At 37.1% G+C, this 144179-nt stretch overlaps 2 protein-coding genes across 2 annotated transcripts; both read right to left on the bottom strand.

Annotated features, from left to right (window-relative positions):
* Positions 1-23928: 23928 nt before the first annotated feature.
* Positions 23929-24945, bottom strand: LOC131033477 (uncharacterized). The gene is made up of 2 exons (XM_057964717.2): positions 24718-24945; positions 23929-24630 (listed from the first exon to the last, which is right to left on the bottom strand). Exons 1-2 carry the CDS (start codon positions 24943-24945, stop codon positions 23929-23931), a joined length of 930 nt encoding a protein of 309 aa, XP_057820700.1.
* Positions 24946-44717: 19772 nt separating this feature from the next.
* Positions 44718-106412, bottom strand: LOC131873953 (uncharacterized). Its single transcript, XM_059217137.1, has 2 exons — positions 105937-106412; positions 44718-45021 (listed from the first exon to the last, which is right to left on the bottom strand). Exons 1-2 carry the CDS (start codon positions 106410-106412, stop codon positions 44718-44720), a joined length of 780 nt encoding a protein of 259 aa, XP_059073120.1.
* Between the last annotated feature and the right edge of the window lie 37767 nt (positions 106413-144179).

Raw genomic sequence — 144179 nt, 5'->3', positions numbered from 1 at the left:
AATATTGTTATTATTGTTATCCATTTTCACCATACACATTTTGGCACGCCCGGTGGGACCCTTGTCCCTTTGCATTTAACAATTTTGTTGCAGATTTTGCATTTTTGAAGTTGCAGATCGGACAATTTCGATGATATTTTAGGTTTTTTTCGCGTCTGCGAGTGTTCGGATCGCGTTTTTGTGTTTCAGAAGCGTCTGCGATATAGGGAATCGCGTCTGTGTTTCTATCAATTTTTATTTTTGCAGGATTCCGAAAGGTGCGTCTGTGACTCCTAACCGCGTCTGTGTTGCATCTGACCGCGTCTGAGTCATTTAACAGCGTCTGTGATCTCTAAGCGCGTCTATGCATAACAGAACCGCGTCTGTGTCTGGTATAGAGGCATCTGTGCTTTCTGTTTTGCAATTTCAATTTTTCTAAGATTCAGGTTTTCGGATTTTGTACTTAGGGTTTCAGATCTGGTTTATTTTCGGCTAACCCTTGCAGATCTAGCTAACCTGGTTTGTGCAGCTTGCTTTGGAGGCAAAAACATTTTTGTTGAAGGCCCCTTTTCACAAAGTCTTTTGGGTTTTCTAAAAATTTACCTAACTTGTGTGCTTGCAGGAAGGGGTGATCATTTGAAACAACCCAAACTACTAACAATTTTGTTGCAGGGCCTCAGCTAGGGTTTTTATAATTTTGTTGTGTGCCTTGTTTTTCATAGCTTAGCAAACACTTCAATTGATGCACTAAAATTGAATCATTGTCTTTTGTGTCTTGAGCAATAGGCTCTTTTTGTTTAATCTTTAGAGGGCATGTCTTCCCGTGTGGTCATTAGGACTACTAGTGAGAAGAGAACGACCCAAGTGGTAGCGAGGAAAACCCACCTCTTCCGAACCACTATAATCAAATGTATTCATGGTGAAAACTATGGATAACGTGTGCTGATTAGTTCATACCGACACTATGTCTCCCCATAAACCCGTTTGATCAAATTTATTTGATCATTTGTAGGGCGTAACCCCTACCGGCTGGGAGCCTTCTGTATTTACAGAGCTGAAAGTGCTGCATGTATGGCCACACGAGCGGATGCCCTTACTAGCACCTCTCTGTTTTAGATGCCCAAATCCTTCTAGGTGTTGAGGCAGGAGGTCGGACCTCTGGTAGCGGCCCACACACATACGGTTCTTAGTAGAGATACAAAGTTCGCCATGGGGAGTTTTCATGGGGACTGATGCTTGGCTGACCCGAGAAGTGAGTGCCGAGGGTGGAGCCAGTGAGGTCAAGCATCTAAGTATCCGCTCTGAATAGCGTAGCCTCGGGGGTAAAACCCTATGTGGGATCAACAACTATTGTCTTGGCCAGCCCTAAGATTTGTGCTTGTCTTATGCTAAACACTCAAACATTCAAGACAAAACAGCAAAACATTGTGTCTTTTGTGTCTTCAAGTGTATGCAAAAACTTTTTACATCAAACAACACACTTTTGGAGTCTAAACAGTTTGCAAACATTGAGTCCTCATCAACATTGTGTCCTCTTGTCACGAAAAATAGTCAAAAAATCAGATTTGGTCACAACAAAACAACTTCACAGATACGAAAAAATTGCACTAAGGTTACAGAAACGCGTCTGTGTCTATTTTAACCGCGTCTGCGTCATATAAGCGCGTCTGTGAAGGGCAGAATAGCGTCTGTGTTTTTATCAGCGTCTGTGTCAAATAGAGAGGCGTCTGTGTCAGATAATTGCGTCTGTGAAGTATACAGAGGCGTCTGTGTCAGGATTTGAAAACTTTAACAGTCAAGCAAACAAAAAAGAAAATCAGTTTCGGCATACTTGAGCTTCTTAGGTTGTCTCTTCAGGTTTCATCTAGCATTCAGCCTGTTCTAAGGTTTCACACAGTCCATCATTGCTTCATACCTCATTTTACATTCACAATTGTCTAAACTTGAGTCAAAAGGTCACTTGCTTGTCCTCATCATACTTTGTCAACACACTACATACAACTACACTTTGCTAAGTGGTCCCTCATCAAGGTTTCTTACCTTTGGGTCTCATTTGGTCTTACTTAGAGTCAAGGTCAGCTTACCTCATCAAGAGAAACTATCCTCTCTTTGGAAGTCACACCTACTCTACTACTTACATACTTGGTCTTACACTTTGGACATTGCAAGTACACCTCAAGATTCACTTACACTCCATACAACTCTTGGTCTTCCATACTCTTGTCATTTTTCATCTAGTTTCTCACATCTTGGTCAAACACCTAGTTCATGGTTGAAACCCGCCTTCAAAAATCTAGGAGAATAGCTAAAGAAGCTCAAGAATCCGTAAATATGAGTTCTTATGAGTATGACAATGATCTATTCTACAATCCTGAGCACACTACATTACCAGACATGAATGTTTATAGACACAATCCAAATGTGGAAAGCGCAAACACTATAAACAACAATGCTACACACAATGACACAGTGGACAACTCTTCAATACTATCGGCAGACATACAAGAATCCATAATGGATCCTCAATTCAATAGATTGGTTGAAGAGATAATGAGGAGAGATCGTCAATACTTTTTAAACATGATGGCACAAAGTGGAGCTAAAATACCGCATGATTTTGACTTATCTCAACTTATGGAAAGTCGACCCTCACAACAAACTCAACCTAACATGGATCAAAGGAGACCAAATAGTGGAGGAAATAGAGGACCGAATAATATGATGCCTGAGTCACCATCAGTTTTGCTTCAAAAACTAGCAATCCCACATACACAAGCTCAAACATATGATACTTACACTCAAGGACCATCATGGAGGCCGTATGCTCAATCACATGCTCAAGGTATGAATCAATCAAAACAAGTGGATACTCAAGGACATCCTCAAAATTTTGACACAAGGAGACCTCATGTCAAAATTGGGGGCAACACAATGGAAAATGAAAGGCCTATTGAATATGGTATATATGCACAAAACAGATATGGAGTCCCTCAACATGAAGTTATGCCAAGTGCTCCATATATGTCGCAACAATATAGACCTCCATATGGACATGTCTACGATCAGTATCATCCATACATGCAACAAGCTCCTCCTCAAATGGGCATTTCAAACATGGGGTATGCTACAAGAAATCAATCCCCTCCCAAGAATAATTTGGAGCAACAAATTAGGGATCTACAAAAGAAAATGGAGGACATGAGTACATCAAAACCTACATACACTATGAGAGATATATGTCCTTATCCCTTCGATAAGAGCATTCCAATGCCTCCATTTCCTGCACACTTTGTGACGCCAAAATTTGATAAGTATAGAGGGAAAGGAGACCCCAAGGCACACATAAGACAATTCTTCACAGCTTGCATTGAGGTAGCGGCAGAAGAAACATACTTGATGAGGTTGTTCCCACAGAGCTTAGGCGATCAAGCTATGGAATGGTTTTCTCAACTACCACCTGGTATTAAGTCATGGGGTGACTTAGCAGAGGCATTCATTCAGCATTTCTCTTACAACATAGAAACAGATGTCTCAGTTACTACCTTGTGCAATACGAAACAAAAGGAAGGAGAATCTTTCGCAACATTTTTACAGAGATGGAGAAACTTAGCTAGCAGATGCTCTTGCGAAATCCCGCAAAAACAAATGGTAGAAATGTTCACTCAAAATGTCAACAAGGCTATCGGATATGATCTCAGGAAAGCTTGTTTGTCTACATTCAAGGATGTTATTGAAAAGGGCCTAGCAACAGAAAAGGTCTTAATTGAACAAGGAATTATCAAGCTATTCAAAGAAAACAAAGAGGACTTTAAGGGAAAGGACAAACCAAAATTTTGGAACAAGAACAAGAACACAGTTAATGATGGTGTTGTTGATGCCAACACAGTGAGACCCAAGTTCGTCTTTTCTGGATCAAGTTCTACCAACAATCAGGTGAACACTCAAACAACTTCTAGATCACGAAGGAAGTACACTCCATTGGGAGAACCACTTGAATCAGTATTCAAAAAGCTTGTGGCAAACAAAGTGATCACAGTTCCAGATTTTCCTCCATATGAACCAAAGGTCAAACCAAATTGGTGGAATGATGATGAGTATTGCAAATTTCATAAGAGTAAGGGTCACAAGACAGGTAATTGCCATCAATTGAAAAACATTGTGCAAGATCTCATTGATAGAGGTGACATTGAGATTGAGGGACATTCATCTAATCAAGAACATGAGATGTTTAAGGAACCATTCCCAAAACATGACAAAGGAAAAGGCAAAGTCACGGATGATCAAGCCAATTATACTAGAGCACCTTACAATTATGATTCTACTATCAATCACATCTCAATGGACAATCATATCTCTACTATTACTATCAAGAACAAAAATCCTGAGAATCCTTCTCAGAGACCCAAGATTGTCCTAAAAGGTGTGGGATCTTCATCCGAATCTACCTCTGAATGTCATGTTACAACCCGTCGAGGTAAGATTACATTGCCAGGTACCTCCACTAAGAATACCAATCTTTCATCAACCAAGCCTGAATACGACCTTGTAGAACAATTAGGGAAAACACCTGCACTTATCTCTATTCTTGAGCTCTTACGTATATCTCCTACACATAAAGCTATCCTTGACAAAATCTTGAGAGATACTGCCGTCCCTACTGATCTGAACGTGGATCAGTTCCAAGCCATGGTGGGATACCTATCTATTCCACATTCCCTTACGTTTACAGAAGCCGATGACGCCTCCATAAGTCAGCCACATAATGCACCTCTACATGTTGAAGCCTTCATACATAAACACCGAATAAAGTGAGTCCTGATAGATGGAGGAGCAGGTCTTAATATTTGTACCTTGAGTACCATAAGACAATTGGGATATTCTGACAAGGCTGTGAATGCTACAAACCAAATCACCATCAAGGCTTATGATGATGAAGAGCGCTCGTCCAAGGGCACAGTCACCTTACCGCTAAGAATAGGGCTAGTCACAAAGGATGTGGTTTGTCAAGTCCTAGATCTTGATCTCACATACAACATATTGCTAGGACGTCCTTGGATTCATGAAATGAGGGCAGTCCCATCAACATACCATCAATGCATAAAGTTCCCTCACAATGGAGTCGAGGTAACGGTCAATGGTGATCCAAATCCATTCATATATTGTAATAACTTGAGATCACATACTGAGACTATCATTCCCAGCAATTGGGAGGCTACTCCTTCGTCAGCATATATTGATCCTAAGTCATTAAAGCCCTCGACATCCAAACAAGGTGAACTTAGAGCCAAGTTTCAAGAAAAAGGCATGGAAGAATACACTCTGAATCAGACAATGTTTTTACGACAAGTCCTGAGCTCTCCAAAGGAATATGGGAGGCCACATCCTAACAAGCAAATCTCCATCATGATGCTCAAATGGGATCCTACCATCTTTCAAAAATGGGGTGAACTAGAAGAAGAAAATTTATATAAAATGCTCTATAAGGACGTTGAAGAGGACACACATGATCAGATTATTATACCCTATGAGAACTATGGCAAAGGCTTCAAAATTTTGCAAAGATTCGGGTATGACGGAAAAAGCCCTCTCGGACTACACAAAGAAGGTGTCATGGAGCCCTTACAACCTGAGCTAACTACAAGAAGGGAACGCTCCAAGGGGCTTGGTTTTCTGAATCCCAGACTACATAATAAAAGAACAAAAGAGGTATGGTGAATTAAAGTTGCCGAAGTTCAACAAGAGGATTACTATTCCATAGACTCCAATGAGTGGGAATGGGGTTCAGACAAATCCTCTAGTGACTATTAGCTCACTGAAACATTCAGAGAGCCAGATGAACCTACAGAGGAGGAGGAATTTTATAAAAAGTTCAGAGTTGGTCAAGAACCAACCCATAAGGATCCTGCACAAGCTTCGTTTCAAGGTCCTAGGTCAAAATCACATAGGATGAGGACACCTATCCCAGAAGGCTCTACTAGTGATGACAATTTGGATTCGCTCACGATTGAAACTAATGAGGAGAGTGCCATTGATGACCTCGATGATTGCCTTGACATACCCGAGTATAACCACATCTTCACTATTAGTCCTGCAAACCCTGAAAACACTAATGACCTTCCCCTTGTTCACCCCCAACTCATTGACTGGGATCATGAAGGACCAGCACAATTTGATACATTTCAAAATGACGAAGCTATTATCGACTACCTTGGCATTCGAGATGATCTTCCCCCTAGAGACCACAAAGCAGGATACGCCATAGAGCTCAACAACATAGCATACTTTGGTGAGGGTGTCGGGCCTTCTAGTCGCAAAAATGTGAAAATAAAAACAAAACAAGGGTCTTATGGCGAAAACCACACTGTGGCGCTATCTGACTCCAAATAAGTAAAAAGAAAGGACGTATCTGAGGGTGAAAACCTCTCTGAGGCACCCGAAGATGGAAGGCTCGACATTCTCCCAGTATCATACGAGGAAAAATCATCCATGTTGGTAGAGGAAACTATAAAGACAAACATTGGTACAGCAGAGGTTCCACACAACATATTTTTGGCTCAATCATTGACAGAGGCTGAGAGAGCAAAATTCATAAGCTTCTTTAAGGGACGACAAATCAACTTTGCATGGTCATATGCGGATATGCCTGGGCTAGACCCGGATTTGGTGATGCATCATTTAACAGTCAAACCAGGGGCAAAACCAGTAAAGCAGAAATTAAGGAAAATGCATCCACAAGTGGCATTGCTAGTCAAGGCAGAGCTAGAGAAATTACTGGATGTCGGATTCATACGCCCAATTGATTATCCCGAATGGATTTCCAATCTAGTACCTGTCAGCAAACCGGATCGCAGCATCCGAATATGTACAGACTTCAGAGATATCAACAAGGCTTGTCCAAAGGACGATTTCCCATTACCAAATATTGACTTGATCGTTGATCTCACAGCAGGCCATGAAATGTTATCTTTAATGGACGGATTTTCTGGATATAATCAGATCAGGATTGCACCTGAAGATCAACATAAAACATCATTCACTTGTCCATGGGGAACCTTCTGTTGGAATGTCATGCCCTTTGGGCTGAAAAATGCAGGTGCCACATATCAAAGAGCTATGACTACTATCTTTCATGATCTCATGCACATAACCGTGGAAGATTATGTTGACGATCTCTTGGTCAAATCAATAGACAGAAATACACACTTGGACATACTTTCAGTTGTCTTTTATCGGCTAGAAAAATACAAGGTAAGATTAAATCCTAAGAAATGTGTCTTTGGAGTAACCTCCGGGAAGCTCCTAGGATTCATTGTGTCTAAAAGAGGAATAGAAGCTGATCCAGCAAAAGTCAAGGCTATCTTGGACATGCCGCCACCCAAGAATATTAGTCAACTTTGATCTTTACAAGGGAGACTCCAGTCCATACGAAGATTCATAGCACAACTTGCAGATAAGTGTAATCCTTTCCAGCACCTGCTACACAAAAACATCAAGTTCAAATGGGATGAGAACTGTCAACAGGCTTTTCAGACGCTCAAAGACTATCTTTTGAACCCACCAGTCTTGATGCCACCAATTCCAGATCAACCATTGCTACTTTACATATCAGCTACTCCAACGGCACTGGGGGCACTCCTAGCACAGCAAATACCTGACGGCAAGGAAAAATCAGTCTACTATATCAGTCGCACATTGGTGGGATATGAGCTAAACTACACACCAATCGAGCGTGCATGTCTCGCTGTGGTCTTTGCTTCACAAAAATTACGACATTATATGCTCACTCACAAGACTAAGTTGATTGCCAGAATTGATCCACTAAAATATCTTCTCAACAAAGCTACACTTATTGGGCGGCTGGCCAAGTGGGTAATGATTTTGAGTGAATTCGACATTGAATACGTGGACAGAAAAGCTATAAAAGGACAAGCAATTGCAGATCAACTGGCAGATGCTCCCATGATAGATGATGCTCCTCTACAGTCAGAATTTCTAGATGAGTCCATTCTAACAATATCACCTGCAAAGCCATGGCAATTATATTTTGACGGCTCATACACACAGCACGGGGCAGGAGCGGGTATACTCTTTATAACTCCTCAAGGCGATTCTATACCAAAATCATACCGCTTGTCATTTCCTTGCACCAACAATATAGCGGAATATGAGGCATTAACAACTGGGTTAAGAATTGCAGTTCAATGGAAGATCCAAGAACTTCGTGTTTTTGGGGATTCTCAACTTGTCATCCGTCAAGCAATTGATGATTATCAAACAAAAGATGAAAAGCTAATGCCTTACAAACAACTGGTAGAGGAGCTGAAACAACACTTTGCAAAGATAGAGTTTGAGCAGATACCAAGAGAACAGAATCGCGTTGCTGATGCCATGGCTACAATTGCTTCGCTCATTGATCTACCGCAAAATGAGACCTGCTATGAATTCCTGGTCGACAACCTGTTGGTTCCCTCATACGAAATCACTCCTACAGAAATGATATGTGTTGTTGGTCCTGAATCCCAGTTATATGGTCCCATATTCACATACCTTCACGACAATATCTTACCTCCCAATCTATCGAACAATCAACGCCGCACTTTCATTCGCCAATCCTCTCGATACGTCATTTTAGCAGATATCCTATACCGACGAGGTCTAGATGGCACCCTTCTTAGATGTTTAGAGAGTGACGAAGCTCAGATTGCATTACGAGAAGTGCATGAAGGGATATGTGGCCCGCATACTAGTGGTCCTACCTTGGCCAAGAAACTCATCAGGATGGGATACTACTAGCCTACTATGGAAAAAGATGCATATCAATTTGTCAAGAAGTGTAAGCAGTGTCAAATTCATGGAGACCTCATACATGCACCAGCACAAGAACTACAACCACTTGCATCTCCTTGGCCCTTTTGTCAGTGGGGACTCGATCTCATAGGCAAGATTCACCCTCCTTCTTCCAATGGACATAAATTCATTATCACAGCCACAGAGTATTTTACAAAGTGGATTGAAGTCGTGCCTCTCACACAAGTTACTGGGAAACAAATCACTACCTTCATCCTGAACTACATCATTTGCCGATACGGGATTCCTACTTCCATTGTTACTGATAACGGGTGTCCCTTCAAAAATCAGGATGTTCGTGAACTCTGTGATTGCTTCCATATCTCTCACCGTTTCTCCACACCATATTACCCCCAAGGTAATGGCCAAGCTGAGGTGTCTAATAAAACAATTCTCAAAATCCTTAAAAAGACAGTCGACGACGCTGGCCGTAACTGGCATATCCAACTCAATCCTGCACTTTGGGCCTATCGCACAAGTGTCCGCACACCTACAGGAGCTACACCCTACTCACTTGTCTATGGCGCTGAAGCCATCTTGCCTATTGAGGTCGAGCTACCTTCTCTACGAGTTTCCTTGAGAAACATAATCAACGATGAAGACTACAGGGTCTCTCGCTTACAAGAACTAGAACTGCTGGAGGAACGAAGACACACTGCTTTTAATCATCTCAAGGCTTACCAACAACGAATGAGTCGCAGTTACAATCACAAAGTTAAGCCTCGCACATTTGAGGTAGGTGACTTAGTACTCAGAGAGAACCCCAAGAATCAGCAAGACAGAGATAAGAAGGGCAAGTTCGAACCAAATTGGCTTGGTCCTTACATCATTACAGTGGTATATGGATCTGGGGCATATCAGCTCTCAACTACAGAAGGTGAACCTTTGGAGGATCCTATCAACAGCATGCATCTTCGCAGGTTTTACACATAAGCTCTTCGGAACATCCTAATTCAAAAATACAAAAAAATCAAAAAATTTCAAATATACAAAAAAAAATTATAAAACAAAAAAATCGTTACTTGGTGAAAACCTGGCAAACAGGCGCCTTGTGACACAAAAAAATTGAAAAATCAAAAAAAAAAAAGTAAAGAGAAATAATTTCGTCCAACGGTGAAAACCACTTCGGTGGCGCCCTGGGCAAGTACCATGGTGAAAACTGGGTCACCAGCGCCATGCGTAGAGACTTTGCTCCTCCCTCCTTCAGGATTCTCTTTCATCCTTTCACTTTGCACACACTCACAACCTATTCATCCATAATAAACTTACCTATTCCCATCATGGCTTGTTATTGATCTACCTAAGATTGGTTAGCCATTCATAATAACCCCCCCCTTTTTCACATCCCTTTCCATCCATAATAAATCCGATCCTATCTGTGGCTAAGGCAAAATCCTACGTCTAGTGATGGGTGTGGAACTGAGAACATCACATGTTTTGAGGAGTACAGTTTCTTCCAGCTTTCTTCAGTCTATCTGCGCACAATCCACAATAAAGCAGCATTTGCATCACAGATCCGCAATAAAGTTCCATCTTCTCCGCAATAAAGTATCAGTTTCATGGATTTAGTCAGTTTCAAATGAGACACAGCAGCAACAATGGGCTTCAACAAAATCAAATCTTTCAACAGACTCAGACAACATATGGTTCAGTGCTATCTATCCTTTTTGTGAAAGTAAACATTGTGACCATAATCAAATAAGACTTATACAAGTGACAAGAGACACTAAACTTGAGGACTCCAGTGGATGTTGGTGTCGAGTCTTGGTTTTCTTTTGATTTTATTTTTTGGTGGCATGTCTTTTAGCTTTTCCAGGATGTCTTTGACTAGAGATTCTATCTCCAGGATGTCTTTGACTAGAAAGGCGAGGATGGGGTATCGTCACCTATTTGCATTTGTTGTCTGTGGATTGTCTTTTAGTAATGCTATGACTTGTCCAAGGATATGAGGACACTGTGAGTCTAGTATGAACTGGGGCATTCCTTGTTTGTGGCTGTCTTATCTCCATGCAAACAGGTACAATGACTTTCTGGGTCAAACATATGCCTCGATTGTCATAACCTACTTTCCATAATAAGCTCAATGATGATAATGCACAAGAAGCTCTTTCACTTTCATATCTTCTGTCTTCCATCCCCCTTTCTTGATTGACTTCCATCGTCCTTCTCGAGTCCGCGTAGCCCGCTATCGCATGACTGAGTATAATGACACATAAAAAACATTTGCATTTCATATAGTTACACCTACATCACCACATATAAGCATTTCATACACAATTGCATCACATCCTGCATACAACACATGTTAGTACATCTCACATTTTCATTATGTAAATAATCATTTGCATTATCATATTCATTTGCATTACATACATTCACATTTGCATCATGCATCACATATACAACATAAAAGAACAAAAATATATTGCATTGCATCATATAAGCATCCATATCAAAAAACATGCATCACATAAGAACATCTCATCACATAAGGTACACATGCATATAGCTGCCGCAAAAATGGATCATCTCTCATATATAATCAAAAAGTGTCATGATACAATGATGTCAAAAGAATCATATGGCTACAAAATCACCCGCAGGTGTCTACAATACAAAAATGGTACATATACTGATACAAAGGGGAGCCCTCTATGGCTATGATGAACTCCCTCCCTAGGAGCCGCCTGGCCTCGACGGAGTCTGAGCTCTAGATGGTCCCGCTCCAGGATCCCCCTGCCTGTCTGGTGGTGGTGGAGGACCCATGACCCCACCGCTGGATGTCTGCCTCCTACGACTCCCTCCCGTAGCCGCCGCTATGCGCGACAATCTATGGAAGCTCCTCGCCCGCTGATCTGTTGGCACGGCACCATAGTACAGATCCCTCCAATAGGCGATCTCTTCTCTGGCTCGCAGCACATATGCGTAGCCTGCCCCTGCATCCTCTGTTGCCCGCCTCCCTGCCCTCAGAGCTGTCTCAGCCTCAGTATATCTTTGGATGGCCTGGTCTCTCTCCCGCTCTGTGTCCCTGAGCCTGATCCTGAGGCGATCCCTCTCCCGCTCCAACTCCTGGATCTCGTCTGCCTGGCCCTGGCAGATCTCTCTCAACCCTAGCAGCTCATCCTCCTCAGGATCACCACCCTCAGCCTCTGCCTGTGGCTCCTCCTCTGCAGGTGCCTGCACCTGTGCCTCCCCCTCTACCTGTCTAGGTGCCTGAATAGGTACCTGTCCCTGTGCCTGTCCCTGTCCCTGCACCTGTCTAGGTCCCTGTGCTCTAGGACCCTGTGCTGCTGGTACATGTAGGGGCAATCCACCTCGACCCCTCACCACCTGAGCTGCTCTCTCCTGTCCTCCCTCCCTCCGAGGTGCTACTCGCCTCTCCCCCACTACTCCCCTCCGCCTCCGTCGGCCCCTGCCTCCATCTCCTCCACCATCATCATCATCATCCCCTCCCACCTCTCCCTCCAGCAGCTCTCCCGGATCTGTCAACCTCAGAAATGGATGCTCTGCCCAATACGCAGAGTACTCTGCGTCCATCCCTGCATCCTCTACCTCCGGCCACATGTCCCATGGTAATGGCATCATCTCTGCCAGCTGTGTCACGGCCTGATCATATGATAACAGCGGCCCGAACTGTACCTGATCTCTGACTGTATGGGCATACATGCCCGAGCCTTGTGGCATCCGCTGAATCCTGTCGAACTGTCTGCATACCCTGTCAACAAGCTGCCTCTCCAGAATATAGGGCGTCCGCCCAATCAGATACCTGCTCCTGAATGCATAGGGTAGCTCCACTGCGTCATCATCCCACTCCTCGCACCCCAGGTACGGCCTCCAGATAACCATATCAATATCATCTATGACACGTCTCCAATGCTCCAGTCGACCAATCCGAGGCTGTGATGTAATCATATCATACAGGTGCACAAAACTCCGTCCCTGCCCTCTGCCTCTGAAGTGGATAGGCCGTGTGATCGGAAGGTGCTCATAAGCCCATACCTGTAATAGTGTCACTCCGCAGCCCAAGCCCACTGATCCGTGGTAAACAAACTGATGCAGCTCATAGTACAAATGGGCCAGGACACATGGCCCCCATGCATATCTGGTGTGCTCAGTCACCAGTGTCTCCAATGCCCCTCCCCAGCCAACTGCCAATCCTCGTGTAGCTCTGTTTGGACACAAGTACCCACTGATGACTCCTCCGATAACAGCTGGTAAAGCTAAACCTGTAGCGGTCATGGTATCCCATGCCACGTGACCTGCTCGCATCTCTAACCCGGGATCCTGGAATACCCGTCTCAGTGCCTCTCTGTCACCATCTCGATCATATGGAATCAACTCTCCATTGATCAGAATATGCAGAATCCTGTAGACGTCCTCAAGCGTCACTGTCATCTCACCCATAGGCAAGTGAAATGTGCAAGTCTCGGAGTGCCATCTCTCCGCCAATGCAGTCAGCAAACCCATGTTTGCCCGAAACTCAGGCACATATAGCACATGTGTGAGAACCATCTCCTCAATAGAAATCATATCCTGAATCGACAACTCTGGTCGCAACCTCTGAGTAGACGGGAATCTCTCCCGTGACTCCAACATAGGCAGATACTCCTGTAGTCAACAAATCAATCATGTCAGTTATCGTGGCATTCACTGTTTATCACAAAATGCTACTTGCTATCTAAATGCATACGCTTACCTATCCTAGTGACACTCACTGTTCATCACAAAGTGTTGCTATCTATCCTAGTAGTGCTCCCTGTTCATCACAAAGTACTACATGTGTGACATTCCCTGTTCATCACAAAGTGTTACTCACATTCGCACTCCCTGTTCATCACAAAGTGTTGCCTATCTTGGTGCTCCCTGTTCGTCACAAAGTGCCTTGATCTATCCTAGTCTTCCTAGAGGACCTGCTTGAGTGTATCCTCTCAGCAGCTTATCCAATTGACAGCGTATGTTTATCACAAAACTGCCGATTTGACCTAAAAGGACTCAACCTATGCATTTTGCAACACAAACGCGCTTTAAGCTCCTAAACGCGCTTATAGACTGCACAAACACGCTTCTGCAACACAGACGCGCTTTCTGGACACAAACGTGCCTATACCATGCACAAACGCGACCAGGGAACACAAACGTCCCTACATGACATAAATGCCCCTACAGGGCACAGACGCCTCTACATTTCACAAACGCGTCTGTATTCAGCACAAACGCGGTTCCAGGCACAGACGCGCCTGGACCCGACACAGACGCGCCTGTCCGACACAGACGCACCTGGCACTGACACAGACGCGGTTTCGCATTTTTGCATATTTCAACTACCCTATTCCTAGCGCATTTATTGCTACTTAGCATGCATTAATGACAAAACTTGAAATGCGTGGAAGTACGAGGAGGTTTTCGGGTACTTACCGGCTCTCCTGCCTCTGCTGGTCGCTGGAATCGGCAAACGCAGTCAAATCTATGAATGAAAGCCATCGCTGCTGACTGCTGCTGCTCTTTTCTTGCTCTGCACTGTGATCTTGTAAGGGTGTGGATGACAATGAGGATGTCTTTTGCCCGTGGTCTATCTTATAGCCTACCCTAGCCCTCGCCCTCATTTCCCGAGTCAGTATTCTTCTTCCTGTGACTTTGTCACTTTATCCGGTCAGTCCATTCTAGCCTTTCTTTCTTATCGAGAGATTGTCTGCAATTTTTTCAGACATTTTCATCCAATCTCTCGAGGGGGCATATTATTCCCATTCTGGGGCAACTCTGTATCAGTTCATCTTATCTTCTTTGAAACAACGCGACAAGCCACATTGTCTCAAAGAGGGGCAAAATGTAGACACCTAAAATTGTCATGTCTACTAAGCCTAATTCTTCTATTAATTAAATAAATTTTTATTTATTTAATTAATTCATTTATCCTCTTCTAGCCTTATTTCTCATTTAAATAAATACATTTATTTATTTAAATTATCCTTTTCCCAAATTAAATAAATATTTTATTTATTTAATTATCCTACTTCTTCTATTAATTAAATAAATCTTTATTTATTTAATTAATTCATTAGCTTTTTCTACACATGACACATGTCATTCATCTCTTAATTCCTACACTACCTACCTCTTTCATTATTTTATTATTTCCTTTACCTACCCTCTAATCCTAGCCGACCTCCTTTTTACACCTCTCAATCTTAATCCTCCATTTCTTATTGTGTCTTCTATTTAAGGAGATGCTTTCTTCATTATCAAACCCTAATGACACATGCTAATGATCTTTCATGCAACTTGGCTACACTACGATCCTACTTGCAACCACATTCCGTTCTTTGTTGAGCTCTTGTGCATATAAAAATCTGAGAGCAAATATATCAAGCAAGATCAATGGAGATAGGAAGAATGGAGATCAAAACCCTATTGGACATGTGATGGTATAATCTTTGTGATTTTGAGTTATTTTGCATTGTCTTAGGTTATCTTCATATGTTATGGTGGATCTTTGTTCATTGTTAGGCTAGGGTTTAGTGGTTGGATTCATTTAGCCTTTCAATATTGTTATTATTGTTATCCATTTTCACCATACACACACATAACATTAACATTATGTCCAAGTTCACACACCATACTCTTCACAATCCATATCAAAACATGCTTCCACTAGGGCATCAAATACTCTTTCCCACATATTGAAACTTCTGCTACATTGATCTTTAAGAAACTCCTCACGTAAGCACAACATCTTCACCAATAAATGTGACAACATCTGAACACTTAATACCAAACCAAATATACCATTAAACATCTACTACAACTTTATATAACTTATTGTAACATCAATGACAACACAATCTCAACTCAAACTCAATAGGAATACTAGGCAACACATATTGATAGCATACATATCTTATCATCTTCCACATCAAACTTCAATTGAGACACCAATCAAACTCAACAACAACACCAATTTTTGACACTATTAATCTATAGTACAAAATAGAGAAACTTTCATATACTTGCATGGCAACATAATAAAAGTTCAGTTGTCACCGATTGTAACCAACAGTAGTTTTCACAACACAAGACAACTTACCTATCACCAACAATAGTTTGTACAACATGAGACTATATCCAAACCAACAAGTTTTACATCAATGACAACATACAAGACTATATCTAGACCAAACCACATCCAGACCAACAAGTTTGACATCAATGACAACATAACTCAAATTTCCAACAACAACATGATACCCTTCTTAGTTTCAATTAGATCCATGCAATGAAAGTTGTGTCCTCTACATATCTTTAGTGCCTTAAGTTCTCATACAATGGGGTTGAAATTACCATCTCAGAGTACATCTCGATCCCTTTCAATATTGTGCCAATCAAAAAAGGACTCTTGAACACCAAGTATGAATTAATAAGAATCTTTGTCCTCTTATTTATCTCAATGCATTGATCCCTTGTCATCAAAATCTTTCAAACCCAAGGTCTAGGTTGAAGATAAACGGTGTGGTGAGTATAATAATGTAGAGTCATTTTTCATTAGCAAGCTTCTTACTTCTTCAAAGTCTCATGGAAAACCACATAACATTCAAAAGGACCCAAAAGTTATAATTCAATATCAACCTCCTACTACTTTTACCAAATGGGGTGAACTAAACATAGAAAAAATAAAGGACGACATGTCTACTTGGCTCTACAAGGATGAAGAAGATGTACCACTAAAGAAATATGGAATTTAGCCTTCACTATCATGCAAAAGAAAGGATATTATGGTCACAGTGGCCTTGGAGCATTAAAAAAAGGTGTGATAGAGCTTGTTTTTCCTAAGAATCAACCTAAGACTAGAGGGCTTGGGTATGTACCATTAGAATCGAACACTCCTAGTACTAAGTTATTTTTGAGTGAAAATGTAAGTGCCTCCAATAATGATGAAACATATGATAAAAAATATTAGCAGTAAATGAATTATTGCTCCTTTTGTTTTGTTTAAGTAAAAGAAGGTATTTGAAAGGTACCTGAACCTTGTACAAGCCGGGAGATCAGAAGAACATGAAAGAAACGTGCCTGATCACTTCAAAAAATAGAAAGATCCCACTTGAACAAAAAGGGGATCAACTTACATAACATAAAAAACCAGAAATAGACAGCGAAAGGACATCACAATGATAGAAAAAATATAGAACCTAGAACCCCTGCAGAAACAAAGACAGAGACCTAAATACTTTTCATGATATCCTCAGCATGGATAACCATTTGTTTCATGTTGTTTGTCAAGGTCTTTAATTCCTCCAGCTCACAACCTTTGATGTCGCCCTTGGTCCTTGTATTAGCTCTGGTCCTCTTTTCATGACCCTTCTTGTTCACTGATCTTTGTCACCATCCTTCTCTGCATTATTCTCAAATCTATTGACCAGGATGTTCATGTTATCCACCGAAGCTTTGAGGATCTGAAAATTTTGTTCTGCAATCTTCTTAAAATTGAGTTCCAGTCTATCGATTCTACTACCTAGATTGTTCATTTTATTTTCCATTCCTTTAATCTCCTTTTTATCTTCCATCTCATTGACCTTTTTTTCCATTGCTATTATTTTACCCACCATACATTCAATTGCCTCTGCATTGACCAGTTCCTTAACATGTTCCACCAGGGGTTTATCACCAACCGTTAATCTTGTAATAGGCATCATATCAGTCTTCAAACTGTTAATATCCTTCACCATTGTTCTGATGGTATCATAGAAAGCTTTTATTGTATCATAATCACCAATACCAATTTTATCCTCTTTATCCTCCTTTTGCAGACTTATGGTGTTCAAACCCTCAATGTTGCCCATCACCGGATTTTCCTCCCCCTCTTTATCCTGACCCTCATCCTTCTTGTTCTCCTCAACTTCCTCCTCAAAATCAACCAGAACATGGCTGATGTCTTTATTATTTCCCTTTTTAGTGTTCTTCCTCCGAATATGCTTTCCAATTGCTTTCCCTTTCTTTTTTAAATAATTTTTTTCTCAAAGGATTCAGTTTTAGACTCTAAAATGTCTGAATCCACCACAATCCTTTTCCTCTTAGCCTTATTCCTCCCTTTTTTACTAGTCTCTTTTGAATCTCCCTCGGTCTCTAAATCAAAATTGAATCCACTGGCTTCACTCTCTGTAGTCTCATCTCTTGCATTTTTGCCTTTAATAGGCTTTTCAATGCATTTCCCCTTAAGCATTTTATAAACCAGAACCATAAGCCCCTGGTGGAAGGCATAGTCACCTTTGGGATCTTTTTGAATCTCCTTGATAGTATGGTCCATAGAACAAGCTAGGTAATAAGGCAAGCTCACCTTTTCCCCATGGCGGAAATGCTTGAGCAGGACAAAGTGATGATCATAGGATCTAGTAAACCTACCATCCAAAGTAATGTAGGTGATAGAAGCAAATAAAACAAACCTCCATGGCCTGCATATCCTCTTTGGGGCATGGTAGGAATTGTCGATTTTCACCATCTTTCTCCTCTCATCATCCGTAACTGGGAACTTGTCCACTGCTTTATCTAATATGTTGTGGTCCCTATAAAATTGTTCCTTTTGTTAATCTATGGACTTGTGGTATTTTAAAATACCTTGGAAGGGTGGTTGTTTCATTCCAAGGAGACAAGTTCTCTTAGGCCAACTCCCAACAATGTGCGAAATCGAAAGACAACAATCAAGCCTCCTCAAATTATGCATGCAAATTTGTTTTGATTAATTAGAAAAATAGGTTTTAAGGACCCGGAACCTTTTACATAAAGATCAAAAGAAAGATCATCAAAGATCAACTAGACCAGCATAAAGACAACATAGAAAAGACTGGAAAGAAAGCCAGCAACCCAAACAGACAGCAAAAAACATTTTCCATGTACTTCGTTAGCCTGCCCTTCTACAAGATACTCCAGATTTCCTCCTTTTGTTTCCATTCTTTACAATTACTGGGCTCGTAGCGATGCCTGTTACCTCCCATGATTTCATAGCTCAAACCAGAAACTCAAGAGTTGCAGATAGCTAATGGAAAGAAATCTCTAGATGCGGCCCTAAAAACCTAGAAATCGTGGGAGAAGGTGGCATTCGCCTTATCATTATTGGTACTAACACAATAATAATTAATAATAGTCCTCCAAGTCATGTCATTAATCATTATATAATCCATTTTAAATCTTTGAGGTGCAGTTATATCGATCCATGAAAATGATCAATCTGGCATCATTAAGAAGATCCTCTTCACCCTTCCAGGTAATCATGTTGTCATGAGTGACCGCCACGTTAGCTGCCCAATCAGCGGGGCCATTTGCTTCCCAATAAATGTGAGAGATAAAACATTTATCAAAGGTTTTAATAAGATCCCTAACAACCTTAATAATATTGTTAATAGTCCATGAGGGCTTGGTAATTCCTTTAAGGTAGTTAATGATATTATTAGAGTCCCCCTCAATCCAAAGATAAGGATAGTTCCACCTTTTAGCCAGAAGGATGCCTTGGATAGCAGCCATAGCTTCTGCCATATGGTTAGCTTGGCAACCTATAAGAACAACAACAATTTCCTTACAAATGCCATTTTTATCTTTGAGAATTGCATCACATCCCGCTGGTCTAGGATTACCTTTAGCAGCACCGTCAAAGTTGATTTTGAACCATCCAGGAGGAGGAGAGTACCAATTAGCTTCTAGTCTCTTACTTTATTTAGTATCAACCCTGACATCACTCTTCAGGTTCCAGGAGTTGAGGATGTGAGCTTCTAGGCAATTGACAGGAATGCAAGGTTCTCCAATGGTCCTGAGGTTCTCCACTATAGCCCTTTGAATTTTCTGAAAAACAACAACCTGGGGGAGAGAAGTATCCCTGAAGATGCGGTTGTTCCTTTCTTTCCAAATCCCCCACGGGATGTGAGGAAGAGAGAGCTGCCACAAAGTTCTCAAAGAGGGATTAGATCAATGGTAGCTCCAAGAATGGAACAAGTCTTGAATAGGGTTAGGGAACACCCATACCATACAAAATTATTAAGAAATATTTCCCAGATAGAGACAGTGAAAGAATAGTGAATAGCCAAGTGGTCCACAGACTCTTCCTCATGACACAAAACAAACCTATTGGGGAGATTAAAACCTCTAATCTTCAGGTTGCCTAGAGTCAAAATTTTGTTTTGGAGGATAGTCCAGTAGAAGATATTGATCTTTGAAATAAGACCCTTGATCTAAGCTTTAGACCAGAAGGGGTTCTCTAAGGGGGCTGGAGTCAGCGCTCCATACATGGAAGAAACAGTAAGGTTGCCTTTGGGCTCAAGTTTCCAAATAAGAATGTCTTCTTCATTATTCAACCAAGTAGAAAACAAGTGTTTCTTGAGATTGATGAGGCCAGGGTGTATACCTTCAATATTTTTCCATTTGTCACCTAACCAGTACCCCTCAACCAAGGAACCAAAAACTCTTTTACAAGGGGCAACAAAAGGGGCCCAATCAGGGATTTCCAGAAAAGGCTTATCAAGCAACTAGGGATCTTCCCAAAATATGACTTTCCTACCATTACCAACTCTTCATTTAACCCCTTTGGCTATGTTGTATTTACGCTTTGAAACATGGTTCCAAATGTGAGAGCCATTGATGCTGAAATCAGAGTTGATGAAAGAGAAAAGAGATGAAGACAAGAGAGGTACTTACTTCTCCAAATTTCACACCACTCACTTTTAGAGTGGAACAACCTCCACATCTATTTGGACAAAAGAGCTTCATTGAGATTCATGATTCTCCTTAGACCCAGACCACCCTTGCTTTTCGATCTACAAACCTTGTCCCAAGCCACTAAAGCCATTCTCTTCTTTTCCTCAACCCCAGACCAAAGAATTTTTTTTGGATTTTTTCAATAGCATCAACAAACTTAACAGGGATTCTGAAGAGACTAAGAGCATAAATAGGAATGCTTTGAAGGGATGCTTTAAGAAGTTGTAACTTGCCAGCCTGACTTAAGAGAGCACCTTTCCAACCAGCAAGCTTTCTCTAAAATTTATCCATCAAAGAACTCCAAAAGGAATCAAGGGGAGAGATGCCCAAGGGGAGGCCAAGGTAGGTAGTAGGAAGAACAACAATCTAACATTTTAGAATTTTGCTAATTCTATGTTGTCTTTTCTTAGGAGTGTTGATGAAAAACAATTTACTTTTAACCCAGTTGATAAGTTGGCCAGAAGCAGACACATACTTGCACAGGATGTCCTTTAGGATTCTGGCTTCCGAGATACTGGAATCCCCCATAATGATGGCATCATCCACAAATTGCTAGTGGGAGCAGGTGTGATCAGCAAAAGAGGGTTGGAGGCCTTTAAAGATATCTCTAGTCACCATACTTTCCATGTACCTGCCAAAGCATTCAGCCATAATGATGAAGAGAATAGGGGAGATGGGATCCCCTTGCCTCAAACCTCTGGAGGCTTTTAAAAAAGGGGAGGGGGAGTTGTTAACAAGAACAACAAAGGAGGCAGAGGAGAGAAGCTACTTGAAGAGGTCCACACATCTGTTAGAGAAGCCAAAAGCCAAGAAAACCTTCATGAGGAAGTACCAATCCACCCAGTCATAAGCCTTAGAGAGATCAAGCTTGAGAATAAAACTCTGCTTCTTGGCCATAAAAAGGGAATGGATATTCTCACAGACAGTAATGATGGAATCAAGAATTTGCCTTCTTGGCACAAAACCATTCTGTTGAAGACTGATTAGGGAGGGAAGGACATTCAAGAGTCTGGAGGTGAGGACCTTGGAAATAATCTTATAGAAAGAGTTGCATAAACTGATAGGCCTGAACTTATCCATGGAGTCAACTCCTTGAATTTTGGGGATCAAAGCAATGAAGGTGCCATTATTTATTTCAGTAATCTTCTTGCCCCAAAAAATTCTTTAACCCCATTGGAGACATCTTTCCCAACAATATCCCAGAACTCTTGGAAGAAGAACATAGGGAAATCATCAGGACCAGGAGCTTTATTGCCCTCAAAAGAAAAGACAACATTTCTGATCTCCAAGTCCGAAGGGATGGAAGTCAAAAAAAAATTCTTATGCTCATCAATAAGGCAAGGAATGTTCTGGAGGAAGGCATTTTGAGCATCATCATCTAAGCTCTGATCCCTACAAAGAAGATCAGAGAAGAAACTTTTTGCCTCATTTCTAATCTCCTCCTCCTTGACTAGCTCCACATTGTCCACCATCTCCTATTAGCACCTTTGTGTTTGATAGTCAACATATGGAAGAATTTGGTGTTCTTATCCCCTTCCTTCAGCCAAATACATCTAGATCTTTGCTTCCAAAAAACTTCTTCTTTTGCAATGATATCGTGGTATCTTTTGAGGATCTCATTTTCTTCTGCAATTCTAATAGTGGAGAATCCATCCTTCTGGATTTGGACTTGAATTTTGTTGAGGTCTTCCTGAATTTTTCCTTTGGCCTCAAAAATATTCCCAAAGCTGGATCTATTCCAGGTCCTTATGTTATCTTTTATGCTTTTAAGTTTCTTCACAACTCTATACATGGCAGTACCCTCAACTTGAATGTTCCACCATTCCTGAATTTTATGAGTCAGATCCGGATGTAATGTCCACATTTTTTCAAACCTAAAGGGAAAATGCCTTCTCATGTTGATAGGGTCAGCAATAAGAGTTATAGGGTAGTGGTCAAACCCAACACGAATGTGAGCAAACAGAGAGCAGAAATAATGTCTAAACCAATCATCAAATATAAGAGCCTTGTTAAGGTGTACTTGAATAAGGTCATTTCTAGCCCTCCTATTAGTCCAAGTGTAGTTGAAACCCTGCATCACCACATCATTAAGGGCCTGGGTGTTTATAAAATCCATGAGGGCTAGTCTACTGTCTAGCTGAGAAGGGAAACCACCAAAATTTTCCTCCTCTTTCAATGGGGTATTAAAGTGTCCCATGACCAGCCAACTGAGGTTCTTGAAGTTGTCCCTTATTTCTATAAGTTTTTTCCAAAACTTGCTTCTGTCTTTCAAGGTATTGGGAGCATAGACGTTTGTGAGGACCCAAGAGGTTTCATCCTTTAAATGCTCAAACTTAATGCAAGAAAAAATGCTCTCTTGAATAAGAACTTGACCTCTAATACTATTGTGATTCCAGATTGTTGCAATGCCTCCAGGGGCACCTTTGGAGCTACCACCACAGATGCTACCAGATTTAAAGAAATTCAAAGCTTCAACCTTTTCTCTACTCATCTTAGTTTCTTGAATAAGAAAAATGTTAGGTTTACTATCCCTAATCATATTCCTAATAATATCATGTTTGTGGGGATTATTAAGTCTCCTTATGTTCCAAGAAACAATCTTCATAATCACTTACCAACTCCTAACTCCTTCAGAGTCCTCTGAGTCCCATTTGCTATGTTATTGCTAGCCTCCCGATCTCTGATTTTGTGGTTTTAAGGCTGTCTTAGGGATGAGGAGACATACCCTACATCAACTTGAGCAATTCTCCTAGACTTCCTTATTTGGGCAGCAAAGGGAGTGGAGCCTTTCTTGTTCTTGTGTTTTGGAATTTTCCACTCGGCTTCTTTCTCAAAACCCGCTTTAGGATCACTAACGAGTCTAGAAATCTCCTCTTCATTACCCCAGATAGGTGATCTGGAGTCATGTGAAGAGATATTAAATTTTTTAGAGGCATGATCTGAATCAAAAAGATTCAGTCCCAAGATAACACAGTTCTGGGCCTCTTGAAAATCATAACTATTTGTGAGAGGGGAAGAGTCAGCCTTCTCTTCATGTGATCCAATGATCTCCCCTTCCTCAGATTGCTCCACTTTCTTAATATCCTTATCCTTCTGATTATCTTCGTTGGAAGCTTCCTTACTAGCCAAGGTGTCAGCAATCACCATCTGGGTAGTTTCTTTAGAAGATTCACGTTGTTATTTTATTTCCTCTCTTGGGGTCTGCCCTCCTAGGATATTATCTGCTCCCATATGTTTCATCCTCAAAGATTCCTGGGGGGAATGATGTTTAGAAACAGAGGCTGAGGAGACCACATCCTTGTTCTCCCCAAGGAGTCCAAAACAGTTGATCTCAGCTAGGTCGGCTTCCTTGTTTTCTGTATTTTTTACTTGCTAGACCATTTTCTCTGGAGCCTTTCTACTCTCAACTGCAGTTTTGACTTGCTTGTTATCCCCTCTAGGCTTTAGAGGGCAATGTTTAGCCCAGTGACTTGCTTTTTTACAATGGAAACAAGCAAAGGGGATGGATTCGTATTCGATCTGTTGTTTCCAAGTACCCAACTTAGACACAATATCTATTTGCTCAAGCATATCTGCATCGTGGGAAACCCCTACATAGAATCTGGCATGAGTGAACGTTCTTCTTAAAGCTGTGATCGGATCTATTAAGAGGAGCTCACCAAAAGAGCTTGTAATACCCGAGAAAATACTTTCTACCCAGTATTCAAGAGGCAAACCTGGGAGCTTAACCCAGACTGGGACTTGCACTAGAAGAGATTCACTCATATTTAGATTCGGGTGCCATTTCTGGAGGACCAGAGCTATCTTTCCAACTAACCAAGGGATACCACAAAGAATCCTTATTTTGTCTTCTTCACAAGAAAAGGCAAAGGAGAGAAGGCCTTTGGGCAGAGCCAAAATTTCAACATTGCCTTTCAAAGCCCATTTCTGTTTAACGTAAGCCCTAACAACCTCAATGGGGCGTGGTCCCATGAATTTACCCACCAGAGAGTTCGACATGCTACTTATGTTATGATCAAAAATCGAGTTAGGAATAGAGATGGCAAACTTACCACCAATCGCGTCCGATATGTTCTGAACAGGGGGTAGGGAAGATTTCCCAGATGGTCTAGTTCCAAAGAGGGTTGACCACCTTCTAATTTCTTTTCCATTCTCCAATACAACTTCACGTGGGCTGGACCCCCCAACCGCGATTCCAGGACCCACATTCTTTTCCGACAGAGTACCGTCAGCCTGCAAAATATCCGGAGGCTTGTCCTTCTCCCCCATCTGGCTAGCTCCATCAATTTGGCCGCTACCTCCATTGGAACCAGAGTTCTCACCTTGCAGAGAATTCAAAATTTGAATTCTTCCATTGCCGCCTACTCCTCCTCCACGTGAGCTCTCCATTGCAAGGTTATTATGCATGCAAATTTGTTATTCTATTTGATGCACCAAATAAAAATATATATGTATGGATTACTTTCATAATGCTTTAAGAGGATATAGAACTTTTGTATTATACATAATTAAAAAATATGTAGAATTAACACTTTGAATTTCTTAAACATAGCACATATATTTTACAAAATTTATGTTTAATTAACTCAACATAAAAAAATTTAAAAAATTAATTAACCAATTTTAAATTCTAAAAAAGAAAAATTGAACCTAAAATTATAAAAATGACCACAACTAAACAAACAATTAAACAGTTGTGAATAGTAATAAGACAAAAGTAAATAGAATATATATTTAAAAAAATTAATATATTATAAATGAAACAACTAAATGTATGAACATGCATATATTAAGGGGTAATTATTTAGTATTCACCTCAATCATTTCCAAGAAGTGTGCATGTTACTACTATCTCCAACAATATATCTAAATTCATCTAAGGTGTTCTTATAATCATTTTGACCATCAATATGTTTCATGCTTGCATGAAAAATTAGTATTTTTTTTTTAGATTATTAGGAAAACATCCAGAGCTTCTAATAGAGACAGCTTTGCCCCACTAACCGACTTATAAAATTTATATTTTATTTATTGGATTTTTTATTTTTTTTTTAATTTGATTGTTCCAATCACAAATACATTTTATATTAAAAACCTATAGCTATCCTATATCTTAAATCCACCACGTTTTCTATAATTTATTAAAATTGGAAAAACAAAAATTATATCAGAGAATTGGGTAGAAAATACAACGTACACAAAGGAATATTTTTACCGAATAATACCAACTTGGATAAGTTAAAAAGTAGGTTAAAAATTAATATATGAGGTCAGTTTTGCCCAAAAAAAAAAAAAAATTTGTTAATGAAAGGCACGCTCATGGTCGGTGAGGAAACAATTTAATATTGGAAGTTTGGGTTTAATATATTGTTGCCAACATTATGTGGAACAATCCTCTTTGCATGCCATTTTGTTTTTGCATATGCATATTGTCGGCTGATGAAGATTGTATGGAGATATTCAAAATTGTCCATATTCAATTTTCTTTATTTATGGGGATCTTCAAATTTTGTGCTTTTATTATCTTACATTTTATCTTGGAGGTTTGTGTTGTCCCTCCTCCTGTCTCTCCTCCCTACTCTTGATGTAATCCAAGGATGTTTATGTTCACCTAATGTTTTTTTAGTCATAAATGCTTTGATTAATCAAATAATGTCAGGGTTTGGCTAATGCCCATTTATGTAGTCCTTATTTAATAGAATTTATAGGTTTAGGATCAAATAAGTCATAAAAAATAATTATCATTGAATAATAGGAGTGTGTTATGATTAAATAGGAATAAATGTTAAAAGAAATTTTGGTTCATTTGGTAGTTGTATGATATTAAGTGATTTTTAAGATAATATTTTTTATATATTTGGTTTTAGTGGAATTATTTAAGATGTTTAATAATATATGAAGGGTTATGAGTGTTTTTCAAATGAATTGTTTGATTTGAAGTGTTGTATTTTAATAATTTTGTATACATTGTGTTGTATGGTAGAGGTTTTTACGAGTATTTGATAGATAGTACAAAATATTATCTATTGTATAGAAGTTGAAGCTTGTATTTTGTGTTTCTATAGTAATTGCACTAAGGCTTAGTAAGATAGTCATGAAGATTATATATTGTATTTCTCAAGAATTTTCACAGTTACAACAATCTTCAAAGTATCAAGAAAACATGACTTCTTATAGTATTTGACATTGGAGTTGTTGAGTCTTAATTGAATACAACTTTCAAAAAATAAAAAGTATGACTCATGCAACTACATGTCAAAAAAATATTAAAATGGCTAAAAATAGTAAGTCCCATGATGACTATTTTTCACTATTCCAAATACCATGGTACCCCATGATGACTATTTATCACTATTGGAATAACACTAGTACCCTACCCACTCCTAACTATTCATCTCTACTAGAATAACACTAGAGTTGACTTCATATTCCAACAAATTGTTGATCCAATTTATTGATGTGATAATGTCATGTGTATGTGTGTAGGTGTTGGACATTGTTGCTGCTAGGATATGTTGTTGTCATTGATGTCAACATATTCTTGCTCTAGTGCTATTGGAATCGTGATTTGGTGTATGGATTATTGGTTTTAGTAATCTGGAAAGCTTAATTGATCATATCATATGATTCGGTTTGCAGTTTCGATCAATGCTTTGCAGAGTTTAGTATTTCCTCCGGTATATTCTAGTGTGATCAAATCTTGAGCTGAGATTTTGGGAGACTATTTGGGATGGTCTTGTGTATCTTCATTTCAAATGGTTCATGATTTGGTGCTCCGCAAGTTATCTTTCTTCATGACAGTTGTTGTTGTTTGAGTATTCTTCAGTTTTAGATGTTGATCGATGAAGATTTGATAAGTGGTGTTGGTGCAGTTGTTACCGATGACGCTAACATGCTTACTGGTGTTTCCTAATTGTGCCCTATTTATTTTGATGATCTGCATTGATCGTTGTGCGAGTTATTGGTGATTTTGTTGAACAGGTGATGTTCTTTATGTTATGCGGTATTCCTGGTGGTGGAGCGTGTTGCGGTTGATCTTGGCGTGATTTTTGGTGGTATTGTGTGTTTGAGCATTTGAATTAGGTCCATGTTACATCATGTATATCATTATATTGGTTCGATGGTCTATCTTTGTATCACGTGATGTAATTTTGTAATTGGGTGTTGAGGGTTTAGCCAACCTTGTTGTCAAGGTTGATGAATTGTATAAATAGGTGATATTGTCATGTAATTTGGGCATCGTGGTTGTGTCTGCTAACAGGAATACTATGGTTACTGAGAGGGGGGGGTGAATCAATGACAACAAAAATATAATAAATTTTTCGCTTGCAGATTAATGTCAATATTCTGATTGTATGAAAGGAAAAAGTATTGATAATAATACTTGTTCCTTAAAGTTTATCCAAATTAGAGCACTTATCAGATGAAGAATACAATGAACACAAATAATAACACCAGAATTATGAGTGGAAAACACTCTGGGGTATAAAAATCACTTTCAAGAAATGCCTCACTGGCTTACTCAAAAAATGTCTCACTGACAAGTACAATTTGTCTCATTGACAAACAAAAAACATCTCACTGATGTCACATGTATCAAACATCTTCTGAAGTAAAATAACAACATACAAAGGTGATCCTCTGTTTTCAATACAAAAAACACTTCTCCTATTACAGAGTATAACCTTAAGAACTATCTTTCATATCACAACTATTGCAATACTTTGTTGTCGACCAAATGAACATAAACATAACTTTCAACAGTAAAAATCAGTAACATGTCTTTATTCCATAGGACTTCTATTTTTATAGCCCGTAACACATTGTCATCAAAAAAGATCTTTCCTTCTATCAACTCCCCTGTTTTTATTAACAGACTACAACCACGACATAACTGCCTTCAAGTAGTTTTTCAAGCTTATTAATCAAACCGACTGTTAGGATATTAATCCATGATTAAAGATATCTTGATTGTTGATACACATAATTCTACTCATGTATCCTCAGCGAAAAACAAAACCAATCTATCATTTTTTCGTGCCATATCAAAGTTTCACTTAAATAGATGACTGATAACTGGAAGACACAAAACCCGACTATCCTTGAGAGAGAAAACAACTGAGAACAACTTCAATCACTGAAGTATAGAGAAACAACTTGAAATAAAGCAAGTTTCAACTTCATATATCCAAAAGATATATACAAATGAGCAAGAGCTCCCCTCATTACTCACCCTGAAAAATCAAACACTTACATAACTAAATCTATGAAAACCACTATCCACACCATGATCAGTCATAGAGACCAAACACATCATCTACACTTGATCAAAATAAAATGTGTAGAACAAAATGTAGAGTTGTAGATTTAGATAGCAAAAGTTGTTTTTTTCATCAAAATACCCAAAGTTCAACATCTGCATTATCAGAGAGAGGTATATGTGTGAACAAAGGATTCATCTTTTAGTGTGGTATATTGAGCAGAGACTAGTGTGTGCGGGAAAAGTGCAGTAAAGAAATGTAAAATTCGGTTTCAAAAAGGTCCACACACCAATGGGACTCTTGGTGCAAGTTATGGAGCTATATTGAATAGCTCAACTTCCCAAGGGATGTTCCATTGTTCTCTATCTCATAGGATCCCTCAAGTCAATGCCTTTTCTCATAGATCACTGAGCAAAGTGACTTAGGAATTACAACTCCAAGAATGAGGGATGTTTGATTAATTTATCATGAATGCATTCCTAGATGTGCATGATATTGAAACTCGCATGAATATGATGTTATGATAAAGATGTCTAATCACATCCTAACAATATATACTAGTCTAACATGGATATGCTTATGATATTTAAATTTACTTATAAATGCTATTAAGGTGATTTTTATCAAAGAGAGGCTAAATGCTTAATAAAATGACTATAGATTAGATGCATGAAACGTGGATATCTGAAAATGAGAGAATGAGAGATCTATTTATAGGAAAAATAGGGCAATGGATGGTCAAGATTGGATAATCTTAACAAGGGCCAGGATTGAAAGTTATCAATCCATGCTTACAATTCTCACCAATGAAATGGTGACAATTGTCAACAGAGACTACTTGAGAGGAGATGTAAGAAGCATTAAATGCTTGAGAAGACATGATGGTTACCCTTGGAGGTAAGGGTTAAGGTTAGGTTAGGGTTATCCATTGGACAAAGCTTTTACCCAAGGGGTAAACTCTTGTGCAAGGGTTAAAGGGATAACCAAGGGTAAAGCCATGAATTCTTGATGAGACCCTTGGGTTAGATGAAGGTTGAGTTAGGCGGAAATTCTCTAACCATGCCAAAAGGGTTAGTTAACCATTAATGGTTTGGAAGACTTTGGAGACAAATTTGTAAGAGTCCTTCCAAATTTGGGGGAACTCAACAAGTTAGCTTGTTGAAGACATAAAGGCTTTAATGCTTTTGGAAGACTTTCCTCCAAATTTGAGAAGTGACATCCTCAAATTTAGGGAAAGGGGATGATTGAAGGGATTAGGCTAATTGATTAGGATTAGATGGGTTCTAGAAGAATGATTTAGGAGGCAAGTGGGAGATGTAGGATTTTGCAAGTGGATGGAGGGAAATTTTAATGAAAATAAATTACTTTATTTCAAAAAAAATAGATGCAACATGCATAAATACAAGTATTACTTTATTTCAACAAAAATAGATTTATTTACTTGCAAGGATTAATTTAATTAAATGTAAATTTAATTAAAAAGGGAGAAAGGAGAATTAATTAAATAAAGTGATTTATTTAATCAAAGGTTATGAAAGGCTTAGGTGAATTTAATTAAATAAATCAAGTAATTCATTTAATTAAAATAGAAGAATGAGGTTAAAATGAATATTAAATATTCAGTTAGGAAAGTGGTCATTTTTATACATCTACATTTTGCCCCTCTTTGAAGTGACTTGTGTGCACTTGTTGATTCAAAGAAAATTTGTCGGATATGCTATCAAAATTTGATCGATATGATGTCATGTGTCGAGATTTCGATATGATGCTCTAGATTTGATTAATGATATTGATGATGCCCCCTCGGGAGATGAATCAAGGATTTTGAAAATTTTGTTGATTTGATGAGCGTTTTTTTAATTAATTGCATTTTGAAAATTTTGGTTGTGTTGAATGCGTTTGAATTGATTCATCTCCCAAAAATGATGTTAATAAGGTTAAAAGTGAGAAAAATGAGGAAAATACATGCCCCACTTACTAAACTTGTTGACTTTTACCCTATAAAAAGGTAAAAAGTGATTTTATTCTTATCATTTGCACATCTGTCTCCTTGTGATTGTGACACCTTAGCTCTAACAAAAATGTCGATACCTTATGCTTTGCATTGATTCGAGCATGTTCGCCGATACCAGAGGCCCGCCACGTATGGTCCACCTGTAAGTCATCTAATTTTTTCCACGTTTTTGATTGATTTTTCTTTTTTTAAATCACGTTTTTCATTTTTTAGTTTAAAATTTATCGTTTAGTGTGTAGGGCTGTTTTTTTAGCACATACGATAGGAACAATAGCGCATAGGGTTAACCTAGCTAGGTTAGCATTTAGGTTTCATTCTGCAGCGCATCGACAAGTTAGGGTAGTGCGTAGGATGTTTTAGCGCATGGGGTTGACAGGTCAGTGCACAGGGTAGATAGAGTAGTGCGTCGGGTAGATTAGCGCTTTGTAGTGCAATGGCAAAACCAGTTAGTGCATAGAAAGTTTTAGCGTGTAGAGTAAAGTTTCTAGCGCGTTGGTGAAGAAAGATAGCGCATAGTTAGCAACTTAGTGCATAGGAGGTTTGTGTTGGTGCGTGGGAAAAAAATGGGTAGAAAAGACTTGGAAGAATGTGTCGCGGGGGGTATAGATGAGGTGGATGGCTTAGTGGTGGATAGGTACCTACTGAGTGTTTCTCAATGGGTTATGAGCCAATGTTTTGCCTGTTGTGATGATGTCCAAGTCTTGATATGATGATTTGGAGTCTACTGAAATTGCTTTCATTATGAAGTGTCAAGCTGATTAATTGTTTGAATGAGGATCCTGATTTTCTTTTGATGTGGATCTTTGATTTTTGCCTTGCGATATGAATTTGATGTTCGATATGAGTCCCAATTCTTGATTTTCGATATGATTCTTGATGTGATGCTTGCGTTATGGATTTTGAATTGCTTGCATTATGGGTCTTTGATATGATTTCTCGATATGATGCTTGCATTATGGGTCTTGATTTTTCAATATGGGTCTTTGATTGTCGATATGGGTCTTTGATTGTAGATATGGATTTTTGATTGTAGATATGGTGCCTTGATTGTTGATATGGGTCTTTGATTTGTGATATGGGTCTTTGATTTTAGATATGGTGCTTGATTGTCGATATGGGTCTTTGATTTTGGATATGGGTCTTGATTTGATGCTTCATTGTTTTAAGTTGATTTTGTTTTGATTGGATATATCAGATAGCTGTGGGAACTAATGATGGACATTTGTTATTTTGCAAGCACAGCTTGGTGTACTTCAGTCACAAGAGTGATTTCCGCAATCGTGGTCATTGATTCCGCGATTGTCACAGGCTGATAGGGATGTGATTGAGAGATGTGGATTATCTTATTTACTAGACACGCCTCGCTATATCATTAACCGGGGTTTGTTGACAACTTTGGCGGAGAGGTGGCGTAGTGACACGAACACCTTCCATTTGGCTACTGGTGAGATAACAGTCAAACCTGAGGATTGTTATTGCATTCTACAGATTTCAATTGTGGGGGCCTTGTTGCCATATGATTAGACTGAGGAGGGTGGGACAGAGGCTCTCCATCACATCTTCCAAGATGATCAGATTTGTGGATATGAGATCCCATGGCAGGAGTTTGTGGATCTAGATTATGCTCCCTTTCCTTCGGTTCTAACAGGTTTGGTGGATTTTTGTGTCCCAACATTAGGTCGAAGGGACTAGTTGTGGGATGGGGATTGGTTTTGGAGGATATGGTTACACAGGGACGCAGGTTTGCATGGGGGTCTTATATGTTAGCCCACCTTTACAGAGAGCTTCACCAGGTGGTATATCTAGGATACAACAGTTTGTTAGCAGGGGTGACATTACTACAGGTGTGGGCCTGGGGGCACATTCTTGTGTTGAGACCACTTTCAGATAGGGATAGTCTAGTTGGGCGAGCATATGCATATGGGTATACAGGTATAGTTGTCCAGCGTAAGCTGGGAAAACTAGAGCACTGGCGAAGAGCATTGGATGATATTGATATGGTCATTTGGAGACCGTATATGGATTGTGAGGTGTGGGTTGAGGATGGGCTAGAGATGCCCTATGTGTATATGTCTAGATATTTGATTGGGCAAACACCCTTTATCATTGAGCGATTTTTGTATAGCTGTGTGCAGCGGTAGTATGGGAGACAACAGGGGATACCACAGGGAGCGTTCTTATATGCTTGTCGGAGATGGGATGTGCCTGAGTGGGGACCCACGATAGATAGTGTAGCGGAAGTAGAGGAGTACATGACATTGGCAGACCAGATCTGGGATTATGGAGTTGGGGTTGTTGATGCAGGGATGATAGAGGGGTTCTCTACCTACTTTATGACACATGCAGTGGCATGGATATCGGATCTAGTAGAGATGTTACCTACTTTTGACGATGATGAGGATGAGTAGCCAGAGAGGCAAGGGGGAGTTAGATAGAGAGATGAGGAGGAAGAGGAGGTAGAAGATGGAGGTGGGAATGATGGAAGAGGTGATGGAGGAGGAGGTGGAGGAGGAGGTTTTGTTGGTGATAGATGATGAGGGGGTGATGGTGGGAGAGATAGAGGATGAGATAGAGGATGAGGGGGTGATGGTGGGAGAGATAGACGATAAGATAGAGGACGAGGGGGAGGAGGAATTCTCCTTGGTGTTGGTGGTGCTGGTAGGGTAGGTGCAGTGTTAGCGGCGGTGGGGGGTATAGAGGATGATAGGTGACCCACCCAAAGGAGAAGATCAGATCTTCTACCTCTACCAGTACCTTAGACAGGGACAGGTATGGGTGGGACCACGACACAGGTACTCATTTAGATTAGGGTACCCACCCATCGATAGGACTCATAGATTAGATCTCTACAGGTCACAGTGCAACAACTACAAGCACAGGTGCTAGCACATTAGTGCCAGATTACACAGATTATGATAGAGTGAGATACGGAGAGAAAGCGTCGAGTTCGGGCAGAGGAGCTTGTAGAGAGATTGCAGAGAGCGACAGGTGGTGCCCCAATGTGGGACACATTGAGGGAGATACGATATATGGCCAAGGAGGCCAAGTACTATAGGCGGTTATATGAGGAGCTAGTCCCTAAAGAGCACAGAGCTCCTAGCTATGCAACCAGTCGATCTGCTCGGAGTCAGACGGGGATAAAGAGCAGAGGTGTTATGGGGCCTTCTCGACGTGATCTACCTAGGGGAGATCCAGGAGTTGGGACGTCTGCGGCAAGACCGTCAGCCTCAGGAGATAGTCATACTTGAGAGACACGTCTTTGTTGTATTTTGATCATTTTGTTGTATTTTGATAGACATGATACCCCCTGTATATTTCGACCATTTTTGAGATATATATATATATATATATATATATATATATATATATATATATATATATATATATATATATATATATATATGGCAATAATTTCTCTGATTCACATGTGATGTGTTATGGGTGATGATTTATGATATGCATTGATATGATGTTGCTATGATGATGATGTAATGCTTAGATAGTAATGCTTTTGATTTTGATTATGATGTATGAGCTATCATGATGAAAATATGATGATGCTTTGTTTATATTGATTTTGTTGATGTATGACATGATAATGATGTGAGATGTATCTTGAAAATGAGATGTATGATAATGATAATGATGTGAGATGTATTATAATGATAATGATGTGAGATGTATCTTAAAAATGAGATGTATGATAATGATAATGATGAAATGATACTTTTAAAATGATATGCAACTAAATGTAAGTGCAAAATGATATGCAACTAAATGATCACCTTCATTCTATCATTGTCATTCCTATTTAGTCATGTGTTTTTGCTCTGTTTTGGTTTGTCATCATTGAGCTTTTGATATGTTGGAAGTTTATACAAGCATAAAGGTATAATTGAACCATATTGACCTGAGTAAAATGTACATGGATTTTGATATTGCAAGATGACACAAGTGTCGAGGTATAATTAAACCAAGACGACCTGAGTGTTGCTTGCATAAAACAAACAAGAGTTAACCATTTGTATGCGCAAAGTGGAACAATGTCTTCAATGATATGTTTCTAATCATGTCTCAAGACAAATTTCTACCATACAAGTGATCGCCTCATAGATAGAAAACCAAGAAAAATATCAAACTCCCTCGTTGCTTTCTCTAGCTTGATGCCTCTTCGAGAGATTCAGGAAATCCAATGATTCAAAAATTTAAGATACCAAATAGTCAAAACTTCATGCGAGATGTAAAAAAATTATAATTCAAAAACTCATCCATCATGTGTGTGTTGAAGTTGTTAATTGGATCAATGTCTTGTTTTTTCTATTGATGAGCTTTTGTTGACAAGGTTTCCTTAGCGTGTTGTGATTCATGTTTACTCGTTGTTGGAATGCTTGAAGTTAGAGGAATGATGCCCCTAGCTATAGATATCTATCGATGTGGATATACATAGTGATTACCAAGCCATGGTGAGATATGATGAACAGATCTTTAGATAATCAAGGACAATGACTACGCTAAGTATGTCTAGGATAATGCTGCCTAAATAGTGTTGGGCGATTTAGCTTTGACTTTGGATGGATGCAAAAGATATGAATAGTGATAGATAGAGGAGTTGTTCTCTCACAAATAGTGCCTGTTGCCAGTTTTCACCACTTGTTTTTATTGCACCTTTTTGTTGTTTTTCTTTGATTTTTTTGTATTTTTTTGATTTTTTGATTTTTTTGTATTTTTCACTTTTTCCGTGCATTAGACAACTCAAGTGTAGAATTTCTTCAGATGGATATTGTTGGTTGGTTCGTCGAGCACATCTCCTTCTAAATTTTTTAGCTGATAGGTGCCTGATCCATAAGCTGATGTGATGACCTAGTGACCCAACCAATTAGGTTCAAACTTCCCCTTCTTTTCTCGATCCTGTTGATTTCTGGGATTTTCTTTGAGTACAAGATCACCGACTTTAAAAACCCTGGGGATGACTCTATGGTTGTATCTTCTGCACATACCCTGTTGGTATGCTTTGAGGTGATCATAGGCATGTTGTTGTTTTTCATCCAGAAGCTCTTGTTCCAGCAATTTGTTTACTCGATACTCCTCATCTGGTATGAGGCCTTTTGAAGATACTCTAAGTGATGGAATTTCTACCTCAAGAGGTAAAATTGCTTCTGATCTTTACACCAATGAATATGGCATAGCCCCTGTAGGTGTCTGAATGCTAGTCCTGTATGCCCAGAGTGTCGGATTGAGTTGTATATGTCAATCCTTACGTGCATCATTTACTATTTTCTTTAGCATTTTCAAGATTGTTTTATTTGATGCTTCTTCTTGACCATTCCCTTGTGGGTAGTAAGGCATAGAGAAACGATGTTGTATTTTGAATCGCTCACATATTTCTCGCACATCCTGATTTTTTAAGGGACGCCCGTTGTCTATGATGATGGAACTGGGAATGCCATATCTACAAATTAGAGAATTGAGAATAAAAGAGGCAACTTGTTTTCCAGTTACTGTGGTCATTGGAATTGCTTCAATCCATTTTGTGAAATACTATGTCGCAGTGGTAATAAACTTGTGTCCATTTGAAGAGGAAGGATGGATTTTCCCTACTAAATCAAGTCCCCACTGACATAAAGGCCACGATGTTGTAAATGGTTGTAACTCTTGTGCTGGTGCATGGATAAGAATGCCATAAATTTGGCACTTAGGACATTTCTTTGCAAATTGATAAGAGTCTTTTTCCATTGTCGGCTAGTAATATCCCATTCTTAGAAGTTTTTTAGTGAGAGTGGGACCACTTGAATGCGTGCCACATATACCCTCGTGAAGCTCATGTAAAGCAGAGTCAGATTCATTATGATCAAGGTAATGAAGAAAAGTACCATCTGGACCTCGACGGTAAAGTGTGTGAGTGGTTAAGGTATAACGGGCGACTTGCTGGATAAAGTTGCGTTTTTGGTTACGAGATAGGTCAAGGGGTAGGGTATTGGTTTTAAGATATTCATAGATTATCCCATATAGAGGAGAGTCTAAACCGGTTAAGGCATAGATGACATGGGAAGCATAATTGTCATAGGCTGGGGAAAACAGTTGCTCTACCAGGAACTCATAACGACTCTGCTGCTCTGAAATTTGTAGTGAAGCGATAGTGGCATTGCATCAGTCACTTTATTGTCCAACCTTGGTATTTGCTCGAAGGTGATGTGTACAAAGTACTATTTGAAGTCATCCACCATTCTTTTATATGGTAGAAACTTGTCATCCTTTGTCTGATATTCATTGTTGATCTGATTTATAACCAGTTGAGAATCTCCATAAAATCTTAATTCCGTGATTCTCCATTCCACTGCCATTTTGATTCCTCCTACCAGCGCTTCATACTCAACAATGTTATTGGTGCATGGAAACATCAGTCCATATGATCTTGGAATGGTGTGTCCTTTGGAGGTGACGAACAATATGCCGATACTTGATCTATGTTGGGTGTAGGAACCATCAAAGTACAGGGTCCATTGCTTGAGTGCAATAGTAAGGACATCCATGTTTCAAAATTCTACCCGCATTGGTTGTTTATCTAGTAGTGGTGCTTTAGCTAATTGATATGCAATTACCTGTCCCTTGATAGCTCGACGCTCTATGTATTGGATATCAAACTCACTGAGAATCATGACCCATTTAGCCAGTCGGCCTGTAAGAGTTGCTTTGCTTAGTAAATACTTGAGAGGATCAATTTTTGCTACTAGCTTGATTATGTGAGCTAGTATGTAATGGCACAACTTTTGACAGGCAAATACCATAGCTAAAAAAGCCTTCTCAATGAATGTATAATTTATCTCATATCCATTTAATGTTCCATTGATGTAATATATAGCTCGCTCCTTGCCTTCTTGATCTTCTTGTGCTAGAAGTGCCCTCAATGATACTTTCGTTGTTGATATGTAGAGAATGAGTGGCTTCCTTGCTATTGGTGGTACCAAAACTGGTGGATTCATTAGATATTGATTGAGTTGATATAATGAGTCCGCACACTTGACTTCCCAGTGGAATGGTATGTTCTTATGTAGTAGATGATTGAATGGTAGACTTTTATCTGCTAGTTGGGCTATGAATCGTCTGATAAACTGTAGTTGTCCTTGTAGAGATCTGACTTGACTAATGTTTCAAGAAGGTGGCATCTCCTTGATGGCCTATACCTTCGTTGGATCTACATCAATGCCTTTTGCAAACAAAATGTAGCCTAATATTTTACCTGATGTCACCCCAAAGACACACTTCTTAGGGTTTAGCCTGACTTGGAATTGTTCCAATCTTTGAAAGATTTTATCTAATATGCCCAAATGTTCTGCCCGAGTGAATGACTTAGCCAGTAAATCATCCACATAGTCCTCCATGAAGGTATGCATCACATCATGAAAGATTGTCGTTGTTGCTCTTTGATAAGTTGCCCTAGCATTCTTTAAGCCAAAAGGCATGACATTCCAACAATACGTTCCCCAAGGACAAGTGAATGCAGTTTTATCTTGATCCTCTAGAGCTATCTTGATTTGATTATAGCCAGAGAAACAGTCCATTAAAGATATCATTGAATGGCCTGTTGTTAGATCCATAATTATGTTGATGCTGGGCAAAGGAAAGTCATCCTTTGGACAAGCTTTGTTGACATCTCTAAAATCTGTGCATATTTTGATGCTTCCATCTAGTTTTGAGACTGGTACAATGTTTTGAAACTTGAATGGCCTATAGATAGTAGGGCCCCATAGAATTGTAGGGGAGCTCCTCAGGCCTCTATAAAAATAGAATTAATGGGTGGAAGGTTACTCATCTGATAGCTCATGCGGTGACAATAGGAGTCCAGACTAGCTTACTTACAATATATATATATATATATATATATATATATATATATATATATATATATATATATATATATATATATATATATATATATATATATATATATATATATATATATATATATATATATATATATATATATGTATGTATACGTGTATATGAATATGTATATGTATACTATATGTATACGTATATGCATATGTATGTATAATGTAGGAAAATGGGATCTAATCCTAGAATGCAAACTAGAGACTTATTCATTCACCATTTCCAATATTCATTGAGGAATAAATAATTAGGATCAAATTTAGAACCTTAGGAGAGTTGGTCACTTGTGATTGATTTTACCTATCTAATTGTTAATGATTAGATGATGATTTAGATGTAAAAGTGCAAGAACTAGGTTGAATGGTGCAAAAGTGGCAATAACTAGTATAAATAGACAAATGCATAATCAATTGAGATGTATAAAATTGGAAAGGAAATGCAGAGAAGAATTTGTGTCTAAATTTGAGCTTAGAATGGCTAGATATTATGGCTAGGCATCTTAGTCCTAATAGGTGTCCAGGTGTAGAACATGGGTCAAACTAGTTTTAGAAGTCTCCAAATTGGCTTCTAATCAAATTGCAAGTCAAAACACTTGGACTATGGTGCTATTCACCCTAGTCCAAGTGGACTATGGCACTAGGCACCCTAGTCCTAGCCAAAATTCTAATGAATCTTTCCTAGTTGCCTCTGTCTTTGTCTGCACTATCCTTTTGTACCTTCAATTTGAGTTTGAAACCTATTTTTAAGCCTACAGCTACACTAAAGAAGAGGAAAATGGTGTTGAGCTATATAGGGGCTTGCGTAAGTCAAACCCTATGTGGGAGTCAAACCTACAACAATGATGATGAAAAAGAGAGATTGCCCCTAGTAGGGCAGAGGCTAAATCTGAAATAAATGTTGAATTGAAGTGCTAAATTGACATGATGTTACCTTTGATGGATGATGTAATTATCTTAGGATAATTCCTCCAAGTGTTAATGCAATAACATGATAAATAATCACAAAAATCCATCAAGAAAACATAATTGAAGCTAGCTTGTTATAGCTTGATGCTCCTTATGCACATATTTGCTCTTGAATGAAGAATAATTACTCTTGGAATAAAATTATGTATGTATGTGATGATAAAACAAATTAAGAATGATGCTTTATATATGGTTCTCAAGATATTTTTTTCTTTTAGGTCAACTTGCAATGATCATATCCCAATTTCGAGACCAAGTCTGATAATATTTAGGCCGACACATTACTCTCCCAAAATTTTAGACAAAAAGCATCAAGCCATGTGGCTAAGTCATAATGTCCCAACAAAATAGGCCCCAATTTTTTAGGGAAGCAAGATAATAGGGCCCTACTATTAAATCTACAATTTATATTAGGATTGACGTTATTTAAGTGGGAAATAAAGTACCTTGAAATTTAAAATAGGATAGAAGCCCAAATAAGCTTGAAATGACATAGGAGAAGGCACACTAAAACAAGGGCCCTTGAAGAGAAGTGTGAAATTGTAAGGGATTACAATTTACGACACTACAATATGTATGTATGTGTGTGTGTGTGTGTGTGTGTGTGTGTGTGTGTGTGTGTGTGTGTGTGTGTACATACATACATATACATGTATGTATGTATGTATGTATGTATAAGTATATGTATATGTACATATGTAGACATGTATGTAATAAATATGATATGAAATGCATTATCATACATATATAATTCAATGCACATTCTATCAAATGAACTAACTTAAAATTTTAGTACTTTAAATACAACCTAAATAGGAATTTAAGCCATCCTGAGGAACCACATGACTAGGCCTTGTCAACTTGATTCATAACTTAAAGCTCCTTAAACTTGAGTTTTTGTAATTTTATTTGTGTGGATCTTTATGGTTTAAAATTATCCTCTTAACTATAAAGAGAAAGGGGGATTCTCCTAATGCTTACCTTATCCCACAACCATTGTGAAAATAAATAAATAAATAATATTGTGGAAGTTAACCAAATAACATAATTCATACATGTATCCCAAAGAAACACTAATGATGTTGAAACCCTAGGATAGTGTTATAAATTGGATAAGGAGATTTAATTAATAAGGGTATGATAGGTTAATCAATTCTATTTTCAAATGTCTTGCTTTATATTTTCATTTAATTAAGCATCTATTTTATTTTAAATTTGATTTAGGGCATTCTTAAGATCTTATTTCTCAATTAGTGATTCAAATTGAATTTATTTTTGTCACATCTAGTTGGCTAGTGGCACCAATTTCATTCTCATATAATAATGTATTAACTTCATGGTGTTTGGATTGTATCTTTTATGTGGGGTGACCTTGCATATTGGTGTTAGTATGCCATCATCTACATGGTAGTGTTGCACCATAGCTAGGTGCTATTGTATATGGTTGTGTTATGCATGTCAATGACACATGTCTTTAGTGTTTTGTTTAGTAAAGTGTTAGAAAAATCATTCAAGATATTTTCATTTTCATTGACATATTTTTTGGGCATGACATTTATTTTTCATGAACTAGAAGTTTGTCATTTTGAAATTCATGAGTATTTCATAAACTTGATATTTGTCAATGTATTTTTAAATATCACCAACTTGATAGAAAAACATTAAGAGTGCAACAAATAATAGTGTTGATAGTATTTACTTCTTTCCAATCATTAGACAAAATTCTAAAGATCACCACAGGTTGAGTTCGTAAGTACAAAATAGGTTCACAACCACAAACTAGATCTAGAGTGGTGAGATCGAACCAACATAGTGCAAAAAAGCATATTCTATTTCTAGTTCACATACAGAAATGTCTAAAACATTTACAAATTCCAAGACACATCAACTTAATTATCTTATTAATCGATATTCATCTTTAATCATAAAACTATGTAATTCTCATTTTATTAATTATACGTATAACATAGTTATACTTATTTTCTAAAATCATTTCTACAATTCAGCCTAAACCCCACATTATATGTTTAAATTAATCTATACTCATTGATCATTCTTACTTAATCGAAGGTTCCTCTTCAAATCTATATATTGAGCTTCAATGGTGGGGGATACATTATTTTACATGATGTAATTGATTTTCTAACAAATGTACTAGAGACGCAACAAACGAATGAAATATGCATAGTTTAGTGATAATTTATTCACTAAAATATTGTGAGTAGTAAATTAATGGAATATGGTTAAAAAAGGGTATTTCAAAAAGTTATGAAATGACAAACCGTACACGTATTGACATAGCAGAGTGGTCGTTTTTTGAGCATTTGAGTGGGAAAATTAGTTAAAAGGAAACAATGCAGTTTGCAGGCCATTACCTTGGGCAGATACAAATTGTCGGGTGAGGAGGATGGGCATGCATTTGTCTCTACTTGTATATTATGTGGGGATCTTCAAATTCTCTGACTTATTCGAAAATGGCCATTAGATTGGGCCTTTCTTCTGCCATGGCTTACGTACCATTTGGTTGGGTCTTTATTGCACAAGATACAAATATATTTACCTAGGAATCCCAACCTTATTTTATATGTTTTTTTGGAAAGTCCATATGGCTCTCTTCAAAATCATCTTTTTGTCTTTCCTTCATCCTCCCATACATTCCATATTCATTAATAACATATTCTTTACATTTTGGAGATTTCAACCCATTTAATACCATTCCTACCAAGAGGGTGCGGCTATTCTAGCTCCAAAACATACCTTTCGTACAGCATGTTAGTGACAGGTTAGTCAATCAATCACAATTGTTAATTGCAAAATCGACGGTGTAAAATGCACGACTAACTATCTTTACAGACAAAATCTTATGCAAGCATGCTCAAATGTTGATTCAACCAAATTATTCACTTATAGACAAGAAAATTTAGAGCATATGAATATTGAATGATCAAAAAAAATATTTCTAGCATAATAGATGTTTGATCTATTGATCAAAAAGTTCCAAAATTATAATATTAAATAGCTTTCATGCTAAATATTATAAAGCAATTGTCTTATGCAAAATAGATAAACCTTTTCCAACCCCTAATTCTAATGGTAGATAAACCTTTTCCAACCCCTAATTCTAATGGTAGATACAAAATATATAGATTTTACCAAAACTTTCAAAATCCATGTGTTGACCAAAAACTATTATACAAACACCGATCTAGAGATATATAGTTGTAAACCGGAAACAAGGTTCCAAAATGTATAACTTAGATGATAGGATATTCTTTGGAGATACCATCTAAGGGCTACATCCCTTTTAGGAGATATAAGTATATGAGATAGATCTATTCAACATAATAGATGACATAAATGATATAGATGACATATATGATATAGATGGCATAGATGACATAGATACGATTAATAAGAAATAGATAAATATAATAAAAAAATATACTTGCATAAAGGAGATATAAGGAATTCACTAAATATAAATTGATATTTGAATACAAATACATCCAATTATTGGGTTTAATCTATATATGCAGAGTTCATTTTGATCTAAAATCAATAGGATTCAAAATATTTTTGTGTTACCTCAATAGGACCAAGTCTAAGTTAGAAAGACTACAATAGTGGAAATCCTTTGGGAACAAAACTTTGGTCTATATCCCTCATATTTCTTGCTAACATTGGTTCCATTATCAAGACCTTGGTTAGATTTTGTTAGGAGAGAATTTTGATTTGGATCAAAAAGAAAATAGGAAATAGAAATAGACATATGAATGATAATTTTTTTGTCTTCTTGATTCTACACTATGAGAGGGGGTTAGGAGCCAAGAGGATGGGATATGGAATGGGGGGAAAGGTCCAAACAGACTTATGAAAATATGTGACCACTAACATAACCAAGCAAGTAACCACCATGGGATACAATATAGGATTAATGAAATACCAAATCCAAAACACCCATGGAAAAAGGTAATAATAAGAACTTAAGAAAAATCAAGGAGCAAATTAAATCAAAGAAGAAAGAGGCAATGACCAGCCCTAACAGAGAAGAAAGACATAAGAGAAGAAGTGAGCACCCTGTGAGGGTGTTTTTGATCGCACCACTATGGGTGCTTTTGAAAGAGGAGAGAAAAGAAGTAGAACCACAGAAGATAAGATCCTGAAAAGTACAAGTTCATACTTAGATAAAGCACAAGGGTTAATAAGCAATATAAAGACAACTATGGATGGATATGAAAGGAAGAGGAGATTATTCTTAGGGGGATGTAGCAATGAGGCTCCGACCCTACCACAACTCTCTAAGGAAGACTTCAACAATATTAAGATCAAACTAGATGATAGGTTTAATGAGTTCCTAAAAAACTATAGAAGTAATTGTTAGAGTAAAGTAATTAATTAACTTTACTTTCCTCTTAAGATTTCTCTTTATGCATACATTAGTCATTTAATAATTAATATTTAATTATTAAATGCTCTCACCTTAGGGTTAGGTTTTCCTTTCGGTGTTGATCTCCTTTATAAGGATTGATCTCTTGTATTATTGTCATATTCTTGATTCATTTTTCTCTGATAATAAATCTTTTCACTTTGTCAGAGCCAAAACCCTTGTATTCGTTCTCTCTCTTTCTCTGTGGCAGGTTTCTTGCATGCAGGTTTCTTTGGGTTCTGTGGATTTGTATTTCTCAAATCCTACATGGTATCAGAGCTAGATCTGCTACAACTTGTTCAGACTTTTGAAAGATTTTGAGATCCAGGTTTTGGTTGCATCAGATCTATGTTTGTCTTCTGTTTTTTATTTTGGAATAGGGGGTATTTTTTTTCGGTGCGCTTTGAGCCCAAATAGACCTCACCGTTGAGCTCGTAGCACCCAAAAACCCCTATTTTCATATAAAATTCGTCCAATTTGGACACAGTTGCTCTAGAAGGCAAATTTTTTTTATGCCCCAAAGCCGTACGGCCCCAGGGCATGCAACACGAGGTGGAAAATTCAAAAAAAAAAAAAAAAAAAATTAAAAAATGCAGTTTTTTAATTTAAAAAGGGCGCAGCCATTTAGAGGCACACACCGCCGGTGCGCCGCCGGGCGGACACTGCCCGGCCATCGCCACCGGCGGTTCCCACCGGCCGCGACCAGGCAGCCACCGCTGCGCCGTCGGTGAAACCCACAGCTCGCGTTGCCCGCGTGCTGCCCGTGCACCGCCCGCCCTTCGCTGGAACCAGCGGCACCGCCCCTGCGCCGCCACCGGCCTTGCACAAGCTCCTGGTCGCCTAGCAGACCAGGGGCCCATTTTTTTTAAGCCCTTGAGGGCTAGCAGGGCCCATCTAAGCCTTTTGGAGCTGTTTTACAAAATCGGGCGTCCGATCTCTGTTTTTCGAAAACGAATAGGCATTGGAAAGCTGACTCCGAGCCCGTTCTAATGGTGTAGGAATTTTTTCATATTTCTCCAGTTTGATTGCATTTTTTCGCAGTCAAAGTCCAATGAGCCTTTTTGCACTCCGAGGGGCATAACTTGCTCGTTTTTGCTCCGTTTTTCGAAAGCGAATAGGCATCGGAAAGATGGTTCTGTGCTCTTTCCAGATCTGTAGTCTATTTCATCAGTAAATTCTTCAGGTTCTCATAATTGTGTCTCAACCCGTTACTGCTTTCTATCATTTTTCGGCTTTCAGTTTGTACTGGGGATTAGTTTTTTGCATTATGGGGGTGTTTTTTTTCTTGCTTTCTATTATTTACATCAAAAAATGAGAATCTACAAACACCATAACAAAACAATCAAACCCCTTCTGCATCTTCTGTCTAGTTCTGAAAGACCACTTAATAATAATTCAAAAAAATTCAGAGCAGTTGAGGCACAGTTCACAGGATGGTAGACAGACCTATTGAATCTCTCACACCGCATAATTACCACACTTGGAAGAGTCGCATGATGACTCTTCTCCAGTCTAGAGGGTTATGGTCCTATTTGGATGAGATTCAACCTCAGTTGACACGTCCCTTTGAGGTTATGCAGCACAGGAACGATATGGATCAGGCTATGGGATTGATGGCTTTATACATTTCCGACAGTCTCCAGTTTCATCTTGAGGGTTGTCTCACTCCTCAAGCCATTTGGACCAAGTTTGAAGGACTTTTTGGCACTATCAACAAGTTCAGAGCTTTGCAACTTGAGGCAGAGTTAACTTCCTTGGTACCTGATTCGTTTCCCTCTATTGAAGACTTTTTGATGAAGTTCAAACAGCAAAGATCTATCTTGCAGGGTTGTGGTAAGACTAAGACTGATACAGAGTGCATTTTCGTGATCCTCTCCAAGCTTCAGGGTCCATTTCAGATCTTCTCTTTGACCTTCTATTCCACCATGGATGCCTTGGGTGCTCGCCATGTCATGCCTTCTTTTGAGGTCTTTTGTGATCATTTGACTCGTGAGCAAGCTAAGCTTAAGCAGTTGGATTCACTTTCAGATTCACAGAACCAAACATTGGTAGCCCAGTCCTCCAAAGGAAAACAGAAGCAGAAACCAAAGCCTAAGAAAGATTCAGAGGCTAGTGAAAATCCCTCCAAGCCACCACCAAAGTTTGATTTAAAACCACAGTCCAATTCTAAACAGGGCAAATCTTCCAAGTCTGGTGAGTCTTCCTCCAAGACTAAGAAGAAATCTGGTGATCCTTGCAGTTTTTGTGGCAAGGAAGGACATCCCGTTTCCAGGTGTTGGAAACGTTTAGAGGTTTTGGACGAAGCCATGCAGCAGCATAATATCAGTGCACCTCAACCTCCTTCACAGCCCACAAGGAAAGGTCATGCTCTTTCTGCACGAGCAATGTCCTCCGCATCCACTTGGATTCTAGATTCTGGTGCTTCTCACCATATGACACACATAGAGGATTTGGTCACCGCTCTTGCCCCTACAGGCACTAGACATATTGCAGTTGGTGACTCAGCACAACTTTCCGTTCAGGGTTCCGGTACTGTTTCATTGGATGGTGGTTGTCTACAGGATGTACTTTTGGTTCTTGACATTTCAACAAACCTTCTATCCGTTTATCAGATTTGCCACTCTGGCTCTGGTAAGATAATTGAGTTCTCACCTCATGATGTGGTTATTCGAGATCTTCATGATCCTGACTTGGTTGTGGCTACTGGGAGTGTGGATTCTGCATCTCACTTATATAGTTTTGATGGCTTTGAGAGTTCAGACACTGTTGGTTCCTCTCTCATAGCTCATGCAGATTCAGTGAGCAGGCTTTGGCATGAGCGTTTTGGCCATGTCAATTATAGATATCTACAGCAGATAAGTACACAGGCACTTGTGATTGGGCTTCCACAGATTTCTTGTACGGATGGTGTATGTCGTGGTTGTGTTCTTGGCAAACATCATCGAGATCCTTTTCCTAAGGGTCGAGCATCTCGTGCTAGGGCAGCCCTAGAGTTGGTACACAGTGATCTTATGTCCTTTCCGACTCCTTCCTTTTCAGGGGCCCGTTATGTGCTCACTTTTATTGATGACTTCTCCATACGTACATGGGTGTACTTTCTTAAGTACAAGTCTGATGTCTTTGACTCCTTCAGGATTTTTAAGACATTTGTGGAGAAGCAATCTGGACTTTCTATCAGGAGGATACGCACAGATAATGGGGGGGAGTATGTAAATCAGGCTTTCAGAGATTTTTGCACTAAGCATGGTTTACAGCATCAGTTTACAGTTCCTTACACCCCTCAGCAGAATGGTGTTGCTGAGAGAAAGAACAGAACCTTACGGGAGATGGCAAATTGTATGATACAGTCTCAAGCTATGAGTTCTTCATTTTGGGCTGAGGCAGTCAATTGTGCCAATTATATTCAGAATCGGATGCCTCATAAGGCATTGCGACATATGACTCCTGAGGAGGCTTGGACCCATGTCAAGCCTGATGTTTCTACATTCTGAGTTTTTGGTAGTGAGGCTTGGGCACTTATTCCTGATGCTCAGCGGAACGCCATGGAGAGGAAGAGCCGACCACTCATATTTGTTGGCTACTATGAGGATGTTAAGGCATACAGATTGTTTGATCCTGATTCCAGAGAGGTCCTATTTCGACGGGATGTCCAGTTTGATGATTGCTATCCTCAGATGGATTCTCCATCCCCAGCTTCTCCCTCATTGCCTACTCCTTCCTCTTCATCTCTTGAGGATTACTTATCTCTTGAGGATGATGTAGATGATGATCCACCATCTCCACCACCACCAGTTGCTCCATCTTTGCCGAGGTGAGCCTGTGATACTGTTGAGGCAGCTCGTTCTTTGGCAGGTGATCCTTCAGATACTCGTCGCACTCGTGCTCAGACATCTGGTTCTAGCCTTTTGAGTCATGCCATTTCAAATGATCCTCAAAAGTTTTCAGAGGCGACAGGACACCTTGAGTGGGATAGGGCCATGGATGAGGAGTATTCTTATTTGATGAAGAATCATACTTGGGATCTTTGTCCTCTTCCTAAGGGAAGAAAGTTGGTTCGGTGCAAGTGGGTGTATCGTACCAAGTATGCTGTAGATGGTTCTATTGATAAGTATAAGGCCCGTCTTTTTGCGAAGGGGTTTTCTCAGGTAGAAGGTATTGACTACTCTGAGACCTTTGCTCCTGTCGCCAAGATGAATTCTATACGCCTGGTACTTTCACTTGCAGCTTCACAGGGATGGACAGTGTTTCAGATGGATGTGAAGAGTGCCTTCTTGCATGGAGACCTACATGAGGAGATCTATATGGAGCAGCCTCAGGGTTTTGTGCATGACACTTCTTTGGTTTGCAGACTTCGATGTTCATTATATGGTCTCAAACAAGCCCCTCGGGCTTGGTATGAGAAGATGGACTCTTTTTTGCTTTCCTCCCACTTCACACGCTGTCATTCCGATCACACTGTGTATATTCAGCGTCAGGAGGGTGATCTTTTGATTCTTGTGCTATATGTAGATGATCTCATCCTTACAGGTAGCTCATCCTCCATGATTCAGAGTGTTCAGAGAGCTTTGATGGAGCAGTTTGAGATGATAGATCTTGGTCTCTTGCACTTCTTTCTGGGTCTACAGGTTATTCAGTCTTCGGATGGGATCTCCATATTTCAGGAGAAGTATGCTCTTGATATGCTTCACCAATTTGGCATGCTTGATTGCAAGTCTACCCCCACTCCATTTCAGTCAGGTGTTGTTTTGTCTTCCACTTGCTCTACTCCTTTAGTAGACCCCACTTTATATAGGCAGTTGGTTGACAGTTTGTTGTACCTGACCCATTCTCGTCCTAATCTTTCCTTTGCGGTTGGCCTTGTCTCTCGGTTCTCCCATGATCCTCATGAGAGCCATTGGCAAGCAGCCAAACGTATTTTGAGGTACATTCGGGGCACCACTCATTATGGCATTCACTACACTTCAGGATCCCCTCACATCATTGGCTTCACTGACTCCGATTGGGCTGGTGATGTCAATGATCAGAAGTCTACTTCTGGCTTCATTTTTTGCGTTGGTTCTGGTCCTATTACATGGTCTTGCAAGAAGCAGTCTGCTATTGCATTATCATCTACAAAGGCTGAGTACCGTGCAGCAGTGTTAGCTAGTCAGGAGGTTTTATGGCTTCGGCAGTCGATGACAGAGTTTGGGTTTCCTCCAGATTGTCCCACTACTCTTTGGTGCGACAATCAGAGTGCCATTCATATTTCTCGCAACCCAGTGGAGCATCAGCGGACAAAGCACATTGAAATCCACATGCACTTCATCAGACAGTTGATTCAGGATGGTTCTCTCATCTTGGAGTATATTCCTACAGAGGAGCAGGTTGCAGACATCTTCACTAAACCTTTGGCATCTCCGCGCTATCTTTAGTTGTGCTCTATGCTTGGGGTGAAGGAAGTTGTCCTTGGGGGGTCTCAGTGAGGCCTTCCTTCCTTTATGTTTTCTTTTTAGCATGATTCTTTATCTCTTTTTGGAGAGGAGTTTTTTCTCACTGGGTTTTCTCCTTTACTCCACTTTATAGAGATTTTTTTGTATTCGGGTACCTGATCAGGCCTTGTTGCCGGGACCCTCTTTTGCATTGTAGTTCCTTTGCTTTCTTCTGCATTGTTTGTAGCTGCATTGTAGCTCATCTTAAGGGGGGGTGTTAGAGTAAAGTAATTAATTAACTTTACTCTCCTCTTAAGATTTCTCTTTATGCATACATTAGTCATTTAATAATTAATATTTAATTATTAAATGCTCTCACCTTAGGGTTAGGTTTTCCTTTCGATGTTGATCTCCTTTATAAGGATTGATCTCTTGTATTATTGTCATATTCTTGATTCATTTTTCTCTGATAATAAATCTTTTCACTTTGTCAGAGCCAAAACCTTTGTATTCGTTCTCTCTCTTTCTCTGTGACAGGTTTCTTGCATGCAGGTTTCTTTGGGTTCTGTGGATTTGTATTTCTCAAATCCTACAGTAATCACACATGTAAGTGACAAATATTTGGAGCAATTGGTTAATATGAGTATAAGTGGATTAAGGGAAGAAGAATTAAAAATAAATAAAAAAATTAATCAATAGCTAAGGATACAGGTGCGACAAAGTGACATGTCATTTAAAAACCAAAGAATGAAAATAAGTTTTTAAGAGACACAACCCCTAGACCAAATCCCATCTACCACCAAGTACAAAAGTAGGAGAATAGTGTTAGAAATATCACCATTAAAAAATAAAGAGAAGAGAGAAGAAGAGAGAGTAGAGAACCAAGAGCAAGCAAAAGCAAACAGTGAACAAGACATCCCTTAGAGTGAGAGACTAGGGGAAAAATATTTCAACATAAAATTAGCAAGAGATAAGGGGAGAGAATATAAGACTTGGAATAACAATAGGAAGGATCAGAAACCAGTAACACAAAAACCACAAACAAACTAGTAACCATATATAGAACAACACATAATCTGAAAACAAACTCACAAGCAATGGATATAGTCATTGGGATTCCATTGTTTGGCACTAATACCATTGAAGCAACAAAATGTTGCTTTATCTTGGAATCAATATGGGACAAGATAGGAAATTTGTGGATAAGGAAAGATTAATAGACTTTGTAGGATCCTTAAGAAAATATTAGTTAGAATGGTATGTCAAACATTAACCTAACCTGAAAGGAAAAATTATAATAACTTTGGTACACCAATAGTCCCTACCAAGAGTGTAACCAAGATGAGGAATCTAACACAAGGCAATGCAACTGTAAAAGAATATGAGTGGAAGCTAAACAAGCTATGCAAGATACTAGAAGAACCACTGACAAAGAAGAAAAATATTGAATGGTTCATCTCTGGATAAAATAGATGCATTAGGTGATTAGATGGAAGGGTGTTTTATAAATATAAAGATATTACCACTATTGTAATAACCCACTTAACTTAATTCAAAAAAATCTCATTTGATTTTTTTTTTAGATTGATGATTACTTATTACCACTTATTCTTATTTGTGTTTGATTCAATCGCATACTCTGGGCATCTATCCAAACGGGATAGGCATCCATCCAACCGGGATGGGCATATAACCATACGGATTAGGCGTCTGTCCATACAGGACAAGGGGTTTCATCTATCCAATTAGAGATAGGCATCGAGCATTTCCTATTCTTTGAATAGATGCCTACTATGTTTGGGTAGATGCCTATCTCGAATTGGATAGATGAAACCCCCTATCCCGTATGGATAGATGCCTAATCTGTATGGTTAGATGCCCATCCTGGTTGGATGGATGCCTATCCTGTTTGGATAGATGCCCAGAGTATGCGATTGAATCAAACACAAATAAGAATAAGTGGTAATAAGTAATCATCAATCTAAAAAAAAAAATAGTTGAGTTTTTTTTTAATTAAGTTAAGTGGGTTATTACATGTGGTATCAGAGCCAGGTTCAAGTCTAGGCCTTGAGCTCACCTCAACTTATGCAATCTTGAAGAGTATCTTTGAAGTAGTTGGAAGTAGTAGAGATAACTTGATTGAATATTAAATTTGAATTTTAAGAAAGACCTAGATGGTAAGGAAAGTGGAAGAGAAAAGCATACCACCACAAGGAGTCAAAGAGAAGTTAGAAATGATGGAAATCAACAAGAACAAGGAGTGAAACAACAATGAGAGTTGAAGTTATAATCAACGTATTAAATGAGCAAAGGGATAAGATTAGTAATGACATTGAAAAAGAGAAGTGGGACTTAAAATGAGGATCTTGGCAATGATCAGAAAATGAGATGGATGATAAGAGAGAAAATAATATGTTGGAGCTATCTAAAGATTTGAAGAAAATGACCCCACCTAAGTAGATGGAAATAAAATTGGTGAAGGAGCAAAAGATTGGTTAAATGAAATGGAAAAATAATTTGATTAAAAGGACATTAGTGAAACTACTAAGGCATTATGGGGTCCCTATCAACTTATCAAGGTAGAAACTAGTTGGTTGATTAACACGAAGGAATAAAATGGGTATACCAAGGATATAACCACTTGAGATCAATTTGTTCACCATTTATTTAAAAGATGGCTATCAAAAGTATTCTTTGATGAGAAGGTGACATAATTTCATAATCTTTGACAAGGGACCTTGACTATTCAACAATATTGGGATAAGATCACTGAATTGCTAAAGAACGTACCTATGTATCAAAAGGATGAGAAGGGTTAAACCAAGAAGTTCATTTTGGGTTGAATACCAACATAAGGGTAGAAGTTGATGAAGTAAGTACTTGAGAAATCTTTAAATTAAGAAAGGAATATTCAAACCCTAGTAGAAACAAGATAGAACTTTAACAAGAATCTTTCATTCAAAGGGAAGCATGAATTCAAGGGGAACTCAAACTTCAACAAGTATCAAGAGTTTAATAAATCTAAAAGGATCCCACCTCCTAATCAAATCAAAGGGATGGCTACAATAATAATAGGAGAAATTATGATGGAAATGATCAACAAATAGGATAAGTTATTTACCAAGGTTTGATGAAGCAAGGAAGGATCCTCCTACGAGTCGAGGAAATAACAACAAAGCTATTCAGAGTTTTGGAAAGACGCCAATACCAATTGCGCAACAAAGAGGTTGATCAATGCAAAGTATAATGGAATCAATATGATGCTACATGGAAAGACATGAGTGAGATACAACAGATGTTTTTGTAGTCACTCAAAATTGGTCATCACTCTTACATTGCTAACCTAATTCTTAGCATGTCTTCTCTGTCACATTTGATTTTCATCATATGTTGGCATTGTGTCATTCCTCTAGTTTCAATTCATTTCAAATCCAACCCTCATCAATCTCGTTCAATCACATTTGGTCCTCAGTCATTAATTATCAGCCTCAATATCAATTAATATTATCAAGTCATTATCAATCAATCTTATCAGTCTCTTATCAAAATCATTATCAATTTTGGGTCTTTTTCGATCCTTTGTCCTATTTTGTTGTCAAATTCAGTCAATTGTCATTAATTTTCATCAATTATTAGCCAATCAATCATCACTATTGGGACTTAATTCATCATTAGGGTTGGTATCTTAATTTATTCAAATCATTTCCCCTAGGTTAATTAATTAATCCCCTCTCTTACTAACATGTCCCTTTTTGAATAAATAAATATATATTTATTTATTCACCATATTTTTGTCCATGTCACAATTAATATTTTTTTTAATATTAATTGGCTAATTTGATTTTATGAGTGAAATTAATAATTAATAATTATTAATTTCCACCTCACTCAAATGTCTTCACTGAAGTGATTCACTTTCTAAAAAGTGAATCACTTGTCTCCTCTCTCAAAGGCAAAGTTTCCAAACTCATCTTCCACTTGCCATCAAAATGGCAATTTACCAAGAGACTCCCCTTTGCATGCGATGTCAACCATCAGATTGAATCGATCTCATCTGTCGAATTCTTGTCTCATCTCTCTCCAAATTCTATAAATTGGAGGCCTCTTTCAATCATTTAAGGACCACGTCTCTAGTATCCTTACGCTATCATTTTCGAATTATAATCTTGCTTGCATACACTTGCATTTTGGAGGTGAGATCCACAATAATTTGGAGGAGAAAGATAAAAATGGAGGTCAAGGAATGAGCTCAAATATATGGTTTGCATAGTATAATAGTGTTTTTATTTCCTTCTTCTTTTGAATTTTTTGCTAGAATTATCATATACTAGGTTATGTTTGTGGTTGCATAGCTTATGATGTATTTGATGTTTTACAATATTTTTAGCTACATTAAATGGTGAACCCGACGTGAAAATGCTTCGATCTAATATTTGTTTTGAATGTTTTGTGAAGTTGCAGATTTTTTTTGTGGAGAAATTGTAGATTTTTCTTCTAAAAAAAAATAGTCATAATCAATTGATCACGTAAAAATTTTTGTGTAGAATTAAAATAAACAATTTCTGGGTATATTAGATCACATTTTTACCTTTCCAGATAATCTTACGGTTTGTGATTTGGATAAATATTGAGGAAGTTATGACATTTTTAATTATGCTGCTGTAAATGGTCAAAATTTTCAAAAACAAAATCATGCAACCTTCATCTAGATTAATTTAGCTTGGCAAATTAATCATGCATTCATGCAAATTTTATCTAGATTAATCTAGGGTGGTAAATTTGATAAATTTCACATAGATTAATCTAAGAGGACAAAGAATCACAACTTTTATGGATTAATTTTGATGGTGATTCATTTCTCTTAATTCTCTAACATTCTTGGTAGCTTTGTGGCAAAACGCTTGACAAAGAATTATTTCACAAACTACTAATGAATTGTTTGCAGGTTCGCTAGTCAAAGACCAAACAAATCAAACTCCTAACTTAGTGATTTTGCAGGTTGCCTTATATTCCAACTAAACTTTGTGTTTGTGATTTTTAATTAGGCACCTAGTATGTTTGCTAAGTAGGATGGAATGAACATGTGTTCACTTTTCTTGTCGAGTTTGACATTGGAGTAGGAGAGTATGCTCTCATCCTTCTTAGGGTGATTAGAAATCCAGACCTTCGATACCATTATCATGTTTTGGATTGTTTGTTACCTTTAGAGGGTCTGCCTTCCCAACCATTTGCTTTATTTTGCAAGCAAGTGACAATCGTGAGAGGGGAACGACCCAAAGTGAGCATAGCTAGAGTACCTTGGCATTTTAACTCACTATAAATAAATACCTGATGGGCGAAAGCTTTGAAGGAAGGGTTACGTGGGAATTGTAGTTACTTGGGAAGTGATGAACCTTGGACTCTTTCTCATATCGGCATCTAAGTAGGGCCTCACGGTCTAAATCGTGCTTGCGCGACTACATTTATTTGGTATCTTGGTGGGCCTGTGTCTCAATCACGCTTGCATGATACCAAGGAGTAGCGCTTAACAAAAATCCTTATTAAACACCTTGTATTTAGAGGCCAAAATCCTTCTAGTTGCTTGAGAAGCAAGAGTTCGGATACTTGGAAGAGATACTAAGTTCACCATGGGGAGATTTCCATGGGGACTGATGCTTGGCTGCCCTGAGAAGTGAGTGCCGTGGAGGGGAGCCCGTGGTGTCGAACATCTATGTATTCTCCTTGAATCTCATAACGAGTCTACCTCTCAAGTACCTACTGTCCTTACCTACCATAAGAAATGTGTGAATGAGCATGATTGTCTTGAGTCTAAGTTAAAATATCTTGTCTTCTTTACTTGTCAAAAGTTGAATTATACAATTGTCACAAAACATCATTTGTCAAACAAGTCCAAACATTGTCCAAACAAGGTTTTAAAAAAAGAACATTCATTCAACAAAGTTCAAAACATTTTCAAAACATGGCTTTCAAACACATTGAAAAACTTTGTCTCAACATTCATGTCACTTTAGGCTAGGTTTTGCATAGTCCAACTTAGGTCCTAGGGCATATTATCATCTCCCTTCATTTTAGTCCTTTTTATTGCAACCGTCCTCATTTTGCACTTAGGTTCAAAATCATTTCCCTAAGTTTGCATTTCATTGTCATATCCAAGATAGATTTCCATTTAGGTGACATTCGTGCATTATCCTTGTCATGCTAAAATTAGGTCTTGCCTAGGTTGCATTTTGCATATTCCAAGTCATTGGTCTTCGCATATCCTTATCATTGTATTGTCATCTTGTCTTGGCTTCATCTTGTCATATCATATCCTTAGATCATTTTCATGTCATATCCTAAGTCATTGTCATAATAATTGCCTTCTTGCATTTAGTTTCAAAAATTTGGTTTGTCAAACTTAAAAAAAATCAAAACTTTGGATGATACCCTAAGTTGTTGTTAAGAAGTCTTGACCTTGTCTAAAACTTGTCCTTTTATTCATATCATTTTTGTCAAACCTAGCTTAGTATCTAAGCATATAGGTGAGACATTGTCAACTTGTCCTATTGTCATTTGGTCCTTTGTCCTTTAAGGTCTTGGCTTCATTCCAACTTCCCAAGGTTGTGTCTTTAGCTTTGCATTCCAAAAAGTTTGTCCAAATCTTGAAAAACAACAAAAACATAGGTTGCATTCTTGCCATAGATTGCATTGTCATCCTTTTAGGTTACATTTGTCAATCCCATTAGTTTCATTTCATAGTGACATGTTTGTTGAAATGAGGTCTCAACCTTCTTACGAAGCCATGTCATCACAATTGAGAAATCAACCATGTCAATCCAATCTCTACATGTCTCAGAACTTGGATCAAACTTTTTATGATGAAACAAGTCTCCAAATACAAAAACTAGAGGAGAAACTAGCTCAAGAAAAGGAGATTTTGGAACAAAAAGTGAAAAACATTGAGAAGAATAGATCACAAATGTCCAAAATGTTTCAAAAATTTCCAGGTTGAAATCCAAATATTGAGCCAATTGATGTAAGATCTCTTATTGAATGATCAGACATACCAGCTCTCCTCTCACAAATAGAGATGATGAAACAATTTTAGGAAAAGAGACAACAACATTATGTGCCTCCACATCAAGAACAAGAAGGTGTTTACTATCAATCATATTTTCAACCATCACAACCAATTGTTCAACAACTCCAACATTTCCAATAGACACAACCAATTGTTCAACAATTCCAACATATACAACCAACACAACCAATGGTCCAATTTCAACAATATGTCCAACCAACTATACAATGTCCACAAATAGTTCAACCAATGGTGGAATATCAACAAGTTCAATCAACATATCAATGTCAACAACCACAACCAAACATTCAAAAACAAAGGTTGCAACACACACCAAGCCAAATTTTGAACATGTCAAACCAATTTGATCAACATCTAGTTCAAAATCAAAACATGACATCAAACCAAGACCAAATTCTTGCCGAACAAGTTCAAATTCCAGATACAACCATGTCAAAACCTCGAAAGAAAGGTGGTTTTATTGCAAGGATCTTGAGGAAATTACCAAGTGAGTTCTTTGAGGAAGATCAAGATAATACACTTATGTCTAGCAATGCCTCATCCCCCCACAAACAAATTGACTCTCCAGTGGCATCTATCCCTACACCTTTAGAAGTTTTGCAAGAACCTTCCATATTGTCCTCATCAAACAATACACCCAAGGATGAAATTATCCAAGAGCTATCCATAATTGATTGCCAAGATAATCCAATTCATGATGCACATCCTTGTCATGTTTCAGAAATACAAGACCCAATGCCGCCATGCACTTTATTGCCATTACCTGTTTTAGAGGACCCCATTCGAAGTCCCTCTTCCTCATGTTCAAGCATTGATTCCTTGTCAGAATCCTCCATGCATATCCAAAGTCCAACCTCATGTCAAGAGGATAATTTAGAGCACGAAGAAATGAGTCCTAAAGAAAATCAAGATCAAGATTCTGAAACCTTATCATCCCATCCAATTGTTGACCAAGATCCCATTTCCCCAGACACTCATGATGATTCCCCTATTCTTGTCCATCCTATCCAAAGCCCTATTGACACTCCATTCCCCGAGCAAGCTCAAGATATCCCATTCCATCCAATCCCAAACGATCCCCTTCCATTTCATGAAAAAAATGTCCTTTCAAATCCCATTGGCATTCCACTTCCTAAGAAAGATCAAGATATCCCTTCCATCCTTTCTGATGATCCCATTAAAAGTCAAGAGCAAAGCACCTTTAAAGAGGATTCCAATGATCTTCCTCCTTTTCAAGATCAAATTATTCCTTTAAATCCTCCACAAGATCCTTTTGTTCCTCCATCTCCTTGTCTTAATGCTCCATATACACTCCAAGATCACATTTCTTTTGATGATCCCATTATTTCTCCCATTCCATCTCTTGAAGAGCCTGTCATTGAACCATGTCCACCACACAATCCTAGTCCCCCTCATGATCCTAATCCCCCTCATGATTCTAATGTGTCAGTGTAAGATGTTCATGAACCCTCGACATGCATAATGGGTTCTTCCACTTTGGTGCAATCCATTCCACTTCAAGATCTCATTATTTTTCTCATATCATATCCACCTCATAATGGACTCGCGTCTTCTTCCCAAAGAAAAGAGTATCCTACAAGTTAAGATATTCATAAAGGCAAAGGAGTAGATCTCCATAAGCAAGAATCCCTTAATGCTAAAGAAAATATTAAGGGTCATGGCCTCAGTGAAATTCCTTAAGACGTGGGTACCCCTACTAAATCCAACATCCCTTCAAAATCAAAACATACACCTTCTTCATCATACTTTCCATCCATCTTAGGTCCTTATATCCCTTCGTCCTCTATGCAAGGTCGAAAAAGGCACACATCCTTGAGTAAATTTCATCAATCCAAAATAAATCCATTTCATTCATATCCATCCATGCATTCCTTTCCCCCTCCAAGCAATTTGGATGCCAAGCATAAAAGTCATAAGTCTAAAAATCCACATGTATTCAAGGATCAACATGTCCAATCTAATCAACATGTCAAAGCAAAGAAAAATTTGATCTATAATGAAAAGGAAAAATCAAAAAGGTCACAAAGGCCCATTGCTCAAAAAGAAAATTCAAAATATATATGGGTTCTTAAATCCCTTGTGTTGGCAATGCACTCCAAGGAACCACAAAAGCATGAAAAATAAAAAACCATGTGGATCCCTAAGCGGCTCCTTGAAGCACAAAATCCTAAAGAAACATCCAACTTGGCATCCAAAGTTGCTATTCCTCCATCCAAACCTCACAAATTTGTTCCGCCATCACCTCCTTCTTCTATTTTGGGTCCTTATGTCCGCAAATCCCTAGCTATTCCTTCATCAAAATCTCAATATCCAAAATACATTTTTCCTCCATCAGTCTATCACCCCTCAAGGTGTGTGCCAATATCAATCTTGCCAACATTTCTATCTAGTGAAGCCCAATTCTTCCAATACCCTATCCATTATCCAATGCATATTTTCCATCCTTCGATCCCTTTGATCCAATCCTGTACATAAATCCTTGCCTTAGTTTCATCTTATTTTCCATGTCCTTATCCTACCAACATATTTGAGCATGCTTTTAAAGGTCATGGTCCATTTTTTTTTTTAAGGCTATTATCCAAACAAAAAGATGTTTGAGTCCTTCTTCCATCCCCTATCATGTGTCCATCTTCTATTGTAAAAGTCAAAATACAAAAAAAAAAAAAAAAAGTGAGAAAAAAGAAAAAGACAAAAGAAAAAAGTAAAGCAAAAATAATTCGTCCACTGGTGAAAACTTGGCAAACAAGCACCTTGGGCAAGTACTGTGATGAAAACCTGGCAAACAGGTGTCATGCATAATCTATGAACTTCTTGCACACCACACTTGGAGGTAGGTTTCCTCCTTCATAGCCTATTTCCCTTCATTATCCTATCATACCATGTCATTACCCTTCATATCCTATTGCCCTTCATTATCCTATCATACCATGTCATACTCCTCCATTATCCTATTGTCCCTCATGTCCATTTCCTCTTTCCACCTTTGATCTTGACAAGGCTGAGGATCGTCATGAGCATAATGCATCTTGTTTGCATCTTTTAGTCCATCATAGCTTTTGGTCTTTATCCATTTGCTTATTACAACCTTTCATTCATATTCCCTATCTTATTGCAACTTTCTGCCACTATCCCTTAGCCTACCCCGACCTTCAGTCCATGTCCCTTATCCATTCTTGGTCTTGTTTATCCTATCCATATCTTATCACTATCCATACACCCTTTTTCATTCCTTGATCTTGATCTGACATAAGGATGCAAAATTTAAACATGGTTTCAAAAACCTCTTGACATGTCCCTCATGCCATGTCACTACTTTACATTGTCATATCCAACCTTTTGTCCCATCACGCAATAGCCCTTGAAAATTGCATCTGTATTGTCTCCATAATAAAAGGCCTTTGTCTTCCCTCTATCCACCAACATTTTAGAAAGCCTACTTATTCACCTGTCATATTCCTTTCCTTGCTAGACACTGGGGGCAAAATCATAAAAATCAAATAATGTCCTGAAAAAATCCCTAAAAAATCAAATAATGTCCTGAAAAAATCCAAAAAAAAAATCAACTAATGTCCTGAAGAAACTCCAAATCCAAAAACAAGCATTTTGGATTTTGTCAATAAATGATCCCTTTGTGCATAGACAGATCGCTGAGCATACCTCCAATGACACTCGCTTCAAACATTGTGCTTTAATGAAATCACGCATTCACAGATGACCTATTCAACCAAGCATTCAAACTGATCAACATTGTCTTATCAATCGAACATCAACATCAACATTATCTATCCTTATCACATTATCATGGGTCTTATATAGGGTGTGGTATACTCGAAACTAGACTGTGTCTTGTCTTAGACAGGGTACCACATGTCTTGAAACCAGACAACATGATCATCCTATCAACACTTTCAACTTTTGACAATGAAGATCAAGATGTTTGTTTGACTTGTTGGAATTAGCGAGTCTTATCATTATTGATTTATCTTTGATCATGATCCTATGTTGCTTGATGATGTCACCAAGTGATTTGGAGTGGCCGGGGTGACTCATGATTGTCATTGTTTTGATTTCTTGTCTGCGGGGCATTTCATCAAATTCTGGGGCAATTACGTCTTAGGATGCTTGGAACATTCCTTGTCTGTGACATGTCTATCTTATGCAAAGGGAATGCATTATCATCCTTGGCCTTCATTTGCCATGGTGTGCTACATCCATTTTGCCATATCAAATAAAGGTTCTCACCTACTCTTTGTGCATTTGTGAAAGCAAGATTTTTCTTCATCATTAACACTTCTCCATCTAGTTTCCTCTTACTAACATTTCTTTTGTCAGTCCTTGTAGTCATCTTGGTTTAGTATCAGCATCATTCATTCAACTCTTTATCTCTAATCAATTAAGTATTCTTCTCTTTCATCATATTTTCACTTTCTAACATTTCTTCTCTTCTTTTCGAGAGATCATTCATTCCTTTCATACATAAAAAATCTCTTGAGGGGGCACCCACCTCCATCCCTCGATCTACTGGGGTATGATCTTCTTAATTATTCTTTGAAACAATGCTCATAATCACATTGTTTCAAAGAGGGGCAAAATGTAGTCACTCAAAATTGGTCATCACTCTTACATTGCTAGCCTAATTCTTAGCATGTCTTCTCTGTAACATTTGATTTTCATCATATGTTGGCATTGTGTCATTCCTTTGGTTTCAATTCATTTCAAATCCAACCCTCATCAATCTCGTTCAATCACATTTGGTCCTCAGTCATTAATTATCAACCTCAATATCAATTAATATTATCAAGTCATTATCAATCAATCTTATCAGTCTCTTATCAAAATCATTATCAATTTTGGGTCTTTTTCGATCCTTTGTCCTATTTTGTTGTCAAATTCAGTCAATTGTCATTAATTTTCATCAATTATTAGCCAATCAATCATCACTATTGGGACTTAATTCATCATTAGGGTTGGTATCTTAATTTATTCAAATCATTTCCCCTAGGTTAATTAATTAAATAATTAATTAATCCCCTTTCTTACTAACATGTCCCTTTTTGAATAAATAAATATATATTTATTTATTCAACATATTTTTGTCCATGTCACAATTAATATTTTTTTTAATATTAATTGGCTAATTTGATTTTATGAGTGAAATTAATAATTAATAATTATTAATTTCCACCTCACTCAAATGTCTTCACTTAAGTGATTCACTTTCTAAAAAGTGAATCACTTGTCTCCTCTCTCAAAGGCAAAGTTTCCATTTTCGACCAAGTGTCGAAAATGGAATTGTCCTTCTAACTCATCTTCCACTTGCCATCAAAATGGCAATTTCCCAAGAGACTCCCCTTTGCATGCGATGTCAACCGTCAGATAGAATCGATCTCATCTGTCGAATTCTTGTCTCATCTCTCTCCAAATTCTATAAATTGGAGGCCTCTTTCAATCATTTAAGGACCACGTCTCTAGTATCCTTATGCTATCATTTTCAAATTATAATCTTGCTTGCATACACTTGCATTTTGGAGGTGAGATCCACAATAATTTGGAGGAGAAAGAGAAACAATGGAGGTCAAGGAATGAGCTCAAATATATGGTTTGCATAGTATAATAGTGTTTTTATTTCCTTCTTCTTTTGAATTTTTTGCTAGAATTATCATATACTAGGTTATGTTTGTGGTTGCATAGCTTATGATGTATTTGATGTTTTACAATATTTTTAGCTACAGTTTTCAATAAACTCTTTTAAAGGTTATATTAAATAGGTGCATCGAGATGATGCACAATTCAAGGGGGGAAGGATGTCATAACCCTCTTTGTTACCTTGATAAAACTTATCATTATTATTATCATTATTATTATTATTGTTGTTGTTGTTGTTTTTATTGTTATTATTATTATTATTATTGTTGTTGTTGTTATTATTAATATTATTACTACTACTACTACTACTACTACTACTACTACTACTATTATTAATATTATTATCAATTTTTTGAGCAATGTTAGTTGGAGATGAGAAATTGAATAAGGATGGAATTATTTTTAAAAGAGGAATGAATAGTGGTGACTCACACATGAGGTCATAATTTACTTGGAGATTATTTTTTCCCAATATTCTAATTGAGCACATGGTGTAGGAGAAATAAGAAGATTCTAGAAGTGAATTTTAAATTCAAAATGCATGGTCAAATGTAACCGCCACTATGACAAGTTGTATGGAATATGTCTTGCATGAAAGAATTTCAAATTCAAATTTAATATGCATATAACCCCCACTTTTGCATGAAATTATTTTGGGGAAAAAAAAAGAATATGTGAATCATTTAATTCTCCTGTAGTGGGAAATGGCTCTCATTTTCTATATATTGAATACAGGATTTTCGAGAAAGGGGGAGTTCATGGTTTTATGTAAAAGTAGTCTTTGAATTTTTAAGAAATTGGTTTTTGAATTTTGTTAGTTGTAGGAGAAATTTTGTTAGCATTTTACATGGTATGAGATAGGATTTTAGGGGTTTTGGAGAAGATCTTACTAGGTTACAAGAAGAGGATTCAAGAAAGATTGTAGGGGAATGAGAGTCAATTCAACAACAATGGTTTCATTCATTTAGCAGATCCAGGTTCCAATCTCCTTTTCTTTTTTTATTCTTATTTTTTTTTATGTTTTTTTTCAAAAATGGGAAAATAAGGGGAGGGTTTATATTTGCGTGCATGTTGTTTTCTTTTATGGAAAACTTTATGTAGTTAAAAGAAAAAGGATTTTGATATTCTGTTTAAATCTGAAAAAAATGGGTTAAATAATATAAGGATTGCATTTCTCATCTTTCTAAAAAAAAATTCGTCCTTAAATCAGATTTTTATCTTATCTACTTTTACCAAATAGATGTGTATACTTTACTTTTCTTTTGATCAATTAGTTGGTAGTTTTCTATCCAATTTTTTTTATATTTAAACAAATGTACACATTGTTTAAATTCATTAACGTAGGAACCCTTTGTTCCCTATATTTTAAAGGTTAAAAGAAAGAAAGAAAAAAGGAGAAATAGATAAAATATGTACATATATATATTTCTATTGGTTAAGAGTAAAAAAAAAAGAATAAATAAATAAATTAATTAAAATTGATTTATTTCATTAAATTAAGAAAATTTGATTTGTACATTTAAGTCTACTTATTTGAATTTAGGTTTATTGATTTAAGATTTGAATTATTTATTTTTTGAAAAATTTGTAAATCCACAAAAAAATGTCTGGTATATGTATATTGTATTATGATAAAAAAAAAAAATCATAACAACTTAGGCACGAACCTGTAAAGTATTAACTAAAAGTTTGGAAGTGTTTAAGTATGGGTGTAGGGTTGCAGATGTTGGACATGGGCTACAAATGTTGGAAATGGGTGCAGGGTTTTAGGTTTCTTCAGAAACAAAGGCATTTAGGATTACAACAAGAATATGTTTTTACATGGGTTTTTATGTGCAAATGCCTGTAACCATTTTCTCTGGTAAAATTACATAAATACTTGCAACAAAATTGATAGAAGACTTCCCTGTGAGATCCTGTTCTTTTTTGTTAGTAGACACAATTTAAAAAAAAAAGAAGAAATACACAACATAAAGAAAATCAATGCAATGGTCTGAGAACTAACATATGAAACGGTAAATAATGCAATATTAAACATAATAACTGGATGTAAATGAATGAACATAAAAAAAAATATTAATATTGTGAGATAATTCTCCAAGCAAAGATCGTCCCCAAAGGTAGTGTCTCCCCTGCCAAACGCTACAACAAGCGACAAAAATCACAAATCCCATTTGGGGAATTGTGCCTTCAAATCTGCATCTTGAGGGTTCCTCTTGCCTTGTCTTTTTTCCTACAATAGTGGATCTGGTTAGGGTATTCATGAAAAAAAATATAAATGGAAATTTTAATCAACCTTCTTGCAAAGAAAAATTTGTGCAAAATGGTAATGGATTTCCTCTTCCTTGTTGCTATAAGAAGCCATAAAAGAATAACAGAGTAAGACTGGTAGAAAAAAAAGAAAAAAAAATAAGGCAAAGTTTAATCTCATTACAATAGCTACCTATCACATTTGTTTGCATCCTCATTTCGTTGGCGTATTGCATCCTACTGGACTTTCATTTTATTTTCCTGGCACTGGCTCTCTTCTCACCTCCCCTATGTTGCCTGCATTCTTTGCCCATTGAGGAGGCTACAATAGTAGGGAAAAATAAAATGAAAATTTAGATTACATTTTACCTGTAAGTTTCCTTTTTCTTTAAAAGTTTATCTAAGAGTAGTAAAAAATAAATAAAAAAATATCTTAGTTTAAAGTTGCTAATTAGATATGAAAAACTTATCTTAATAATGACAATGAATAAATATATAATAGATTATGTTGAAAAATAGAAACATCAATAGTTTTAGTTATCATTACTATTTTATGGATTTTAATATTAGTTATTATCATTTAATATAAATTTTAATTACTAAGTTCGAAAAATAGAAACATCAACAAATTTAGTCATCTTAGAAATCTTAATATTAGTTCTTACCAATTAATATGTAATTTGTGACCATTTAATTTGAAAATAGAAAGGGGTAATAAATTTGGTCATAATTACCATCTTTTAAATTCCAATATCAATTGTTATGGCCAATTAATATAAATTTAAGTTAATCTTTTATTTTTCTTATGAAACGACTGTGATGTAATGTGTTGGCATTTTGGCACTAAGTTGTCATTGATGTCAATTGGTGGAGATCGAGCATAAAGGATAAAAGTACAAACCGGTCTAAAGGATGGTTGCTTGTTTATGATGACGAGGTAGAATGTTAAAAGTTGTCTCACACCACTGGAGGTGAAGATGTGCAACTGGTACCGGATTCTCTACCGGTTAACAGAAGAAGAACACTCTATTGGAAAAGGGTCTTACCGAAATGTGTCTACCAGACCGACTACGTGTTGGTAGGCCATGTCTTGATTGATGTGATGCCATGTGGAGCTGAGGTGGCAAGTGTGTTGTGGTTGGTGAAGCTTCATCGATAGGGTTGATGAAACAGATAATCACCATTAATGAAGGAACCACAAATCAAGGGATTGCATCTGACTGGTTGCGGCTCGAGGAAGAAGAAATGACAGAGGAAGATCAAGGAGCGGTTGGCACTTGAATCAAGGCAAAGGAAATCTGATTCTGGATGTTCTCATTAAGGAAACTTCTAGAACACTTTATGTGTCATCTGACTTCATGATAGAAGATATGATACATGATTGCCACTCCGAGAAAAACATGCATTGGATAATGAAAACCATGTGCAGGTGCAGTCTTCAAGGACATGGATTGATCCAAGAAAGGTGGGATTGGATCTCAAGAAGATTGTGTTGAAAAGAGAAAACCCTAACCGCTCAGGTTTTTGAATTGCATTTTGGTGGGAAAATAGGGATAAGTAATGAGATTTCTAAATAGAAAAAGGGTTGATGCTATGAAGATTGAGTGGAGTACGGAAGGAAGAGTGAGCAAGGAGAAAACTGGAGAAGATGTTCTGAGCAAGTTGCAGTGTGAGTGAGTAAGAAAACTGGTCAGAGGATTCTACCAACAGTATCAAAGGTAGGCAGTTGAACCTAACCAGCAAGGTGTGGCAGAGCATGCAACATCGTAGTGTGATACAATGTGTTGAGAGACTATGTGTGAAAGGGAGAGAAAGATAACAGAGAGTTATTTGATTCAAGAGTTGCAAAATTAATTTGCAACAAGAAGCCTTAATTGTATTCAAATAGTATTTCAATATACATTGCCAAGTTGAAGCTTGGTGTAGGGGTTGGTGCTCCTTGGGTTGGTACCCTAAAAGTGTAGGGGTTGGTGCCCAAAATCTTTGTAAGTTGGTGTTTTACCTATGAGGCTGGATTGGAGCAGTAGTCTCCAGTAGCTCTTCTCACCGAGGTTTTTCCCATATTGGGTTTTCCTCATAAATCTGGTGTTGTGAATCTCTTGTGTGTGAATGATCTCTTTGTTTTTCTCTCTTGCATTCCTGGTGTGACTGTTTAGTGGCTAAGTAAATAGTTGATTGTCTAAAATTAGATTGGCAAGAGGAAAGATTTAGGAACCACTGATCCACCCCCCTCTTAGTGGTATTTTGTGTTCATCAATTGGTATCAGAGCCTAGTTCCCAGTTATCTTTAAACCTTGGGTAGATTCTGGACTTTGAGCACAATGGCAAGAAGTGAGTCTGCTTCCTCAAAAGCCCCCATGTTTGTGTTGGCAATATTGCATTATAACAGACAATGAAAGATTGTTGGCATTTCTTAAGGATATTGAGAAGGTTGTTGATGATTATGGATATAACTGATTAAGGATGTTTTTGTTAGGGTTCCCACAGATACTGAGAGGGGGGGGTGAATTAGTATCTGACCAGTAATGAAATTTTCTTAAAATTGAATATGCAAAATATAAAGTAATAGTATACCGGTATGCAAGAATTAATGCAAATAACAGAATCAAAAGCATCCACATGAAAAGAACACTATAACACAAGATGTTTAACAAGGAAACTCGGTGTGGGAAAAACCTCGGTGGGATTTGTGACCCACAATATTCACTTACTGGCCAATAAGAGAATATTACTTACAATAGGGGCCTGCACATGCAGGAAGGCCAACTGCCTAGAGCTCACTACTCAATAAGAAGTCACACTGACTTACAATGAGGATTTACACAAATCCAATATTCTATACTACTTTACAATAGCATCTTCAATGCCAGATTCAGTACCGGTTCTTGCTCTGTTCTTTACATATACCCTTGACCTACAATTTGCACATTAGGTCTGCCTTATAATTTATTTATTGCATTCTATCCATATCCTACAAATGCCTACAATGATCTCTTTTATATACAAGAGTCATTTTACAATTTGCCAAGTCGGCTTACAATGATAAACAAAATATTACATATCAGAAATCCTGTCGGCCTCTGTGCCGGTATACATATTTCCTTCTGTGCCGGTGTACATCTTCTATGCCAGTGCTGGTGTAGATTGATTTTGTTGATGCCAATGCACTATTTTGTTTGAGTGATGCTTTGCCGGTATAATGTCTTGTCGGTGCCATAGGATTGCAAGGTTGCCTGAGTAATGCTTTGCCGGTATAATGTCTTGCCAGTGCCATAGGATTGCAAGGTTGCCATCAATGACAAAACCTTCAATCACACACAATGTCTCATTGGAGTGTCCATATGCCAACAATCTCCCCCTTTGGCATTGATGGCAACACTCATGAGAAATTTCAAAAAGATATCCAAAAATGTGTACACCAAAAAATGTTACCAAAAATGTGAGAGCTCCCCCTAAGCATGTGATCCCTATGTTTTGAATTTTCTCATCTACTACTCCCCCTTTGGCATCAATGACAAAGGTTAGTAGTGTAGACACCTAAAAATGGTCAATGCTTGCGGAGTCATACTTTAACATTTGCGCGTTGCCTTATTTTAGGGTTTTTACATCGCATTAACATTTCTCCTATGATTCGCACTTGGTCTTTATCATTTGCGAGCATTGAGTCCTCCTTTTGCATTCCTCATTTTTCTCGCTTTCTAATTTGGGCTTGTCGATAACAATCCTCAGTCATGATTTTGGTCAATCTTATCCTGTCGCATCAATGTGCGTGTTCATTTGTCATCATTTTGGACATCGTCAATCCTAATTAGGGTTTTTGCGATCGATTTGTCATCGATCATTGTCATTTTCAATCTTGTCATTTTGCGATCGATTGACATTGATCGTCATCCTTCTCAATCATGTCAATTTGGATCAATTAGTCATTGTTCTGCGTCAATTGGCACATTTATCAATCAAATCATTTATCAATTCAAAATCATGATCGAATCAACATCAAATCAATCTTTTGTCAAGACCTAATTGTCATCCTTGCATTTCTAATTCATCTTTTAGGGTTTCATGATTTTATTCATTTAACCCTGTTTGTCATTTCTCCCTCTAGGTTAAATAATTTATTTATTTATCCTAGGTCTTCGTGTCATGATTAAATGTTTAATTTAATTGGCTAACTAATTATTCCTCTTTTTGTGAATTAATTGATAAATGACAAATTATTAATTGATTTACCTAATTTTTCATCAATTCCCTCTTTGTGAATTGATTAATAAATGAAAAATTATTAATTAATTCACTAAATTCCTATTTTCCTCATTTTCTAATTTCCTAATTCCTATTTTCCAATTTTCTAATTTTCCTAATTTCTAATTCAATTTCCTCCTATTTTTGTAAATTAATTAATGAATGAGAAATTATTAATTAATTTACCTAATTTGCATCAATTTCCTAAATTCCAAGTCATCATTTCTAACCTAATTTTCTAATTTCTCCTAAATTCCTAAATGTCTATTTCTATTTCAAAATCTTGTCATAAATCCTTGCATAGAAATTTGTCATAAATTGTCATAAGTCCTTGCATAGCAATTTGTCATACACATGTCATAATTTTGCTATTCTTGATTTGAATTTCTATTTGAATCAATTTCATGCTAATCTGATCTTTTCTCCAATTTATCTATAAATTGGATGAATTTCTTCAATCAAAGCCCCTAATCACATTATCGAATGAATCACTTTCTCGAATCAATCACGCTTCGAGTATTCTTGAGCAATCATCTTGTCTACTTGCTTTCATCTCATGTGTATGCACTAGTAGGTGAGATCCACAACAAAGCTATTTGAAGGAGAAAGAAGGACAATGGAGCCACATGAAGGAGACATTCAAGTCTGCACTTGGTTTGCTTAATTTTCAAATCTTGCATGTCTTGTTTTCATGTCTTTATTGAGTGTAATTAGGATTGTTATCATTGCAAGTGAGCTTTGGTGATTGAGCTATGACTAAAATTGATATTTGCTTTGATGATTTCCGATTTCCTAGCTACATTAATTGGTGAACTCGACGTGAACTAACCCCCTAATGATGCTTTTGAGTGCTTTTGAGTTGATTTGCAGGTTAAAAACCCAAGAAACAGGGTAATGCAGGGTTTTCTGGGAACTTTTGCGCCTGGGTCAAGCATTCTGCGCCTATGTTAAACATTCTGCGCCTGTGTCATGCATTCTGTGCTTGTGTAAAGTCCAGAAACAGAGGTAAAAAAGTAGTGTTTTTACTTGAAAATTGTTTTGTTTTGCATTATGTTTTTGCTTTTTGGTTTTTTGGTATTGATTCTTTGTACAGAACCTTGGCATACGCATGCTGAAGACAACAAATGAAACTACTAACATGTTTTATGCAGGTTTGATAGTCAAAGACTAAACATATCAAACTTCTGACTTGGGTTTTTGCAGGTTGCCTTGGACTACAACTAAACTTTGTTTTTGCAATTAATATTTAGGCACCTAGTATGATTTCTAAATAGGATGGAATGAATGTATGTTTGCTTTGATTGTTGAGTTTGACATTGGAGTAGGAGAGTATGCTCTCATCCTTCTTAGGGTGATCAGAAATCCAGATCTTCAATACCATGCTCATGTTTTTGATTGTGTGTCACCTTTAGAGGGCCTGCCTTCCCGACCATTTGCTTTTGCAAGCAAGTGATAATCGTGAGAAGGGAACGACCCAAAGTGAGTATGGCTAGAATACCTTGGCATTCTAACTCACTATAAACAAATACCTGATGGGTGGAAGCTTTGAAGGAAGGGTTACGTGGGAATTGCAGTTACTTGGGAAGTGATGACCCTTGAACTCTTTCTCATATCAACATCTAAGTAGGGCCTCATGGTCTAAATCGTGCTTGCGCGACTACATTTGTTTGGTATCTTGGTGGGCTTAATGTCTCAATCACACTTGTGTGACATCAAGGAGTAACACTTAATAGAAATCCTTACTAAACACCTTGTATTTAGAGGCCAAAAATCCTTCTAGTTGCTTGAGAAGGACAAGTTCGGATACTTGGAAGAGATACTAAGTTCGCCATGGGGAGATTTTCATGGGGACTGATGCTTGGCTACCTTGAGAAGTGAGTGCTATGGAGGGGAGCCCATGGGGTCAAGCATCTATGTATTCTCCTTGAATCTCATAATGAGTCTACCTCTCAAGTACCTAATGTCCTTGCCTACCATAAGAAATGTGTGAATGAGCATGATTGTCTTGAGTCTAAGTTGAAATATCTTGTCTTCTTTGTTTGTCAAAAGTTGAATTGCATCTCATTTCAAAAACAAGGCAAATTGATTCAAAACAAGGTTAAACATAAGAACATTTCATCCAACAAAGTTCAAACACCTTCAAACATGGTTGTCAAACATTTTTCAAAATCTTGTCTCAACATTCATGTCACTTAGATTTAGGTTCATCTTAGGTTTGCATTTTGCAAAGTCATTGTCAATTACCAAGGTTAAGTTTCACCTAGGTCATACTCCTTTGCATATCAATAAAGGTCATCCATTTGCATGTGTCCTCTTGCATTAGAGTAATACCATTTTCATACATTTGCATTTGCATACCCTAGGTCTCTTCATCAAGCTTAGGTCATTATCATATCATATTATGGTCATTTGCATAGTAATTGTCCCTTTGCATATAGTGTCAAAACTAGGTTTTGTCATACTTGAGTAATGCAAATCTTTGATAAACCCTAAGTTATTGTTAGGAAGTCTTGACCTTATCAAACTTTTGTCTTTTTGTCATCAATGTCATTTGGTCAAACCTAGCTTAGTATCCAAGCATATAGGGGAGACATTGTCAATTTGTCCTATTGTCACTTGGTCCTTTTGTCCTTTGAGGTCTAGACATCATTTCAATTTCCTAAGGGTCTCATTTTTAGAATTGCATTCATGAGTTTGTCAAAATCTTGAAAAAACAACAAAAACATAGGTTGCATTCTTGCCATAGATTGCATTTTCGTCTATTTAGTTTGCATCTAGTTGCATATCATACATCATCCTTTAAAAATTCCATTTGCATAGTGACATGTCTATTGAAACAAGGTTCCAAGCACCAATGATGCAACAAAGTTTGACATATCAACCGACAATGCAATCACAATTATATCCAACCCAACAACAAGGCAATATCGATCAAACTTTTTATGATGAAACAAGTCTCCAAATACAAAAAGTAGAGGAGAAGCTAGCTCAAGAAGATGAGATATTGGAACAAAGAGTGAAAAACATTGAGAAGAATAGATCACAAATGTCCAAAATGTTTCAAAAATTTCCAGGTTGAAATCCAAAGATTGAGCCAATTGATGTAAGATCTCTTCTTGAACGATCAGACATACCAGCTCTCCTCTCCCAAATAGAGATGATGAAACAATTTCAAGAAAGGAGAAAACATCAATTTCAACATTATGTGCCTCCACAACAAGAACAAGAAGGTGTTCACTATCAATCAGATTTTCAACCAATACAACCAATTGTTCAACAATTTCAACATATACAACCAATACAACCAATTGTTCAATTTCAACAATATGTCCAACCAACTATACAATGTCAAAAAATAGTTCAACCAATGGTGGAATATCAATGTCAACAACCACAACCAAACATTCAAAAACAAAGGTTGGAACCCATACCAAGCCAAATTTTGAACATGTCAAACCAATCTGATCAACATCTAGTTCGAAATCAAAACATGACATCAAACCAAATTCTTTCCAAACAAGTTCAAATTCCAGATATAACTATGTCAAAACCTCAAAAGAAAGATGGCTTTATTGCAAGGCTCTTAAGGAACCTACCAAGTGAGTTCTTTGAGGAAGATCAAAATAATACACTTATGTCTAGCAATGCCTCATCTCCCCACAAACAAATTGACTCTCCAGTGGCATCTATCCCTACACATTTAGAAGTTTCACAAGAACCTTCTATATTGTCCTCATCAAACAATACACCCAAGGATGCAATTACCCAAGGGCTATCCATAATTGATTGCCACGATAATCCAATTCATGATGCACATCCTTGTCATGTTTCAAAAATACAAGTCCCAATGCCACCATGCACTTTATTGCCATTACCTGTTTTAGAGGACCCCATTCAAAGTCCCTCTTCCTCATGTTCAAGCATTGATTCCTTGCCAGAATCCATCACAAATGTTCAAAGTGCATTTCCTTCATGCCAAAACATTGATTCCTTGTCACAATCCCCCATGCATATCCAAAGTCCAACCCCATGTCAAGAGGATAATTTAGAGCATGAAGAAATGTGTCCTAAAGAAAATCAAGATCAAGATCCTGAAACCTTATCATCCCATCCAATTGTTGACCAGGACCCCATCTTCCCAGACACTCATGACAATTCCCCTATACTTGTCCATCCTATCCAAAGTCCTATTGACACTCCATTCCCTGAGCAAGATTAGGATATCCCAGTCCATCCAATCCCAAATGATCCCCTTCCATTCCAAGAACACAATATCCTTTCAAATCCCATTGACATTCCACTTCCTAAACAAGATCAAGATATCCCTTCCATCCTTTCCGATGATCCCATTAAAAGTCAAGAGCAAAGCACCTTTAAAGAGGATTCCAATGGTCTTCCTCCTTGTCAAGATCAAATTCTTCCTTTAAATCCTTCACAAGATCTTTTTGTTCCTCCATCTCCTTGTCTTAATGCTCCATATCCACTCCAAGATATCATTTCTTTTGATGATCCCATTATTTCTCCCATTCCATCTCTTGAAGAGCCTATCATTGAACCATGTCCACTACACAATCCTAGTCCCCCTCATGATCCTAATCCCCCTCATGATTCTAACGTGTCAGTGCAAGATGTTCATGAACCCTCAACATGCATAATGGGTTCTTCCACTTTGGTGAAATCCGATCCACTTCAAGATCTCATTATTTCTCTCATATCATATCCACCTCATAATGGACTCACATCTTCTTCCCAAAGAAAAGAGTATCCTACAAGTCAAGATATTCATAAAGGCAAAGGAGTAGATCTCCATAAGCAAGAATCCCTCCATATCAAAGAAAATGTTAAGGGTCATGTCTACACAGCTCACTCTCAAGAGGTTGGTATCCCTCCATCAAGATCAAAACATACACCTTCCCCATCATACTTTCCATCCATCTTAGGTCCTTATATCCCTTCGTCCTCTATGCAAGGTCAGCAAAGGCACACATCCTTGAGTAAATTTCATCCATCCAAAAGAACTCCATTTCATTCATATCCATCCATGCATTCTTTTCCCCCTCCAAGCAATTTGGATGCCAAGTGTAAAAGTCATAAGTCTAGCAATCCACATGTATTCAAGGATCAACATGTCCGATATAATCTATATGTCAAAACAAAGAACAATATGATCTATAAAGAAAAAAATATATCCAACAGGCCATAAAGGCCCACTGAGAAAAATAAAGCAAAGTCAAAATATATATGGGTTCCTAAATCCCTTGTGTTGGCAATGCACTCCAAGGAACCACAAAAGCATGAAAAATCAAAAACCATGTGGATCCCTAAGAAACTCCTTGAAACACAAAAGCCTAAAGAAACAATCAACTTGGCATCCAAAGTTGCTATTCCTCCATCCAACCCTCTCAAATTTGTTCCTCCATCACTTCCTTCTTCCATTTTGGGTCCTTATGTCCCAAATCCCAAGCTATTCCTCCATCCAAATCTCACAATCTGAGATCCATTTTTCCTCCATCAATCCACCACCCATCAAGGTGTGTGCCAATGTTGATCTTGCCATCATTTCTATCCACTCAAGCACAATTCTTCCAATACCCTATCCATTATCCAGTTCATATTTTCCATCCTTCGATCCCTTTGGTCCAATCCTTTGCATAAATCCTTGCCTTAGTTTCATCTCATTTTCCATGTCCTTATCCTGCCAATGTCTTTGAGCATACTTTTAAAGGTCATGGTCCATTTTTTTCAAGGCTACTATCCAAAAACAAAAAGAAGCTTGAGTCCTTCTTCCATCCCCTATCATGTGTCCATCTTCTATTGAAAAAGTCAAAATACAAAAAAAAAGTGAAAAAAAAAGACAAAAGAAAAAAAGTAAAGCAAAAATAATTCGTCCACTGGTGAAAACCTGGCAAATAGGTGCCTTGGGCAAGTACCATGATGAAAACCTGGCAAACAAGCATCATGCTTAATTTATGAACTTCTTGCACACCACACTTGGGGGTAGGTTTTATCCTATCATATCCTTTTGTCCTTCATTGTTCCATTATCCTATCGAACCCCTGTCATTACCCTTCATATCCTATTGCCCTTCATTATCCTATCATACCATGTCATACTCCTTCATATCCTATTGCCCTTCATTATCCTATCATACCATGTCATACTCCTTCATGTCCTATTACCCTTCCTTGTCCTATCATCCCTCCATCTCCATTTTGTCTTTCCACCTTTGATCTTGACAAGGCTGAGGATCTTCATGAGCATCATGCATCTTGTTTGCAGCTTTTAGTCCATCATAGCTTTTGGTCATTTATCCATTTGCTTATTATAACTTTTCATCCATATTCCCTAGCTTATTGCAACTTTCTACCACTATCCCGTATCCTACCCCAACCTTCAGTCCATGTCCCTTATCCATTCTTGGTCTTGCTTATCCTATCCATATCTTATCACTATCCATACACTCTTTTTCATTCCTCGATCCTGATCTGACATAAGGATGCAAAATTTAAACATGGTATCAAACACCTCTTGACATGTCCCCCATGCCATGTCACTACTTTACATTGTCATATCCAGTCTCTTGTCCCATCACGCCATAGCCCTTGAAAATTGCATCCGTATTGTCTCCACGATAAAAGGCCTTTGTCTTCCCTCTATCCACCATCATTTCAGCAAGCCTATTTATTCACCTGTCATATTCCTTGCCTTGCTAGACACTGGGGGCAAAATCATAAAAAATTGAAAATGTCCTGAAATAATTCAAAAAAATTGAAAAATGTCCTGAAATAATTCAAAAAAAAAAAAAAATTGAAAAATGTCCTGGAATAATTCAAAAAAAAAAAATTGAAAAATGTCCTGAAATAATTCAAAAAAAAAAATGAAAAATATCCTGAAATAATTCAAACAAATTGAAAAATGTCTTGAAAAAAATCCCTAAACATCAAATAATGTCCTAAAAAAATCCCTAAAAAAATCCCTAAAAAAAATTGAAAAAAACGTCTTGAAAAAAAAAATGAACACAAAAAAAGTTGTAAAATCTCGAAAAGCAAAAATAATAAATGATCCCTTTGTGCATAGACAGATCACTGAGTATCCCTCCAATGACATGCAATCACACTGTGCTTTAATAAAATCATGCTTAAACAGATGAACTTTTCAATCAAACCAGACATTCAAATTGATCACAATTGTCTTCTCAATCGAACATCCACATCACTATCATTCATCCTTGGCACACTATCATGGGTCTTATATAGGGTGTGGTATACTCGAAACCAGACTGTGTCCTATCTTAGATGGGGTACTGCATGTCCTGAAACCAGACAACATGATCGTCCTATCAACACTTTCAACTTTTGACAATAAAGATCAAGATGTTTATTTGACTTGTTGGAATTAGCGAGTCTTATCATTTATTGGTTTATCTTCGATCATGTTCCTATGTTGCTCGATGATGTCACTGAGTGATTTAGAGTGAATGAGATGGTTCATGGTCCCTTTCTTTTTTGTTGTGATTGTTGTTTGTGGAATGTTTGTCAGAAACTGGGGCATTTATATCATTGGGTGTCTGTGATAAGTACGTTTGCTTTGTGAATGCCGCACATACCTCGACCCTTGATGTATGCACCCTAGGATGCTTCACTCATTCCTTGTGTGTGATGTGTCTGTCTTTTGCAAAAGGGGTTGCGTTCCAGCTCTGGTCTTCAATGCCATGATGCTTTGCATCCGCTTTGCTACATTAAATAAAGGTTCTCACCTACTTATGTGCATTTGTGAAAGCAAGTTTTCCTTCATCTCTAACTGTCCTCTGTCTAATTTCTTCTTACTAACATTTCTTCCATCAGTCTTGGTAGTCCATTTTATCCATCCGAACCTATCGTCTTCTATCATTCTTATCGATCACTTGGCCTCTTTTCTGGATTTTTTCGGCTAATTCCTCGAGGGGGTATGCATATGTCATTGTCATTGTCTGGGGCATTTTCATTATTGTTCTTTGAAACAACGCTTAAAATCACATTGTCTCAAAGAGGGGCAAAATGTAGACACCTAAAAATGGTCAATGCTTGCGGAGTCATACTTTAACATTTGCGCATTGCCTTATTTTAGGGTTTTTACGTCGCATTAACATTTCTCCTATGATTCGCACTTGGTCTTTATCATTTGCGAGCATCGAGTCCTTCTTCTGCATTCCTCATTTTTCTCACTTTCGAATTTGGTCTTGTCAATAACAATCCTCAGTCATGATTTTGGTCAATCTTATCCTGTCGCATCAATGTGCGTGTTCATTTGTCATCATTTTGGACATCGTCAATCCTAATTAGGGTTTTTGTGATCGATTTGTCATCGATCATTGTCATTTTCAATCTTGTCATTTTGCGATCGATTGACATCGATCATCATCCTTCTCAATCATGTCAATTTGGATCAATTAGTCATTGTTCTACGTCAATTGGCGCATTTATCAATCAAATCATTTATCAATTCAAAATCTTGATCAAATCGACATCAAATCAATCTTTTGTCAAGACCTAATTGTCATCCTTGCATTTCTAATTCATCTTTTAGGGTTTCATGATTTTATTCATTTAACCCTGTTTGTCATTTCTCCCTCTAGGTTAAATAATTTATTTATTTATCCTAGGTCTTCGTGTCATGATTAAATGTTTAATTTAATTGGCTAACTAATTATTCCTCTTTTTGTGAATTAATTGATAAATGACAAATTATTAATTGATTTACTTAATTTTTCATCAATTCCCTCTTTGTGAATTGATTAATAAATGAAAAATTATTAATTAATTCACTAAATTCCTATTTTCCTCATTTTCTAATTTCCTAATTCCTATTTTCCAATTTTCTAATTTTCCTAATTTCTAATTCAATTTCCTCCTATTTTTGTAAATTAATTAATGAATGAGAAATTATTAATTAATTTACCTAATTTGCATCAATTTCCTAAATTCCAAGTCATCATTTCTAACCTAATTTTCTAATTTCTCCTAAATTCCTAAATGTATATTTCTATTTCAAAATCTTGTCATAAATCCTTGCATAGCAATTTGTCATAAATTGTCATAAGCCCTTGCATAGCAATTTGTCATACACATGTCATAATTTTGCTATTCTTGATTTGAATTTCTATTTGAATCAATTTCATGCTAATCTGATCTTTTCTCCAATTTATCTATAAATTGGATGAATTTCTTCAATCAAAGCGCCTAATCACATTATCAAACGAATCACTTTCCCGAATCAATCACACTTCGAGTATTCTTGAGCAATCATCTTGTCTACTTACTTTCATCTCATGTGTATGCACTAGTAGGTGAGATCCACAACAAAGCTATTTGAAGGAGAAAGAAGGACAATGGAGCCACATGAAGGAGACATTCAAGTCTGCACTTGGTTTGCTTAGTTTTCAAATCTTGCATGTCTTGTTTTCATGTCTTTATTGAGTGTAATTAGGATTGTTATCATTGCAAGTGAGATTTTGTGATTGAGCTATGACTAAAATTGATATTTGCTTTGATGATTTCTGATTTCCTAGCTACAAGTAGATTTTGTAGTTGTACCAATTCATAACCTCAACCTTGTAGTTGGGTAGTTATTATTTGAAGAATATCTCCCAAAATTAAGTTTATGCCATCCATAAACTTCTTGCTCTCCTTTATTGCTATCTCAGTTCTGTATACTATACCGTTGAGATGCTGCAAGTGCTCTGCCGGTGTTTTGCTACCCTGTGTTAGTGCCTCTGAGATTTCCTTACACAGAGATGCTAAATAGTCCAATCTTGGACTTAGTTTGGATCTCAAAAATTTTGCCTTGTTTATTATTTTCTCTTTTTCTCTTTCTAATTTGAGCAATTCTTCCTCAAAATTTGTTATCTTTTCCTCAAAAACTGATAATGTATCGGGTGAGTTAACAAAATTATCAGCAAGTTTATTGATCTCTTCCTGTACCTTGCTCATCTTTTTGTCTACATCCGTGGTCAAAAAGTTTATCTTACAGGTATCTTTGTATAGAGTTTTGTACTCTTTCAATAAATTGCACAGTTCCGGTAGAAGTGTGTCAAATTCCCTGTTACACTTCTTTATTCCTTCCTCAAAGAATTTCTATTTCTCTTTTTCTACACTTTCCTTTACAGTTTCTACCTCTATTTGCTCAAAATTTCCAGAAATATATTTACAAAGTGTATCCAACTGGCCTAAAGAATCTTTGTTGGCTATATTACAATTGGGAGCTATTGATTTCAAAACTGGAATTGAATCATCTATTGCTTTATAGGCTTGTGAGCTATAATCAGTTATTTTCTTGATAGATTCGAGCAATACCTCTATTACATTTGATGGTGACCCAACAAACTAAGTGCCGGTGGAAGTGACCATGCTGGTATTGACCTCTGGTAGGTCTGTTGGTGTCTCCATCTCTTTAAGCACAATTTTTCCTGCATCATTTCTTACCGATGGCATCTGTTCTGGAGCCTTTAGCTCTGTTGGTTGCTCTGTTTGTGTTCCAGATTCCATCTTTTTCTCTGAATCTACTGTTGGTTGCTCTTTGTTTTCTGTTGCCGGTTGCTCTTTGTTTCCTATTGCCGGTTGCTCTTTGTTTCCAGATTTATCTGTGGTATCCTTATCTACCACTATGTTGATTTTTTGAGTATCAACATTCACAGTATATAGGAATTCAAGATTAGGATTATTATCCTTTATGTCCATGCTCTCAGCTACCGGTTGATCTTCTGCAGTTGTTGTTTTTACCGGTGGAGTATTTAAAGGAGGTGGGGGTAAGTTGTCTCTAATCTTGATACTTGGTGGTCCACCAACTTTACCTTTCCCTTTGTCCTTTTGATATACCAGAATGGGCTTGGGATTCCTATATTCTTCTTGTTTTTCTTTTTCAACCAAAAATATGTGCCAACCATTTTTTGTTTCCTCTGAAACCTCTGTAACTCTACCTGCCATCAGTGATATTTGCCGGTGTGCAGTGGAAAAAACTGTCCGGTTGCCCTGAGCTATCAAATCATCAATTTCCTTATGTGAGTTGATCGGGTATACTGCAAGTAATTTTTCTATTTTAATTTTCTTATCCAACTCAACTATTCCTTACCTTCTGGCCTCAAGTCTTTTATACAATTCATCAGGAATTTTATTTAGGACTTGCATCAAAAACTTTTTATACATGTCCATGTGTAATATAACACTTTCCTCGACTTGTCCTTTCTCATCATTTGATAGGGTGTCATAGATTTTCCCTATGTTTTTCAATTTACCTTTCTCTGTGATCTCATTCAATAATATGTCAAAAGGGGCCAAGTCAGTGTTTGTCTTCTTCTTCTTTTTGGGGGTCAACTTTTTCTTAGGTGTGGCTTTCTTGATTGGAGACCTCACAGCTTGTTGCTTCTGTCTTGTCCTTCTAGGTGAAGGAGTGGATACCGATGAGGGGTCTCTTTTCCTAACAACTCTTTTGAAAGTTGCTGGCATATCTCCTTCTAAGGAGGTATCTACCGGTGATAGATGAGTTTTAGGTTGTTGGGCTGCCAGCTCTTCTTCTGTTATGCTGGTTTTTTTTAATACATCATCTTTTATGGCTTTTGCTTGCCTAGTTCCTTTCCTCACAAATGCCTCAACTTTCTTTACTCTCTTTTTAGATTGAATTTGGCTTTCGATGGTCTTAGCACTACCAAATACTTCTTCCTTTGGTTCATTGGGGGCTTCCAGAAGTGCTTTGGCATAAGTTTCCACTATGTGGTCATCTATTTCATACTCCATCTCTGTAACCCAGATTGTTCTTGGGATGACTGCTTCCATCCAGATCTCATCCTTTTTTATTACAAAGCATATATCATCCTTATATTTGTTGACAATTTCCTATGATAGTCTAAGCCTTTTATTCATTCTGACCTTTAGTGCTTGAAAATACTCATTGATATTCTTTTCTCTGTTTTCACCCATGTTGTTGAACAAGTCAGACAATTGTTTTCCTATCGGTATGTCAAATCCAAAATCCTTGTTGCCTATACCGAGAGCCTGTTTGGTTATATGTAACATTAAGCATACAAGCAAATTTCCAAATCTAAAGGTTCCTTTCTTATCCTTCTTGATTTTTGCCAAATTGTCAATTAACTCATCTTTTAACCATTCACAGATATCAATTTTTACATTGTCCTTAACCATGTCATAAGCACTTTTTATGCATAAACTGGAAACAGAGTTAAGCCTATTTGCATGAGTTGCTTTGTAACCTATAATCATGCTAATGAATCTCACATTTGTATTGGTCACATCATTAACCCTCAATGATATTTTGTCGGATGTTGCACCAGTTAATTTCATTACTAGGTCATTGGAGACCTTCTTGGTTTTGTCAGGTCAGGTACTGATGGAAGGTAACCCTGTTATTGCTTTCACAACTACCTTTGTAATTTTATGCACTGAGTCAAGCCAAAAGAATGAGCCATGTACCCTGCTAAGAACTATCCTAACCACTTCCTTGGGAAATTTAGGAATGCAGAGGATTTCAGTGAATCCTAGGGTTTCAACAATTTTATGTTCAGGTTTCACATTTCCGATATTGTCACATATAATAGATTTATACATGTTTTTGATTTCTTCATCACCTAATTCCTCTATGTTGCAATGAATATACATTCTAGGGTCTTCTGCATAAACAACACCCTTTGGAATTTGGGAAAAAGCACTTGTGTTGTCATCTTTCTTAACTACCTCGGGAACTAGCTCAAACATGGGCCTAGGTCATTTTATAACCTCGACTACTATAGGGTTTTCTATGAACTCAGGTACAGAGGAAAATGCCATGATGATAAATACCTTTTTCTACCTTTGGATGGATTGATTGCTGAAGTGCTTTGCCTCTTTGCTCAGAATGCCTTAGCTCAAAAATCTTCACGCTCTCTGAAAGTTTGAATTCACGGTGAAATGAAATGGAGCCAAAAACCTTATTTTATAAAGTTTTTTCTGCTATCGACCACATTAATTGTGTGCCGGCAATGTATTAACTCAACTTTATTTGCCAGTAATGAAGGATTTTCAACTTCTTTTCTCTAACTGAGGGAATAATAGCACATGTGTCATTAAATTGCCAAACCCTCAAGATAATTTTCTTCAATTTGATGAAGAACATCCTGCCGGTGGAGCATTGCTCTATCCTGCCGGTGGAACATCATATTGTCCTGCCGGTGAAGCATTTGTTGGTTCTATCGGTGGAGGAGTAACCCCAATATTTAGATCACCTTTTCTAATCCATTGCTTTGAAAATTCTTGCTTAACCTCTTCAACCTTTTCTTTACCTTTCAAGCTAGTACTTTTGTTATCTACCGGTGTACCTTTACTTCTACAGAATTTAGCAATATGACCAATCTTGTTACATGCATAACAAGTTACATTATTTTTCTAAATAGCTTTCTCATAACCTATGCCAGTTTGTGTTCTGCATTTATTTGATAAATGACCAAATCTTCCACAAACATAACATCTTACATTCATTCTGCAATTTTCAGAGTTATGACCAATTTTGTTGCATTTGGTGCATTGACTAGTGGGAGGATTGATGTTATGATAATTCCTAGATCTACATTCATTTTCCCTATGACCATATTTATTATAGTTAAAGCATTTTCCATTGAATTTGTAAGTATTAGAGGGTCTTACCGGTTTGCTTTGATCCTGGGTATTTGCAATACCAGAGCTTTCTCCAACTTCAAATCCAACTCCAGAAGTGTCACCTTTGGGTTTTTGATTCTTCACTAAGGTACCAAGTTCTTCTGAGCTTTTCTTGAATTTTTCTTTGTGTTGATTTGCAGTTTCCAATTCCCTTTCCAAGATCTCTTTTTGTCTCATTAGTTCATTCGAGTCATTTTGAGTGTGCATCAGATCTGTCTTCAACATGTCATTTTCATAGCTAAGTCTTGTGTTCTCATTTGCTACATCACTTAGTCTTCTGGTCAATTCTTCTTCATTCTTCTTTCTGTCCTCAATCTCTTTGTAGAATCTCATAGTCATATCCTGCATTTCATTTTTTGTTGTCATGATCTCTTGTTTCAATTTGCTTATCATATCATTTAGTGATTCCTTTTCATCATTTTCATTTTGCAATTTTTCACAAAGTTCTCTTCTCTTGTTTCTTGTAACAGTAAGATTTTCTTGAAGTGCCTGAATAATGTCCTGAGCTACTTTTAAATCATCTTCTAATTTGATATTTTTCAACTTCTCTACATCATAGTCAGTAAGAGCTCCTTCAAGTTGCTTCATCAAATTTTCCATCTTTACTAGTGTCAAGATCTTCCTCAAGCTGTTAGGCTTCTAAAAATAGAGGACCAAGCTTTGATACCAATTGTTAGGGTTCCCACAGATACTGAGAGGGGGGGGGGGGGTGAATCAGTATCTGACCGGTATATGCAGAATATAAAGTAACAGTATACCGGTATGCAAGAATTAATGCAAATAACAAAATCAAAAGCATCCACATGAAAAGAACACCATAACACAAGATGTTTAACGAGGAAACCCGATGTAGGAAAAACCTCAGTGGGATTTGTGACCCACAATATTCACTTACTGGCCAATAAGAGAATATTACTTACAATAGGGGCCTGCACATGCAGGAAGGCCAACTACCTAGAGCTCACTGCTCAATAAGAAGTCACACTGACTTACAATGAGGATTTACACAAATCCAATATTCTGTACTGCTTTACAATAGCATTTTCAAAGCCAGATTCAGTACCGGTTCTTTCTCTGTTCTTTACATATACCCTTGACCTACAATTCGCACATTAGGTCTACCTTATAATTTATTTATTGCATTCTATCCATATCCTACAAATGCCTACAATGATCTCTTTTATATACAAGAGTCATTTTATAATTTGCCAAGTCCACTTACAATGATAAACAAAATATTACATATCAGAAATCTTGTCGGCCTCTGTGCCGGTATACATATTTCCTTCTCTGCCAGTGTACATCTTCTGTGCCAGTGTACATCTTCTATGTCAGTGCTGGTGTAGATTGGTTTTGTTGATGCCGGTGCACTATTTTGTTTGAGTGATGCTTTGCTGGTATAATGTCTTGCCGGTGCCATAGGATTCCAAGGTTGCCTGCGTAATGCTTTGCCAGTATAATGTCTTGCCGGTGCCATAGGATTGCAAGGTTGCCATCAATGACAAAACCTTCAATCACACACAATGTCTCATTGGAGTGTCCATAGGCCAATAGTTTTACTATCTTGCTATTATTATTTTGTCATTGATGTCAAGAAATTGATTTTCTAATTCAGTATGATGTTGCCATATCTTGAGAAGTATGATTTAAAGAGTATAAAGATGTCGGTAAAAGACACAGGAAAGAATATAATGAATAAGGGGATGAATAAGGTATTCAATGGGCAACTAGTACCGAGTCAGACAGTGATGAGATCATGATGTTTTAGATTGTTTTAACATCATACATATGTTGTAAAATGTAAAGGTTAATACTATACTATGTTATCAAGCAAAGAACCTAGTTGGTAAACCCTAAGGTTATCACTATCAGTTAATGAAGGCAGAATGTCTACCGAGTGAAGTTTAGTATTCACCGAGTTGTTACCGAGTTGTAACTGAGCTATAACATAATGCATTAAGTGTTTGCATGCGATATTTAATGAAGGAAGCTGATAAGATGGAACTGATTAAATGATTGATGAGCCATGGATGAAGTTTGTTAACGAATCTAAGGAAATGGAAAGTCAACATGAAGATCTGCAACTCAGATTGAACCGCAATACCCTGGTACAAGTTCCAAGAAATGTATGCAAGTTCCAAGGTGGGGTAAAATGTTTTCAGATAGAAAGATGCATTGAACCTGGACAAGATCGAAGATTTGATGGCTATGATTGATCATGGGAAATGTGATCAAGGGAGATTAAGCGATTACCTAATTGTTTATAAATAGGAAACTGTTGATAAACAATGGATGCAAGCAAGTGTATGCACAGGGATGCTACATAGTGATTACCAAGCACAAAAGCTTGAAGACCTGTTTGAATAACAGAGTATAGAAGCCCAACAGATAGACAAGATTAGTTCTATGTCTATATTGTATTGAACAAATAGGAATTTGCTTTAGCATTTTAGATGTGAAGTTGCAGATAGATTTTTATTATTGTTATTTTGTGAAAGTGATAGAAAATCTCTTAACCGAGTGGACTTAACAGTCTTATTTTTAAAACCCTCTAGCAAGGTGACATTCTGATTGATTGTTTGAAATCCTTTAACAAGGTCACTTCTAACAAAGTGAGGATCCTAATAGATCTGAGGGAAATCCCTTAACCGGGTCACATCCAACAATGTGTTTGTAATCTTTAATAGGATTTGCTTTTAACCGAGCATACTTTAGAAGAGTATATTTCTTAGTGGGTCCGAAATCCCATAGTGGTTTTTCCCTATTTGCGTTTCCACATTAAATCTGGTGTTATGAGGTTTATGATGTTTATATGCTTTTGAGTTTGCATGTTTGACAGTTTTGGTTTTATAACTGAAATATATGTTACCAAGGTTGAATCTGATGTTTTATGGATGATTAAGTTTGTATGATTCACCGTCCCCCTCTCATCTTGTTGGCTATTGGATCTGTACTTATATTAAGTATCAGAACTATTAATTGGTATTAGAGCCTTGGACTCCGAAAGGAAAGTTTAAAGGCACTTGAGTTAAAGATCCAAAGATGTATAAGAGGGATGCACCGAAGCTGAACAAGTTAAGTTTCTCTACATGGCAGAAAAGGATGAAGATACATCTATCAAGAGTTGGAGAATATGCTGTATACTATCTAGAGAATGATTTTGTCACACCGAGCACCTATCCATTGACTATGGAAGAGATAAAGGAAAAGCAAGAACATATTCAAGCAATGATTGAAATAACATCCGCATTGACCGATTTAGAGTTTAATGATCTAGAAGGCTGCAATGATGCAAAGGCTATGTGGGATAATATCATATCAGTATATGGAGGAGATGAACATGTTCAAAGAGAAAAAGTAGATAGTCTAAGAGGACAACTTGAATCTATAAGGATGAATGAAGGTGAGAACATAACTCAGTATAGTACAAGACTAAAGGAGATTGTCAATAAAATCAAAGGAGCGGGTGGAACTATTGAAGAAAAGGATATAACAAGTAAGTTGTTAAGAACCCTTCTACCAGCTTATGCAATCCGAGTTTCTGTAATCAATGAATTGAGGTCTATACCTAATATGCTAGTTTCTTTAGATGCTACTATTGGTAAGCTACATGTATTTGAGTTAAGTAACTTTGATAACAGTGGATCTTCAGTAAATAAAGTTGAATCTGCTTTTAGTTCTTTTCATCTTGATGAATCTAATGATTTCAATGAAGAAAGTATAAGTGCTCTAAAGGAGATCATAGTGGAGCAAGTGAAAGATTTCGTAAGAACATGGAGGCAATACACAAACTGTATGAGGAAATTAGAAAGCAAGAAGAGTTTGAAGCACTATTAGCCAAAAGGTTACCGAGAGGCAAAGGTAAGCATAAAGGAAAACTACCTTTGAAATGTTTCAATTGTGATAAGATAGGACATATGGCTTCTAACTATCCTAACAAAGATTTTACTGAAAGAAGAGATTATCGAGATGACAGACAAAAAGATAATCATTACAGAGGACACCGAGACTTTAGAAGAAGAGATAGAAAGACATGCCTGATAGCTGATGAGGAATCCAATGATGATAAATCAGATGAGACTGATACAGAGGAAGTAGTTTATGTGGCTATCAAAGATGGATCAGATGAAGAAAGGTATGAAGAAAAAGCCCTAATATCTCACATAAACACTAATGATTCTTGGATTATAGATAGTGGATGCTCACATCATATGACATAAGATAAACATAGGTTTGTTATATTAGAAGATTATGATGGAGGCTATGTTAGATTTGGTAATGATGCACCATGTCCGGTAAGAGGTAAAGGATCTATAACACTTTTTGATAATGCAAGATGCAATGATGTTTATTGGGTTGAAGGTTTGAAATATAATTTGTTGAGTGTAGCATAGCTAAACAACACAGGTTACCAAATAGAATTTCAGAAGGGAATTGTCAAAGTTCATGACAAGAATGGAAAGTTAGCTGCTATGGGGACACAAACAAAAGGTATCACATTTCACCTTGACTCAAATCGGAATAAGTGTTTGCATGCAAAGATTGATGATACTTGGTTATGGCATAAAAGGTTTTGTCATGTAAATTTTGATAATTTGATCAAAATAAGTAAGAAGCATCGAGTAAGAGGTCTATCGAGTCTTGAAAAACCTGAGAATGCTATGTGTCGAGGATGCCAGATGGGTAAGATGACAAGATAAAGCTTTACAAGTAAGTCTTACACTTCTAAGGGAATTTTAGATCTAGTGCACACTAATCTTTGTGGTCCTATGAAAGTTCAAAGTTATTATGGTGATAAATATTTCATATTATTTGTGGATGACTATTCAAGGATGATGGCAGTAATGTTTTTAAAAGAAAAATCAGAATCTTTTCAAATGTTTAAATGGTACAAGGAAAAAGTTGAAAATGAAATAGGAAGACAACTGAAATGTCTTAGATCAGATAGAGGAGGAGAGTTCACATCTGATGAGTTCAACTTATTTTGCAATGATCATGGTATTAAAAGACAAGTCTCTGCATCGAGAACTCCACAACAAAATGGAATAGCTAAGAGAAGAAACAGATCTATTGTGGATTATGCTAGAACATTGATGATTGAAAAGAAGGTGCCACAAACATTTTGGAGAGAAGCAATAAGCACAACAGTTTACACCTTGAACTGAGTTCAATTGAAGAAAGGTACTTTGAAGACACCATATGAAATTTGGTATGATAAGAAACCTAATGTACGTTATTTTAAAATCTTTGGAAGTAGATGCTATGTTCACAAAGATGATAGAAATGGCAAATTTGATCAGAAAAGTGAAGAGGGAACATTTCTAGGTTATTCTTCTAGAAGCAAAGCATTTAAATGTATGATCAAATCATCTAACAAAATAGTAGAAAGTGCAAATGTGAAAATTGATGAATTTGCAGAAAGAAATGATGAAGGAAATTCCAAGGAACCAAAAGACTATGATGAATTTGTCTATGTTCAACCGAGAAGTCTTACCGAGAAGACTGTTGAAGAAAATGAAGAGAATATCCAGTTACCGAGTGATGAAGAAGATCATACAGAGCCTACCGAGCCTATATTAGCCAAGTATGTCAGAAGACATCATGCACCAAGTTAGATTATAGGAGATAAGGGTGATCCAGTGATGACAAGGAACAAACTGAGATAGAACACATGTTTGATATTTGAATTTGAACCAAGAATAGTGAAAGAGGCATTTAACAGTGAAGATTGGATAAATGCTATGACAGAAGAGATTGATCAAATCAAGAAGAATGACACATGGACACTAATCACAAGACCGAAGGACAAAAATGTAATCGGTACAAAGTGGATTTTTAGAAACAAGCTAAATGAAAAAGGAGAGGTCATTCGAAACAAGGCAAGACTAGTTTGCAAAGGTTATGCTCAAGAAGAAGGAATTGATTATGGTGAAACTTTTTCACCTATTGCTAGACTTGAAGGAGTAAGAGCATTGTTGGCCTATGCTGCTTTCAAAAATTTCAAGGTATATCAAATGGATATCAAATTTGCATTTCTGAATGGAATATTAGAAGAAGAAGTTTTTATTGAACAATCTGAAGGATTTGTTGAAGACAATAATAAAGATCAGGTATGTAAATTGAACAAAGCTTTATATGGTTTGAAACAAGTACCTAGAGCATGGTATAAAATATTGCACTCTTATTTGATTAAGATTGGTTTTTCAAGGACAAGTGAGAACAACAATATGCACATGAAGAATGATTAAAATGGAATACTGATTTCAGCCATATTTGTTGATGATATTATATTTTGTGTCAATGACTCTCTATGCAAAAACTTTGGAAATGAAATGAGCAAAGAATTTGAGATGTCATTAATCAGTGAGATAAAGTATTTTATAGGTTTACAGATACTGCAAATAAAAAATGAGATTTTCATTACTCAATACAAGTACATAAAGGAAATCTTGAAGAAATTTGGAATGGAGGATTCAAAACCAGTAAGTACTCCTATGACTACCAACTGTAAATTGTCAAAGAATGATGAGTCTGCATCTGTTGATGAGACACTTTACCGAGCCATGATTGGAAAGCTACAATATGTTGTTCATAACAAACTAGATATAGCACATGTAGTAGGTATAGTTGCAAGATTCTCTGCAGATCCTCAGGAAACACACATGACAGCAATCAAAAGAATCTTTAGATACTTGAAAGGAACTGAGGATTATGGCTTAGTATATCAGAAAGGAAATGATTTTGATTTAAAAGTTTATATTGATGCTGACTGGGCAAGCAACATTGATGACAAAAAAGGCACAAGTGGAGGAGCTTTCTTTTTAGGAGAAAGACTAGTGAGTTGGCTTAGCAAGAAACAAGGATGTGTTTCACAGTCAACAGCAGAAGCTGAATACGTTGCTGCAACATTGAATTGTACCAACATTGCATGGATTAAACAATTGTTGGAAGGTATAAATGAGAAAGTTACTGAGCCAGTAACTATATTCTGTGACAATACTAGTGCCATTAATATTTCAAAGAATCTTGTTATGCACTCTAAGATAAAACACATCTCTATCAAATATAATTATCTTAGAGAAGAAGCTCAAGAGAAGAAAGTGGTGTTGGAGTATGTTAGCACAAAGGAACAAATAGCAGATATCTTCACCAAGCCACTACCAAGGGACACTTTTGAATATCTCAGAAGTAAGTTAGGGGTCCTACCCCTATCTTCTACTCACTGACCGAGTTCGATGAAAGCATCAATCCGATGACTCTATCGAATATCTTTTGGGAGTTGATGCTGATTTATACACTTTAGGATGTTTTCTAAAGGTGTACAAGAATTATTACAGGAATATTACAGGGAACAGGAATTGAAAACAAAATGCTCTGACTGAGATTGAATTGATAAACAATAGCAAGGAATCACTTCATACAGGATGAAATTTTGTTTTCGTTATTTACTTTTTGGCATTGATGTCAAAGGGGGAGAAGACTACTATACATGGGAGAAGACTAATGAGAAAACTGCAGATTGGAAAGAAGACTGAAGAAATAGGAGAAGTCTAATGTATGGGGGAGAGCATTTCAACATTTCAGAATCATAGCAATCTGAATCTTTTAAGGTCAAATCAATTGGTTTTTCCATCAAAGCCAAAGGGGGAGATTGTTGGCAATATTGCATTATAACAGACAATGAAAGATTGTTGGCATTTCTTAAGGATATTGAGAAGGTTGTTGATGATTATGGATATAACTGATTAAGGATGTTTTACTGTCTTGATATTATTATTTTGTCATTGATGTCAAGAAATTGATTTTCTAATTCAGTATGATGTTGCCATATCTTGAGAAGTATGATTTAAAGAGTATAAAGATGTCAGTAAAAGACATAGGAAAGAATATAATGAATAAGGGGATGAATAAGGTATTCAATGGGCAATTATTACCGAGTCAGACAATGATGAGATCATGATGTTTTAGATTGTTTTAACATCATACATATGTTGTAAAATGTAAAGGTTAATACTATACTATGTTATCAAGCAAAGAACCTAGTCGGTAAACCCTAAGGTTATCGCTATCAATTAATGAAGGCGGAATGTCTACCGAGTGAAGTTTAGTATTCACCGAGTTGTTACTGAATTGTAAATGAGCTATAATAGAATGCATTAAATGTTTGCATGTGATATTTAATGAAGGAAGTTGATGAGCTGGAACTGATTAAATGATTGATGAGCCGTGGATGAAGTTTGTTAACAAATCTAAGGCAATGGAAAGTCGACATGAAGATCTACAGCTCAGATTGAACCACAATACCCTGGCACAAGTTCCAAGAAATGTATGCAAGTTCTAAGGCGGGGTAAAACATTTTCAGATCGAAAGATGCATTGAACCTGGACAAGATTGAAGATCTAATGGTTATGATTGATCATGGGAAATGTGATCAAGGGAGATTAAGCGGTTACCTAATTGTTTATAAATAGGAAACTATTGATAAACAATGGATGCGGGCAAGTGTATGCACATGGATGCTACATAGTGATTATCGAGCATAGAAGCTTGAAGACCTATTTGAATAAAAGAGTATAGAAGCCCAGTAGATAGACAAGATTAGTTCTATGTCTAGATTGTATTGAACAAATAAGAATCTACTTTAGCATTTTAGATGTGAAGTTGTAGATAGATTTTTATTACTGTTATTTTGTGAAAGTGACAGAAAATCTCTTAACCGAGTGGACTTAACAGTCTTATTTGTAAAACCCTCTAGCAAGGTGACATTCTGATTGAGTGTTTGAAATACTTTAACAAGGTCACTTCTAACAAAGTGAAGATCCTAACAGATCCGAGGGAAATCCCTTAACTAGGTCACATCTAGCAATGTGTTTGTAATCTTTAACAAGATTTGCTTTTAAATGAGCATACTCTAGAAGAGTATATTTCTTAGTGGGTCCAAAATCCCAAAGTGGTTTTTCCCTATTTGGGTTTCCACTTTAAATCTGGTGTTATGAGGTTTATGATGTTTATATGCTTTTGAGTTTGCATGTTTGATAGTTTTGGTTTTATAACTGAAATATATGATACCGAGGTTGAATCTGATGTTTTATGGATGATTAAGTTTATATGATTCACCCCCCCATCTCATCTTGTTGGCTATTGGATCTGTACTTATATTAAGTATCAGAACTATCAGTTTGATGGATCCAACTATGCCTTCTGGAGCAGAAGAATGGAGACCTATATTTCATCCCTTGGTTTTGATGTGTGGATGTCGATCAAGAATGGGTATGCCATTCCTAATACTCCTCCCACTGATCCAGATGCAAAAAGGGAGTATGAGAATAATGCAAAGGCAAAACATGCCATCTTGAGTGGACTATCTGATAATGAATTTGTCAAAGTCATGCACTGTGTTTTAGCAAAGGAGACATGGGACAAATTGCAGAGGTTGTTTGAGGGAGATGCAAAGGTCAAGGAAGCCAAGCTGAAAACACTAAGGAGCCAACTGGAAAGCATCAAAATGAAAGATGATGAAAAGATTGTAGACTATCTTCATAGATTTGATGAAACTGTGAATACTATTAGAGGACTTGGAGAAGAGATTGCAGATGAGATTCTTGTCAAAAAGATATTTAGATCTCTCACTCCCAAATATGATACTAAGGTGTCAGCCGTAAAAGAAGCCAAGGATCTGAAGACTTTTACAATGGATGAACTATTTGGCTCCCTGATAGCCTCAGAGATGAGAACAACCGGTCAGACTTCCATAAGGAAAGAAGCAGCATTCAACATCACCAAAAATGCCAAGGAATCTATTACTCATAAAGAATCCAGTGAAGACTCTGATGCTGAAGTAGCAAACTGTGTCAGGAAGCTCAAAAGAGGATACGACCAGTATAAAGGAAAGCTACCACTTGTTGGCGCATTATAAGAGACAATGAAAGATTGTTGGCATTTCATAAGGATATTGAGAAGGTTGTTGATGATTATGGATATAACTGATTAAGGATGTTTTACTGTCTTGATATTATTATTTTGTCATTGATGTCAAGAAATTGATTTTCTAATTCAGTATGATGTTGCCCTATCTTGAGAAGTATGATATGAAGATTATAAAGATGTCGGTAAAAGACACAGGAAAGAATATGATGAATAAGGGGATGAATAAGGTATTCAATGGGCAACTAGTACCGAGTCAGACAATGATGAGATCATGATGTTTTCGATTGTTTTAACATCATACATATGTTGTAAAATGTAAAGGTTAATACTATACTATGTTATCAAGCAGAACCTAGTCGGTAAACCCTAAGGTTATCGCTATCGGTTAATGAAGGTGGAATGTCTACCGAGTGAAGTTTAGTATTCACTAAGTTATTACCAAGTTGTAACCGAGCTATAATAGTATGCATTAAATGGTTACATGCATTATTTAATGAAGGAAGATGCTGAGCTGGAACTGATTAAATGATTGGTGAGCCGTGGATGAAGTTTGTTAATGAATCTAAGGCAATGGAAAGTCGGCATGAAGATCTACAACTCAGATTGAACCGCAATACCCTGGCACAAGTTCCAAGACTAATATACAAGTTCCTAGGCGGGGTAAAACATTCTCAGATCGAAAGATGCATTGAACCTGGACAAGATAGAAGATTTGATGGCTATGATTGATCATGGGAAATGTGATCAAGGAGATTAAGCGGTTACCTAATTGTTTATAAATAGGAAACTATTGATAAACAATGTATGCAGGCAAGTGTATGCATAGGGATTCAACATAGTGATTACCGAGCACAAAAGCTTGAAGACCTGTTTGAATAACAGAGTATCGAAGCCTAGCAGATAGACAAGATTAGTTCTATGTCTAGATTGTATTGAACAAATAGGAATCTGCTTTAGCATTTTAGATGTGAAGTTGTAGATAGATTTTATTACTGTTATTTTGTGAAAGTGACATAAAATCTCTTAACTGAGTGGACTTAACAGTCTTATTTGTAAAACCCTCTAGCAAGGTGACATTCTGATTGAGCGTTTGAAATCCTTTAACAAGGTCACTTCTAACAAGGTGAAGATCCTGACAGATTTGAGAGAAATCCCTTAACCGGGTCACATCTAGCAATGTGTTTGTAATATTTAACAGGATTTGCTTTTAACCGAGCATACTCTAGAAGAGTATATTTCTTAGTGGGTCCAAAATCCCACAGTGGTTTTTCCCTATTTGGGTTTCCATGTTAAATCTGGTGTTATGAGGTTTATGATGTTTATATGCTTTTGAGTTTGCATGTTTAACAGTTTTGGTTGTACTATTGAAATATATGTTACCGAGGTTGAATCTGATGTTTTTATGGATGATTAAGTTTGTATGATTCACCCCCCCCTCTCATCTTGTTGGCTATTGGATCTATACTTATATTAAGTATTAGAACTATCACCACTTAAATACTTCAACTGCTGGAAAGTAGGACACTTCGCTGCAAGTTGTCCTCACCAAGAAGACAATGGAGATGAGTCAAGAGAGTTTAGAAGATCTGTCGGCAAAGACAGAGAAAAGAATGACTACCGGCAGGTAAGAAGAGGCTATCGGAACCAAAATAGTCTATATACCATTGAGGATGACATAGTAGATGATGAAGATGTTGGCAAATGCACAGTCCAATGAGACATTGCAGGTGATTGAAGGTTTTGTCATTGATGAAAACCTTACAATCCTATGACATCGACAAGGCAATCCACTGGCACCAACAAAGTCAGATTCTACACCGGCACACAGACCACCGACACCGGCAGTGAAAGGAAGCATACCGACACAGAAGCCAACAAGAATCTTGTTTGTTATTTATTTTGTTTATTATTGTAAGTCGACTTGGCAAATTGTAAAATGACTCATATATATAAGAGATCATTGTAGAACAATTAGGTATGTATGGAGAAATGTAATTAGGCGAAATTAGGCATACCTATTATGCAAATTATAGGTAAAGGGTTTATGTATGAAACAGAGCTATAAACTGGTACTGGATCTAGCATAGTAGATGCTATTTTGAAGCAGTACAAGACATTGGATTTATATAATCCATTTTGTAAGTTAGTGAGACTTCCCATTTTGTAATTGAGTAGTGAGCTCTAGGCACTTGGCCTTCTTGCATGTGTAGGCCCCTCTTGTAGCAGTAATATTCTCTTATTGGCTAGTAAGTGAATATTGTGGGTCACAAATCCCACTGAGGTTTTTCCCACACTGGGTTTCCTCATTAAACTATTGTGTTATGGTGTGTTTTTCATGTGGTTGCTGTTATCTCTGTTCATTGCATTATTTCTTGTTTACTGGTATACAGTATTAATATGCTTTACATGTTTTAAGACAAGAAAATCAATAAACTAGTTAGATACTGATTCACCCCCCCTCTTAGTATCTATGGGAATCCTAATAGAAGATTCATCAGAAGATGATGACCATGAGAACGACAGAAAAGTAAATCTTTTCATGGCACTTGACAGACCCACTGATAAAGATGAGGAATAAGAGGATATTGAGGCTGAAGTGGATTTGGAGAGTGAACTTATCAGTGCACTCGAAGAATTGAGTAAAACAAGAAGAGAACTCAAGAGGGTTAAGCTTGTTGTAGTAGATGAAAAAGATCTCTTGAAGCAGTCTGTGGAAGAGTCCGATCAAATCATATCTGACTTGAAGTTGCAGCTAGAAGAAACTACGAGGATTGGTGAAGCTACAACCCTTGATATGAGAAAGAAAGAAAATGAGCATCAAGAGCTGGAAGCAAAAATAATAAAGCTCAGAAAGGAGATCGAAGAAAGCAAGAAAGAAATAAAAATAATAAGTAACTATGAAGGTAACGCTGAGGCTTTGGATAAGATGTTGAGAAAACAAAAGCATTCCAAAGACACCAGAGGCTTAGGCTTTGAATTTGGTCAAGGTTCAACCCACAAAGGTAAATCCAACAAAGAGATAATGTTCACCTCTTCAATTGAAGGTGAAGAAAAGAAGACATTCACTACAGGCAAGGATACCGACAAAAAGACATATGCAAATGCTATTGGAAATCAACATCCAAACTGGTATGCAGAAATGAACTAGATGCCACATTTCATGCATAAATATACAAACCCAAGGAGGAATGCCAGAATTGACCGAGAAGGGTTTACTAGATTCAACAACATGAATGGAAGACACCCAATGAAGCAGTTCCATTCAAGACCAAGACAGCCCAACCGGTATGTATCAGATTTTCATGGTTATTATTACCAGTGTAATAAATTTGGGCACAAAATAGCTGACTGTAGGTTAAACAATAAGTCTTCTATAAATTATGAAAGTAGAAATTCACTTAATGCACTCTGGGATATGAATGTTGTCTGCTATCAATGCAATGAATATGGACATAAGAGTTTTGATTGTAGGAAGAACAAACTGGTACCCTAGAATAATTTTAAGGTTGTTCCCTTTAATGAAAATATAAAATTCTATAACTGTCAAGAATTTGGACACATAGAAAAGTTATGCAAAAACAAGAAGATCAAGCAAATGAAGAAAAATCTAGATCATGAACCAGTAACTGAACCTAATCTGAATATAGCAGCTGACAAGAAGAAGGAAATCAAACTAGTTTGGGTTGAGAAAGAAAAGGAAAAGGCAAAATCGAGTCTCATAGTGCAGATTGCCTTGCATGCTGAAAGGAAAAATCTATGGGTCATAGATAGTGGTTGCTCAAACCATATGACTAGTGACAAAAGTAAATTCATTAAACTTGAAGATTGGAATGGTGGATCAGTAAGGTTTGGAGACAATTCCTCTATCAAAATAAAGGGAAAAGGAACACTAAGCATTGATGGAAAATTGAAGGCACATGATGTATATTATGTGGAAGGCCTCAAACATAATCTGCTAAGTGTGAGTCAGATGTGTGATAAAGGTTACAAATTTACCTTTGACTCAGTCGGTTGCCAGATAAAGAAAGAAGTACCGGTAAAGTTGTGGTAGAAGGAAAGAGAACTGATGGAAATGTTTATAATCTGAAGGAATGCTATGAGTCTCAATGTATGTTAGGACAAGTAGATGAAAGTTGGTTGTGGCACAGAAGATTAGGCCACATAAATTTTGATAACTTAGTTGCAGTAAGCAAAAAGGGGTGTGTGAGGAATATTCCACTCATCATAAAATTGATAAACACATTTTGTGATGAATGTGTAAAAGGTAAGCAAATAAAAGTGAGTTTCAGGACAAAGGAGCACAACACCTCAAAGCCACTTGAAATTGTGTATATAGATCTATGTGGTCCAACTAGAACAAGAGCACTTTCTAGTGAAAGATACTTTATGCTCTTCATTGATGACTACTCAAGGATGACATGGGTCACCTTTCTGCAAGATAAATCACAAGCATTTGAAAGATTCAAGATCTTTCGAAAGATGGTGGAAAAGGAAAGTGGGTACAAATTAAAATGCCTAAGATTAGACAGGGGTGGAGAGTTCACATCAAATAATTTGAAGATTATTGTGAAAAATATGGAATTAAAGGCAATACTCTGCTCCTAGAACACCACAACAAAATGGTGTGGTAGAAAGGAAGAACAGGATAGTCAAGGAGATGGGCAGAACCATGTTGAATGAGGCTAGTCTTCTAGATACTTATTGGAAAGAAGTTGTGCATACTGCTGCATACACCTTTAACCAGGTTCAATTAAGAACAAACAACAAGATGACACCTTATGAGTTATGGTATGATCGGAAGTAATCAGTCAAATATTTTGAAGTATTTGGAAGCAAGTACTTCATTAAGAAAGATATGAATGTTTTGGAAGTTTTGACTCTAGGAGTGATGAGGGGATCTTCCTTGGTTACTCATCTAACAACAGAACCTACAAATGCTACAATAAAAGACTAAGAGTTGTTGAAAGTGTGCATGTAAGAGTTGATGAAGATATGCACAGAGGATCTCAACCACAGGTTAACTGGTATGATGAATCTGGTGATGAATATGATGAAGCTTAGATAGAAACTGAACCAGAGGTAGCTTCCCAGAAGGTTCTCAACCGATATGTACAGCTGAATCACCAAGAAGAACAAATTTTGGGAAATAAGAGTGATGGTGTGTAGACTAGAAGAAGACTTGCCCGGAATGATGAACAAGTCAACCTATGCCACATGACTAAAGTCGAACCCAAAACTTTCAATGAGGCTAGCAAGAGACAAGAATGGATGGATGCCATGGAAGAAGAACTACACCAAATTGAGAAGAACAAGACTTGGGAATTAGTCCCTAGACTGGAAGACAAGAGCATCATTCGCACAAAGTGGGTCTACTGGAACAGAATGAATAAAGAAGGTAAGATTGTAAGGCATAAAGCTAGACTAGTGTGCAAAGGATACTCTCAAGTAGAGGGGATTGACTTTGAAGAAACATTTGCACCAGTGGCTAGATTAGAAGCAATTAGGATGTTCCTAGCTTACTCTGCCTACAAGGGCTATAAGGTATACCAAATGGATGTAAATTTTTTTTTTCTAAATGGAAATTTGGAAGAAGAAGTATACATGGAGCAACCAGAAGGATTTCTGTTGCATGATGATGAGACATTCGTGTGCTGGTTAAAGAAGGCTTTGTATGGTTTGAAGCAAGCTCCTAGAGCATGGTACTCAAGATTAGATCAATATCTGAAGGAGAAAGGATTCAAAAAGGGAAGTGCAGACAACAATTTGTACATAAGGAAAGATGGGAATCACATGATTATTGTGGTTGTGTATGTAGATGACATCATCTTTGGAGGAAACAAGGATACTCTCTGCAAAGAGTTTGCTGATCATATGCAGTTAGAATTTGAGATGTCAATGCTTGGTGAATTGACTTACTTCCTTGGCTTGTAGATATTACAGAAAGATAAAGGAATCTTTATCTTACAGGTCAAGTATGCAAAGGAGATGTTGAAGAAATTCCAACTGGAAGATTGCAAACCGGTAAGTACTCCCATGGTGACCAGTAGCAAATTGAGTAAGAATGATGATTCACCAGTGGTGGATTAGACTTTGTACAGATCCATGATAGGCAGTCTATTGTATCTAACTGCTTCAAGACCAGATATAGTTCAGGCAGTATGCATGGTGGCCAGATTTCAAGCTGCACCAAAGCAATTACACATGAATGCTATTAGTAGAATTTTTAGGTACCTACAAGGAACACTCAGCTATGGTTTGTGGTATCCTAAACATGGAGATTTTATCTTGGAAGCATACACTGATACCGATTGGGAAGGATGCATTGATGATAGAAAGAGCACAAGCGGTGATGCATTCTTTTTGGGTGACCGGTTGGTCTCTTGGCATAGCAAGAAGCAGGACTCAGTCTCCCTCTCTACTACTAAAGCTGAGTACATTGTTGCTGCTACATGCTGCTCTTAGGTGCTTTGGATGAAGTAGACTCTCAAAGATATACAAGTGGACATCATTGATCCTATTCTCATTCGGTGTGAAAATTTGAGTGCAATCAACATAGCAAAGAATCCGATCATGCATTCCAGGACAAAACACATTGCAATCAAATATCACTTCCTCAGAGAGAAGGTTGAAGGATAGGAGGTAAGAATGGATTATGTTCCTACTGGTGAACAAGTAGCAAACATTTTCACCAAACCATTACCGGTCAGTACTTTTGAGTATCTCCGACACAAGTTGGGAGTTGTGTCATCTTCTTACAAAGGTCTTAAATGGCTCAGGGGGAGCTTGGTATGGGTCAAAGGGGGAGTGTACAAGTACCCTTTGTCATTGTGTCAAAGGGGGAGATAATTGTTGGCGAAGTTGACATCAATGCCAAAGGGGGAGATTGTTGTCATTTTGGCACTAAGTTGTCATTGATGTCAACCGGTGGAGATTGAGCATAAAGGATAAAAGTACAAACCAATCTAAAGGATGGTTGCTTGTTTATGATGAAGAGGCAGAATGTTAAAATTTGTCTCACACCACTGGAGGTGAAGATGTGCAACTGGTACCAGATTCTCTACCGGTTATCAGAAGAAGAACACTCTACTAGAAAAGGGTCTTACTGAAATGTGTCTACCGGACTGACTGCGTGTTGGTAGGCCATGTCTTGATCGGTGTGATGCCATGTGGAGATGAGGTGGAAAGTGTGTTGTGGTTGGTGAAGCTTCATCGACAGTGTTGATAAAATAGATAATCACCATTAATGAAGGAACCACAAATCAAGGGATTGCATCTGACTGGTTGCGACTCGAGTAAGAAGAAATGATAGAGGAAGATCAGGGAGCGGTTGGCACCTGAATCAAGGCAAAAGAAATCTGATTTAGGATGTTCTTATAAAGGAAACTTCTGGAACACTTTATGTGTCATCTGACTTCATGACAAAAGATCTGATACATGATTGCCACTCCAAGAAAAACATGCATTGGATAATAAAAACCGTGTACAGGTGCAGTCTTCAAGGATAGGTGATTGATCCAAGAAAGGTGGGATTAGATCTCATGAAGATTGTGTCGAAAAGAGAAAACCCTAACCGCTCAGGTTTTGAATTGTATTCTGGTGGGAAAACAGGGATAAGTAATGAGATCTCTGAACATAAAAGGGGTTGATGTTGTGAAGATTGAGTGGAGTATGGAAGGGAGAGTGAGCAAGGAGAAAACTGGAGAAGGTGTTCTGAGCAAGTTGCAATGTGAGTGAGTGAGCAAATCGGTGAGAGGATTCTACTGACAGTATCAAAGTCAGGCAGTTGAATCTAATCAACAAGGTGTGGCAGAGCAGGCAACATCCTAGTGTGATACAGTGTGTTGAGAGACTATGTGTGAAAGGGAGAGAAAGATAACATAGAGTTATTTGATTCAAGGGTTGCAGAATTCATTTGCAACAAGAAGCCTTAATTGTATTCAAATATTATTTCAATATACATCACTAAGTTGAAGCTTGGTGCAAGGGTTGGTGCCCTAAAAGTGCAGGGGTTGGTGCTTCTTGGGTTGGTGCCCAAAATCTTTGTAAGTTGGTGTTTTACCTATGAGGTTGGATTGGAGCAGTATTCTCCAGCAGATCTTCTCACTGAGGTTTTTCCCATATTGGGTATTCCTCATAAATCTGGTGTTGTGAATCTCTTGTGTGTGAATGATCTCTTTGTTTTTCTCTCTTGCATTCCCAGTGTGACTGTTTAGTAGTTAAGTAAATAGTTGATTGTCTGAAATTAGATTGGTAAGAGGAAAGATTTAGGAATGATTGATTCACCCCCCTCTCAGTGGTATTTTGTGTTCATCAGTAATGAGGGTATTTAAGATAACAATTTTGTGAGATAGATTTATTTAAGACAAATCTTAATTTATATATTTGTTGATAAACATAAAATTAGATAAAATAAGTAAAAACCAATTAAGTAGTAAATTTACCATTGATTTGGTTGGTTGTATGTTCTCTTGTATAAAATTAATTTTATCATATGTAACTATATTAAATTAATTGTTTGTTTTATAAATAGAGATTAGCACCCTTAATTCTAATCTACACCAATAGTTTTAAACCAATGATTTGACCCAACTTATTATTTAAATTTCTTGAGGATTAAAATTTAGAATGATAAGGGATAAATTGTTTTGTAAATTGCCCTTTTGATAATTAATAAGTTATCTAAAAAGCTTTAAGTTTAAAACTTTATTATTTGAGTTTCCTTATTAAAGCTATAAATTTTAAAATCAATTGTTAAATTATATTCATTAAAAAGAATATTCTTAATTTAAGTGTTTGAAAAAATTATTAAAAAAAAAAAGAGAATTTATTTCTTTGTATATTTGGGAAATTGTTTGGTAAAGTTTACTTGTAACCTTATTATGTGCACTCTAATTATTTAAATAGGACTTTACATTTAAATTATTTAAATGCTATATAATGCTTATATTTGGGATATAAATGGATAGGGGGGTTTTTATAAGTAATATGTTGATGATGAATTTCAGTTAAGAGATCAAATAACATATGGAATAGATTATTATTAATTAAACATTTTGCTTATTATTGAATGAAATATAAGTTCGTTCAAATTATTTAAATTATGTATTGTTTAAGTGGAAACCTTATTCTTTGAATTATTTAATATAGTGTATATAATTTAGATGAGTGTTTAGTATGTACATATTTAGATGCTAAGTATTAAAAATTAAAAGGATTTGTCTTCCAATTAGATATTTAAATTCATAGTCTCCTTAAAACAATTTGTGCAAAATGATTTAATGTTTAGTTAAAAAAAAAAATCTTATTTAAAGAAGTTGAACATTTGTTTGTTTATCATGCAAGTTACTTTTCAAGGGGTTGAATAATTATTTGTTTGTCATGCAAGTTACATTTCATTATTAGTCTTTCCTCTTCAAGAAATCATATTAATAGATAATTTTTATTTATTTTTACCTACAAATGTTCCTTGATTTTTGAAATTGAAATAGTTATACCTTGCATGCAATAATTTCATCTTTATAGTTTTTTTAGTATAATGTTATTTAAGTTTCATAAATTAATAGTTCCTAGTCAGATAACTAAAGAAGAGGATTTGAAACCCAAAACCTTAGCAGTGTTCGGTATCTATGGTGCCTTTGGGTCATGCTTCCGGGTAATGTCGTTGCGTTGAACTACTGCACTTAATGCCTAATAAAGTTACAACAACGATGTTTGTGGCATCATCCCTCTAAATCATCGGGGAAAAATAAGGGTCATTTGGAAGTTAAAATCCAAGAGGCGAGTAATACCCCTTGGATCGATAGTCTAAAAAGATAAATCTTAATTAAATTTACATATGCTCAGTTCAACCTTAGAAAAAACCCATTAGGGTTGGGTTGTGAGTGATGTTTGGAGATTGATTATCTTGATGATTTTTTGGTGGATGAAAATGGATTAAGGGACATATTTAATATGAAATAGGATTAGTTATTTTAGGGCACAAGCAGAAGGCCACCTTGAGCCTTTTTTCTATAGAGCTACAATCGTGGGTAGCAACCACAAAGAAACTGTCTGGGACATTGACCCTAGAAAGGGTTGTGTACCCACCATACAGTTTATATTAAACCATAGTTAGAAACTAGAACTACATACTCTACACCTTGATCCTGTGCCGAAACAGGTATGTAGGTAGTCTAGGGATAGAGTTGTCTCTTGTACTCAGACGTTCAGGGATGGGGATTATGATTTTGTTAAGGATGAGTTGATCATGTTTTTTTTGTTTTTTTGAAGTTCCTTGGTCTTTCAATCAAAGGGTATAGTAACACTAATTGGAATTCAATGCATACTCAGAAGGGATCTCGTATGGATTCACTTGACTTCTCGAGGCTTTAGGCCAAATTCTGAGGTGGAACTCAAGCTTGTTATTTTTAATTTTTTTTATATACTCTTAAAGACAGCGACCTCAATGCATTCCTAGTAGGGGAGTGTAGTCTTTAGAGAGTGGCTCAGGACCCAGATGGTCTCGATGAGTCTAAAGTCTCTGGCTAGAGCATTTCCTATTCTTTAAATAGATGCCTATCTCAAATTGGATAGATGAAACCCCTTGTCCCATATGGATAGATGTCTAATCCGTATGGTTAGATGCCCATCCCAGTTGGATGGATGCCTATCCCATTTGGATAGATGCTCAGAGTATTTGATTGAATCAAACACAAATAAGTTAAGTGGGTTATTACAACTATGGCCTACTAGATAGAGGCCCAACCCTAGGGAGAATTGGAGAAAGATTGAAATGTAGAGATCTTAGAAGATTTACAAAAAAGACTTCTAATATAGTAGGAGATAAAGGCCATAAAGCCTAGACAACGTGAATGGATATTGTTGGAATCAAGGAACACTGAGGGGGGGGGGGGTGAATCAATGTTCTACAATTTTTAACTTTATTAACTTGTTCTTTCAACCACTTATTGCAAATGAACAAAAGAGAGATGCATAAACACAAAGCAATCAACAACAATACTATAATGCCAAGATTTTATATGTGGAAAACCCGGTCAAGGGAAAAACCATGGTGGGAATGAGACCCACAAAATGAGATTACTCAGATATAAATATTACAATGGAATGCACATGTATTCAGGCACATTGCCTAGAGCTCATTGCTCAAAAACAAAAAGAGGGCTACAACCTTGGGATGGTTCATTTCCTTACAAAATATTTTATAAAAGATAATTGGAATGTCTAAACTAAAAAACAACATCTACAAATGCCAAATTATAGTTTCGGTTAAGCACAAAACACTTGCTTTGTTGTACTTCTTTGTTCCACTATTTTGCAATATTTCAGAGCACAAATCCTTTACTCGTGCATGCACAATCGAACACAAATACTTTCCACACAACCACCGTTACTCAAAATGATCATATTCAATTGTCTTATATATCTACAATATGAAATTAATTCGTCTACATATCATCTTCAAGAACACCATTCAAATAATGAAATGTGTATACATAGACGGCTCAATCTGAACTCCAATGCATATGCAGACCAAAAATAATTGTACACATGCTACCCAAATGTCAGCTAAAAATCCTCGATCACATAAATAATAACCAAAATTACTCCATCAATTCCGCACAATGATCAACTAACCAAAATGGCCATACCACATTGTTCAACCCAAAATCTGTACACTGGATCTTCTAGCTCACACGACAATCATCACCAAAGGCTAATGTTCTCGAATAAGGTACTCCAAACATCTAACTATCTTTCTCTAGCTCCACCACATAAAATATTCAACAAAAATGAAATGTCAACCAAAATACTACTTTCTATCGGATACTCTGTTCTATCTCACTGGACTTAACCAAATCTTCATAGTGACTTCCAATAGGACCGGATCACACACTGCAGATGGAATATCTGACTTAGGTTACTAACAATGACAACATTGGATGATATGAATAGTGTCTCTTGCCAACAGATATGGTGCACATACTATAACCGAGAAGGACTTATATAAAATGAATTCCCAAAGGATAGAGAAAAGAAAACATTAGCAACGGTGAAAGTAGTGGAACAAAATTATATGTATTGTACCATTTGTAAAAAATGAGACTTGCACCTGAAAGAGAATTGTCCTAGTAATAGGCATCCAATCTAGAATAGAGGAAACAAGTGTTTTTCAAATCATAACTACACTAAGGAAGAGATAGAGAGAGAGATAGAGAGAGAGAGAGAGAGAGAGAGAGAGAGAGAGAGAGAGAGAGAGAGAGAGAGAGAGAGAGAGGCTATAAAATCCCACCCTAGAAGGATAATCAAAATGCATGTACCATGCAAATAACCAAGTACCATGCAAATAACCAAGGTTCTCTAGATGACAACCATAATTCAAATTATAGATGAGGACAAGGTAGTACAAAAAGGAAAGATGCTAGACATATTTTAATTGTGGTAAAATTGGGCACTATGCATTAGAATGTTGGGCTAAAAATAAGCAAAAATATAAATTTTGTGGAGAGGAAGACCATACGATTTTTACATGTGGAAAGGCTAGGAGTTTCTATACCAATCAAAACATTGTCAACCATTCTAGAGTGATGAGCTACAAAGAGGAGCTAGTGTAATTTGGATTATACTATGAGAAAAACTAAGAGGATGTCATAGGATGGACATGTAGACCTCAAATACCTCACAAGAAGACAACTCTTGATAAAAGCTAATGACAAAAAAGAAAAAGAAGAATGCAGGAAAGAAGAAAAAAAAAATGATGAATAAACAAGGCACATATACCAAGAAGAATAAGAATAAATTATTGGTGGAAGAAGAGTATGAAGAATACTACAACCTAGAAGATGATGACGAAGAAGAACCAACATTGTTTTTGATTAAAGTAAAAGCAGGTTTTGAAGGGGCCCTGAAACCCTTTACAAAATGACCATACAAGATAAAAGCATTAAGAAACCAGGAGGAACAAACATTAGGAAAACCAACAAAATTACTAGTAATAACCAGCAAAAGCCCAAAAAAATTAGCATAAACCAGCCAGACCAAACAAAAGGAACTAATTTATGTTTTTTAGGGCATTAGCTAAGTTACTGCTAATCCCATACAGGTCTTTGATATTATCCCTAAGATTAGGGATTTCCTTAGCAGATGCAGCATCAACTTTCTTAACACTCACTCTAGTTCTCTTTGTAGCTCCACCAGGTGTAGCTTCCCCGCTTCCAATCTTGATTGCATCTTCATCCATGTCGAGGTGCACTGCCGATTTGGGAGAGCTATAGTTATCTAGGACCTTCGAGATATCCTCTAGGTTCTTTGTAACAACAAACAAGATATTCGAGATCAAACCCAACGGGTTTTTCATCGCCACTTTCCCTTCTTCCAGATAGTCAATCTGAGTTGCCATTTTTTAACTTTTTCCTCCATGTCCTACTTCCATTTCTTATGATTCCTGTCATCTTCCTTCCTTTTCTCATCCATCTATTTCCCATTTTTTTCTAGGTTCTTCAATAGTTCATATGTCCATCTCTCATAACCCAATCTAGCCGTAGTGAGTTTTTTAAGGTTATCTAGGAATAACCCTTCTCCAACGCTCTCCTTATCCTCACTCAAACTATCTTTAGACATTTCCTTCTCGGGTTCCTTTTTCTTCTCCCTCTTAGAAATCATATCTTTTTCCTCATTATCCTTATCATCCTTATCCGACATAGGCTGGCTATTGTTGTTGCCTAAGCTAGCACTGAGAATTGGACTATCATTATCGGACTCGTTCTCACCTTCTTCTTCCTCGGCACCCACGTCCTCATCTTTCCAACTTTCCTCACCCTTTGACTCATCTGTTTCCATTTCACTACCCTCTTTTCCAGTTTCCTCTGTATCATTCTTTTCATCATGGGATTTCATCCCAGTGGCGCTCTTGCTTTTTTTGCTTGGAGTAGCCTCCTTCTTGCTGGGTTCGCTTTCCTCCAACTTTCTCTTGCCTCTCCCTAGAGAAGCGGACAACCTCTTGTTTTCTTGGATGGCAAGGATTTTACAGTGCTCATAAATGAGCAACATGAGCCCACAAAGGAGAACCAGGTTTGAGGGATTCTTGCTGTGTTTATTGAGAGACCTAGACAGGGACCTAAAGAGATAGTAGGGCAGGGAAACCCTTTTCTCATGCCTGAAGTGGTTTAATAACACAAAGTGATAAGTGTGGGCCCTAGAAAAGTGACCCTCAATAGTTATATATTCCATGATGGCATTCAAAACCCATCCCCATATTTTCTTGATGTTGGAGGCTTCATAATAACCCCCACTGGCTTTTCCAATTTTAGCTCTCTCCTTTTCCTTACGTGGGAAAATATTTACCACATTATTGGAAACTTTAAGATCTCTAAAAAAATTGAGCCCTGAGTGGGGGGGCATACCTATCATAGTCGCATTGAGGCCCACATCCAATTTGAACCTCACACCATAGATTTTAAAAGACCCATTACTGCAATTTTCAGTAATTTTGGAGACTGCGAGATTTACCTTACCTTTGTCATAATCAACTAGCTTCTCCATGAAACTCATTAGGGACCCTTTTTCCAGCTTCTCCCAAACTTTTGGCATATCCTTCCATCTGGAAGTGTTGTCTAGTTCCTCCCTCCTTATATCACCTCCCATATTCAATTTCAAACTTTCACCTTTGTTCTTCTGCAAACTCAAAACTTTCTTCCCGTTGTCTCTCGAAATTTTGAAAAAGATGACCCACAAAGTGTGCAGAGTGTTATTCTATTTGATTGGGATTCTGCCACTTTGCCAAGTAATCATTACCTTTCTATCATTGCATAAATTACTCATATCAGCTGTCATAGTTATGTGATCCTTCTTTCCCCGTAAATCTATCCTTTTCGAGGAGCTCTTTAATACGCATATTAATATCTTCCCCATGCCAAATTGTTTAAGATTCGGAATTAATGCCTAGGATTGCCAGACAATCTGCCACCATATTTTTCTCTCTAAAGGTACGTTCTGTTATTATAACTTTAAAACTAGCAATAATTTCCCTAGCTTTCAAAATTATGTTTTTTATAGACCAAGATGGCTCGGTTTCCCCCTTCAAGCACTTAATAATATTAAGTGAGTCTCCCTCCTACCATAATTTATCATGATTTAGATTCTTAGAAATAATTAGAGTATTCAACGCAGTTGAGGCTTCAACATAATGACTGGTTTGACTCCCCAAAGGGCTAGCAACTGCCACTAGGCAACTTCCAGCAAAATTCCTGACAATGCCCCAATAACCAACTTTACCCAGATTCCCCTTAGAAGCCCCATCAAAGTTGGCCTTTATCTATCCCTAAGGTGGAAAATTCCAAGAAAGACCTTCTCTACCCTTATCCTTACTAGATTTGGTAGTAGAAAGGTTCCACCTATCATTGAAGTCTTCTTTAACAACTAGACCATAATCAATGCCATTGAGGCATTCAAAGATACTCCTATATATTTTATCCACCACCACTTCAAGGTTGGCACTTTTATCCCTAAAAATCTTGTTGTTGCGCTCTTTCCAGATATTCTAGATAACATTAGGGAAGGTTAGTTTCCAAAGCTCCATTATCTTTGGGTTGGAATTAGGGCAATACCATTGCTGCCAGGAATCCCCTAGAGAGTTCGGAAAAACCCAACTCAGCTTCCACCTACTTAAAATAATTTTCCAAATTTCCTGGCTGAAAGTACACTGATGGAGAATATGGCAAACAGACTCTTCTTCCCTGCAACAAAGAGAACACCTATTAGTAAAAACAAATCCTCACTTTTGAAGGTTGTCCAAAGTTAATACCTTATTTTGGATAAAGATCCAAAAAAAGATATTAACTTTAGGAATTAACTTCCTATTCCACACTTTAGCCCAAATAGGAGTTTCTTCCATAACTTTATTTTGGATAGCCACAACCGAGGACACAAAATACTTCCCATCCAAGGTTTCCCTCCATATCAAACTATCCTCTTTGTTGTCTCTCAGAAATTTAGAAGAAAGCACAATCTCAAGAAAATTTAACCCCGAACAATGCTGGCTAAATTCAATCCATTTCCCATTTCTCCAATAATCTCTGACCAAACCCCCATGCCTATTTTTGAACCAATCTTTCCAATCATAAAGGATTGGAATTTCCTCCAGAGGTTTATCCATAATCCATCTATCTTCCCAAAATCTTATACTTCTACCATTCCCCAGTTTCCACATTCTTCCAGCTGCAACCCAACTTTTAGCCGATTGAACTGCATTCCAAATTGTAGAACCTTCAACAATAAAAGATTTATCCAAAAATTCTTCCTCAGAAGGTTGCATGTGAAGATATTTATTTTTCTAGATTAAATTCCACTCTCTTTCCTCCCTTTCATTCTCCAAATTTGTTTCTCTAATAAAGCATTATTCATAGAGCTTATATTCGTTAAACCCAACCCCCCAGAGGCCTTGGGAGAGAAGATTTTATTCCAAGCTATAAGGGGAATTCTATTCTTGACTTCCACTCCTGACCAGAGAAACATTTTTTGGATTCTTTCAATTTCTTCCACAAACTTTCTAGGGATTTTAAACAAACTGAGAGCATAAACATGCAAGTTTTGGAGAGTGGCTTTGAGCAGCGTAACCTTGCCCGCTTGACTAAGGACTACCCCTTTCCAACCTGCCAGTTTGGAGTTGAATCTGTCAACCAACTTATTCCAAAAAATATATTCAGGCTTAATACAAAGGGGAAGCCCCAAATAAGTGGAGGGAAGCTCAGCTATTTTATAACCAAGAATTCTTTCAATCCTTAATTGTCTTTGAACAAGGGTATTGATGAAGAACAAAGAGCTCTTAACCCAATTGAATTTTTGACCAAAAGCAGATTCATATAACATTCTTCATATTTTTAGCTTCCCTAATAGTAGCTTCCCCCATAGTGATTGAGTCATCAATAAACTGTTCATGAGTACAAGTAATATTGGCTGAAGAAGGTTTCGGTCCTTTGAGATTACCTTCTTCCACATTTAAAAAAATAAATCTACCCAAACTTTCAGCTAAAATAGTAAACAAGATTGGGGAGATGGGGTCCCCCTGTCTTAGTCCTCTAGTGCTTTTGAAGAAACTTGAAGGGGATCCATTGACAATAACAACAAAAGAGGAAGTTTCCATCAATTGAGAGCAAAGTTGAATAACTTTTTCTCCAAATCCAAAGGCTTTCATAATCCTTAAGAGAAACTACCAATTCACTCTATCATAAACTTTAGCCATATCTAACTTAAGAAAAAAGCCCTGATTTTTAGCCGTTGTAAGAGAATGAATATTTTCATGAACTGAAATAATGGAATCCAGAATCTGTCTTCTGGGGACAAAACCATTTTGCTGAGCAGAGATAATTCTGGGAAGAATAACCAACAATCTTGAGGTAAGAACCTTAGACAAAATCTTATAAACAAAGTTACAAAGATTAATAGGTCTAAACTTATTAAGAGAATCAGCTCCAGAGATATTTGGAATTAGGACAATGAAGGTCACATTCAATTCTTTTAGAAGCCTTCTAGAACCAAAGAATTCCTTAACTCCTTTACAGATATCAGTCTCCACAATATGCCAAAAAGATTGGAAAAAGAACATTGGAAAACCATCCGGTCTAGGAGACTTATCTCCCTGAAAAGAGAACATAGCCTTTTTTATTTCCTGACTAGAAGATATTCGGGACAAATGTTTGTTGTCTTCCAACATTGTTTCAACAAAACAAAAACAACAAAAAAATATAGTGGAAAAAGAAAAACAATCAATAATACAATAAATAAAAGAGGAGGTAGGCTACTTCACTAAGCAACAAATCAAAAAATCAAAGGATTTAGCCACAATGTCTAGAGAGAAAGACCCAAAATTAAAATCAAAGCAATGGGGAAAGTGTTGATTGAAGAATGCTCTATAGTAACTAGTCTAGAGAGATAAGGGTGTAATGAAATAGTCATTTTAGAATAGGTTAGAAAGCTATTATCAAAGGGTTGCAACCCTAAAGAGGGATATAGATATAAAATAGAATAGATAGTCATTAGGTGACTAGGACTAGCGATTCAAGACTAAGGCAATCAATAGAAGATATAATTGGTAAAGGAGATATAAAGAATATATATGGCATATTGAGATATTAATATAAAGGACCTTCCTTGGTGATCTAATATTGTGTATGATATTTATTTTGATTGTCATGATTAAGTATATAGGTCAAATCCATAATTCATCTAATCAACTACCCTAATAGGACCACCTCCAGGGTAAAAGACTACAACTAGAAGAAATCCTTTGGAAATAGAGTTCTAGTCTATCTCCTTTATATTTTCTACTAACATTGGTTCCATTGCTAGGACCCCGATTATGTTCTATTGGGGTATTGTTAGGAATAAATTTCCAAATTCAATAAAAAATGGATCAAAAGAAGAATGGGGAATGCAGATAAAAATAGTAAGAAATCTATTCTCTTGATTCCTACTTTGTGATAGCGGGTCAAGCACCAAGGGGATGGGGAATAGAAAGGGGGAGACAGTTTGAAAGAAGATGAAGAGATGTGACTATTGAGAAAACCAATTAGGTAACCACCATGGGATGCAATATATGAACAATAGAATACCAAATCATGGATACCCATGACAAAAAGAGATTAATACAAAAAAATGGAGAGAGGAGATTAAGACAAACAATGGAGAGAGAAGAGAAACAAAAAAGGAAAAAAAAATGCATCAATGTGCGTACAACCAAAACAAGGAATAGAAAAAAGAGATAGAAACTAGAAGAAGGAACTCTAGAAGATCTGAATTTAAAATTTTATGAAATGTAAGAAATAGTGACCGAGATGAAGACAACAATTAAAGGATTTGATAAAAAGATGTTGGAAGGGCCTAGTTGTAGTAATATGGCTCCTACCATGCCACATCATTCAAGAGATTTGAGTAATGTCATATTTTAGTTGGATGATAGGTTCAAGGTGCTATTGCAGACACTCGAAAGGACATCTTACGCTTGAATTAGTTAATTCAAGGGTAAGAAAATTAAGAGGAAGTAATAGAGATCCATAGTTTAACAAAGAGGTCCGACAAGAAATGATGTATTTTATAAATCAAAGGGTGAAGAGAAGTCTTGAAGAAATACTACCCCTGGAACAAAGCCCATCCCTGGCCAGTAATAAGAGTTGAAGGATTGAGATAGAGGAGACACCAAAACAATAGAGAAGAAAGAAGAAAAGAGAGAAGAAAACCCAAAGAAAATCAAAGAAAGCGACAAGAAAGAGACACCTTGGAGTGATATCCTAGGAGAAGGCTATTTTGATATTAAGTTAGAAAGAGACAAGGGCAGGGAGGACACACAAAGGAGAAGTAGACACCAAAGAAGTTGGTAGTGCACTTGCATATATCCTGAAATCCCAATAAAAACCCTAGTAACATGGATACTACAATTAAGATCACTATATTTGGAGTAGATACCAAAATTTTTGAGTAGAATTGCTTTATTTTAGAGTCATTTTGGGAAAAAAATGGGAAAATTATTAGACTACAAGAGAGGGAAGAAAAGTTATGCAAGAACTCCTCCACTTTCTTATTGGTATAGAAATTATTGATCAATCTAGATCATACTTTAGCAAGACAAGGGAAGAACATATATGGCATATTATACAAGTGTTCCAACTATTGAGCAAAGAGAAGTTATTTATCAACATCAAGAAATGCAATTTCATGAAGAATGAATTGGTTTATTTGGAATTCATGATCTCTCCAGAAGGCTTGAAGATGGATTTGAAAAAGATGATAGAAACCATAATGGCCTACACTAACAAATGTTGTGGGGGTAATATTTTTCATGTCTTGGAAATTTTTTACCAAAAGTTCATCAAAAAATTTAGTACTATTTATGCACCTATGATAGAGGCAAGGAGACGAGACTAGAAGAATTTCTAGTGGACACTAAAAGCATAAAGGATTATTTAGCTACTGAAATAGAAAGTGATGGAGAAATAGGTATTGGATCTATCGGATTTCAATAAGGTGTTTCAAGTGAATTGTGATGTCAAAGGCATTGCTATAGGAGTTGTTCTCATTTAAAAAGAAAGACCCATTTCCTATTTTAGTGAGAAGTTGAATGATGCATGGAGGATATATTCAATCTATGATCAAGAATTATATGCCATAATTCAAGCACCAAAAAAATGGAGATATTATTTGATGCCAAAGGAATTTGTATTGTACATTGATCATGAAGTACTCTAATATTTTAATAGTCAAGGTAAACTGAACCAAAGTCAAATGTGTTGGGTGGAGTTCATGCAACTTGTTACACCTCCATCCTCAAACACCTAAGCACAAAATTAAATCAGGTTGCAGATGCACTGAGTAGAAGAATAAATTTAATGATGTAGAGGAGAGTGGCCATAATAAGATTTGAAGATATGAAGCACCTATGTAAGGATGATCCATAATTTGTAAAGGAATGAATGGAATGTAGAGAATCAATAGTAACAGATAGAAGCAAGTGGCTGGACTATTTCATCATCTCAATGAGGGAGAATCTTATCAAGGAGAAACATTCTAGAGGAAGGGCAAGGCACTTTGGTGTTGAAAAAATAGTGGCCTCAGTGAGGGAAGGATTTTCCTAACCTCAAATCTACAAATATGTCTAGAAATATGTGTAGGATTGTATGACCCATCAAGTAGCTATAGCATCCTAAATTGTACTCGCCAACAATTTTGTCCTCACCTAGGCCTCATTTTGGCATTTTGTCTTCCAAGGCCTAATTGCAATGTTGTTTCTGTCACATCACTTACCTATTCCATATTTTTATCAATTTACAAGTTCAACCCCCAATTTGGAGTCATGATTTCTAGGACTAGGATGTACCATGCCATGTTCCCAAATCAGGACTAGTGTGTACCATGCCTAGGCCTCTTAATTGGGCCTCAAATTTAACTTCTTAATGGTCATCATGAATGAGAAGTAATTTGGATACCGTGTTAGCATGTTGCAAAAATTCAATTTGATTTTCAATGGTCAAGTATAAAAGGAGGTCTACCCCTTTCATTTTAAATCTAATTATTTCTAGATCTCAATTACACTCTAGAAAATTCAAGTGATAAAGAAATCATTCATTCATCAAGCATTGGGGTAGAAGTGAATTCAATTTCAAACATTAAAGATGACATTCAACTTCTAATCCATCTTATCATTGATAGTAGTTTTGGATTATACATTAAAGTTAGAACAACAATTCAAATGATAAGCATGAACACCCAAACAAACAAGAGAACACCAGATATACATGGAAACCCAAAAAGGAAAAACCACAATGAGAATAGCTACTTGCATCCACTACCCATATCTAGCCTCACAAAATAATGAATCACTTACAATATGAAGTAGGCACCAACCTACTAGAGCCATCAATCCCCAATTACATTTGTAGGCACCAACATACATGAGACACCAATCCCTACCCCAAGATCTAAGCACCAACTCAATAGGTGAGACACTAATCCCATTGAAATACAAAGATATAAATTGTGGAGATTCAAGTTGAATTCATAGCTTATACTTGATTTGATCAACCTTTAGAACACTCTACCACTCTGCATATTATCTTCTAACCAAACTGTACAATGATTGGAATGCAAATTACCTAACACCACCTCTCAAATTCTCATATCAATAATGCATTTCAAATAATTGTGGAACAATGATACACATGCACTCATCACCTAGGAAAGAACCTACATCAACTATATCTATTCTTTATAATTATAATTACATGCATATGTCAGCCTAAGAAAATATTATTACATGTGGAAGTTTTCCACGAAAATAAACCACCATCATATGTATAATAGGCTAGGTCCAAAAGCCCACACATTACTCCAAAATAAATAACATGATACACACTTCCCAATGTAGCCATATCTAGTCCCAATAGTCATCCACACACTATCTTTGGTGAGCACATGTCACAAACCTTTGGCACATCAAATTAAAATAGCATCTCAATAGACCAACTGACACACTAACCACTTAGTTACTTCAAACTCTATGTTTGCAAAATATCAAATCTGAAAACTCTAGAATATGATACATCATGAATAACTTTACCTTGGTTCCAAACTATAGGCCATAACACTCAACTAGTAGAATGCAAAGCATGACAAATTCCTATTTTAAACACACTTTCTAAGGAACGAGCCCTAGAAAATTCCACAAACTCTTTGCAAATGACCTCAAACAATAGTAATAAATATAAGATGATACAACTAACATACTACAAAAAATATCATCAACATATCTTGATATAGTCCTTTTATAACTCATAACATAGACACAGACATGATAGTAATTGTACTCTTCCAAATACCTTGACATCAACAATATAATTGACTAGCACCTTTGACATTAATGACAACCTTTTTCAAAAAACTCATACTTAGCTATGGTAATAGAAAGTTACTTTATTTTTCACATGTGGTAAAGTAAATATATTGGTAGCCATAAAGTTTAACCCATCAAAAAAATTGATCATTCTATGCCTCATCGTACCTTCTGATTTTATTTCTTTGATTATAGAATTTGGATCACATATCCAAGTTGAGAATTTATAATTCTCGATCTTTGATCCTTGTTATAGTGTAATCAATTTGTATAGAAGCACTTTGACATTATCACATACTATAGAAATTGAACTTGAAGGTATCTTAACATTCATCTCAAAAAGTGGGATATCATAGATCTCTTTGCATCCATTTAAAAAAAAAGTAATTTATTTGAGAAAGATGTAAATTTTTTTCTATTTTCTTGATACTCGACCTCATAAACTACTTGATTTCCTAATATGAAATCATAAAAATATTTAGGGCGTTGATATTAATTCATTGGCAATTTTCTTAATTTAGCATGTTTGTCTTTATAATAAAATATTTTCTCGCATTCATTTTCATAAATTTTCTAAAAAATTACCAATCATTAAAGGATTGATGCATCTAAACTGAAAAGTAACAACCTTCTCACTTGTGAATTCAACAAGTGATGCCCCCTCCTTGACTTTATTAAGAAGAACTTCTTGTCAATCTGTAAACTCACAAGTTCATAATACAAACCTTTCTTCAAAAAATGCCATACCTTCAACCTAGATTGGATTCCTTCATGATTCACTTCCTTTCAAACTCTTTCAAATCTAAATCTTATTCATTCTCATGTTTTACCTTCACAACATCTCCTTTGATGTCATCACTATTCTTCTTTTCTAGATTTTCATTTAATTTCACCTCATCCTTGCTCTAACATTTGTGGCTTGGTTTCCAAGATTATTTGCATGAGAAGAATTTTTTTGTCTTCTGAGTTCTTTCTTAACATTGTCTTCCTTTTTTGCAATAGGACAACTCTTCCAATATTCATTATTGGAATGGAGTGCCTTATAATAAAGTTTGTTCCTAGGCACTCATTTCTCTAGTTTTGTAGCTCATTTCATAGCTTCTTAATGCTGAAGTTTTAACTTTCTTCTTTCTACAAGAATTTTTGCTTTGATTCCCACTCTTAAGAAACTTTTGATTTTTCCCTTGACCTCCTTATGTAGTTACATTGGCCTTTTTTATTTGAATCCCTATATTTGAGTAAGTTCAAGTACTATCAAAGGAAAATATTGTTGGCATTTTTGATGATGATGTTGTGATTGTCATTGATGGACACACACTTGCTTTGAGATCACTTTTTGTATATATGAGTTATGCTCAACCGGTATTTGTTCCAACCGGTATTATGTATTATAGTCTTTAGACTATCGGTGTTTTGCAGAAAGTGTTTACTGATCTCAAGTGGTATGAAGTCCTCAAGCGGTTCGAGGATCCCGAAGCGGTATGAAGCAACAAAGCGGTTGTTATCATTTTTCCCAGTCTTCATTTTGACAAACTAGTAATTGGTAAAATGTGTGAACCGATAATCGGAAAATGTATGAACCGGTATTACTCTGTGATGAGTTACCAACCGGTATTTTTGTGATGAGTTATCATCCACCGAAACTTTGGCGGTGATTTTGTATCGTGTTATTAAACATGTCCAGATGCACTGAACCTAGGAACTTGCAATGTAATCCTATTGGACTGACATGGAATCCGATTCCTTTATAAGGACATCATGTCTAGGGTTTTAGGAGTTGTTAGGGTTCAAGGTAGTTGATGAGGTTTTTGTATGTGCGATCAGAGAAGAAGATAAGGTCTGTGTGAAGAAACAGAGTGTGGAGATATTGAAGATCGAAGTAATGCTGAAATGCATTAACAATGAGCTATCAAGGATCTAACCAAGCATACTGTGCTAATATTTAAATCACTCACTTGTTGATTACTCACATCTTCGACAAGTCTGAAACCCTTAACCGGGTAGGTCTAGAAAAGCCTTTGTAAATCCTCTAACAAGGTGGTTCACAACTGTGGATCTAAAATCCTCTCACAAGGTAGTCTTTAATCGGACTTATCTCCTAACAGAGACCAAGATTCCTAATAGGATCTATTCTGGTGAAGAACATTGTATGACCTTAACCAGTTTGGTTACTATTCTGTAGATAGTTACTTGTGAGTTTCATCTCACTGTGGTTTTTCCCATTTGGGTTTCCATGCCAAAATCTCGTGTTATGGTGATTGTGCTCTTGTGGGTGAATGCTTTATTTGCTATTTGGTTTGCATTTATCTTAACTGGTTTGTTAGTAAATTCATTATACTGGTTAACTGCTAAACTATTTAAGTGTTTGAGTTCAGTAATTTTTGGTATACTAATTCACCCCCCCTCTTAGTATTCATCAATTGGTATCAGAGCCAACCTTTCTATAAGTTTAACCACTTGAAAGGAGATATGGGGGAATACACTGTGAGGGAGCTTACTCATCATCTTACTCAGATTGAGAAAGCCTTTGATGAACTTAAAGTCAAATATAAAGCCTCTCTAGCAAAGAGAAGAGAGCATGCTAAAAAACTGATGGAGCTTACTGAAAATAGCTCTTCTGATGAAGTAGACATGGAAGCCCTAGTCAGAGAAGTTGAAAAACTGAATGAGTCTAATGCCAACCTGAGAAGGGAACTAGAAGGATTGACTATCAGAATGTGTCAGGAGCTTGAGAACCGAAGGAAAGCTGAAGATTTGGTAAAAGACAAAGATCATGAGATCTCCAAACTAAAGCAAGAAATCAGTGCACTTACCTCTCATCTACAAGAGAGTAAAGTGGAAAAAGAAGAAATGCAAGGTGAACTAAATATGGCTATTTATGAGAATGCAACCTTGAAGGAATCCAATGCTGCTATTTCCAAGGAACTCACTGAGTCAAAGGAAATACTTGCCAAATTCAATAAGAGTACTGTTAAGCTAGAACAAAAGCTTGAATCAGCAAAATCGGTAAAGAATACCACTAGGCTGGGTTTTTCTAGTTATGAGGAAGGTGAGACCTCTGGAACAAAAGATGGAGCATCAAAGAAGCAACAAGTAGCAAAGGATAAAGGTAAGCAAAAGTTCAAACCTGTTTGCTTTAATTGTCTCAAGGAAGGACACACTGCCAATGTATGTAGAAGTAAGGCTTACTATAATTTTCCCTACTTTCTAAACAATAAGCCTAGATCCAATAGATTCTATGGTAATTGTTATGCATGCAACAAGTTTGGGCATAGAGCATTTGAATGCAGGTCTGCTATACACACTGGAAGATATCCTCAAAGGAGTCAAGGAGTTTTTCCTAAATCCTCTATGAATCAGAATCCAAACCGGTATAATGCCTATGACCATCAATTAGGTGGTGGTGGCTATCAAGCGGCAACCTGTTTGATCTGTCATGGTAGTGGTCACACTACTGCAACATGCAGAAGGGAGAATGGAAACATGAATAATGGACCATGGAGAGCACCTATAATGGTTTGCTATCATTGCAACAAACTGGGTCACATAGCTAGAATTTGCAAGATGAGAAAGAACATATCAGATGATATACCGGTCACTTTGGAAGGAAAGATTGATGTTGAAACTATTCAAGTAGATATGAAAACAACATGGAAGAAGAAGCCCGAAGAAGTGTCACGAGAAGAACTGCACCTAGTGTGGAAGTCGCTGAACCAACAAACTAAGCTTCATAAAAGCTTAGGGGGAACAAATCGACAAACTGTTTCGAACCCCCACTTTACATTGGTAAAAGACCTTAACCAATATGTGTTACCTATCAATCGGCAGAAGACCAGAAATGGTAAAAGGCAAAATTAGGGTTTATAACCTAATGGTGGAGCATTTATTATGTTAGGTGAAGAATTTGCTTAAAAGGGATTTTCAAGTCATTTTCACTTATCAATTTGCGAGCAAAGAAATTCTCAAGTGTAGAGCAACCAAAGGCAATTTGTTTTGCGATTCAGAGAGATTTCAAAAACTTTGAAGTAGAATCCGGAGATAGTATCAATCAGTCAAGTGAAGAACACTAAGTGGTGTTCCAAGCAACTGAAGTGGTGTGTTGTTAGCTACAGTGTCAAAGCCCTAAATCTCCATTTGTGAAGGTGTTTTTTGAGTTTCTTTGTTTATCATGGCTTCTGCTTCGCACTCCAGTTCAAGTGCACCTATTGATTCTGCGGATTTCATACAAAGGAAGATGAAATACAATGCCCTATCCCAGATACCCACTGGTGTTATAGTGAGGAAGGTATTTCAGATTATATTGATTGCAAAATAGAAGACCTAGGATCTCTAGTGATCCATTCTCAGTTAGGTTTATTCTATGGGGATGACAAGAAGATCAAACCGAAATGCAACATCTTGGAAAGGAAGAAACTTCATAATGCGGTCTATTTTCTTGAAGAATTAATAGAAGATCACATCTACATCATCCTAAGTAGAGTGCATGGTGACAAAATGTATCTTGAGAGGACACATGACATCACACCAGAAGCGATTCATGTTGTCACTGGTTTTTGTAACGTTGGAGAAGTGCCAGCCCTAAGGAAAGTTAGTAAGATGGAAATGACCAAGCTCACCGGTTCTATGAGCGACCAACGGGGAATGACCATCAACACCATTAAGGATGATTTGGTCAAGTATGCCTGCATGGTGATCGGATACCGGACATTCTATGCGAGCAGAATAAACTCTATCTTTGTAGCTGCGGTGAATGCCACCTACAGAAGGATCATGGAAGATGCATCATTTGATCTATGCACTTGTATGCAGAGGCAACTTTTTGTAAACCCAAAGTATATTAAATAGGACAATGCCTTAAGATTTAAATTTGGACAACTTTTGGTAGGATTGTTTTTCTATTTTCAAGGCTACTTTCCGGGAGTTGGTGATATTAAATGGTTTGCTGACCAACCGGTTACCAAGCAAATCAAAGAAAGTCTTCAAGTGGTGGGAACCAGTTATCCTAAAGTCTTGAACAAATACTTTGATGAATTCAGATGCAAGATGAGCCAAAGGATGAGAATATTTGGCAATATTATCAAGAAGTATGAAGAGGACATCTGCTTTATCATCAGAGTAGATGAGTGCATAATGGAGGTGGTTGAGCCCAGAAAGGAAGAAATGGAGCCCATGGGATATGAGGTGATGTATGACATGCTAGATGGGTATGCCTCTACCCTACTTGCCTCGCCTCTTGATCCAAAGAAGAAGAGAACCGGAACCTACTTGGAAAGGGTAACACCAGTTGAAGAACCTTTAGTGAAGAAGGGAAAGGCAGTGCTATCGGTATCGGTACTAGTTACTTCAGCAAGTCCTAAAGTGACCAAGCGGTCACCGGCCAAGAAGAAATCGGAAGTTGCACCTACCAAGGTTTTTGAAAGAAAGTGGAAGACTAAGAGAAAATCACCAAATTCTGAGGATACAAAACTTGAAGTGCAGCCTAAAAAGACTAGGAAAACAAGGAAGAAGACAAAGACAACCAGCAATGAACTGACATCGTCAGCACCGATAAATATAGACATTTCCTCTTACAAACCATTGACACATTGTCAAAGAACTATCAAGAATATTAGGAGAAAAGTGCTAAGTGATTTAATAAATCATTTTGATGATTTTAATGACAACAAAAAGGAGGAAGTCGAATAGGAAGTTATTCAATATCTATGTATTAATGACTGGTCACCATCAAAAATTAGATCTGTGACACCAAATTCTTTATACAATTCTTTAGATAACAAATGGCGTATTCCCATAGAAAAGGAACAGGAAATAAGAGAAGAAATTTTTGCACAATATTTTCTTGATGTGTCAAATTCAGAGTTCTATGAAGTTATGGATAAATACAAAGGCCTCTTCTTCATGAGAAGAAGAAGACTCTTGTTACTGGAAGGCAAAGTCTCTGAAGTGGTGAAACATACACACTCATATGCCAAAGCTGCTCTGAGGTTGCACCAAGTGTCTGAAGCCAACAAGAAGGCTGAAGAAGAACCGAAAACTGGAAAACCAGATGAGGTATATGATAGTGAAGGAGAACTGGTCACTGAATAGATGGACACAATTGACATTGATGCTTTGGATGGTGAAAATGTCACTCCAGATGCAGCAAAGGAAAAGGCTGATAAAGAGAAAGTGGACAAGGAGAAAGAGGACAAAGTAAAGGCTGACAAAGTGCAAGCAGAGAAAGAGAAAAAGAATCAAGAGGAAGAAAAGAGTTAACAAGCAGAAGAGGAGAAAAAGAAACAGGAAAGGAGAAGAGAAAATAGGAAGAGGAGAAGAAGAAAAAGGAAGAGGAGAAAAGGAAACAAGAAGAGGAGAAGCAAAAACAAGAAGAGGAGAAGAGGAAACGGGAAGAGGAGAAGAAGAAAAAGGAAGAGGAGAAAAGGAAACAGGAAGAGGAGAAGAAGAAATAGGAAGAGGAGAAGAGGAAACAGGAAGAGGAGAAGAAGAAAGAAGAAGAGATGCAGAAGGAAGAAGAAATGAAGAAGGATGAAGAGAAGAAAAATAAAGAAGTAGAGGAACAAAAGAAGGCAGAAGAGGAAAAGCAAAGAGCTGAAGCGAAGAAGGAAATGACAAAGAACACACATGTGGAGACACCAAAGGCAACCGGTAGTCAAGCTAAACCAGCTGATATTACCAGTCCTATCAACCTCCAATCTGCAAATGAATCAAAGCTGCTCCAAAGCATTAAGCTTGCATAGAAGCAACTGGAAGAATTAATGAGGAATAAGGAGCAAGATGTTATTCAAACTGCGGTTGAAACTCTTACTAGTTTGATTCCCGGTACTAACCTCCCTAGTACCGATTCCTCTTTGGCCCAACTAAAACTTCTATGTATAGTTGTGGAAGACCAGGTACAATGCCTAGAAGAGGTGGCTAAAGCTAATGGATAGAAAAAACATCAAAAGGCACTAAACACTGCCTTAGTGAAGAAACTAAATGAACTCCGGTTTGAACTTTAGAAAGAACAGATGGACATAAGAGAGACTATGGATGAGGAAAAACTACTCCTCAGTAAGATAAGCCAACCCCATCTATTTTGTGATGATGTGCTTGCACAGAAAGAAAAATTGTAATCTGATTTGTAGGCATTTATAAGCACCTTCAAGATGCCCTATGATTCCTTCACTACATATGGGCAAACTGTTCACCGGTTTCAGCTCCAGTCTGCCAGAATAGAGTTGAAGATCAGTAATCGGACCAGAGATTTGTAGGAACTTCAACTAGTTCTACTACCCAAACTGCAAATACTTCAGAAATGCTATCTCAATCTGGATGCCTTAACGATCACTCAAGATATGAGAACCATTGATCCCATGGAAGAATAGGTATCCCAAATGCAAATAGAAAGTGAGATGGCTACCTCATTACTTGAGTCATGGTCTTTATCCATGAAGACCTTTATGCAGGATTTTAAATCAGTTTTTGACAAGTTCCACTCATTATTGTTATTAACATTTATTATAATAATGATAATGAGAAACAAGGGTTATTCTGCAATACTTTGTCATTGTTGGCAAAGGAGGAGTATTATTTTGTATTTTAAATTTTTGGTGAATGTTACGTATACTTTCATGTTATCTCTTTAAGGAAGTAGTATACATTGTATTTTCTGCAAAAGGGATAGTGTATATGCTTAGGGGGAGTAATTTTGATTATGGCATATTTTATTTTGTAAAACACTTAGATGTCAAAAATTTCCTAAGTGTTGCCATCAATGCCAAAGGGGGAGATTGTTGGCATATTTGATGATGATGTTGTGATTGTCATTGGTGGACACACACTTGCTTTGAGATCACTTTTTGTATATATGAGTTATGCTCAACCGGTATTTGTTCCAACCAGTATTATGTATTATAGTCTTTAGACTATTGGTGTCTTGCAAAAAGTGTTTACCGATCTCAAGCGGTATGAAGGCCTCAAGCGGTTCGAGGATCCCGAAGTAGTACAAAGGAAAAAAGTGGTTGTTATCATTTTTCGTAGTCTTCATTTTGACAAACTGGTAATTGGTAAAATGTGTGAACCAGTAATCGGAAAATGTATGAACTAGTATTACTCTGTGATGAGTTACCAACTGGTATTTTTGTGATGAGTTATCATCCACCAACACTTTGGCGTTGATTTTGTGTCGTGTTACCAAATGTGTCCAGATGCACTGAACCTAGGAACTTGCAATGTAATCCTATTGGACCAACATGAAATCTGATTCCTTTATAAGGACATCATGTCTAGGGCTTTAGGAGTTGTTAGGGTTCAAGGTGGTTGATGAGGTTTTGTATGTGCGATCATAGAAGAAGATAAGGTCTGTGTGAAGAAACAGAGTGTGGAGATATTGAATATTGAAGTAATGCTGAAATGCATTAACAATGAGCTATCAAGGAACTAACCAAGCATACTGTGCTAATATTTAGATCACTCACTTGTTGATTACTCACATCTTCAACAAGTCTGGAACCCTTAACCGAGTAGTCCTGGCAAAGCCTTAGTAAATCCTCTAACAATGTGGTTCACAACTATGGATCTGAAATCCTCTCACAAGGTAGTCTTTAATCAGACTTATCTCCTAACAGAGATCGAGATTCCTAACAAGATCTGTTCTGGTGAAGAACATTGTATGACCTTAACCAGTCTGGTTACTATTCTGCAGATAGTTACTTCTGAGTTATATCTCACCGTGGTTTTTCCCATTTGGGTTTCCATGTCAAAATATCTTGTGTTATGGTGATTGTGCTCTTGTGGGTGAATGATTTATTTGTTATTTGGTTTGCATTTGTCTTAACCATTTTGTTAGTAAATCTGTTATACCAGTTAATTGCTAAGCTTTTTAAGTGTTTAAGTTCAGTAATTTTTGGTATACTAATTCACCCCCCCCCTCTTAGTATTCATCAAATATAACTTTGATATTATCATACATCATATGGTACTTGTCAAGGCTTTGAGGGGCTTCATAATTGTATCCTTTCATGTTTTATTTTTTCATAATCACCTCTTAAATATGATAGATACATATTTTTCTTCTCTGATTAAGCCCTTGTTCTCATTACTATTGGCTCATTAAGAGATCATTCTACCATACATTAGACAATGAAATAATCTTCCCATGATCCACAAGATAGCAAGAAAACTATCTCTAATACCACTACAATAACCCGAATGACTATTTTAAGGAAATAAATTTATGATTTAACCCAATATTACATAAACCTATATTTCTTTGTAACTTTTAAATTAACACTAATAACCTAGATCTTCTTGAAAGTTAACATATTACATTAACAATATAGATCTTATACAGCCCAAAAGTTACTTCACAATGTACTCATCAATATTGATAACTCAATCTTGTCAATAAATTCAATCTATTAAAAGATCACTTTGAACACTAATTCATGTTTTTATTTCAAAGTGAAATACATTTACATATGCTATTGATAATAAGAATATCACAAAAATTCCACCACTCAGATCTAGATGAATTACAAATCATATAGGAAATTATGTTACAGTAATAATTGTAACAACTACAGCAAGAATAAATAGTTAAAAATGAAATGTTTAACCCATAATAAGAAACTACAAATCATTCAACTAAATGCAATGGAGATTTTACAACCATAAAATCTCACTCACATTCTCCATGTGAGGTCATCATGTCAATTAGAATCATTTTAACCTCTACCTCATGAAACCAAAGGATTTTTATCCTCAAATTTCATAAAAATCCTAGGGTTTTTATCCTCAAACCTAACAAATTGAGCATGCGTGTGTAGAAAAAATATTTTGTAGGGGTTTTTCTATATTGAATGATTGGTAATTTAAATGAATGCATCCACCTTTTAAATAATATTAAAATTAACTTTACTATGAGATACTATCTAAATTAACATCTTAGATCTAGATGATCAAGCATCATTGAGGATGCAATCACCACATTAATGGAAACATCATCATTTTACTCTACAATACCATAGGTACATATAATTTCATGCCCTAAATATATACAATATTTAATTAGGTGGGAAAATCCCTTCTAGGGCAATTGTAGCTTCAAAACTAACCATTAATGACACTGTAAGTTGTGTAGGGAGATAAATTCGGTTAATAGGGAAAAAGGTAGTAATATTAGAGTTTAAGGATCAAAGATACCACATAAACCATACCACTAGTCAGAGCTCTCGAAATCAAGGTTTGAGAAAAATGCATTTTAGTAAAGTGTAAAAAATTGATAAAGGTAAAGGAAAGAACAAAGTTTGGTAGAAAGGGATGATGAAATGAACAAAACTGAAATCCCAAAAGGGACAAAGGATAAAGGTAAACATGGACATAAAGGTATGCCTAGATGGGGAAGTTTGATATCCAATAGAAATAAGGAAAAAGAAAAATTTTGGACAAAGGGAATAACAATAAGGGAAATTCCAAAAACTTACACATGTATACACCTAAAAATGGTTTGAAGATAATTAATTGAATAAGCATTTATTTAATTAATCCCCCTTCCTAATTTAATTGAATTCATTAGCAATTTGATTAAATTCTCCTATTCATCTACTTATTAATAAATCTAAGGATTTATTTAATAGGTTCATTTCAATAGTCCCCTTTGATTAATTAATTCAAATTAATTAATCCTCATCCCATTAAATTCATTTCTTCTAATCCCCTAATTAATTAAAACAAATCAATTTATGAGTTGTTGAAAATTAAATAGCTTTTTCCTATTATTTGAATTTTTAAATTCAAATTACCCACATGCCTCCTAATTTATAACCACCTAACCTAACCTAACCCATTTCACCTAACCCTATCCTATCTTGCACATCCTAACCTTCTTATCCTAACCTCCTATGGTGTGGATATTCTCCCCTTGAAACACATGGCACTTAGGCCACATGTCTCCTCCCTTGTACACTTGCCCTCTTATGAGCAAGGCTCCTTGACACTTGTCACCACAGAGATGACAAGTGTCCCTTCCTCCAACCTCTTCTCCAACCTACTCCAATTTCACCCTTGATATCTTCAGACTCAATCTTAACTGTTGATTCCTACCACCTCACCCCTGGCCTTGGAAATCCTATAAATATCCCCCATTTTGGAGTACAAAGGATCCCATCTCATATCAACTTAGTCATTGTTAGTATAGGCGTATCATTTGAGAATTGTTATTATAGGCAATTTCATCCTAGATCTAGTATAATTTGATCATTTTCTAGCATAATTATTGAATCATGTAGCTTAATCAATCTCTTTTCTAGCTTAATTACATCATCATCATAGCTTAATCATGCATATCATTAGCTTAATTAGACTATTGGATCAATATAGCATAATCAATCTCATCTAGCTTGCATGTCATCATCATTTCAAATCCTCCATCTAGGTGTAGTCAAGTCACTAGGATTGCTTATCCAAATCTGAGAGAAAATCCACACTCACATCTCTTAGGAGGAGATAGGTCACTTTGTGATGGTTTATCTTTCATTTTCTTTTAATTTGCTAACCATGCTTGTAATGATCTATTGAGTGTTTGTGTTGCAGTTGCAGGTACCATACTTCACAGGCATGACATTTCGGTGCCCACCATGGGACCGGAAATCTCATTTTTGGCCGCTTAACATCATCAAATTTTCAATTTCATATGTTTTTGATCGGGTCTGATTTAGAATCTCGTATTAGTACCTTTGCAGTACCGTATGAGTTTCTTTGTGTACTCGTAAGGGTATGTGAGAATACTCATACAAGCGGGTGAGAATACTCGTACAAATTTTTGCTTTTGTGTCTTCAAAACAAATTACATTTTAGGGTTTTCATGCTTCAATTTGGCTATTACTAATGCTAATCTTGGTCTATTTGTGAAATTTTCTAGCAGCCTAACTAGTTTTTGCAAGATGATTGTCAAAGCTTATGCTTGTCAAAGCTTCATTTCATCAAAACAACATGACTACTAACGTATCTATTTTGTAGGTTGCCTAAGAGAACTCAACCATGTTGGTATTATGGATGACTTTGTCATGTGTTGCATTGGTTTTTTCATTGATGTCAACACTTATCTTCTTGGAGGTCTACATTATTGATTTTGTACTATGGTTATATTGGTTTACTGTTGAACCGACACTATGGTTCACCGACATGGTTAGTGGCTTATGCACAGTCACCGGTATATGTTCACCAACAGGTTCTATGGTTCACCGGAAGAGATGATAACTTGGATATCATTTGGTTATGTCAAAGTCATGGATTGGATGTTTTGATTTGGTGTTTTTCTTATTGGTCTAATCGGGTTGACAGATTTGCCTTTACCGGCAGATAGGTCTAGGTTATGGACCGGTACATGATATCTATTCCAGATCAGCATGACACGTTATGGAAATGGTTTATTAATATGATAATGTATTGAGCCGACATATTATTGATGAATACTAAGAGGGGGGGGTGAATTAGTATGCCAAAAATCAATGTACTTAAACACTTTGCTAGACTAACAATAAACCGGTAAAACAGTTTAGTAGACAAACCAGTTAGCACACATGCAAACCAAATAGTAAATAATGCATTCACCCACAGAAGCAAAAACACCATAACACAAGAGATTTTGATGTGGAAACCCAAATGGGAAAAACCACAGTGAGATGAAACTCACAAGTAACTATTTGCAAAATAGGAACCAGACCGGTTAAGGTCATACAATGTTCTTTACTAGAACAGATCTTGTTAGGAATCTCAATCCCTGTTAGGAGATAAGTCTGATTAAAGACTACCTTGCTAGAGGATTTTAGATCCACAGGTGTGAACCACCTTGTTAGAGGATTTACAAAAGGCTTTTTGGGCCTACCCGGTTAAGGGCTTCATACTTGTCGAAGATGTGAGTAATCAACAAGTGAGTGATCTAGAAAATAGCACAGATTTCTTGGTTAGATCCTTGATAGCTTGTTCCTAATGCATTCCAGCATTACTTCAGTCTTCTACACATACACACTCTCTAACTCATCAACCACCTTAAACCCTAGCAACAACCTAAAACCCTAGACATGATGTCCTTTTAAAGGAATCTGATTTCATGTCAGTCCAATAGGATTACAATATAATTTCCTAGGTTCAATGCATCTAGACATATTATGTAACATGACACAAAAAGCACTATTGAAGTGTCGGCACCGTCAAACAATCGGTGGATGGTAACTCATCACAAAGTATTACTAGTTCATACAAAATACCGGTTTAAGCAAAATACCGATTGCCGGTTAGACAAAAATGAAGATTGGGAAATATGTGTTCTATCACTTTGATCCTTCGTACCACTTGAGATCCTCTAACTACTTGGGGTCAACATACCATTTCAGATCGGTAAACACTTTTTGCAAAACACCAATAGTCTTAAGGACTATAATGCATCATACCGGTTGGAACAAGTACCGGTTGAGCTTTAACTTATACATACAAAAGTGATCTCAATGCAAGTGTGTGTCCATCAACGACAATCACAACATAATCATAAAAAATGCCAACAATCTCCCCCTTTAGCATTGATGAGAACACTTAGGAAATTTTGACATCTAAGTGTTTTACAACAAAAATATGCCACAATCAAAATTACTCCCCCTAACCATATAGACTATCCCTTTTGCAAAAAATACAATGTATACTACTTCTTAACAAAAATAACATGAAAGTATACATCAAAACATTCAAAATTTATACTTCTCCCCCTTTGCCAACAATGACAACAAAATATTACAAACTAACCCCCGTTTCATTAAAATAATAAGTGTTTATGACAGTAAAGAATAAAACTTGTCAAAAACTGATTTAAAGTCTTGCAAAAATTGTTTCATAGATAAGGACCAAGACTTAAGTAGGGAGGTAGCCACTTCCTTCTCTTTCTACATCTGGGAGACCTGTTCTTCCATGGCGTCTATTGTGCTCATCTCTTGAGTCACCGTTAAAGCATCCAGATTGAGATAACATTTCTAAAGGATCTACAGGTGTGGGAGTAGAACCAGTTGGAGTTCCTACAAATCTCGAGTCCAGTTGCTGATTTCCAGCTCTATTTTGGCAGACTGGATGTTAAACCGGTGAACGATTTGCCCATAAGTTTTAAAAGAGTCATAGGGCGGCTTGAAGGTGCTCATATATAGCTGCAAGTCAATTTGTAGCTTTTTCTTCTGTACAAGCACATCATCATAGAAGAGATGGGGTTGGAAAATCTTACTCAGTAGTAGATTCCCCTCATCCAGAGCATTCCTTATGTCTTTTTGTGCTTTTTGCAGATCAGACTGGAGCTCATTTAGCTTCTTCACTAGGGCAATATTGAGAGCTTTTTGATGATCTTTCTTGGCATTTGCCTCTGCTACCTCTTCTAGGCTCTACAGCTAATCATCTACTACGATGCATAGGAGCTTCAATTGTGCCAAAGATGAATTAGTATTGGGGAGGTTTGTGCCAGGTAACAGACTGGTAAGAGTGTCCACCGCAGCTTGGATCACATCTTGCTCCTTCTTCCTCCTTAACACTTCAAGGCTTTCTTGAGCAACCTTAATTCTCTATACCAGCTCCATTTCATTTGCAAACTAGAGGTCAATAGGACTGGTGAGGTCAGCCAATTTGGCTTGACTACCGGTTGCCTTTGGAGTCTCCATCTAAGTGCTTTTTTCCGCTTCTGCTTTCTCTGTAGCTCACAATTTTTCTTCTTCTGTCTTTTTCTTTTCCTCTTCTTTCCTCTACTTCTCTTCTTCTTTGTCCTTTTTCTTCTACTCCTCTTCCTACTACTTCTTCTCCTCTTCCTTCTTCCTCTTCTCCTCTTCATCCTTCTTCTTTACCTCTTCTTTCTTTCTCTTCTCTTCTTCATCCTTCTTCTTCTTCTCCTCTTCCTTTTTCCTCTTCTCCTCTTCATTCATCTTCTTCTTCTCCTCTTCTTTTTTCTTCTTCTCCTCTTCATCCTTCTTCTTCTTCTCCTCCTCCTTTTTCTTCTTCTCCTCTTCATCCTTCTTCTTCTCCTTCTCTACTTCCTTTCTCTTCTCCTCTTCTTTATCCTCCTCTATTTTCTTCTTTTCCACTTGCTTCTTTGCTTCCTCCTTTTTGTCCTTTGCTTCCTTTTTCTTATCTACCTATTTTATTGCTTCTAATGGTGTACCCTAAGTAACATCCTCTACATCTAGAGCATTGACATCAATAGTGTCTATGGGTTTAGTAATCGGGTTTCCTTCATGATCAAACACTTCATTTGGTTTTGTTATTGCCGGTTCTTGCTCAGCCTTCTTGTTGGCTTCAACCACTTGATGCATCTTAAGAGCTTCTAGAGAAAGAGTATGTGTATTCTTGAGCACTTCTTGACCCTTTCCTTCTAGTAACAGGAGTCTTCTTCTTCTCATGAAGAAGAGGCCTTTGTATTTATGCATAACTTCAAACAGTTCTGAATTTGATACATTAGGAAAATGTTGAGCAAAAATTTTCTCTCATTTCCTGTTCCTTTTCTATGGCAATGCGCCATTTATTGTCTAAGGAATTATACAAAGAATCTGGTGTCTCAAATCTAATTTCTAAAGGTGACCGATCATTAACACATAAATACTTAATGATTTCTTGTTCAACTGCTTCCTTTTCATCATCATTGAAATCATCAAAACAATCAATCAAATCATTCAACACTTTTCTCCTAATATTTTTGATAGTTCTTTGACAATGTGTCAAAGGTTTGTAGGAAGAAATGTCAATATTTACCGGTGCCGATGATGCCAGTTCATTCTTTGTCTTTTTCTTTGCTTGTCTAGTCTTCTTGGGTTTTTCCTCAGACACAATTTCTTCTGAGTCTGGTGAGTTATTTCTTGTCTTCCTCTTTCTCTCAAAAACTTTGGCAGGTGCTGCTTTTGATTTCTTCTTTGCAAGTGACCACTTGGTCACTTTGGGACTGGCTACAGTAACCAATGCCGACGTCAAAGGCACTACCTTTCCTCTCTTTTTAGGAGGTTCTACAACCGGTGCAACCCTTTCCAGATAGGTGTCGGTTCTCTTTGCCTTAGGGTCAAGAGGTGAGGCGATTAGAGTAGAAGCATACCCATCCAGCATATCATACATCACCTCATAGCCCATAGGCTCTACTTCTTTCTATCTGGGCTCAACGGCCTCCATTATGCATTCATCCACATTGATGATAAAGCAAATATCCTCTTCATATTTCTTGACAATGTCACTGGATATCCTCATCCTCAAACTCATCTTGCTTCTGAACTCATCAAAGTACTTGTTCAAAACTTCAGGGTAGCTGGTTCCAACTGTTTGTAGGCTTTCTTTGATTTGCTTGGTAACCGGTTGGTCCGCAGACCACTGAATATCTCCCACTTCGAGGAAGTAACCTTGGAAGTAGAAAAATAGTCCTACTAGTAGTTGTCCAAAATTGAATTTTAATGCATTATCTTGTTTGACTGATTTAAGATTCAACAGGAGTTGCCTTTGCATACCGGTGCAGAGGCCAAATGATGCATCTTCCTTGATCATCCGATAAGCGACATTTACCGCTATAGTAGATACAGAATTAATTCTGCTGGCATGGAACATCCAATATGCAATCACCATGCACACATATTTCACGAGGTCATCCTTGATGGAATTAATAGTCATTCCTCGTGAGTCACTCACTGAACCGGTGAGCTTAGTCATTTCAGTCTTGATGATCTTCCTCAGGGCTGGCACTTCACCAACGTTGTAGAAACCGGTGATGACATGAACAGCTTGTGGTGTGATATCATGTGTTCTCTCCAGGTACATATTGTCACCATGAACTTTTCTTAGAATGATTCTAATGTGGTCATCTATGAAATCCTCTAGGAAGTAAACCGCATTGTGAAGTTTCTTCTTCTCCAAAATGCTATACTCTGGTTTGATCTTCTTATCTTTCCCACAAAATAGATCTAGCTGCGAGTGAATTGCTAGAGACCCTAGGTCTTCAATTTTATAGTCTATATAATCAGATATTCCTTCTTCCACTATTACTCTAGCAGGAACTTGTGACAGGGCATTGTATTTGGACTTGTGGTGAATGAAGCTTATTGACTCGACAGATGCACTAGAGCTAGTATGAGATGCGGAAGCCATGATAAAAATAGAAAACTCAAGAAATACCTTTCAAAAATTGAGAATTTAGGGCTTTCAGATTCTACTTCGCCTCACACTTCGTCGGTTGCAGAATCACCGCTTTGCGTTCTTCTCTTGACTGTTTGTAATTTGCTTTTGAATCTCCTTCAAGGTTTCTAAATTTCTCTGAATCGCAACATAAATCACTTTTTCGTCACTCTGCACTTGAAAACCTTCTTCGATTGAAAAATGATAGTGAGGAATGATTTGAAAATTCTTTTTAAGCATATTCCTCACCAACCATAATTAATGCTCCACCATTAGGGCATAAACCCTAATTTTCCTTTTACCATTTCTAGTCTTCCGCCAAATGACAGGTATCACATACCGGTTAAGGTCTTTTACCAGTGTAAACCGGGGGTTCAAGACATTTTGCTGTTTGCTCCCCCTAAGATTTTCTGATGCTTAGTTTGCCGGTTTCGTTATTTCCACACTAGGTGCAGAAACCAGTTTTTCTTGCAACACCGTTGGTTTCTTCTTCCAGGTTTTGTTCATATTTGCTTGAATAGTGTCAATATCAATCTTTCCTTTCGGAGTGACCGGTATAACATCCGATATACTCCTTCTACTTTTGCAGAATCTTGTAATGTGACCTGGTTTGTTGCAATGATAGCAGACCATTCCAGGTGCTCTCCAAGGTCCATTATTCATGTTACCATTCTTCCTCCTGCATGTTGTAGTAGTGTGACCATGACCATGACAGATCAAATAGTTTTCTCTCCATTCAGTTGCCGCTTGATAGCCACCACTTCTTGACTAATGATTAAAGGTATTAAACTGGTTGTGATTTCGGTTCACAAAAGGTTCCAGACCAACTCCTTGAGTCCTCTGAGGATATCTTCCAGTGTTGTTCATAACAGACCTGCATTCAGATGCTCTATGCCCAAACTTTTTGCATGCATAACAGTTACCATTGAATCTATGGGATCTATGCTTATCATTTAGAAAGTAAGGAAAATTATTGTAAGCCTTACTCCTACACACATTGGTAGTATGTCCTTCTTTAAGACAGTTACAACAAACAGGTTTAAACTTTTGCTTACCTTTATCCTTTGATGCTGATTGTTTCTTTGATGCTCCAGCATTTGTACCAAAGGTCTTACCTTCCTCATGACTAGAATAACCAAGTCCATCAGTAATCTTAACAGGTTTGGTAGATTCAAGATTTTGCTTTAGCTTAACAGAACTCTTGTTGAACTTAGCAAGTATTTCCTTTAACTCAGAGAGTTCTTTGGAAATAGCAGCATTTGTTTTCATCGGGTTTGCATTCTTAGAGATGGCCATGTTCAGTTCTCCTTGCATTTTCTTCCTTTTCCACTTTGCTCGCATGGAGTTGAGCAGTTAGGGCACTGATGTCTTTCTTCAACTTGGAGATTTCATGATCTTTATCTTTTACGAGATCTTCAGCTTTCCTCCTGTTCTCAAGCTCTTGGCACATTTGGATAGTTAGTCCTTCCAACTCCTTTCTCAGATTGGAATTGGATTCATTTAGCTTTTCTACTTCTTGGATTAGGGCTTCCATGTTCACTTCATCAGAAGAACTATTTTTAGATAGCTCCATCAGCTTTTTAGCATGTTCTCTCCTTTTTGTTGGAGAGGCCTTATATTTGACCATAAGATCATCATAGGCTTGCTCAGACTAAGTGATCCAATGAGAAAGTTCCCTCATAGTGTATTCCCCCATATCTCTTTCCAATTGGTTAAACTTATAGAAAGGTAGGCTCTAATACCAATTGATGAATACTAAGAGGGGGGGGTGAATTAGTATGCCAAAAATCAATGTACTTAAACACTTTGCTAGACTAACAGTAAACCAGTAAAATAGTTTAGCAGACAGACCGGTTAGCACACATGAAAACTAAATAGCAAATAATGCATTCACCCACAGAAGCACAAACACCATAACACAAGACATTTTGATGTGGAAACCCAAATGGGAAAAACCACGGTGAGATGGAACTCACAAGTAACTATCTGCACAATAGGAACCAGACTGGTTAAGGTTAGATTGGATAATAGATAGTGGATGCTTGCATCATATGACTGGTGATAAAAGAAAATTCTTATCATTTCAGGAAATTCATGGAGGTCTAGTAAGATTTGGAGATGATACAGCTTGTTCAATCAAAGGAAGAGGCACTACATCTTTGGATGGTAAGCACAATACTGACAATGTTTATTGTGTAGAAGGTTTAAAGCATTATCTTTTGAGTGTTGGTCAGTTAGTTGAGAAAGGATTTAAATTACAATTCAAGAATGGAAAATGCAAAATCATAAACAAAACTGGATTGGAGATTGCAACCGGTAATCAGACTAAAGGTACTATCTTTCACTTAAATACTAGTGATAAGACATGTTTGATTGTACACATTGATGAAAGTTGGTTATGGAATAAGAGACTTTGTCATGTGAATTTTAATTGCATTGTAAAGATTAGCTTAACTAAGGCAATAAGGGATTTACCTAAGATTGTGAAACCTCATAATCCGGTATGTAAGGAATGTCAAATGGGAAAGCAAGTTAGAACAACATTGAAGAGCATTACTGAGAAATCAATTAATATTCTTGATTTAATTCATATTGATTTATGTGGTCCAACAAGAACAAGAAATCTACAAGGTGTTAGACACTTTATGCTAATAATTGATTATTATTCTAGAATGTGTTGGGTTACTTTTCTCAATGAGAAATCAGAAGCTTTTGGAAGATTCAAGATATACAAGGCACTAGTAGAAAATGAATCTGGCAAGAAAATCAAATGCTTGAGATCATATCAAGGAGGAGAATTTACATCTAGAGAATTTAATGCATTCTGTGAAGTGAATGGGATCAAAAGACAACTATCAGCGCCCTGGACACCCCAACAGAATGGAGTTGTGGAAAGGAAGAACAAAACTATTAATAGAATCAAATCTACTTCATGTGTATTGGAGAGACACAGTGAATACAACGGTTTACAATTTCAATAGAGTTCACATCAAAAGTGAAACTGGTAAGACCCCTTATGAACTATGATTTGGTCATACTCCTACTCTTAAATATTTTAGAATATTTGGAAGCAAATGTTATATTAGAAGAGGTGAGTATATTGGAAAATTTGATCCTAGAAGTGATGAAGGAATATTTCTTGGTTATTCATCTAGAAGCAAGGCATATAGATGTTATAATAAAAGATTGCAAAAAATCATTGAGAGTACTAATGTGAAGATAGATGTGTTGGCATTATGTGAACCGACATGAGCCTGATGTGAACCAGCATAAAGACATAATGATATTGTATGTTGTCATTGATGTCAATATGGGACATAGTGTGAATCGGCACATGTGATAAGTGAAGAAAGAGGAACCGGCATATGTGTGAACTGATATATGCCAAAGTGAAGCGGCATATTTGCTCAAGGTGAACTGGCATGTAGTTATGGGAACCGGCACATGGAAGCATTGTATGACTACCGGTTGGTAGGCAACTTCCACTTTGGGGTTCCTGGTTGGAGTACCTCAAGTCTATGTGACTCAATCGGTGATCTTTGTGTGATAAGTTAGCAGTATGATGGAGGACAGATTGTGTTGCCACGTAAGCTCTGTGTGCGTGAAGGATCTTGCATGAAGATGACTATTCCTATCTACCTCAGGAATGTGTGAAGTCTGTCAAACGGCGATAACGCATGATGGGTTATCAGCTTCCATGAAAACGGTGGATAATGGATGATGGAGAATGTCTTGAGATTGATTCAAGACTGGTACATTTAATGCAGTATGATTCAACGGTCGGGATCAAACCGTTTGAATTGCTCAACCTAACAGGTTTAGGGTTTAGGGTTTTTGCTACCAACCTATATGTTTACTATAAGGTTGATGTTGGGTTTCTTTCTGAGGTTGTTGGCAAAAGTTGTGAGTGTGTATCCAAGGAAAGTGATATGTGATTCTTGCTAGACCAAAGGAGAGAAGAGATACCTGCAAAGTGAATGTGCAGAAGGAAAAGAGGAGCCTAAACAGATCTACATTAGCATTGAGTGCTGTTAACAGACCATTGTAATACCTATTGATCTCTAACACTTCAACAGTTGTAAAATCCCCTAACAGGGTAGCCTTAACTAGCTTGATTCAAAATCCCTTAAATCGGGTGGTCTTAACCAGCTTGTCTCAAATCCCTTAACCGGGTAACTTGAGGCTAATGAGTTCTAAGAAGATAGAGAAGCTTAGGAGATCCTTTCAGCTATTGAGTTATTAAAATCTTCTAACAAGGTGACCCTACCAGGTTTAACCCTTAACCGGGTATCCCTTAACTGGGTGATCCTTAACAGGATCGGTTCCTACCAAAACCTATTGTAATGTCCTTAACCAAACAAGGCTCCTAACAGAGTGGACTTCTAAAGAGTTCAAAAAGTAGCTTGTGGGTATTCATCCCCACCATGGTTTTTCCCAGTTGGGTTTCCACGTGAAAAATATGTGTGTCATGTGTAATGCTTTTTTCTTGTGATGCTCTGTTTTATTTGTTAAGCACATGAAGGTTCTATGTTTTATGCCTATCTATAAAAGACATTGAACTCACTGTTGTGAAGATCTGATGGTTAATTTTACTAGTTTGTGGATGAGAATATAATGATAATGTGGTATTGAGCTAATAGAAAATCTTATTGAGTGATCGGTTCATGACCGATTGAGCTATACTAGATGTTACCAATTGCACTTTGTTTTACCGGTATCCCTGTTTATCAGTCATTTGGGGTATTTGCTGTCAAACCAATTTTTGACTGTATTTGTGTTGGTACTGATTGACCCCCCCCCTCTTAGTACCGGTTTGGTACTAGTGGTTCATCATTGAGTTATCAATTGGTATCAGAGCACTCAAGGTCCTCTATGTTGTAAGCTTAAACCACTTGAGGAAAAGATCCTAGCCAAATGATGAAGAGGGAAGGTCCAAAGTTCAACAGGGAAAACTTTGGTATATGGAAAGACAGGATGAAGATATTCATCAAAAGCATGGGTGTTCAACACTGGAGTTATGTTTAAAATGTATATGTTGTTCCTACCGGTACTCTCACCGATGACCAAAAGAGAGAGATACAAGAAAATGGGCAAGTCATGGAAGCCCTCATCAGTAGTCTATCTGGCATTGAGTTTATTGATGTTCAGGACAAGGCAAATCCCAAAGAAGTATGGGATGCTCTTGAAAATATTTATGGTGGTGATGAGCATGTAAAATAGGCTAAGGAAGAGAGCTTGAGAGGAAAGTTTGAAGACATGTGGATGGTTGAAGAAGAGACCATTCAACAGTATGGAATAAGAATCAAAATAGTTGTTGGAGAAATAAAGAGTGCAGGTGGCAAAATAGAAGATTCCACTGTGGTAAGTAAAGTCCTGAGATCCCTATTGTCGGTCTATGCAATAAGGGTTGTTTCTATTCAGGAGCTAAGATCAATAGACAAGTCTAAGGCGTCCTTGGACTCCATCATAGCCAAGTTGATAGCCTATGAGCTGAATAGTTTTGATGGTAGTGTTCAAAAGTCAGAATCAACTTTTAAAGCTTCTACTATACCATCCAAAAAAGGAAAAGAGGCTAGCACTAGTGGGGAACCTAGTCAGAATAGAGAAATGAAGGATGAAGAGTTTCTGATGGAATTTGAAGCTCTTCTAGCTAGGAGATTTCCAAAGGGACTGGTAAATACAAAGGTAAGCTTCCTTTGAAATGTTTCTCCTATAACCGGATAGGACATATTAGTATGAATTGTCCTAATAGTGACAACAAGGATAAACCGAAAAGGTTCAAGAAATTCAAAGGAGGAAACCAGAGAAATTGTTTTGTGGCAGTTGATGAAGGTGTCACAGATGAGGAATCAGAAGATGAAGAGAATGAAGACATTGTGTTCATTGCTGTAAAGGAAGATGTGGTAGACAAGAAGGCTCTTGTCTCCCAATTTGATGATTCCAATGAGTGGATCATTGACAGTGGCTATTCTCACCATATGACTGGTGACCGGAGCAAGTTTCTATCCTTAGAGGAGTATGATGGTGGTGTGGTTCGGTTTGGCAATGATGAACCATGCATGGTCAAAGGCAGAGGGTCCATCTCTTTGAATGGAAAGAGTAGTGCTAACAATGTGTACTGGGTAGGTGGTCTCAGACACAACCTTCTAAGTGTTGCGCAGCTAAATGATAGTAGTCTCACTCTGCAATTCAAGAATGGAGTTTGCAGAATCAAAGGTGAAGATGGTAAATTGGTATCCACCAGCATGTAGACTAAAGGTAACCTATTTCATCTAAAGGCAAATATAAGTACATGTCGTATGGCTAAGCTTGATGATAGCTGGATATGGCATAGGAGATTCTGCCATGTGAACTTTGATAACATTATAAAGGCTAGTAAGATCAAGGAAGTTAGAGGGTTACCAGTGTTGAGAAAACCTGATAATACCTTGTGTAGAGAATGTCAATTGGGGAAAATGTCTTCCTCAACCTTTAAAGGTAAATCTTTCACTGCTAACAATTTGCTTGATCTTGTGCATACTGATTTATGTGGTCCTATGAAAACTAGAAGTGTGCAAGGTGATAGGTACTTCATGATTCTCACTGATGACTTCTCAAGAATGATGTGGGTCACATTCTTGAAAGACAAGTCTGAAGCTTTTGGGAAATTCAAAGCTTTCAGAGCATTAGTGGAGAAGGAAAGCGGTAAGAAGATCAAATGTCTTAGAACTGATCAAGGAGGGGAATTCACTTCCAGTGAATTCAACAAGTATTGTGAAGAATTTGGCATCAAGAGACAGTTGTCTACCCCCTAGAATCCATAGCAGAATGGCCTAGCAGAGAGGAATAACCAGACTATGGTTGATGCAGCTAGAACTATGTTGATCCAAGGAAAGGTTGCTCACACCTTTTGGAGAGAAGCGGTGAGCACTGCAGTTTACACTATGAACCGGGTACTCATCAAAAAGGGTAAGGACAAAACTCCTTATGAGTATTGGACCGATAAGACACCTATGGTAAACTACTTTAAGGTATTTGGTAGAAAATATTACATTAAGAGGAGTGAACATCAGGGCAAATTTGAAGCTAAATGTGATGAAGGAATATTTCTAGGATATTCCACCAAGAGTAAAGCTTTCAAGTGCTACAACAATAGGACTCAGAGAATTATGGAAAGCATCAATGTAAGAGTTGATGAATCCTCTGAGAAGACTAAGAAAACCGGTAGTGAGCAAGTTGTAAATGAGCCGGTTGCAACCTTCTGGGAACCGGTTGTCAATCAACCTAGTACCAGTAATAGTGTTCCTGAACTGATGAATTCTAATACTGATGAAGATGAGGATGAAGAAGAAAAGCAAGAAGAACCAGTTAAGACCATTCCTCGGTATGTCAAGTTGAATCATGGTCCCAAGCAGATCATAGGTGATAAGGATGCAGGAATCCTTACTAGAAGAAAGATCAAAGAAAACTCATGTATGATCTCTGAATTTGAGCCTAAGTTATTCAAAGAGGCTCATAAAGATGAAGACTGGATCAAGGCAATGGAAGAAGAACTTGACTAGATAGAGAAAAATGGTACATGGTCCTTGGTACCTAGACTAGAGCATAAAAATGTCATCGGCACCAAATAGGTGTTCAGAAATAAGTTAAATGAGGATGGCATAGTGATTAGGAATAAAGCCAGACTGGTATGCAAAGGATATGCTCTAGAAGAAGGTGAAGACTATGGGGAAACCTTTGCTCCTATAGCCAAACTGGAAGGAGTTTGTATGCTTCTTGCATATGCAGCTTTTAAGAGGTTCAAGGTATATCAAATGGATGTAAAATCTGCATTCCTAAATGGTGTACTTGAAGAGGAGGTGTATATTGAGCAACTAGATGGGTTTGCCCTATCTGAAGACAGTGACATGGTATGTAGGCTACATAAAGCATTATATGGTCTAAAGCAAGCACCTAGGGCATGGTATGAGTGCCTACATTTCCATCTTGTGAAGATTGGATTTGAGAGAACAAGTGAAGATAGCAATATCTACTTGATGTCTGAAGAAGATTAGATTCTGATCTGTGAAGTTTTTGTTGATGACATTATCTTTGGAGGAGATGACAAGATGAGTCATGAGTTTGCTGATGAGATGAAGAAAAAGTTTGAGTTGTCACTCATAGGGGAGATTAAGGGAATAGTTGACTATGGATTGTGGTACCCATACAACAATAATTTCAATCTGAAAGTATTCACTGATGCTGATTGGGCCAGTAATGTGGATGACCGGAAGAGCACAACCGGTGGTGCATTCTTTATCAGTGGTAGATTGGTCTCATGGATGAGTAAAAAGTAGAGTTGCATCTCTCAGTCTACAGCAGAAGCGGAGTATGTTGCAACTTTCATGAACTGCACTCAGACAATCTGGATGAAGCATGTACTAGAAGGCTTCAAGATCCCTGTATCTAAACCGGTAAGTATATTCTATGATAACAAAAGTGCTATCAATATATCAAAGAATCTGGTTTTACATTCTAGAACCAAGCATTTTGAGCTTAAGTATCATTTCTTGAGGGAAAAGGTTCAAAATAAAGAGATTGCACTAGAGCATGTGTCCAGTAAGGAGCAGTTAGACAACATATTCACCAAGCCTCTCCCAAAGACAACATTTGTGCATTTGAGAGGTGAATTAGGGGTCTTGCCCCTTCAGGTGGTGAACTAAATGTGATTATTCCACATCAGTCAAGTATTGAAAGACAAATCTTTGGTTGATTGGTGTGTTTATGGATGCTACTCCTTAGGGGGAGCAGCATGATGGAACAATGATGATTATACCTCCACTTTGGCATTGTTGTCAAAGGGGGAGAAGGAGTGAAGCGAAAAGATATTTGCAGCAAATGGGGAGAAGATGGGAAGCAGAGAAGATATCTTTTGTATATTGCCATCAATGCCAAAGGGGGAGATTGTTGGCATTATGTGAACTGACATGAGCTTGATGTGAACTGGCATAAAGACATAATGATATTGTATGTTGTCATTGATGTCAATATGGGACATAGTGTGAACCAGCACATGTGATAAGTGAAGAAAGAGGAACCGGCATATGTGTGAACTGGTATATGCCAAAGTGAAGTGGCATATTTGCTCAAGGTGAACCGACATGTAGTTATGGGAACTGGCACATGGAAGAGATGTAGATGATAGAAAGAGTACCACTGGCGATGTATTCTTTCTTGGCAGAAGATTGATTTCATGGATCAGTAAGAAGCAAACTTGTACATCATTATCTATAGCAAAAGCAGAATATGTTGTAGCGGCAACTAATTGTACTCAGGTATTATGGATCAAGCAAATGTTGAAGGATATAAAGGTAAAATGCAAAGAACCGATAATTATTTACTGTGATAATTCAGTAGCAATTGATATATCAAAGAATCTGGTATTTCACTCTAAGACAAAGCATGTTTCTATTAATTATAATTTTCTGAAAGAGAATGTTGAAGCAAATGAAGTGAAATTGGTTTATGTGAATACTAAAGAGAAAATTGCAGATATCTTTACAAAGCCTTTGCCTAAGAAAACATTTGAATATCTCAGAGAGAAGCTTGGGGTAATTTCCCCACCGACAGAGACTTAGATGTTGAAGATTGGCATCAAACCGGTAGGAATTAATAGAAATATCCTTTTTTTGGCTTTGATGAAGGAGAGCTACTACTCAGGCGGGGTACTTAGTTGAATGTTATGTCTTGAATTCTTAACTGCTTTGGCATTTGATGTCAAAGGGGGAGAGATATCTATGGAAAAAAATTATACCTTGGGGGAGAGATATACTCTTTGGAGTGATGTATTTTGGTTTTGTATCAAACTTTGCATTGATCTTTCTTTGGGAGATTATTAGTCTATTGATTTTTGGCATTCTATTTTTGGCACTTAGATGTTTTTCCATCTAGTGCTGCCACCAATGCCAAAGGGGGAGATTGTTGGTATTATGGATGACTTCATCATGTGTTGCATTGGTTTTGTCATTGATGTCAACACTTATCTTCTTGGAGGTCTACATTATTGATTTGGCATTATGGTTATATTGGTTTACTGTTGAACCAACACTATGGTTCACCAACATGGTTAGTGGCTTATGCACAGTCACTGATATATGTTCACCAGCAGGTTATATGGTTCACCGATAGCGATGATAACTTGGAGATCATTTGGTTATGTCGAATACATGGATTGGATGTTTGGATTTGGTGTTTTGCTTATTGGTCTAATCGGGTTGATAGATTTGCCTTTACCGGTAGATAGGTCTAGGTTATGGACCGGTACATGATATCTAATCCAGATCAGCACGACATGTTGTGGAAATGGTTTATTAATATGATAATGTATTGAGCTGACATATTGTATCACATAAAGACTTATTTTTAATTGATTAATTGTAATATCTTTAGTGAGCCGACCTCATGTATAGGTCTTAGGTTTTGTATATATGATTGTATGATCTTATTGAAGATTAGAGGATCATATGAGTGTGTACGAATATTGAAGAGTGAAAATAAGTAAATCCTTGTGCGAGTCACATGTACATTATTTGAAGGTTGAAGGAAAGGTTATGAAGGTGTTTGACACTCATGTTCAGAGATTAAATCGGTATCGAATCCAGCAATGCAGATGCTATTTTAAGTAGTCCATTGTATTGGATTTAACCATCCAATTATAGTCAGTGTGACTCCTATTTTGTGATTGAGCAGTGAGCTCTAGGTGGTTGGCCTTTCTGCATGTGCATACCCCATTTGTATACACTTACTATCTGCAGTAGTATCATTTGATTGTGGGTAAGGTTTCCCACCGTGGTTTTTCCCCTTATTGGGTTTCCACGTCAAAATCTTTGTGTCATGTGTTGTGGATTTTATTTCTCTTTTTGTTTCATGCTTTAAGTTATACAGGTACTACTATAACTGTTAATCTATTTTACCGACATTTAAGTTTGGTTTACCAACACTAAGTTTAAGTTGGAATAATTTGTATTTGTATTATAATTTATTTACAATTGGTTCACAATTGATTCACCCCCCCCCCTTCTTAGTTGTCCTTCCTGGTTCCTAACAAACCAAACTTTGTGTCTTCTTAAAGTTTTCTAGGCACACTTATTTTGCTAATGGTAAATGAACATCTTGTTTTTATATGTTTGAGAAGTTGTCTAAAAGGTAGGAGAGTATGCTCTTGTCCATTTGGACAATCAGAAATCCCAACCATTGAAGGACTTATATGTTTGAGATTTGATTACCTTTAGCAGGCCTGTCATAGTGGGAAAAAGTAATCACCCTGTGAGAATGACCCAAGTGAGTATAGCTAGACCTAAGCTTTTTGACTCACTCTAAAAAATAGGCCTCTCGAGATTAGAGTCTCAGAGGATGGGATTATTTGAGTTTTCTCTTTTGAGATATCTCATATCGTACATTTAGTAGGGCCTCACAGTCTCAATCATGCTTGTGTGACTACTTCTTGTTTTGGTACCTTATTGGGCTATAGGCCTCAATCGCGCTTGCACGACTACAAGGGGTAATTTCAAATGGAAAGTTTAAGATAGAAGCTACCAGATTCACCACTGAAAGGGGGATAATCTTTGTGCAAGAGAGATAGTAACTCTCCCAAGACACTTGCCATATCATGCCCCCATTAGCATTTGGAGTCGGATAATATAATATTGAGAATCCATTGCGTGAGACTCAGTGGCCATATTCCGATTAGCTATTGGGTGTGTTCCTAAGTTTGCAAGCAAAGGTTTTCTCTCTTAGCCAACTTCCTTAGGATTTAGCATGTTGTGCTTGAGGTCACTTATCATATCACGTGTTTGTTGTTTTCATCCTTGAAATGGAAAATCAAACATTAAAAACTGGAAAATAGAAGCAAAACATCAAACTTCATTGATCAAAAATCTGTCCAAACAAAATTTTGTCTCTGTTTCATCCTAAGTCATATGAGATTTCTAGTTTATCGTACGGGAAATCTAGTTTATCATCTGGTGTAGTGAGAATTGTCGTACGAGTCAATTTTATAGAGGATTTTGTGCTATCTTTTATCGTATGGTTCTATGAGAAAACTTGTACGAGTTTATGCCTTTGTTGTGCGAGATTTCAAGTTTGTCGTATGGGATTGTCTAAATTGTCGTCTAGGGTTGTCTAAACTATCGTACGAATTTCTGTCTCTCTCAATCCAAAGCTGTCTTCTTGAATGTCTTTTTTAGACCTGTCATATTGGCTTGGTCAATTTATACTAAGCATAAACACCTGATATCTGTCATTCTGTGCTTAGATTGTCTTCTTGGTTCACT

The sequence above is a fragment of the Cryptomeria japonica genome, chromosome 3 (genome assembly GCF_030272615.1).
Source record: "Cryptomeria japonica chromosome 3, Sugi_1.0, whole genome shotgun sequence".
Lineage (NCBI taxonomy): Eukaryota > Viridiplantae > Streptophyta > Pinopsida > Cupressales > Cupressaceae > Cryptomeria > Cryptomeria japonica.
This window is presented reverse-complemented; position numbering and strand designations above follow the sequence as displayed.

What these genes read in the sequence shown, in the direction of transcription:
- LOC131033477 (XM_057964717.2), bottom strand. Translation starts at nt 24,945, where the DNA reads ATGGAGAGCTCACGTGGAGGAGGAGTAGGCGGCAATGGAAGAATTCAA. An exon ending in GGTCCAGCCCACGTGAAGTT is followed by an intron (nt 24,631 to 24,717) that starts GTATTGGAGAAT and finishes CCCCCTGTTCAG; the next exon opens with AACATATCGGACGCGATTGG.
- LOC131873953 (XM_059217137.1), bottom strand. Translation starts at nt 106,412, where the DNA reads ATGTTGCTCATTTATGAGCACTGTAAAATCCTTGCCATCCAAGAAAAC. An exon ending in AAGGAGAGCGTTGGAGAAGG is followed by an intron (nt 45,022 to 105,936) that starts GTTATTCCTAGA and finishes TTTGTAAAACAG; the next exon opens with CTCCAAAAGGCTTAGATGGG.